The sequence below is a fragment of the Mastigoproctus giganteus genome, chromosome 5, assembly GCF_048544385.1.
Source record: "Mastigoproctus giganteus isolate SK-2022 chromosome 5, ASM4854438v1, whole genome shotgun sequence".
Lineage (NCBI taxonomy): Eukaryota > Metazoa > Arthropoda > Arachnida > Uropygi > Thelyphonidae > Mastigoproctus > Mastigoproctus giganteus.
Window position 1 is genome coordinate 57,291,771 of NC_143579.1, and position 144,179 is coordinate 57,435,949.

General features: G+C 37.5%; 1 protein-coding gene across 1 annotated transcript; it reads left to right on the top strand.

Moving 5' to 3' along the window:
* The first annotated feature begins 26,148 nt into the window (after positions 1–26,148).
* On the top strand, positions 26,149–119,320 carry LOC150085415 (uncharacterized). Its single transcript, XM_090373215.1, has 9 exons — positions 26,149–26,344; positions 72,772–73,145; positions 98,381–98,593; positions 99,594–99,872; positions 101,200–101,521; positions 102,361–102,432; positions 102,788–102,946; positions 116,674–116,822; positions 118,226–119,320. Exons 2-9 carry the CDS (start codon positions 72,777–72,779, stop codon positions 118,529–118,531), a joined length of 1,869 nt encoding a protein of 622 aa, XP_090229341.1. The 5' UTR covers positions 26,149–26,344; positions 72,772–72,776; the 3' UTR covers positions 118,532–119,320.
* Positions 119,321–144,179: the final 24,859 nt, after the last annotated feature.

Below are 144,179 nucleotides of genomic sequence, written 5' to 3' on the forward strand. Positions count from 1 at the left end.
TTCATGTCTCTGCCTCTTCCCATTAAACGAAATAGCATTTATAAACTTAAGTAATGCAAACCAATTTTCATAATCGCATAAATAATTTGCGTAACATTTAGGTAGAAGCTTATTTATTATGTCATGATATTAGATTTCATTATGTTAATTTAGAAAGCAGAACATTCGGCACATTGAATGTAGTTTGTTGAAATAAAAGCGAATATTCCATTTCTCTCTCACCTCATCCTCGTATAATTACAAAAAAGAAAAAAAAAAGCCTAGATAATAACTTTCTGAAAGTAATTTTGACATTCTCTATCTCAGGTTTCTGTAGTTTTAATACCAGTTATACATTTTATAGTGAGCTGTACCGTTCTCCCCGAGCGATGTATATTGGAATGTAAGCCCCTCTCGAGCTTCTATTGCTCGAAGTGACAAATTGACATTTCAGGAAACAGGGAAGCTGTGTAGATCATTGAGTTTGATTTACACATTTTACAATCTCTGGCAGCCTTTGCATTCAATATTTTATTGATAAAAGATTTCCTTCCATTTTATACTTCTGGCTCAGTGAGGCTTTGCAGAAAACAGATTGTCCGTTTTATCTATATATTTTGGGAATACGAAATGTTTTTAAAGAGAGATCCCCTTTCATTATTTTTCGACAATACTTTACGACGAGGGCTTTGCTTTGTTCCTAGAGGCCAAAGAAACTAATTTGCTCTCCACCTAGGCAACCTAATCACACAACCTAAATTGGATTACACTGAGCGTATCCATTTGCTGCTCTGCTTGAAAGGAGAAACTGATAGGCATTATCTGTAACGAGAAAATTACATCATTCCAGATCACTTGAGTTCTCTTTCCGTCCTTACCCCCCTCCCTTATGAAAGGAAAAACCAGAGCAGCCTCTTCCTTCTCTTTCTGTTGAAAGATGGATGAATGCAACAGACACAAAACCAGAAGGTCTGTATACAACCCATGAATTTTGCAGATGGGAAGATGAAGAGGAACCCAACAAGAGGAAAGAGAGTAGAGGAGCATCGCATAGTAGATATCCTGTGAGTTATAAAATAAACTTATTCTCAGAGGAGTAGAAGTGCGAAAGAAGCTGAGTAGATCTCCGGTAATCCTATTCTATAAACAATTTCTCTACAAAGAATTCCTATCTCATCTCTTAAACTTTAAACTGTATATATGTTAGGAAGTGAATAAAAGATGTCATTTATTTATGTAAAATTAATTACCAGACAAAGTAACTCGTTATTATAAGCAATAAAATAAATACAAAATTCTGTTTTAAAAGCAGCTCAGTGCTTTTCCTTTTAAGAACGTTTTCTTAAAATGGTTGAGGTGATTGCTATCATCATCCTCCCAGTAATGATGACTTCTTTCCGGAAATAGTTCTTTAAAAATCACATTAGGTTATCTTAAACTGATCCCGTATGCGCCCGCTGAAATGTATTTACTTTGATGGAATTCTTTTTCTTGGATGTAATCTCGAGCAAAACTAAAGTGTAGATGAAAGATAGCATTTGACATTTAAGCCATGCACGGAAACTATCAAAATTCTCTAGTGGTGATTGTCACAGTATATGATCATCAACAGTTTCCAGCAGAACACTCCATCGCCATTCAAATTGGAATTCCGGGTGGAGTGAAGAGTTTGAGAATTGAGACACCATCTCTTCATTTAAATTTAAACCTAACAGCAACTTGAATAAATAATTTATACCCGAAGATTCTCCAGTAAATGAATCTTATGATAGAGTGAACTTTCTCATCATTCCATCTTTCAGTTTTTCTCTTCAGCAGTTTTACATTTGGTTGCTTTCCAAAATTCTTTCATTTTTTGCCTTAAATTACAGCCGATGTGCCTTATAAAAGAGATGAAGGAACACTGCCAAAATTTCGCATTCACAGTCTGTATTTCTCTTTAGGAACGATGACACTCGGGCTATTTCTTAAAAATTTACACAGATAGCAAATTCCTCAACCATTCGCTTAATTTTGTACAAATCTAACTTCCATTTCATGAAGTCAAAAGCCATTACTGCTTTTATGTTGGCCTCAGTTCGAAAGATCCATTCAGAAAGAAGTAATTATAGTTATTATGGTACAATTTTCGAATGATTATTTTAGCCTATTTGGCCCCTGGTGAACTGTCATTACATACATCACTATCTAAGAAAAATATAATTATATTCTCTCTCTAAGGCCTTCCATCTACTTCCTAGAATTTTCTTGGAAATATTTCCGCGAGCAATAAATCTAAGATTTTCTAAGCAATGATCCTCGTTAAACATAAATTCTGTAAGCAAGATGAACTCACTTCATCTTAACATTGATAAAAGTTACGATTCTCCACGGAGATCTAATAGAAAGAGCAATTTATTTAGACTTCAAATAAATTATCTGTCATCCCCTCAATGTTCATATTCACATTTTCATTGCTATTTAAATGACCCTTTCAAATGTTTAACATTTGCACAGATTTCTACCTCATTCATCGCCTTAAGCTTCATCTGTAATATCGCAATACTTTAAGCCTGCTCTACATAATGTTGATTACGAGTGGATAGTTAACAGAGAAAGGCATGAGAGAGAGAGAAAGTTGCAGGGCTTAAACCAGTTATCTCGCTCGGGAACTACATTAATATTCTCAATACAATTAGATTTTAATTTTAAATGCTCAAAACCAACATAAGTTTCTAAATATATGATCTCATAAATGGCATTATGCAATGGAAGAGAAGGCTATCAGTGGTTATTGCTAGCGTTGAAGATTGCACTGAGTCCCCAGCAGTTAAATTTATCACTGAACAGATCGTAGCGAAAATAATTCATCTGCTGGGCTGTATTTTGTTACGCATGGAAGAGTTTGGTATAGTGAACTCCACCGACTGTTTCAAAAGAAATGAACGCTCTCTCTCTTTCCATAATATCTGATGTTCTGGAATCTGGAATGATAATTATACCTTAGGTGAAAGCATCTTTCTCGCTCCCTCTAGACACATTCTGATAATTGTAATTTGGAAGAGTCGAAGTAATTTCAAAAATACAGTTGTTATCGCAGTTGAAGATTTGCTACCGAAGTACTTGAAATTTCTAATTAAACTTAAATATGCATTTAAAGATTCGCCTTTTGAAGCATCGTATAATTATCAAAAATGTGTACGTAATTGCTGGAAACATTCGGTGAACTTTTCAAAAGACCACACTGTAATTTTAAAATAAAATATGCGATAAAATATTCCTTATGGGTAAATAAACATTGATTTATACCCTACAAAAAAATTACATCTCTTTAAATAGAACTCATCATTAACTCCCTGTTTTGTGACTTCAACATGAACATTACATGATGACAGACGAACGGACCTGATAAAACTAAAAACCACTGAACTCAAAATTGTTTTGTTTTGTGGTGTTTTGTATTTTACTTTTATGGTGTATTTTAATGATTAGTAATTTCTCCTTAATTTCTGAAGAATTTTAATTAGTTTATAGATACGTATAGTCTAAATAATAAATACACAACTTATGCTTCATTTAAAATGCAAAAGCTTTGGAAATCACTGGGAAATTAGAAAATTAAATCCTCACAACCTTAAGCAAAACTGTTTTTTTTTAATTGAACTTCAATCACTTTTAATAAGCAAATTTCGTGAAGTTTAACTGGTAATTAGCTTAGCCCTTAAGCCATTGGAAATTAAAACTGAAATATTAAAGTGGAAAGAATAATAAAATGAGAGAAAATTTAAATAACGAACGTGAGCGAAAAAAAAAAATAAGAACGTGAAAACTGAGACAGGGTATATCTTTCTTAAATAATTAAGAACGAATGCTGACAAAGTGTGTGAGTGAACCAGTTTTAACTAAATTGATTTATGAAATATAAATAGCGTAAGATTTTCCTGAAAGGCTGTTCAGATGCGAAAAAAAAAATAAATAAAAAGATGAAAGGTCAAATTGCACCAAAGGAACATTTGGTATGTAATTGAAAAAGTGAGCCGAAGACGGTAAAGTGACAGCTATTCTCTTATTTTTGTAATTTTTAAGCAGTTTTTCTTCAGAACCAAAAAAAAAAAAAGACAAAAAAAGCAATCGATACTCCGAAAAGCCTGAATTTTAGATTTTAATGAGAAAACAGTCAGGAACACCAGCGTACGTACTACATCAGATTCTTCTTAACTGAATTAATATTCACCTTTAGTTTCATGAAAAACGATATACCCAAAGAACAATTTGTAGCAGCATTTTAATTAAAGGTAAAACTTATCGATGTAAGAATGTGGAAAATAAAAAGAAACACTCAATGGAAAATGTGTCATTTGTGTTTTTCTATTAGTTATCGGTTCCGAAAGTAGAGATAATGGTTTTGAGACACATTTATATCGTTCTAAGTCATGATTTATTATGGAAAGAAATGAAAGACAAAGTTATAAATTTCTTAAAGCTTTCTTCGATAATTCGATTCTGATTACTGGCTTATTCGCGCGCTCTTCTCCTTCCATTTATTCAGATATATAGATTATGGATGTCTACTACCGAAATCTAATAAGGATGTTAAACAGAGTCGCGTTGTAATAACAAAACAATATAGCAGAATCCACATTAATTTATGATTAAGGTCTTCCATCCTAACCGCATCATTACCATGGCAACCGCCACTTAGAATCTGAACGCTGTGTTCCCATCATCCACAGTTTTGTTATTTTGATCTAAAGGCAAACGTTGAATTTTATACAGCATTTGAATAGCTTAATTCCTTTTTATTCTTAATTTTTTTCCCTTATTTGAAAGATGTTGCAAAAGTTACTTCTAATCGTGGCCATGTTTTCGATAAAATAAAAACAAGTTGGCTGTATCATTTATGTCCATACATAAGAAAAGGGCGTAGAGTATCACATCTTCAAGAAAACAGGACTGATTGTTTTTAAAATCGTGCTTTTATCCCACTAGAATATGTGGTAGTGCTGGTACTTGCAATGATGAGGGGGGATAACAGACAAACACAAATCGTTCATAAATTCTCATGAGAGGTTTATGGTAAAGTAGCAAAAGCTGACGGAAGCTGCGAAGGACTCGAGAGAGGTCATCTATCTTGTGTAGTTATAAATTATACTTAAACTTTGAACTTGAAAATCGTGTAAAATGGTTGCAAGCGGATGGAAGACGCGAAGATGTTTCTTTTCAATGATACTTCGCAGATCCTCTTGAGTGGCTCGTGACTTTACCGCTACTTTTAGAAACTGAAGAAGGATAAAATAATAAAAAAAAAATTATTGCTCTCTTGGGAATGACACGAAGAAAAAGGTACAGGTAGGGCGAAAGTCTTGCAAAAATGAACCGAATCATTGTGGCAGAAGCAATCAATTGCTCATCCATCAACCGGTTCCCCAAAGAGACGCGAATTCTTTCGCTATAGATTATTCATTACACCAGAGAGCGCTCCGAAAATTGCGAGAATGAATCACTTAGTTTTCGCCACTAATTCAACGCTTATGTGTTTATTGGTTGTTAAGGCATTTTTAGAGCCTTCGAGGAGGTTCTTAAAATAATAATCAGAAATATCGGTATACAATATAATAACGGTTTGAAGGAATTTTACTGTCGCTTAGTAACCTAGGCAACAGCGGATGAAAGAGGTTCCCTCTTCAATCGGTGGTTGTAAGATTACACTTACATACACTAATACCACAAATTAACATCAATCCACAATGTAGATCCTGCGTGCTCTACGTAATTTTATCCAACAGCGGTGAGAAAATGGGTGTTTTCAGTTGCTGTTGGGTTTTAGGAGCATCAGCAACTAAGGCCATGTTGCTCAGTGTACACCGGTGTTCAAAGAAAGTGCATCACTCCTTAAAATTGTAATTGTCGTACGAATAACGTAAGTATATGGCAATATTTCTTACAGATTGCATCAGATAAGATTGACACGCGTAGGTGATGACGTAATATTGCATCAGCATTTACTTTCAGGTATACAGGGTACAGTCACATTATAATGACCACCTTTGGTCCTCGAGGTTGTCACAGACATTCTCTCAGATATGCCAGACAAGCTGTTCTTGCTACCTGGAAGTCTAAAACGCTGATGGAACTGATATTCGGGTGACACTCAAGTCAAAGTGGACCCAATTTCGGCGAAGTCCGGACGGTCTATGACAGTCAAATCCTCTGCTTGCACCTTCACGATGGTGGGACTGTTAGTAATCCTGGGTATAACCTTCATGCACAAGTACATGGTGGGTGACCACCCAGGTGTGAACCAACGTAAGCAGGGGTCGAGGTGTGGCGCCCACACCACATGGAGAAACGCCGCCCCTCTATGTTACCAGGCAGTACTAGGTGGTAGATGACTCTCATCAACCGGTGAAATACCACCACTTTGCTTATTGGAGGCTTGAAGTGGTGGAACCCATGTTTAGTCTCTAGAGCTAAGTTCCGGCCAACCCTTCCCTATCTCTTCCATCATGCAGTATGATTGATGATTTTTGAGGTTATGATGAATGTCGTGGTGAGATCCAATATTCCTTACATTTCGAGGGTACAGCTCTAAAACGGTGTTCGCAGGCCGGCCGCTAGTTAGTACACCGGACTGAACCTATTGGTAACTCTCTAGGAAGCTTCCGGATCAGCTAGTGTATAATCTTGCTACCTCTACTCTGCCAGATAGTGACTGGAGGGAGTCCGAGTAGTGTGTATGCGGGGAGCATTGTCGAGGCCACGTTATGTCAAGGATCTGCGTATATTCTTACCTTATGTACGCCATATCCAAAAATTTCATTACTTCATACAGCATGTCCCACCCACTTTTTCTTACTATTCAATACACCATGAATTGTCAAAATAATAGAGCAAGCTTATCTGCGAAAAGATCTAAACCTCCTAAGGACTTCCTAATTCATTTCACAAATATACGTGGTCTCAATTCTAATCTCAACGATGTCTATTTCCACTTGCAGTCTTCCAAACCCCATGTACTTTTTCTGACTGAATCTCAGTTATCAGTTGATTCAACTACTGCTCATCTCAGATGTCCAAATTATTTGCTGTATGATTCCTTTCGCCTCAAAGGTGGTACTTGTGCATATGTCCGTTCTGATATTCCCTGTCAGAGACTTGGCAATTTGTAATCTCCTCTCTTTGATCTTCTCTGGCTTAAAATCTCTCTACCTCATTGTGTAAAATTCATCTGTTGTCTCTACCGTTCTCCCAACTCCACTAATCACTTGGAGCTCTTTGACTTCCTCTCTTTGCAACTTGACTTTCTCCAGTCCAACTTTCCTAACAGTGAGGTAATTTTCCTTGGTGATTTTAACGTTCACAACTCCAGCTGGCTTCCGTTTTCTAGTCACACCGACCCAGCAGGTCGAGATGCTGAGGCTTTTGCAATTACTAATGACCTAGCACAGATTGTTCATTTACCTACAAGAATACCGGACAATCCTAATCATACAGCCAATACGCTTGATCGTTTTCTCACAAACAATTCTTCTAAGTACAAGGTTGAAGTGAGAGGTCCTTTAGGCACTTCAGATCACAACTTGGTGATTGCCTCTTCTCCAATGGAACCTTTATCTCATGGCTATTCCCAACCTCGTATTGTTTGGCATTACAAGAATGCAAAATGGGATGACCTGCGAGACTTCTTTTCTTCTTTTCCTTGGTCCGATTACTGTTTCAAAACTTCTGATGTCAACGTTTGCTCAGATCGTGTCAGTGAAATTATTCTTGCAGGAATGGAATCCTTTATCCCACACTCCACTTTAAAATCTCGTCCTTTATCTAAACCTTGGTTTTCCAATAAATGTGCTAAGGCTGTTCAAGAGAAGAATGTTGCATATCGTAATTGGCTTGTCTCTAATTCTTCAGTTTCATTTTCTGCCTACACCAAAGCTCGCAACAATTGTAAAGCAGTTATTAATCAGTCCAAACTAGAGTTTGAACAGGCTAAGAGTAGAAAACTTGCTTCTTGCCCTAATGGTAGCCGAGCATTCTGGTCCCTTGCCAAAGCTATTGGCCGCAACTTTTGCCCATCTCTGCTCCCACCTCTGTCCAAACCAGATGGTTCTGTTGTCACTTCAGCCAAGGATAAAGCTGACCTGCTAGCATCCCATTTTTCTTTGAGCTCATGTATTAATGATCTTGGTAAAACACCTCCCACCATTCCTAACACGCTCCATTCAATGCCTCCTGTGGTCTTCCGTCAAAAGGATATCAGAAGGATTTTGATGAATCTTGATGCTAAGAAAGCTCCAGGTCCTGATGGTATTTCTCCACTTGTTCTCAAAACCTGTGCTCCTGAACTTACTCCTATTCTTTGCCGCCTTTTTTCACTTTCTTATTCCAAAGGTGTTTTTCCTTCTGCTTGGAAATTTGCTCATATCCAGCCAGTTCCTAAAAAGGGTGACAAATCCCTCCCATCCAATTATCGTCCCATTGCAATTACTTCTACTCTTTCTAAAGTAATGGAGAAATCAATTAACCGCCAACTCTTAAACTACCTAGAAACCTTCCGTCTGATCAACGATCGCCAGTATGGATTCCGTCAGTGTCGATCCACTGGTGATATTCTGGCTTATGTTACCCATTTATGGACTAATTCAATGGAAAGGTTCGGTGAAACACAAGTAGTTGCTCTTGACATCTCAAAGGCTTTTGATCGTGTTTGGCATAAAGGTCTTCTAAACAAGCTTCCATCTTATGGTTTGCCAACTGTTTTTAGTAATTGGTTATCCAGTTTTCTCTCTGATCGCTCACTGAGGGTGATGGTAGATGGCTCTCTGTCTTCTAACTTCTCCACTAATGCCGGTGTCCCCCAAGGTTCAGTTCTTTCCCCCACTCTTTTCCTCTTGTATATCAATGACCTTCTTCCATTGACTGGAAATCCTATCCATAGTTTTGCCGATGATAGCACATTGCATTCAACTTTCCATTTTGAGAAACCTTGTCCAGCTCAATCAGCTTCAAGTTCTCGAAAATCTGCTGCCAATTCCTTAAATGCCGATCTTCAGGTAATTCTCCAGTGGGGCAAAGACAACTTAGTTGATTTCAACCCTTCTAAAACTCAATTTTGTCTTATATCTCGCAAAAAGGATTCTTCTGCTCCTATGCTTATCTTTAGTGACATTCCGATTTCTAGGCAAAATGATATATCTCTTTTGGGGATTACCCTGACTTCTAATCTCTCTTGGCACAAGCACATTACAAATATTGCTTCCTCTGCATCTAAAAAACTTGGGTTTCTCTTTCGCTCTCGGCGTTACTTTTCTCCCAAACAGCTGCTCACCCTGTATAAATCGCAAATCCGCCCTGCCATGGAATATTGTTCCCACATCTGGGGTGGTGCCCCCAAAACCTCTCTCAGGCTTCTTGATTCCATTCAGAAGAGGGCAGTTAGGTTAATTAATGATTCATCTATAACAGAGTCTCTCCACTCGCTGTCTCATAGACGCACTGTTTCTGCTGCATGCCTCTTCTACAGATACTTCCATGGGCACTGTTCTTCTGAATTGGCTTCTATAATTCCCGCTCTCTCTTTCAAAACAGTCCAAACACGTGCCGCCACCAGCCAACATCCATTTTACTGTCCAACTTCAAACCCACAGAACCAACTTTTCATCTTCCTCATTTATTCATTCAACTGCCGTTTTCTGGAACAACCTTCCTTCATACGTATTTCCTGAAAATTACAATCTACAGAAGTTCAAGTCCAATGTCAACAAATATCTTCTTTCGTCTTTTCAATCTCCAACCCAAGCACGGTACTAAGTACTATAGGTTATAATACCTCTCGTGTTTGGGGTTCTCATAAAAAAAAAAAAAAAAAAACCTACCTAGTATCCAGAATATGCTCCTTTCGCAGCATGCACCGCAGCCAGCTGCCGTGGGAGGGACTCAATAAGTCCGCGGAAGGTTGCTATGGGTATCTGTGACCATGCAGACTGCAGTGCACCCTGGAGTTCCTATAGGTTCCTTGGAGGAGGACCTATAGGAACTCGATCGACACATCAGACTGATGGATTTCATCCATCAGTCTGATGTGTTGATCGAGGTAGTCCCATAGATTTTCAACTAGATCCGCGGAATTCGGTGGCCAAGGGAGTAGCTTGAAGACTTCGTCGTGCTCCTCAAACCATTCAGGAACAATTCTGGACACATGGCATGGCACATTGTATTGCCGATAGATACCATCGCCTCCAGGGAACGCAGTCAACATGTACGGGTGTACCCGATTGGCGACGATCGATAGGTAACCATTTGCGTTTAGAGTGCCCTCCAGAGGTATCAGCGGACCCAAGCCATGCCATGAAAACATTCCCCAGACCATAACGCCGTCCCCCCCACCAGCCAACAGTCATGTCCGGGTGTCTGTTCTCGGAGGTTTCACGCCTAATACGCCACCGTCCATTCACTCTGTGGAGTGGATGGACGGTGAAAGCCACCCGGCAGGTGTCCAGTGTCGGTATTGCTGTGCAAACTGACGGAGTTGTTTGCTATGAACGGCCGTCAGCATGGACCGACCGAGCAGTTATTCTCAAGTCCAAATTCCGGCAAGTCACCAGATCAGTAAATCGAGGTTGTCCCCAAGGGTCGGTCCTGGAACCCCTCATTTGGAATATAAGACTGACTCTCCCGCACTTTCAGGAATGCGAAAATTGTGGCCTTCGCTGATGATCTCACAGTGGTGGTGTCAGGGCATTCACGGAAGGCCATCGAAGAAAACGCAAAACAGGTCCTCGACATTGACGTTAACCTGGATGCCGACCCCAAGGCTGAGATGACCCGTTGCTACAACGAGCTCTTCAACATTTGGCAAACTCGATGGGATAACTCAACACTGGGCATTGTCACAAGAAGATTCCTACCTGATGTAACCTACTGCTACTAAATCTGTACAGTCTTGGTTTACCCCTTCACTAGAAACGTCATACCTAATTACCGGACACGGACCTATGAATGAAAAATTACACCATCTGGGTCTCCACCCAACAGATCTCTGCCACTGTGGAGCTAAAGAGAACTGGTGGCACATACTATTCGAGTGCATTATGTACGCGGATCTGAGGCACAACCTTGTCAGCTGTACGCAGATCCCTGGCGAGCATCTAGAGCTCTTCCTACAGAACCCTAGCAACCTCCCTGCACTGCAAACCTCCTCAGCTGAAGTCTTTAAGCGCAGACGAAGGACTAATAGGCCCTCCAGTGGCCAACATCGATGACCCAGCAGTGAACTGAAACCGACCATGTATTCCCCATCCCGCCGTCCTCTACATGGGCTCTGGAACTTGTTTCTGTGGCCTGTGTGCAGGACGGAAAACATTATTTATTATTTTTTTTTATTTCTTCACATCTCTTCTTTTCTCTGTCCAGGTGACTGATGCTTCTGGGTAGCCAAGAAGCCAGAACATAACAGAACACACACATAATGCGCCTAATCTAGGTTAGAGAGTTTCATATTTCGACATTTTTCATTGTTTTTCAGAAGGAAGCCAAGATTTTATTTTATAATTACGTACCTTTTTCGTTCATGTTATACTATTAATTTTTATATGTTTTGTTAATATCCGATTAACTTAAGGAAAAAGAAAACGTCGGTAATATTTGGCCGGTTATCTAAAATTTTGTGCATTCATGGTTGTTTGAAAGGCTCTTATACGTTCTAAATTAAATCTTGGGCAGTTCACCATGAAGTGATGTACAGTGAGCGGAACTTGACAGTTTTGGCATTGAGGAGGGTCTTCACCTGTGAGTAGGTAAGAATGAGTCACATGGGTATGCCCGATTCGCAATCGAGCACTTCTTCGAGTCTGTTGGATCGGCAACTGGTAGTCCATGGTCGGAGTGTTTGTTTAATTACACGAAGTTTCTTGTTATTTTGATCATTCCAGTGTTGTTGCCATTGTTTTAAACTGCTTTGGTAGATTAAGGACTTGTAATCGGTATATGGTATTGAGCAGAAGGCATAGTAAGAGGTAGCAGCTTCTCTTGCCGCTTTATCTGCTCTTTCATTTCCAGTTATTCCTGTGTGGCCTGGAATCCAGCAGAATCTGATCTTGTTATTTCTGTTGGGAGTTGTTGGATGAGAGTACAGTCTTCAGAACGAATCGCAGCTCCTACACAAGTCTGTTTTTGAGCCATCTGCGTATATGAAAGTGTGATGTTTATATTTTTCTTTGTATGCTGCATGTAGTTGCTGGTAGTTTGTTCTCGGGAGATTTGTTTTCCCACAGGATTGAAAATGCAGGTCACACGCAGTTTGAATTATAATCCATGGTGGAATGATCTGCGTAGTCGTAGTAGCTATGCTATCATAATTAAGCTCTCGGCTTAACAGTAAATCTTTTAGACGGATGTTGGAAGATCGGTTTATTCGTGGATGGGCTTGGTATAAGTTTTCCCAGTACGATGAAAACAGAACCTCTATTTGGATGATCGGTGATGGATTTTATCTTTCAGCACGACTCTGCTCCCTGTCATCGGGCGAAAAGTGTAAGTAGACACTTCTGTAGTTACTTTGGCTTAATTTCTGCATTAGAGGTTCGACAGTAATGTGTTTACATTCGTTACAAGTGAAAAAAATGGTTGGAAGAACGGTCCATTACAACTCTTAGCTGGGCAAGAAACAGCTGGGGCCTGAATCTTATAGAGAACTGTTGGCATCGTGTGTAATCTTCAGTTTCCAGGAAGAAACCAAAGACCCTTAGTGAACCTCATAATTCGGGTTTGGAATCACGAACTATCAGTTGATTATCTTCAGAAATTGATCCTGTCAATGCCTCGACCATGTGCTGCTGTCATCAGGGCCAGTGGCGGTTCAACTAAATATTAGTTTGCACCTGGTGAACTTTTCATTTTTTTTTCCACTTAAAATGATAAACTGGAGGAAATTGAGGGCTTCTGATAACATTTCAGCCATAATTGTCGTGTTTACCAAAACTGTTGTATAAAGGTAGCAAATGCTCATTTTGGAATATTTTGAGAGCACCTGTCAAATATTACTTAGCTTTGCCTTAACTATTAATAAATATCTTTTGTTTATATTTCTATTTGTGATGCTAGTCATTAATGTAACATACCATCGCGAAAAAGGGTTAGAAATGTGAAATTGCTAGGTGATGCACTTTCTTTTAACACCAATGTATATTGTTTATAAATTGCGTGTGTTCTGAGGTGAAATTTCTGTTTGTTGGACGAAAAACCCAAGTTTCCGGGAGGAAAACCATGGTACCCTCGCCTGAGACCCACTAACTCAGCCACATTGTGAAAAATCCCCATAAAAGTTCCACCCGTCATCGACGGATTAGAACTCGGGTATTTTCCGGTGTGAGGGGGGGGGGGGGCGATTCCACCAACTGTGCTACCCCACGAGAGCATTTTCAGTTTATTCGTGAAGATGCCATCAGTGACGTATTCCTCTGTTTTAACGTCTGTTCATAGTCGACAACAGAGCTGTTCAAAATTTATATATTTATCTGAACCCTAAAGCCGAATCTTCCACTTGGAAAAGTCTTAAATATCTAGCATTACAAAGACAAAATTTGATATGGATTGTTCCATTATTCTTCCACGACGACCTTTAGAAACAGAGAAATAAGAATATATAGATACGTTCTGCCCAGTCTTTAAAGAAGTACTTGGGATCTTACGATATGTTAGTAAGACTTTCTTCTGAGTATTACTTCTATAAATAATTCTACCTATCCCTTTTTATATATGAGATATTTGGATGCTGATTAATTTTTTTCTATAATCCTTCAAGAGTATTTAAGTAACCACTCTTTCTGCACTTGAGAATAAAGTGGAAAAACTATTCTAAGAGAAAAATATCGTGACTCATCTCCAGATATATCATTTAAACGAAAAGTGTATAAAAATAATCTCACACACTGGTGGAAGTGGAAGCCAATAAGAATGAAATTAAGAGCAGAAATGTTTAAACATTATAAAAGGTATCTTTGATTATGATGAAAAAGAGTCGGAGTATTCAAAAGATGGATATTTCTGAATTTATTTAATTATTTATTATCATTATAGTTATTATAATTACTTGATTACTATTCTTTTAATTTGATTAAAAGAATTAATATATTTTAATTAATGTATTTGGGTTTGGGTGAATTTTGAATCACCCTTTAAGATAGATTGATCACTGCTACAGTTGGTTCCACTATACAATAAAGCTAATGATATTTATAATGGTTTAAAAGTTAATTAATTAAATATTTTGTTCATGATTATCATCATTGAGAAAACTTCAAAAATTCAATTAGTAGACAATATAAATTCTATGTATTTTCTCCATTGGCGAGTCAAATGGACGTTTAAAAAATTGAATCAAAATTCTTTTGACAAAAAAAAATTGATTCGGAAAGTTAGAAACTGAACAAAAAAAATAAAAATTGTCAAAAGAAATTGTCTTTTGACAAAATTTGTTTTGTTTTTGTTCTTTAGTTTCAAAAGACAAAAGAAATTGTCTTTTGAAACTGAAAAACAAATGTTTCAAAATTTGAAACTAAACAAAACTTGAAAATGAAAAAAAAATTTTTTTTTTTTTTGTGTTGAAAGTTGCCTTATTTTCAATTTAAAAAAAAGTTATTTATTTTTAATTAACTTTAATTTTAAATGGTGTATAAATTATTAATTAAAAATACTTTAATAAAAAGTATTTAATTAAATCTTTGAAATTACCTCAATACATATAAATAATACTACTATTTTGTATATAGATTTAACATTTATTTTAAATATATCGTTATATTTGTCTTTATATTTGAATATATATTTGTCCTTATCCGTTCAAAAACAATTTTCAACATCTCAAGGTCACACGGTTTAACTTACCACGCAATAACGTAAATTCTTGAGCTACGTAGAAGCAACTTCTCGCTCTGTTCCTTCCTAACCATGCAAAACTCTTAAGCAGGCTGTTTTAATCCGAACAGAAGTTCTTTAATCGATTCATTTCAAAAAATTGATTCTTCCTTTTGAGCCACTTAGATGATTGTGCTGTTCGAAGATCAAAGAGGCCTGCGCATGCGTCAATATTCCTTCGTGCTATCTGCTTCGTATACCTCCTCTGTGTTCATTTGATTATCGTCGATCCCTTTTCAGTTGCACTGGTTAGAACATCAATAAATAGCAACTGTCTGCCTGGTAATGTTCTGAACGATTGCAAATAATTCGCGAAGCTGCTCGTCTCTTAAAACAATGCTAAAATCTTTCATGGACATAAATAATACATGATTCCTCCTCAGACATAACTGGTCGGTTTGCCTGTTCCAGTGATTTTGTTTATAAATATTAACTAGCCCTGATGCTGGGGTACTGAATAACAAACGTCACTTCAATATCATATGATATAAATAAGCAAGATATGAATTAAAATCTCAGATAAACCAGACACACGAACTCACCGTTACATCCAACTTCTATTCTTCTGTCTTGTGCACTACTGCATCAAAATATTAGAGAACATAACTAAAGCGTTCAGGCCCATATTTGGGGATAATAACAGCAGCAATCCTTTGTGGAATTATTCAGTTAGGAAGGTTCAGTTGAGTTCATGTCCTTTGCCTTTCTCATGAGACATTTTGATGGCTCAATCCCCAATGAAACTCTTCTTATGTACCACGTGGAGGATCACAAACTACTTCATATGTCTACAAGGGGAGGGTCTAATAAATTGGCAAGAGTGTATACTGTTATCTAATTATAAGTGGGATATGAAAGGATTTCTAATTCTGTTTTATGAATGGCTAACTTATCGAATAATTTACAGATAGTGTGCTCTATTGATTTTTCGCAATTATTTGATTCAGTAAACCAAAAAAACTCCTGGAAATGCTAAAAGGAAAATCGATTTCACGATAAACTTATCAGTTTAATGCAAAACATTTACAAAGATAGGAAGACAAGTGTAAAATAGGCTGAAAGTGGAGATAAAACCAATTTCGAAAAAAGGGTCGTATTCAAAGCTACTGTTTATCGCTTAATTCGTTTAACATATACACCAAAAGCATTAGAGAAGAGAAAAGTGAGGAAATATTCAATTAAATAGAAGTAAAATTAACGACACGAGATAAGCTGATGTAATTGTACACTTTATAGCTACAAGATATACAGGACATAAGTGCTCATTGGTTTAGAAAAGCATCTAAAGCACAAAGTAGAAATAAACGTGACAATATTGATCAGTGATAAAATAAACACAAAATATAGAGCGTTATAGAAAATGATGAATCAGAATGCAGAGTTGTCTATGAGAAAATGAAAATTACTAATATTTTAATCGAACTATATCTTGTAAGTATTTTGAATGACGTCTGTGTATGTGTGTACACAAGTCTGATTCATTTTTTTGTTTAGACGTCACTAGAAAGGTGCATTTACAAACCTTTTTCAGAAGGATGATCTGGGCACTGGAATTGTCTCATGAACAAAGGTCAACAGTTTTCAAAAAAGCTAACTTGAGGAGATGGCGAACAACTGAGTTCCTTGAAAGCAGTTTCAAAACCTCCTTCAGGGATTTCAGTTACAAATTATCCATTGAGAAGAAAGTAAAAGTTGCCCCATTGTTACTGTCTTAGAAATTTATCTCTCTAAACCCACATGCGCGTAATTCCACACTTTACAAGAGGACCGAAGCATCCAGCAAACAGAAAATTCCTCAGAACACATACACACAAAGGAATAATAACATAAATATTAGAATATCTGTGGCATGCTAATCTCTGTACTTTGCGAGTGTTGTGTGGAGTGAAGAGCCAGCAGTGTGCGTGAGGTAAGCGAAGGAATATTCTTTTGGGAAAATAGGTTAAATTAAAACAAGACTAATTAAATTCAAATTTATCTGTGTAGCAGAAATTAAACCATTTGCTACTCTCCTTGGTTGGAGGAAAAAGCCCTATTCCGTGGAGTTTCTCGACCAAACAATTTCAATTAGCGATACATAATTATTCATATCTTGTTCTGCACTGCTGGCGGGTTCATTTATAGAGAATTTCCTGGAGGAATGGTTCGACGTGTATCGAAATTAAAACCAGACCAGATGTAACGAGACTCTGGGATGGCTGGTAAAAGTGAATACGAATACAATTAACGTTGACATTCGGATATATTAACTTGCCTTTAATTAGATTACCTGTTCTTGTACGGGGAATGAAGTAAACAGCTGGGAAAAGGATAAGAGGCATTTGAAACTAATTTGATAGGATATTCTCGATAATTACTGCAGCTCACATGACAAACGGCATTAAAATAAAGCGTCTAATTAGGTAAAATGTTCTTAAACACTTCAGTTACTGTACTCTCCTCGCTCATATGGCTTACAAATACGAGAGAGAGAGAGAGTTTGTAGGTGGGAGTTCTCAACAGTAATTGTAAGGTAGTGTTTATCAGTTTCAGATCAGTAATTTGATAGGCGACATGCTATTGATCTGAAGAAACATAGTTCTGGAGATAAAGCAAAACTTTAATTTCTCTTCTAAAGAACTCTCTTTGCTGTGATGCGTGCACAACGCTGGAACTGCCCAAGGCAAATACTGATGTTATAACGCCAGTTTCTAATTATCTACCCGAAATTCCAGTTGCTTACTGACATGATGGAAGTCAATATTTATTGAAGCGTGTTTTAAATCTCTGACTCCGTTCTTTATGAGCAAAGCTTTCTTCTGTTACTAAGTGAAGCTCTATAAATATCTTAAGTGCCAGCCCTACTGTAAATATTGACCTAATAGACTGTTATAAACCTTATCCTGATATTAGGCTATGTGAACTACTGATAGAGCATTTTTATGTAAAAAGCATTGATGTCAAATTTTTATCTAACATTTCACTCTAATTAATATCTCCTTTGGCATTTATATTAATGGAAATTGCTTCTGTGATATACATTCAGTAGTCACTGAATTATGACCACCCTTTCCGTAATTTTCTCCAACTGTGGCAGTTATCTTGAAGCATGAAAGTTAAACTAAACTTCTGTCTTTTAGTTACATAACTTTTTATTTAAAAATTGCAGTTTACTAAAATAACGTTCATCTGCTTCATGTTTTCCAGTCGAGCACCTGGAGATGCTGTTGTCTCTCCAGTGATGATGATAGCGCTTGGGTTTAGGCTCTTTAGAAACCGCTACATTTATCTACGTAGTCATGATGACGAATATAACGTTTAATTAGATAGCATCTTTAGATACCATTAAGCGCATCTTTTATCCTTTAAAAACTCAAGACATTGCAGTGTTCGCTTTCGGAGCTATTTGGTTCCAGGTTTGCTTGCTGCCTTTAACGTAAAACTGTTTTAAAAATTCCCTTCAAGCCCACCTGATATAAAATGTTATTCTATTTTAAAGGCAATATCGTTATAATTCAGATAATAATTAGTTTAGCCTGGTAATATTTTCTTTAAGGCATAATTAGCAAGAAATAATTTATTAAATTTGAAGCTAGTAGAAATCTATGTAAGAGTTAATTAGTATAATGTTAATTATATTTACATTAAATTACTTAAATATACCTAAATTATTTCACATCAAATCTTTATGTTCGGATAGTCAATAGCCAAAACTTTATGTTTAGACGTCCAAATTGCATTTCTATTTGACAGACTACAGTACACTGAAAAGAAAAGCTTTCACCTCCTCTCCCTCCTCCCGATGGGTTCTCCTGTTCTTTGAAGAGGTGTCAATGAATGCCGAAGCATTCAGAGAACAATCCAAGTGGAGATTTCCCTTGGAGGAGGAAAGGTGATCAATAACCTCCCACTCATTTTCTGAAACTCAGAGCCGTCGGCTTTGTCAACCAGACCAAAATAACTGTAGTCAAACTGACAGCCAAATCTCGACTCGAGAGGGAAGGTTACTAATCTTCAATGATATCGGATCCGGAAGATATGATCTTTGCTGCAATTTAACCGTATTTTCCTATACCATAGAAGGGTGATGGATTCAGAGAACGCTGGTTATGCGTATAAAAAGTTATCGTTCGAGCGGATACCTCTCTAACAGAATCTGATCCCTATTTTGATGCTTGTCTCTGAGGCTTCTGATTGTTAATCTGTTAAATTGCTAATTTTAATTTAAAGATTATTTTTTGTCAATTTAATGATTAGCATTTCAAAATCGTTATTCCTTCAAGTTGATATAAAATATCTGAATTAACTCAGATATTTATATGACGAGGACATCTAAGGAAGGGGGAAGAAGGAGTATAACATCAAGGTAACCCGCGACGCTAACTTATCTTGGCGACAAATTATCCGCTGGCGAATTCGCATTTACCCGAGGCATCGCGATATTTGTTCAATATTAGGCTTGGGAGTCGAACACAATGACAACTGATGACTAATAGGTGCGAGTTTTCACGTTACTTCGCGAAGGCTTTCAATGCCTTCTCACGAAATGCCTGGTAGTGCATTGTACCGTGCTGTGTACCCACACCATATGCCTCGCTCGCTTTTATTACTTCCCCTGCCGACAACCTTAAAAAGCCATTCATTGCGGTTCTTTGAAACGATTGCCATTCTATCTGAGCACAGCTTCATCACACACCGGGTTTCTTCCTGGATTCTTGCGCGAAATAAATGACGTTTATTCAATGTCAGCTGCACTGGTAAAAACTGACTTCACACGCTTCACTCAGTCCCAAACTCGTGTGCATTTGCAGCGAATTCAATCAGACTTTCGGAAATGCGTTTCTCCTTCCTCGCCTTACAAACAATTCCACGGAAACAAGAGAGACGTCATCTCAGTGCTAATTCTAACCTCTCTGTACATCTTCTACCCACTTCACTCTATCCGCTTTTCTCATTCTTTGTTTTCTTCAAGTATATTCTCCTCGTTTTTAATGTAATGATTATTTATAACAAATTTTCTCTTTATTAATTCTGTTGGGTGTACATTTCTTTTTCTAAACAACCTCTTTCGCTCTATTGTCATTTTTGTTCGCTTCATATATTTCAATATATCTTCTCTGTTAAACATCTCCAGTTCCTCATGTTCCATCCTGCACGTGCACTATTAATAAACTTACAGATCCACCTAAATGGAAACCATTCTGATATCACGCGAAGTCTTCTTTCCTTTTTCGTATCGTTTTATTGTGCTCACTAATTTTTTTTTTTTTTATACAGACCCATCCATAATCATCATATTTTTGCGCTATCTTTCTTTCTTTTTTCTTTTCCTCCAATAAATTTCTCTCATCGGAAATCTTTAGAAGTCATCCTTGATACCTATCGTTCTGTACTTATTAAACGCATCCAGAAAAAACCTCTCGCACGAGAACATTTTTAGATGTCATAAAACGAGGCCACAGAATTTATTTATTGGTGTTTTTATGTAACTTTACAAAAAAAAAGCATATCTTTCTTCAAATAAAGCCTCCTTAAGTTCATTTCTCAGACATATTTACTACCTTTGCATTTATACAATATTGTACACTTTGGGAACATCGCATTTGAAATATTGTGTTGTAAATCAAGGGGATAATGACTGCAATAATGATGGTCTCGCGTCTAGCCATTAAGAGAGCATTTTCATTGATTAAACTTCCGTTTTCTATCATTGAATAGCATACAATGTAGTGTTTAGCATCTGACAAACATATCAAGACCATTCCAACCACAACGACTCAACTCAACTGCATTTATCTGAAGAAATAAGCTGTCTCTCTAATCAATTTTTATCGATGTACTGCTAGGCACAATTTCATCAAAGATCAGAGTTATCATTTAAATCTTTAAACAGATAACACAATTTACAAGAAGATGAGAAATTTTATGAATTAAACTGATTAGTGCAAAGAAAAATAACTGTTTTTGGAAAACCATCTATTTATGAAAAAATAGCCACAAAGTCCTACATACACCATTAATAAACTTACAGATCCACCTAAATGGAAGCCATTTTGATATCTCGCGAAGTCTCGTATTTGATGAACTTATGAGAGACTGATGATATTCTTAATATCTTCCAGTTGCCCATCACAATTGGGTGGTTTTTCCCTTAATACCTCTCCCTTTCGATTTCTTTTCGTATAGCAAAATTCTTACATTGTTTAAGTCCTTCGAAGATGAATACGCTAAGCTTCTTTCAGCTACACAAAAGAAGATAAAAAACCTAGTTCAAGCATATTACATTTATTGGATGTTGGACAGCAAAAGAGTATTCCACTCCCATCTTTACCTGCAGAACTTTGAAGTGAGAGGATGTTTTAACGTTATCACAACTGTCATACTTTGATCCCCACATCTGGTTGCCTTAATAAGTTAATCTCCATGGAAGAAATCTCATTAAAATATGGGATTAAAAGCAGTATATTGTTTAAATCAACTGTCAACACAATATGCTAACAAAATTCATCTATTTTCTTCAGTGGTGTACCCAAGATGTCTTTATGTGGGGGCAACGGGGGGTTACTACCACAAGACGGTTCAATATTTTTACCTTCAAAGATGTGAGAACAAGGGCTTTCGTGAGAAAGCCCGTGTTCTCACATCTTGGGAGAAAGAGATTTGTCACATTAATTATACTTTAAAATGAAGTGGGGAGGGCAGAGCTGTTGTCTTTCATTCTCGAAGACGCTTTCTAATTCTATAAACAGGATTTTAAATATCTGAGAAACTTCCTAAATTAAGTTGAAAAGAAATTCATGGAGGAGAGAAATTCAGACAAGTTTTTAAATAAACTTCACAAGAGAACAAAAAAATTAAATTACTGGAGCACGACATTATTGTGTAAAAATTAAATGTACTTTTCTTTGTATAACATTATACGTAGAATAATTTATTGTACTCTTTCTTGCAGAGAATATTTTAAAACATACTTATACAAAAGAAAACATTTTCCTATAACCCTTTTTTTTTTGTTATTGATGTGAAAATATCTTTGGCAGCACCTACTAAATTTTCGGACTGAATAAAAATAGATTGGTAACGAAAATGCGAGACGGAAGTGACGCAAATTACGTCACTTCCTAAATGACGCTAACTCAGTAAGTAACGTTTTTTCGGTAGAGTAAATAGCGACCGTGAGCATAAAACGTTACATCGTTCATACTAAATATTTCGGAGTGAAGTAAACCGATTGGTAACGAAAATGCGAGACGGAAATGACGCAAATAACGTCACTTGCATCGCCAATTTCATCTGAGAATTGAAAACAGCTAAAGTTGCTTAAAATGTTTAACCCAATAACCACATTCAGTACAATATAAAGCTCAAAAAAAAAAGTGGAGAGGGAATTAAATGAGGAAACACTTGTCGATAGTACAATGAATTTATTAACTCCCCAGTGTATTTAAAGCATTAATAAATATTTCACGGTATAATGAAGATAGGATAAAAAGTGAGTACTTGATGCGAATGGAAGATGATATCGTAGCCTGTCAATTCTCTTCAGATGTTCTCCGAAGCGTTCGTTTATCGACATCTCGATATCCGAACGAAGCTCTGTATACTGATGAGGTATATAAAGGTTATGTTCAAGAACGGGCCAATTAAGCTCAGAGAGAAAGCACTTCGGAAATAAGACCACTGCTCTTCAATGATGACCTGACATAAGGCAACATTGAACATGGCATCTAACAGCTGGCCAAGCAATCAACCTTGTGATTTTCTGAATGACTTTTTTCTTCTTTCTTTTTGTTCTCGATTCTCGAATGCTTTAGCTGCAGATAATAAACTCGCTTCATCCAGATTGTATGATCTCCTCTCGGGTAAAGAGAACTGAATCGGAAGAGAGAAACTTGTCTCTAATGTACCGGTTCAAAACGAGACTATATTTTACTCTGCAACCTAAATACAAGGCGAGTTAAAATTCGGGCAACCAAAATATGGAAATTAAAATTTATTATTAAATTATGCAATCATAACAATTATGGTGATAATACGTGATCATAAAAAAATAATAAATATGTCACGATGGCTTCAATACGAACAAACCGGTATGGATAAGTTTGTGTACGTGTAACCTAACAACCATTGTTCTGCATGCGCACGTACGCTATGTTGTCAGAGATGCAGTTTTGTAAGAACTGTGCATGGTTACTAAAATGAGAGAGATCTTTCATTAAGGACTTACTGATGAGCTCTTAAATAAACGAAACAGCCAATTCTCAATTTAGTGATTAAAAGCGACCCATCTGATTTCGACCTGTTGATATTTGTATAAATATTAACATTTTAATAAGCTAATACTTATTTTAAACATTATTCATCTGTGGTAATATAATATCCAAATTAAGCCTCACCTCTCCTTCTTTGACTTTAATACGCAATTAATTTTATCGTTCATTCATTTCGTTGTATCGAATCGATAAATTATTTGTGTATCTCAATCTTAGGAAATTATTTGCGGTGTTTGACCACATGCGATGTTTCCTTCCCATTTCATTTTCAAATGCATTTCTTACGCTTTGTTTCATTCACAACGTCTGCTGCTATACCAGAAAAGACGAAGAATTAACTAATGGATTCTAAATTGATTTGCTCAGCGAATACCACGCGTCTTTGCTCCCATGCATTCCACGTACGGATAAGTTTATATTTAATTTGCATAAGTAATTAACGACAACGCATGATTCAGTAGAGACAGATATAACGATTTTTCGAGGAGAGATAGAGCGCAGAAATTTTGCCGAATTAGACTGATGATTAGCGCAAAGAAAAGCAGTCACAAAAATTGAACGAATATGCATAAAAACGAAAGTATAAATAACTTTTTAATTTGAAAAAAAACATTTATTTATCTAAAAAAAAAAAAAAGAAAGAAGCTATTTATGTAAAAACAGCCATGAAGTCCTAAGCACACTATTAATAAACTTAGATGCACCTAAATGGAAGCCATTTTGATATCTCGCGAAGTCTCGTATTTATCGAACATACGCGAGATTATAAAAGTCTTCCATTTAGGTGGAAATGCAAGTTTAATAGTGTGAGTATCTCGCAAAATATTGTTTTATGGAAAACTGTGCGAGACTAAAACAATTTGATGATTAATTAAAAACATTTTCTGACAGTTATATTAAAAGTGATAAATACCAAGAAGAATTTTTTTTGTCCTACTGTAGTTCTACTGCAAACATCCAAGACAACTTTATGTCTTGTGGTACAAATGTCTGCATTGAACAACACAGAATGTTAGAGAGAGAGAGAGAGAGAGAGAGAGAGAGAGAGAGAGAGAGAGAGAGAGAGAGAGAGATATCCCAAAACAAAGATAAAGTAATGGTTATGTGAGGCGAAATAGCAGACACCTAGAAAAGTGGCAATTTTCCTTAGAGGTTACAAATCAATATAAGTGCTTTTGAGGTAATTCTAGAACTTAATGGGACTACATCAGTGGTCAACGCGATGAAAAACATAATAGCAAAGGTCAGAGGGAAGATGACAAGAATTGTCGGCAGTGTGGTGGCGCGGCCTATTTATTGCCGATGCTTTTCATTTCGGCACCATCTCAGTCGCTGGAACTTGCGGCTTGGTTGACAAAAGGAGTCAGTAATGACCGACCGCCACACGTCTGACGTACTCAGACCCGTTCCAAAGATGCACGTCGCTGGTAGTAAAAATTAACCCTCCCTCCTCCTCCTCAGGAAAAATTATTGGTTTTCAAAAATTTGCATTGCAAATATATTGAAGTTTCTGTTTTTCTATGCTTGTATATTATTTCAGAAATGTTTATGGCTACTGTTATTGATTTTTTTTGTTTTCAAGAGTCCTGATTAAGAGAGACCCCCCCCCCTTTTTTTTAGTAAAATTTTAGAGAAATGTGAAAATCTAGAGTGGATTTCTCAATCCTCTATCCAATTGAAATAGCTTCCGAAAAAAAACGTACGCAGATGGATACACAATATATCAATACGACACGAACTGGTGGATGGCTAGACACTGACGGATTTTAATATATAGGTTACATTCTTCCAATGACTCGACCGTAATTGATTAATTTCCATCTATAGTTCTGTTATTACAGCCAGAAAAAAGTATAAATCAGACGATAATTGTTTTTATCTGTTTCTATTTTCGATACAGATTATGATTCATAATGTGCGACCCCTAAAACGTTTTGTTCTCTCTTACACACAGCGTTATGACTTGCGAAAAGGCGAATGGACCCGGGCAGCTACGGGTTTCTCTACTTCTGCGTGAACATAAATCTTCGGCGGCATCTTCGGGCCCGCTCCAGTAAAGCGAAGGAAATCGGACCTCCTCGTATGAACATAATTGGATATCAGTTTTTCTCTGCTGCTATTAGAGGTAATTATGTTCCGTTCTCTGATTACGATCAGAGAGGTGATGAGAGAGGCAATGTTCTTCGTCACTCTCCCCTAAGAGGATGCAGATTACTCGAGAAGGGAACTGAAGTAAGGCAGACACAACCAGAAACCTCTTGATAGACAGTTTAACAGCAATAAACAGCACCGCAGTGGCCAGATTAGAGCCGATAGCACAAAATCTGCGCAATTAACGTCAGATTCCCCTTCATCAACAAACTGGTCTGGGCGCACTTATGATTAGAAACGTCGGTAGGTGTCGCTGTAATCGAAAAGCTTTTCTTAGAGATCTTTTGAGACTATATTGGGGTATCGTCTGCAGCAGACCATGCGCTATAATTTAAAATATAAACTGACAACTTCTATCAGACAGCTGCGTTTTAAAAATATCTGTCGTCCTCCCAAGTGTCCAGAACTCAGTCTGCGCGCACTCACAGTCAGGGCTTGAAAGTCAGATCGCTTTCTTCGTATTTTCTATGTGAAACGTATTGCTTATATCAGTATTTATGCGCCATAAATACTAAGAAAACGGGCGGGATGAAGTTGCATCTTCCTAAAAGGCTAACTTTTTTTTTTAACTCAAAATTAGCCAATCATTTAATGACACGTTTTTACTTCACACGTGTTAAAAACCACCAATGTCCTTGAATGAAAATTCTTTTTCCAATTCAGTCTTATTACTTGTCCATCTTCTGTTCTCATCCAGAAGGAACCAGGCAGTCCGCCTTGGCTTTTCTTTTTGCTCGGTATCGCGTGCTGTAGTGGCTCCTCCTCTTCTTCCTCCTCCTACACGCGTGGACTAACCCTACACATTGCTGATTCTCAGTATATCAACACCAGGGCTGTCCGTCGACACGGCAGACAAGTGCTCCGCAGCCCGGCAGTGCTTTGCGCTCTCTTTCTGTCTCTCTCTTTCTCTCCTCTTACACTCTCCTTGTTCCCATCTTCGGTCTCTTGCTAGTGGAATCTTGACCTTCCGCATCCCATCCTTATCATTCCGCAAACTTTATCCCGGTGTTTATTCTTCGTGACGGGGAAAACTCGACGTTCTCGCAGTGGTGGATTAGCGGAGAAATTAAGAGGTAAGTCGTACTTGAGGTTAAAAAGTGCTGAGTTTGTTGAAATGAACAGAATTCATTGGGTCCTTAAGTGCCTGGTGAGAATGTCTTTTACATTCCTTTAATAACCCTTAGAAGAAATAGTAATAATTTTCCTTTTAATCTTTTTCTTTATTGTCCAAAAGATGCCAATTTTAAGAAAAATCTTTTGGCTTTTGCAGCACGTGTTTACTCTACAATTGTCGAGCATTCAATTGTTGAAATTGACGATGTATTCGCAACAATGAGATTACAAAATGTTTATTATAATGCTCAGTCGCTCATTGTCGCACGATTGTTTGAATTAATTTTCATTTTCGTTTATTCCTGAAATGTACAGATCGTGTTATATTCTAAGATCGTTCCAGAGCAATCATCCATTAACTAATAGTTTTCGCTTTAACTTTCTTTTTTTAACGATACTTTTTTCTGGAGCTCCAAGCTGCTTACGACAATGTCTTGAGAGCCTGCTAAGGAAAGAAAGAAAATAAAAATGCTTTACCGATGTATATTAATCAAAGTGGAATTGTACTGCAGTCTCCTTTCTTATACTGGAATTGTGTAGTGGCTGTGGGAAAAAGCAAAGTTGTTTGCAGACATCGTCCATTGACTTGACTTGTTCTCCTTTGCCGATGTGTTCAGAATAGATGACAGTGCTTCGTTCTCTTTCATCTTCTTACTAAAAACCGCGCGCGGCTGTCTGTGTTTTCTTTCTTTCTTTCCATTTTTATGCGGTTCTCGAAGCCAGTCGCAATTGTACGAAGACACCTAATTGAAAAACACGGGAGTATATCTTGTTTGTTGTTTCTAAAAACACGTAAAACGTTTATGATCGCAAAGGGAAGGGCCAAAACGCCATCTTAAGTACGAGTCATCCGTCTTACGAGATGAAAAGAAAGAAGAAAGGAACGTTTATATGATAGATCCTCGTGTCAGCGGCGAAATAAATTTAAGAGAACCCAAACTGTATTTTTCATATTGGTCTCTGAGTTTTCAATTCAAAAATTTATTCAAATAATACGCCCTCGGAAAGATGCTGCAGAATCATTTCCAGCCACTGATGAGAAAGAGAGACAGATAGATAGAGAGAATACATTCCCGCAAGTTTAATGTGAAACATAACGTGAAAGGGGTGAACGACACCCGGCTGGAAGCTTTGCATTTCTACTTTTCTTTTTATCCGAGAGTTAAGAAAGAGAACGACATTTGGTTGCATTTCAACTGGTTAAATCGTGCAATAGAAGTGGTCCTGTCAACACCTCAAAACTGCTTTATGCTCCAACACCTGCTCTGCTTGAATGTCTTCACTCTCTCCATATCTTCGTCTATGCTCGTCTTCTGTCTTTATTCGTTCATCTATTCTCTTTTGTGTCCATTCTGACCTTGCACTTTGTGTATATTTTTTCTCTCTTTCTCTCTCTCTCTCTCTCTCTCTACTACCTGTATATGCTATTCCTTGCTTAATATCATATTTCTCACTCTGTCTTACTATATTTTTACCTTCCCACCCCTGTTTTTCTATCTGTATATTTTTAGTTTCTCGGTTTTTCTATCAACATATCTTCTCTCCTATTTGTCTATTCTCCTTCTACTTACCTTTTTCTCTCACTCTGTATTTTTATCTATCTATTCTCTCTCTTTTTCTGTCTCGCTTTTCATGTCTATTCTCTCTTTCTTGCTTACTGTTTCTCTCTCTCAACAGTCTATTTTTTCTCTTCTTTTTTGCCTCTCTTTTCATCCGTCATTCTTTCTCTCTTCCTTCCTGTCTCTTTTCATATCCATTCTTTCTCTCTTTTTCCTGTCTCGCTTTTCATCTGTCTTCTCTCTCCTCTTTCTCTCCCCCCCTTCCTGTCAGTCTTTTCATCTGTCTGTTCTCTCTTCCTTTCTCTCTTTTCGTGTGTATTCTTTCTCTCTTTCTTCCCTTCTGTCTCGCTTTTCATCTGTGTACTCTCTCTCTCTCTCTCTCTCTCTCTCTCATTTTTCATCAGTTTATTTTCTTTCTTCCTTCCTGTCTGCCTTATGTCTATTCTCTCTCTCTCTCTCTCTCTCTCTCTCTCTCTCTCTCTCTATCAGTCTATTCTCTTTCTTTCTCTCTCTCTCTCCTTTCTGTTTCTCTTTTCGTCAGATTATTCTCTTCCTTCCATCCTGTCTTTTCATCTGTCTATTCTCTCTATATATTCTCCCCCTCACTTTCGTTCTCCATTTTTCTATCCATTTGTGCCATAATGTCATCTTTCTCGGCCCCCTTCCATCTGTTCATTTTTACTTTCTCAATCTTTCTTTCTATATATCTTCTCCTTCTATCTGCGTATTCTCCCTTTATCGATTTCCTCATCAACTAATTTGCATACAGTCGATTATTAATCATCTGATTATGAAAATCATTCGATTATGCCCATCACTATACATTCGTTGCTGTTATGTTTTCAAACTGATGCTTCGAAGAGTTAGAAATTCCGGATTAACCAATAGCTTTATAGAGTCGAAACAAGCTACAAAACACTGGGGGACCACATCATGGGGGTCACTCAGTCCAAAGTTTAGCAACAATGTTCCCCTTGCATAATGGACTACAGCAATCGGTCATACAGGATGATTGCATACCCTCCTGTCAAATGATTGAAGCATGTTGGCCATCGATAATAATACAGCTTTTATAATCAATCGTTCAGATCTGTGGCATCCCAAAAACACCTTCTCGATAGAAGTAAACAACTAGGGAATAAGTGAAAACAACGAGGCAGTAAGGGGTATTTGAGAACGTGCATGATTTGTGCGATGCATAACAGAACGCTGATTGTTCTGAGGTGATTTCTAGTAGAAATAGATCAGACGGAGTAACAAGTTACGTCCTGCATACGCAATATAATCGGGGACATTTATCACGGGTGTGTGTGAAGCGGGGTGTAGCACGAGGGATATTATACTCGCTTGGTTTATGACCAGCTTCCCGGAGCATAAACCTGTCTCAATTGTCTAACCAAATTTATCCCGGTGGGCGTGTGCTCACGGGGCCAACACGTGCCATCATTTATTCACGCAAGAATGACAGTTCTCATATTGGTGATTTGTCGAGAGAGGGATGGGGAAAAAGTAAAGCGCTACGAACAGGTGATAGCGTCCCCCCTCCAGCGCGTGGCATCCATTTCCAAATGCTCGCAAAGCCTCCCTCTATTTCAACATCGGCCCGCGTAAATCGCGACTCCACCATAAATAAATGAAAGTCCTTTCTGATTAGAAACGAAGAGCTAAGTGAAATATTAGACGTTCAATTTCTCAAAAGAAAATGAAACTATTAAAAGAAATTAGATTTTTCTTAGACGGTCTCTCTCAAGTGCCATTTATCTGCAAAGTATGTGTTTTCTTTCTCTTCACCAAGTTTCTTAAGATACTTCCCTGTCTTAGGAAAAATCGATGAGTTTTAGCCTTTTTTTTTTCTCTCTCTTTCTTCCCTCTTCTGCCTTTTCAGATCAAATGACTTTATTAATCTTTAGTCTTTTTTTTTTTTTTTTGTCGGTAGAAGAACGCTATTAAAATATTTCTGGATTTGAAAAAGAAAAAAAAATGTGTCCTTATCTTTCTTAAAAACTGCGCAAATGTGGCCGATGCCTTTTCTACCTTCGATTAAAAAGGAATTTCTAATTAAGTCCTTCTCTTATTCTAATAACTCATGCCAATTTTAAGAATTGCTAACAAAAACGACCATTAATTAAAATATGCGGTAATTTTATGCGTAACAGACACAAATCTGATGCTCAAACCAAGTATAGAGACATTCGGAACTTATGGAAGAGATAGAGGCGATTCTTACATCGTTCGAAAGCCACATTATCATTCTTGGCGCAAAACATTCTACGAACAGTGATGCAGCGTACAGTAACGAGGTTCATCAGCAAGAACAAAAAAAAAGCCTTTAAGACCAGACCATTTAGCTTCCATTGAAATGTTCTTTTTTGGTGTTAGCCAGACGTCAATGAAACTCAACGATTCACTCTATACAATGCTATCCAGCCATGAATGTTAGTAGCATTGCATGGTCTGCATTAAACATTTTCTATGCATTACTGTGGTTTTAGCTGTAGGAAGATTTGAAACTGTTTGGCTGTGAAACAGTTAAACAATTCTCTCTCTCTCTCTCTCTCTCTCTCTCTCTCTCTCTCTCTCTCTCTCTCTCTCTCTCTCTCTCTATCGAACAAATGAGCGACGTACAATTAACTTACAAACACGCTAAACGAGCCGACAGCCATGGCATTTATTTACGCGCAACTATGTAATTAGACTTCATGGTTTACATTCATTTCACGCGTTTCAAAGAGCGTCGTGGTTGGCTCTGCCTAACAACGGGCCCACCAAAGGATGGCAACATATCGATGTCTTAGCTACATCTTTTTTTTTTTTTTAATTTTACATTGAAAAGAGAAGATGTAAATAAATAAAAATAAACTTTTAACTGAAACCTGGTTTAATGAGGTTCGGATTATCGAGACCAGTGCATTCGCATCTCTCATAAGGCATGCTACCACCGTTAACAACGACTAATCACGGTACTGAAGTACTTTAAATGGCACCTGATGTAATGCAGTACTCTGCATTCAAATGAATATTGTAGTACCTGTGAATATCATAAGGTTCATTCGAAACAGTGCAATACCAAGACAACTCGCTGTGCAGATAAGATGGATAGTCTTTTCTACTACTAAGGTAGTTTTAATGCATTGTTTTAGTTATATCTCATATTGTGAATACCTTCACGAGTTGCCATGGTATTGTACTATCTCAAATAAGTAACGCTTCACCTATGGAGAAGATTAATGTTACTTATTCTAGGCAGATACCACTAACCATGCATAAATAAATTCATTCATACTCTTCGGCATCTTTTAGATCAGCGACCTTCAAAGTATATCGGTGGGAACCCTGGCGTCCCGGAGGCCCTTTCAGGAGACAGATTCATTGTATTAACTAATTAGCAATGTAACTAATTAGCAACTTATCTGTAGAGGATTCACTATAGATTCAACAAAAACGAACGAAGCTCTAATTTAGTCCATTTGATAAAAACTATAAAATGGCGTTAAAAATATGATTCAATAAAACAATAGTTTGGCTTGAATTCTAAAAATACGAATGATAAATTTTGCAAAAATAATAGATATTACTCAATTTTTTAATAAAGATTAAAAAAAGAAATTGGAAAAATCTCTTCGAAATAGCATTAATAGAGCTTATTAATGTTATTTCCTAATGACGAGCTTTGTCAGTATTCTGTTGCAAGGTGGCGCTGTAATCGATAAAGGGAAATGCAGTACAAAGCTTGCTCTTAAAATTTCAATTCGTGAAAAATCTGTTACAAAAATAGAAATAAATTGAATTTTCGACAAATATTTATTTATTTATTTCAAATGTTACAGCTAACGTCAACTATGCAATTTTAAGTAGTTTTGTAGGCTAACATTGATTTTTCCTCATGTACTTTTTAAGTATTTCCAGAAATATTGTATTTGAGTATGAAGCTTGCTTAATGCAGACATCTGTAATCAAAATGATGGTGGAAGAATACAGAGATAAGGACTTGATTCTTTCTTCAACGATCATAAAAAGATTAATCATAATCCACATACTCTCTTATCCCATCATCTTCAACATCCGACATTGAGATATGGTCTAGCAGCTAATAAGACAATCAGACTGGAAGAATCATTCATTCTGTCAATATTGAAAATCCGGCTTCTGACATTACAGCCCTCAAAATGTAAGGTGTAAGGGACCTCTGTTAGAGCAGATGACTTCAATGGCTCGGCTATTTTGCGTTTCTTATACACTACAAAAGCTCGCGTCAATAAAAAACGCTTGCAATGTATTCAGGCTACGTCGCTCTGGTCTATAATGAAGGCATCAAATACAAGAGCGTCCATCGGAATAGCCTGGAGAAGCAAAAATAATCAATGGCTGGATTGTTATCTCAAGCATGAAAGATTTAAGATGACTTCCAATGTAAATAATTCCTGAGGTCGTCGGCAGTTCTGGTGGTTTTTTCTTGTCCCTCCAGGCAAAGCTAACGCTCGCTCTGGAAGTATTTACAACGTGTTCTTTAGATATTGAGCCTTGGAACTGCGAAGGAGAGATACTCAAATATTTATCACGAAGGACAAGGCAGAGCTTTCATAGATCTCTGATTTATTACTTATTAAGGTGGCTTTCCTCTTATTTGTCGCTCCACTTCAATGATATATGCAGGAACAATGCACGTGAGAAAAGTGTAGAACGTGGACTACAAGAGGATGCCTCCCAGTTGTGCAATCTTCAATGCCAAAATAGAAAGTTTAAAAGCGTTCCAAAGACTGATACTTCTACGTGCATCTATTAATAAACATTTCTGGTGCACACTCACTTCCGAACATAAATGGGAATATCTTGATAATCAACAGATTTCGTTGGTTAATCTGTGAACCTGCTGTAAGGCAGTATTCATACATTGCCCTCCAAAAAGTATCTGGACACCGCTGTTTTCAGAGTTCATTGCACCTTCCCGGATAAATAAATGACTGATGGCAGTATAGAAGGTGGAGAGTACCATATCATACAAAAGAGGATCAACACGCTCTATTGACTTGTGTATAGATCTTTTTGAAGGGTAGTGTATGTAAACAGAGAGAGGGAGAGGCAAATATAGATAAAGTAATAAAAACTTAAGATGTATAACAATAAGTAAGAAAGAAAATGAAAAAAAAGAGAGGTATAAATGTATGGCAAAAGAAAAGTATACTGTGAGCGTGCTATTGACAAGTTCGCCCCCATTTTCGCCACGAATGTTCCTCTTCGCATCGCATGTTTAAAACATCCCAAGACGTCCCATACTTTCTTGGAATTTTACGCGTCTCTCAAGTACGCCCTGCAAAGTTCTCATAAGGAAATGCACGCTATTAGAATATCAATGTATTCCGAACGCCACCTGGGAATAAACGCAGACTTGATTTCGCTCGATCTGAAGTTCCTATAAATGTCTCGCGTCACTAAAGTTCATCGGGTGGACGGACACTGATAAATCCATCTTTAAGCAAAGCTATTTAATGAAGGCGTGCGCTCGTGACAACGAATTAATATCTTCTAGCTTTGGTTTCTTGGAATCGAAGTTAATTTGTGAAGGAGATGAGGACAATCCCATTGACTGATGCCGCCTCACGGATTCCCTAACTATTCTAGTTAATGGGGACGAAACTTGAGTCACGAACGCACATGGAAAGAAATAGTCTAAATGACAACAACTGCTTTCTACCATAATCTCCCCTTCACTTCTTATTCTTTAAATTTTTGTATAAAAGCAAAAAGCAGCGGTAAACGTGGACTTAAGAAAATTACAGTATGCGGTTTAAGACTTTGTAATTCCTTTAGTGAAAACACAAGTTCTCTATGATATTCTGGAGGCATGGTGCCATCCAGAGAAAGGAGGTGAAAACTTTCATTATGGTAAGTAGAAGCACTCTGAAAGCGATCAGGACTTATACAAAGAGGTTTCTGGATAAATTGAAAAGGAGGGCTTATATTTCAAGAGAGGAGCTGTAGGGATTTGAGGTATTTCTTTCGTTCGATTTATTGCAGTGACAACTATATGCTGTTGGATAAGAGTTCATTATGAAAAGCATTCAAGGGATTTATCCTGGAAGCTACCACTGAATTTGTTCCAGTGGAGAAGTTCCACAAAAGAAACGTGCCCAAGTGGGTGACCAGAAAGGGTGAAGAGTTCAGTTGAGAAAAAGATAAAACCATAGGATGGTTACAGACTATCTTCAGATGGTGATTCATATGAGTGTTAGGAATTGTATATGTAACAAAACCGCTGAGAGAACAAGATAAATGAAAGCAGAATAGAGAAATCACTAGCAAAGAGGACTGAAAACAGAGACAAAGTTGTTTTCCTAGGAGAATACAAAAAGGAAAAGAGTGATTCCCTTATTGGATTGAAGTGAAAATGTCATAGAAACCCAGCAGAAACTGGAAAACGATCTATACAGGCGAAAATCCATTCGAACCACGAGGACCAGCGACATGGCCTCAGACTGCTGTAAATTAAGCGACATGGCAATCTCGGAGAAGACTCCGTTGGAAAAGCTACTGGAGCTGAAGGAAGAAGGTAAGATACCAGGAGTGGACGATATTCATCTTGTTATACTAAACAAGAATGTGGGTGCTTCGTTCCGTTAGGGATGGTAATGAGATCATTCTTACTTTCCAGAACGGTCCTGCTGGACTGAAGAAGCACAACGTCTCCCCAATGCACAAAGGAGGCGCGAGAGATGTGATGGGCAACTATAAGCATAGACTAGTGAGTTTGTTTTATACCTGAGGAAGAGAACTCGAAGAATTAATTAAGGCTAAGGGGAGTGTAGTTAAAAGTGATCCAATAAAAAGGCTTTGGGGTTACGATTCAGTCAGATATGAAATTTTCCATACAGTAACAGGCTGATAATAAGGTACATGGTGTCTTGTCTGTGATATATAGAACGACCTTTGCAAGTAGGGAAAAGGATGCTATTATCCCTTTATATAAGACTCGCTCGTTTATACGGAATGAGACTGCATTTAGAATATTGTCACACTTAAAGAAAGACAAAGCATCTAGAAAGAGTTCAAAGAAGAGTAACTCGATTGGTTGAGGGATGCTAGTCGAAGTCCATCTGAAGAACGAATTAGAAAGTGTGGTGACTGACATCGTAAGGAAGATATATTCTCACTGGAAATACAAGCCATACAAGGACCATTAAAATTGAGGGAATAACAGAAGGTTGAATCTTATGAAGTCTACCTTGGCAGAGCTTTATCGATCACTGCAATAATTGCTTCCACGGTGGTTGAAGCAGAGTGTTTGGTAGTGTTCAAAGAGAAACTGGACAGAAATTTTTGTCCATGGTATGAGTGATATTTTGTGTGTGTGTTTTTGCGCAAATCCCATGGGTGTTCGGATACTTCTGGCAATATAGTGCATTTAATTTGTGAACATCATTCTGACTATCGATCCAATTTTTAGTATGGGCTTGGAACTTCAAACCACGATGATGATATTAAAGCAGATTTCTTCGAGAAACCCTTGAGTAATCGGCTTGGTGTCTCTGCGAACAAAGAATTTGGATTTGCATCTCTCGTATTCGTAACATTAAACTTTTTACAGCTTTGTAGATGTACTAAGAAGGCACATAAAAACAAAACTTGAGTAGATTGCAACTTCTCAAGTACGGTTACTACCACAGAGGGAGAAAGTGGGAGTTCAGCGCGTGTTTCGTTTATAATTCCTTCAAAGCTAAGCTTGCAATAAACTAAGTTCCTTAACAGCACTTTTAAAAGCTTTCTGTGTATATTAGAAATATATTTATTTTCTCAGAATCAATGTAATTGTTTGAATTATTTGTTTAAATTCTCACTGCTGTGAGAATTAAGGCCATCTCATTATCCGTGTAGTTTAAATCCTGCTGCCAAAGAAGATGTTTAGAAATCTAAGGATGCCGGATTTTAAAACTCAACAAAATAAATTTTAAAAGCGCAAGTTAAGACCACTTCGATGATAAGATAAAAAGAAACGGTTATGTTTTTATATAACATTAAAATAAAATTTAATTTAAGATTTAAAAGAAGTATGCAAATTTCCTTTCTGTGGTATATTAATCGAATTTCTCAATGAAAATATTCTGGGGGGTTGTAAATGGGGGCTATATTATCAACACACCTTTCAAGAAATTTTAAATTTCAAGGGGTGGAATTTTTCACAGCAGGGTCTGTACTTGTTAACAGGAGATTGTTTTTACAGGGATGGAATACACTTGAACAGAAGGGATAAAATATTTCCGGATGCTATAAAGGTAGTGTTAGGTGGGTCGGAAAACCGCTGGTTTATGGGGATACACATACGGGAGTTTAACGGCAGCCGCAAGAAGAGATGAAATTGATTATTTCCACTGCTTGTATTGGGAAAGCAAGCTATCAGGGATTATAGGGCCGGCTGGGGTCCTCAAGCGACAAAAAACGACGAGCTTTGTTGGGGTTATTAAGAGCAAAGAGAGGCACACGTTATCGCTGATGTAGGGTTGTTAAGAGCATCAGCAACTTATACCGTGTTGTATATATTATGTCTATAAATTGTGTGTATTCTGTGGTCGGTTTAAGGCACATGACATATATACACTGGCTTGTACAATCATCGTCGAAATTGAAAGTTGGATCATGATGCAGGTTAAATGGCTGTGATGAATTCACTGAGGGGGAAACTTTATTAGGTACACCTACCTAATAATGAGTAGATCTCTCTTCAGCCCTCAGAACAACAGCCTCTATTTGTCCTGTCATGGACTCTACGAGGTGTCGAAAGCGTAACACAGGAATGCTACTCCATGTTGATTCAATTGCTTCACATAGTTGTTGAAAATTGGATGGTTATGGATGTGCACCCCAGAGTTCATTCCACCTCATCTTACATGTGCTCAATTAGATTGCGACCTGATGACTGGAAAGGCCACCAAAGTACCCTGATTCACTTTCATGTTCCTGGAACCAGGTCTGTATAATTCTACCCTTTTGACACGGCGCATTATCCTGTTAGATGAATCCATTCGCAGATGGATAAACTGTAGCAGAGGAAGTATACACCTGGTCGGAAACAGTTTCAAGATAACCTGACATCCAAATGGTACTGAACTCGTGTCCAAGGACCCAATGTGCATCACGAAAACACTTCTCACACTGCCACTAGCCTGTATTGTTGATACCTGGAAGGACTGGTTCATCTAACCGAGATTCGATAGATCAAAGAAATGTTTCAATCGAGATTGTCTGCTACGATGTGCCGTCTGCGAAAAGGTAAGGAGTTGTGTCTGAAATGCCTCTTTGGTTACCACTGTTGTACTGGATTGTCATTTGACTGACTGTAACCATTCTGATACCCACCACATCCTTGTCAGCCTCCATTGGCATCTCTGATCAATGAGGTTTCCAACCACAAGATAGCCGTTGACTAAATGTTATTTTGTTATTGGGCTAATTCTGGTACACTCAAGGCACAGAAGTACATTAAACCCATCAGGATTACCGTTTCTGAGATACTGATAGTGTGGTGTGTCGCACAGATTACCCTGCCACGTTCAAAGTCAATTACCTCTTTCGTATTATCCGATCTCTCACTGAATTTCAGACATACAGCATCTCTACGTATCTTCCCACCTCTTTACGTCGCTCAGTACGTGTTCGTACTGCGCGACATATTACTGAAATAGAGCTCCATTTCATGAAAACGGTAAGTTTACCTAATAAAATGGCAACTTAGTGTAGAGTGAGCCAGTAAATCAGAACGGCTTATAGCGGAGATTTTAACTTTACAGATATTTACTGGAACCTTTGGGTTGGGCGCACACACAGCATCAAGACTTCTCTGGATTTATTGAATGACTACTTTCTGTACCAGCTTATTAGAAAAGCAATGTTCTTGATCTGATTATCAGCGGTGACTCTCCATTCATTTAGAATCTTCATTTGAATAAACCATTAGGTGGCAGTAACCATAGCTAGTAAAAGCGGAATTTATCTAAAGCTACAGTATAACCACTGTCAAAGATAAAGACAAGGGACATTGTTTCAGCACAGGTGACTACTATAATCTTAAATACTTTTTAAATTATTTTATGTGGGACTAGTTCATCTTGTTAACAAATTCATAAATAGGAGATAGTTGTAGAGGCTACTAAGACTTTTATGCCAACTAAAAGAAATTGTTCAAGGTGGCGAATTACAGAGGAAATGCTACTCCAGCAGGAACTGGATAAATTAGGAAGATGGACTGAAAAGTGGAGACTGGCGTTTAGCATTGATAAATGCAAGTTATTGCATTTGATTAGTAGTAATTGCAGAATAACGGATAAACGTGGTGGAGTTGAAAATGAAAGGATGTAGAAGTAATTGTGTATCAAACGTGAAGTTTTCTGAGCAATGAAGACAAGCTACTAGTAGGACTTATAGGTTTCTGATATACAGAAATTTTGTGTATAGAAAAACAAGAAAATTATTATCCGGCTGTGTAAGGTAACTTGAGTATTACATATAGGTGTGGTAGCCTCGTTTTAAGAAGTATGTTGTTGATGTCTTTGAAATGATGCTGAGAAGAGCAACGAGATTAATCAAAAAAGATTCTTACTAAGGAAAACTTGAGCTCTGTAAGTTTCTGCGTTCGGAAACTAGGCATCTGCGAGGATGCCTCACTGAAGCATTTAAGGCTTTAAATTGATTGTATAAAGAAAATTCTGATGGGATCTTTATTCTTTTTTAAGGCAACACACATAAGGCTATATACATTTAAATTGAAAACGGATGGTGGAAGGATAGATGTGCGAAAATTTGCTTTCAACTAGAGAGTGATTGATTGTTGGAACAAACTTTTGTTTTCTTTTTTGGCTGATGCTATATCAGCTTTCTTTCTTGCATCATTTTGTCAATACTTGTAATAACACTATATATAAAATGCCCAGTTATTTTATTTCATTTTCCAGGAGACAAATATTACGAATGATAGAGTTTAAGTGGCCAAAACAACTTTAACTTACTCCCATTTGGGAATGTCCAAAGAAACAGATAAACTTCTGTATATCTGACTATTTTAGAAAATGGACTTCAAAGGGAAGACCTGATTATCCTATTTTAGTAATTTACCTACTATATACACATATATTTTAACTCATGTTTGTTTTTTACCAAGTACAAAAAAAATAAATAAATAATTTATATACATAACTAAAATAAATTTTATATATTATTAAAAACTTTTATTTAAAATCAAAAATCTCAATATTTCTTTTATATTTACACTTTTATTTAAAAACACCACTTTCTTATTTTTATACAAGAATGCACGCGTCCTTTAAATGGAATATCCGAAAGATGGCGTTGTTCTGTTATTATTCGTTTTTTTTTTATGACAATCAAGAAAAAGCTAAGCATCCTAAATTATGCATAGATTTCTATACAAAACTAAAATACATCTTTATATATTGTTAAAACTTTTATTTAAAATCAAAAAATTCAATAGTTATTTTATGTTTATGCTTTTACTTAAAAACACCACTTTCTTATTTTTATTTAACGCACGCACGCGTCCTTTGAATTGAATATCGAAAGAGGGCTCTGTTCTGTTATTATTCATATTTTTTTCTTTTATAACATTCAAGAAAAAGCTAAGCATGACAGATAAGAAAACGTTGTTCCAGTTTCTTGGGCTGTCGAATGTGATAACTAACAGAAGTAATTTAGCTTCATATGATGCACGCGCATATCTGCATTCCAGCACCTAATGTCCAACAGCTTTTCAGAGTTGTTCACCCCTGAAGAAAACGCACTCATTCTCGCAACGTACAGCTGCCACCGCTTACTGATTCCTCATAAGTGAACTATGCCATCAGGATGTTCGCAGGTAATGACATTCCTGCAACAATATAATACTCAACGTTTATGATTTATGGAGACTTAGAATGCGCCCTAAACTTCCCTAAGCACTCGTCCCCCTGATTAAATCTTTCCTTTAGTTCGCAAGCAATCTGGCGGAAGCAATTGTATTTACGACGTAATAAGAGAGTATAATGAGGTGAGAGCGAAACTCGATGTGTTGTCATTAAATATCACTTGTTCACCGACATCCCTTCAAACTGCGGATGTTGATACGCTATAAAGCTTTAATGTCCGCACTAAAACTCCCTATTATCAAGCGGGTTTAGTTAATAATATAACAAACATTAAATTCATGGTCGTTAAAAGATGAACTTATCATAAAGTCTGTATTTGGGTTGGGATGGGGGTGTGAAGGAAATTCGGAACGATGCTCCTACAAACCTACGCTGGGTTTGTAGGTTTTGTGCATAAAGCCTACTGTTCGTAGGCCCATAGACAAATTTGCAAACGTCTTAATTTATGTATATTCAGTGTACTAAAAGTTTTGGCTATGTAACTTCTAGATATATATATTTTTTTGTTGGCTTTTACAATATAAAAACAAAATAAAATATAAGATAAATGAATGCATAACTTTCATTATACTGCTCGACAAAATTAATAGATGTAGAAAACGTGGTGTACTTCTGTCCTCTGATGAGTCCCGTTGTAGCTTACAAACAGAAGATAGGTGTTATTTCATCTGGAGATAACGAGGAATGCGGTATCATCCTCCAACTTCAGACCATGGGACACTTACGATGGAGACCGCGTCCCTCTTCATGTTTTTAATAGGGGAACCGTAACTGTACAGAGGTACTGAGAACAGATCCTCGAACCCTATGTGCTACGTTTTAGGGGCGCGGTTGGCCCAGAATTTTTCGTCCAAGATAACGCAGCTGCACGTAGAACTCAAGTGGTGGAGGAATATTTTGAAACCGAAGATATCCTAAGACTGCTGTGGCCAGCGCGATCACCAGGTTTAAATCCGATCGAGCATGTGTGGGACGCACTTGAGCGTCACAGTTCACGCGAAAGCCAACTCCGCAATCATTCGTTGAACTAAGGCCTGTTCTGGTAGAAGAATGGAATTTGTTGCCAGAGAATCATACTGACACCCTTCTATCGAGCATGGTACCGCTTAATGTCTGCATTCCAATTTAGCTTCAAGAAAGGAAACTCCTGTGAGGACGCCTTGGTCTCTTTAGTTAACCATATATCAGCTTCCAGGGCCTAATATGAACTGGCCATATTCATTGACTTCGGGGGAGCTTTCGATTCCCTCTGGTGGGAGAGCGCTCTCAATTGTCTTACCAAAGCCAAGTGCTCTCAGTAACTATTCCAAGTTATCAGAAGCTACTTCCAAAATAGACTCATCCAAGTAATCTCGAAACAGCAGCCTCTCTCAAGGACCATCTCAAGAGGATGCCCCCAGAGATCAGTTCTGGGACCCCTCTTCTGGAACATAGTTTTGGACAGCTGGCTCATGCAAAAACCTGACAATATCTCTGCCTTCGCCGATGATTTGGTTCTTCTAATTCCAGGTCGTCTTCAACTAGAACAATCAGCCAATATAACTCTTTCTGAGCTAATCAAGTGGTCAAGTATAAATAAACTGCGAATATCTGCCACAAAAACAAAACCGATGGTTTTTAAGGGCAAGTTAGATTACAGAAGACCTCCTAATATAAAGGTAAGCAAATCCCTTTTGTTCCTGAATTAAAATATCTTGGCGTAATTTTAGATGACAGGTTAACCTTCTTCTCTCATTAATCACCTCGCCTCGAAGATTAAGAATTTCACTGCAGCAATTATCCGCATTTCCAAATCGGACTGGGAACTAAATAGAAATACTCTCTTACTATATTATACAGCAGTATTCGTACCAATAACAACATATGCTTCGAGAGTCTGGTTTCATAGAGCCGTCAATGTTAAACTCCGTTCCAAGCTCATCTCCATTCAACGGATTATGCTGCTTGCCATGCTCCGAGCCTGCAGGACAGTGTCCTCTGCTGCTCTGCAGGTCACTGCTGGAGTCTTACCACTAGACCTGCATGTCATCTTCAAGGGATTATGCTATCGTCTAAAGAACAGAGTTCCTGGCTAGATTCTCGGCATCTCATGCAACCTAACTGCTAACATCAAAGAGAAACGGAGAATCTGGAATGAACTTATCAGTGTGTGGCAATCACGATGGGATTCCAGTACTACTGGTCAAGTCACCCGCTCTTGTGTTCCTGCAGTTACCTGCTCTCTCAACAAGAACGTCCGCCAATGGTTTTCTCCCAGCCTAACAACATCGTATATACTAACTGGGCACGGCTCCATCAACTCCAAACTATTTCAATTTGGCTTGTCTGACACCAATCTCTGCTTGTGTGGTGCTGAGGAAACCTGGACGCACATTCTGTATCGCTGCAACTTGTACCACCACGACAGATCTACACTACAAGCTGCTGTCAGCAACTTCTCTGAAGGAAATGAGGTGGTACTGACTGAAAATTCTCAATCGTTCTCAGCTCTACAACAGTTCTGCTCTGCTGTTTTCACCATAAGAAAGCAACTCTTCTCGAGTCTATCATCATCTCAACAACAAGGAACCAACCCAACACCTGCAATGTCTATCGATATCTCTTAAAACTAATATCACCTGCAATTCCTTTTTTTTCTTAGCTGGTACCCCAGTTTGGGTAGCTGTGGGTACGGGATTAGCTAGCACCCACTGGTATAGCACTACCTCCAGTGAGTGCGGTTTTCGTCCTTCCTAGGACAGGAAAAGACTGCTGTCTTGTGGTTCCTGTGCCACAATTTATACTTCTGATTAGTTGCGTGACGTGATTTGCTGTGAGGACATGTTCATGTCACTTATGACATCGTAATTAATATGATTCCATGTATATCACTGCATGTATATAGCGGATATGCCAGTTTCTAGCTAGGGTCCGAATAAAAATTAACTTCTTTAATAGAGTAAACTTTTCGATTAAATATATATAACCCCTTAAATTTAAACATTTTCATGAACGGCCTCTATCAGTGTCTTCACTTTGTATGCGTGACATCCAGAGCTCGGTACACATCGCCATGTTTTAATTACAATCTGTAATGCTTCGAGAAATCCATCCATCTGTAAGAGTGTCGAAACCAATAAGAAGGACATAAACTACCCGAACATGCAAATAAACAAACACGTGGATTATTTACCCATATGTAACCCTCATCTTGTAAACTAGCTGACATACACGAAGTTTATCTTTAACCCACCCTAAGGGAGTGTTTCAGCAATTTCTGAAGACTTCGGAATGAACATTTGATCAAGGAGTTAGAGAGAAATGAAGCGGAAAAGGATTGTTTTTAATGATAGAAAACGTTTACCAATACATAATGGCTTAAAAGTGGCGAAGTCCAGGATTCATTTATCATCTGATTTTGTTTCAGTGGAACGATTTCTCCCCCCCTTAATATCCCTTCAAAGTCTGCGTGGAAAAGTTAATGTTTAGCGACTAATGTTAAAATTCTATATTGTCTACCGGACTTCCAATTTTCTTTTGGAGGTTTTTCCCCCGAAGAAATTCGATTTCTGGGATGCCATTTCGTGTGATAGATGGTCCTTTATTTTATTTATCTGTAAGCTTTTGGCATTGTCATTACCTGGTTTCCTCCAGACATTTCCGCACTTCTTTTCTACCATTACTCATTTCAGCCTCATTTGTCATATTGTCTCATCGGGGCCCCTTCTGCCTTTGATTTCATATTGATCCTTCTAATGGGACCTATCTTATTGCTATATTTTCGGGATACTGATTGGTTCTTTGACATCCTGCGCAGTCTTTTTTTTTTTCCAGTTGGGCTAATGCCTTAAGGTTGATAAGAAGTCGATGTTGTTGAAACCATCTAAACACATCTCTAATAAATATTCTAGGGCCGGACCTGGAAAAATAATCCTTGAAGAGGAAACACTTATTGAAGCATTTTAAGTACCACAATAAAAAGATCGAGTCCAACTCCATAATCTAAAAGACTGTGGTCCTCCATTGCCATTTACATTCTTCCGAATAGAACTGCTACTCATGATTTCATTAGGGTGGGTGCAGAACGCTCATTAGCGCGGTTGTGTTCGAAGAGAATTTGCATGCCAAGATATTTCCCCAGACAAGCTCGTAAGAAGTTGTATATTTTATGAAACTTTGGTACGCTCTGATGTTTTATGTCTCGGAAAAATACCTTCTTAATGAATTTAGAAAATTAAATTTTATCCGAATGATGACTTACAATGAAATCGATATTTCATTAAAACTTCTACCCTGGGATGGATAATTTCCTTCTGTGTGTTCATTCGCCAAGATGAATTTTCTATTACCAGAATAACTAGGTTACATTGATGAGGACACGAACTCTATTGATTTCCTGCGCAAAAAATAATAATAAAATAATAAAAAAAAAAAATGCCTTTGCTTGCATTCTCTCTCTCTTTCTGTGTGTAGATTTATTTTTAGTCATTAAAAGTTATACTTTGAATTGTCTTTCGGCAATCCACATGTTAGCAATTAATAATAGATTAATATTATTATCTGTCTTTTAATTTTCGAGGCATATAAATCAATTTTTAAAAAATGGTTTTTCAATTCATAATTCCCCGAAAAACTTAGAAAATCTGGAACGCTATAAAACAGATTTTTGATAATTCTCTCATAACACGAAAAACTTGCGACAGACTAATCTCGCACGCTGTTGCATCATTCTCAATTAGGTCCATCACAGTCTACTACAATAAATACCACTCTTCACTACAGATAATTTCGAATTTTTCCTTGCAAGTTCGATGGGACTAGATCAGGCTACGTTGCCTGATCTAGTCCCATTGAAGTTGCAAGTTTATAAATATTCAGTTTCTAAGTAATCCTGTGCCAAATGAGCGCTATATGTGTTGACGTGCTTAAACAGATCATATCGGTTGATAACCTTAAAAAGTTGCACTTACTGGTCTAGAATCTTGTCTTATCTATATGTCTTGGCAGGCAGATGCCCCCAACGAATACGTGAAAGGCAATACGCCCGTTGAAGCCATCCTAAAAGAATCACAGCTAGTCTATTCCACTTATACAGTCATTGGAAGGATTCCAATCTGGTTTCAATAATTTGTGGGGGTTCTTGAAGGACGTACTGGTTGGCGCTCTTTACAGTTTAACAGTTTTAACACAAGTATCTTGAAAATTCTTGATAGAAGGCTGCACTGACCAAACGAGCATCTTTAAATCACGCGCATCTGCACTAAACCATACAAATCCTAAACTATCCATCGTTCTTCATATATGAGTCACATACCAATCGTGGTTAAAAGTCCATTTTTTTTTACTAGGCATAATATACTTTCGTCTCCAATACTGTAAAGGATTAAAATAATAAAAATCCAAATATATTCGATCTTTATTCTTTCCAGATTCTTAAAAAAAAATAATTAAAAACTCCTAATTTATTCTTATTAAAATATTGAAGAAAAACTGAGTTCGTTACTTTTATTTGTCCACTACTAACACTTCTCTTTTCTTTCCTCATCTCTCTCTCTCTCTCTCTCGGCAAATGTTATTTGTTTCTCTCTGTCAAGTTATTTTCTCTTTTCTTCTATCTTTCTATCGGCTATGCCAGTCTTATTTGGGGGTGATGGAAAGAAATCGACCCATAATTGTTTATCTTTTATCTTGTGGAAGAAACTTCTAACATCTCGGGCTATATTTTTGCATGTCGTCTATCTGGTTGACAAGAAGGCTAGCAGCATCCTGACCAAACACTCTGGCAGATGTACAGAGAGAGAGAGAGAGAGAGAGAGAGAGAGAGAACGAAAACGGATCAATAAAAGCGATTTCGGAGTTGAATAAGCATACGGCTTCCCTGAACTAGATACGCTGCTACTAAACCGAGCAAGTGTCCTGTTTCTAACCACGCGATAGCACTCGTATTACCAGAGATTTCTCAAAGGGCACTGCGGATATAGACGCATAACGGCGCAATATCCCAAAAGCTAGCGGGGAAAGACACACGGCATTAAAACAATGTTCCAAATGAGACACAGCCTTAAAATTGGCAGGATGTTAACGTTGACTTTTAAAGCGGTTTCGAACCCAAAAAAAAAAAACGGCCTCTGAAACCACCTTTATTCATATAGGTGCAATTTTATCGGACGCCTCATGGCCTGAGTTACCTCGCTAATCGAAAGCAGCCTTGACGCCATTGTACCGTTAGAAATACGTTTGGCTAAGCCTACCTCCACAGACGTGTTCAATGGTTTTGCGGAATGGTGTGATTTTGTGTGAGGGACAGCCAATTTCCCTCCCCACAACTGTCACATTGACGCGACACACTAAGAGCTTTACTAAGAAAAACTGTCTCTCTAAATCCATGTGTAATAGGAAGTGGAAACTCCCTCTAGTGCACTCTATTTGCGCGCGCTCTACTATCTGTCCGAAAAAATATCGAGCAAAATAGGAAAAATGTTGAATAAATCCTAATTTTCTGTCAACGTTACCGAGTTATTTATACGATAAATGGGCTAGTGGTACATATAGTGTTGGTATTCTTGATTAATGTATGGTACAGTTTGACTAGCGTGTGATAAAACGAGTTATAAAAAAATTCCACCAGAGGGAGCGCCATAATTGAAATTTATCTCGAAATTAATGATTAAAATTTGCGTCATAATTTTCTATTAGCGTTTCACTAATACCATAAATTTGCATTAATGTACACAATGGGTAAACTATTGAATAATATATAACAGAATTTAAATAGTTTGAATCTTCGTGTAGTTCCGAAAACCACCGGTGGGGGATGATTCTAACGTAATTTCGCATTCTAATGGTTTTAAACTACTTTTTGGAAGAAAATGAAGCTACTCTTGAGGAATGAAATGTTTAAGTTGATGGTAGGGTATTTATTTTAATCTTTTTCGACCTTTTCCCCTAAGGGGGATGTTTACCGATAAGCTGAGGGTCTTCTGATTCATTTTCTCCTGTTTTGTGATGCTTTCAATGGAGCCCTCTTCTATTCAAAAGCCTTGTTTAGGAAGTGAAAGGGGTTCTTTATTCTCTTTGACACAATATATATTTTAAAAAGTTTTTGATCTCCATTGAGTCCCCGGGAAAACTCATTATCGAATATATAATTCATCATGGTCTGAACCTTTGTACGTAGTGTAAAAATACGTGTATTGATATCTGTTTAACGAAGCGTTTCAAGCAGGTACGTGCACGTGAATGGGATAGAAGGCAAATACCCACCTGGCTGTATTGCTCGATAATGGGAATCTGTTTCTTGAGGTTTGAAAAAAAAATTGGGTTTATGACAATAATTATTGTTTTAATTCGGTTGTATCGTAAAATAGGAAATTGGCAGTGCTTGCAGTTGACTACCTCGCTTTTAAGTTAGTCTTTGCAAGCTGATCTCTCGATGCTCGGCCAACAATTTGTGTAGAAGGATGACTTTCAAATAAAGATTCAGCCATGGTCCTTTGGATTTTCCTAGCGGTTCGTTCTAATATATGAGAATCTTTTATTCAATATCATGTAGGGCCACTTTTTAACAGAATTAGAGCCCGTACACGTCGTGGCATGGATTCCACTAATGTCTGAGGAAGCCTAGCTCCAAATTTGACCATTCTTCCATCAGGATATTTGTCAGCTGCTTTACTGTGGTCCGTAGAGAACTGCGAAGCCAATTTGCCTTTCAAACAATACAGACATTCTCAGTTGGATTCAGATGTGCAGAATTAGACAGCCAGATGTTGGGACTGTTCCTCGAACCATTCAGATACAGTTCCTGCGGGGTGGACAGTTTCTTTTTCATCTTGAAAGAATCCATCGCAATCCGGATCAAAAGAAAATGTTGCAGGGTGAAGTTGTCCATACGTCACAAAAGGTATTCATTAGAGGTAATACGACCTTCTAATGGTATGAGAGGATCCAGTCCGCACCAAAACAACATACTGCATATCATAATACCACCTCCAGCCGCTTGACTGTTGTTGTAGGGTTTTAGGCGCATTAACGACTAAGGCTATATTGGGCAGTATATATTGTCTGTAAATTTCTTGTGTTCTGTGGTCGATTTTTTGTTTTATGACAAAAAAAAAACCCGAGTCTCCGGGAGAAAAACCATACTACCCTCGCTTGAGACAGACTAACTCAGCCACGTTGTGAAAAAGGTCCATAAAAATTCCTATCATCGACAGGATTCGAACTCAGGTCTTTTCCACTCCTTGTGGGAACCACGGCGATTGTACCAACTGTGCTACCCACGAGGACCCAGCCGCTTGAATGGTGGACATGAGACAAACTGAATGAATGGACACAAGACAGACTGGACTATTGGTACAAAAAAAAAAAAGAAAGAAGAAAGTGAAAATCTAGATTAATCGGAACCCCCAGCAAAGCGTATCTATGTGATAATACCATGGAACTTTAGATTACACCATGTGATACTTACATTTGCATGGCCTACATTTAATGATCTGCTGACGTAAATTGAAAATGTTTCTAATTTTTTCGCCAGTGAGTGTAATTTTAACAGCACTCAGATTTTGAAAAAAATTTTAAAAGAATTTCTTTTTAATTGTATTTTAGTATTTGGTTTTAGAGAAGTTTCAGGATTTTGTTTAAATATATTTTGTCCTCATGAGTTTTGCGCGTAGTTATTTCTTTTAAATGATCCCTGTTCAATTTTTTTTTTTAGAATTTTGTCAAGTTAATTCTAAGATTTTTGTTTTAAGTGATTTTTGTCCAGATATTTTAGTATTTTTCATTTAATTAATCTTTGTCTAGATTGTTTTAGGATTTTGTTTTGACTGATTTTGTCCAGATCCTTTTTAGGATTTGATATTTTTCTTTTAAGTATTTTCTTCGGATCATTTTTAAAATTTCGTTTCCAAATCAGTTCAGAATTTTGTTTTAATAATTTTGTCCAGAACATTTTAGGACTTTGTGCAGAAAGATTTCGTCAAATAATTTTTGGGAATTTATTTCGAAAAAGTTTGCCAAACCATATTTAAACGTTTTTCTTAAACACGTTTTGTCCAAATAACTTCTATTTAGAGATTTTTTTTACCATAAAATTTTGTTCTCAAAGAGCAAAACTTTTTTACCATTCAAAAAAATTTTTGAACAAATAAAGATTTTATCAATATCATTTTTGAATTTGGTGTTAAAAGATTTTGTCAAGATAATTTTTGGATTTGGTGACAAAAGATATTTGACTAGATCATTTTGTTTCTGTATTTTGTTTTAAAGGATTTTTTATAGATTATATAAATAAATTCTGTCTTGTAGAAGAAGATTGCTATACTTTGTGGTACCACAGATCTATGCTTCCACCCTGACTACTCTACTATAATCGTGCATAATATGCGATCATTTTAAAATTTTATTTTATGATTTTTAAAAGATTTTTTAAATAAAATATTTTATATTAGGTTAACTCTAAATTATTCATCCATTTCAGATTTTCTCATGTTAATTATTATTTGCCACTGTTGCCAATAGCAACTAAACAATGGTATCATCGTCTTAACAATCAGCATATCCCAACAATACCGTGTACGCTCTGTCGTCTGGAGAAATATTAGAATTTTATGTGGAAAGATTTTGGTCAGATTATTTGAATGATTTTTTTTTTTTTCTCTAAAACCCCATTCCCTTTTAGAATTTTATTTCCAAATATTTAATCCATATAATTTCTAGGAGATTGTTTTCAATGATTTCCCTTAATAATTCTCTTTACTTAAATATCAAAATTAAACGAATTCGCATGCGCAGATGCCTCGCGAAATACGAAATCTTTCTTGTGTAAAAGTCGTGGCGATAAACTGACAACGAAGCTCGAACTCGGAGTGCCTCTTATGAGATCAATTTAAGTTGTTTCAAACTCTGAGCAGAAGGGGCTTGGGAAAAAGCACCTTCTGATGTCTTGACGACAGCGAAGAATAACTGATAAGAGCCACTCGGAGATCCTTATTAATTAGAGCGAGAGAAGTGCTGCAGTTCCGATCCGTACGGAATATTTCGCTAACGAATGCCAGCTCGCACTTAACCCGGTACAAAAGATTTGGCAGAGTTCGCTTAGCAGCCGACACAAATCCTGAAAGGAACGCTGCAATTTTAAACAATTCGAATCTAAAAGTTAAGATTATAATCTTAATTCTTAATGATTTGTCCATTTCACATTTTCTGATGTTAATTATTCTTGGACTCGGTTGTCAATAGCAACTAAACAATCGTCTGAACAATCGACATTTGCCAACAATAGAGTGTGCGCTCTGTCGTCTGGTCAAATGTGTTTTCGTATCATAAAGGCTAACGGAAACGAGCCCGTGCACGGGGTGAGAACAAAAACGTGGCCCGTTGTCGTACGGGAGATGTTTTTAATGTCGTAATGGTTACGGGCGGTGCAGAAGAAGCGTCGGCTTATGCGGCTGGGCAATGACTTAGAAGATCCGGCCGCTTACTTAAGGAGCTTAGATGCTTAAAGATGGTATTGCGGAGTCTTAATTTAAAATATTGGCGGGGCTTTTGACGAGGTGCACTCGTTTTGTTCGCTTAATTTTGTGTCGTAAGACAAGCGGCGTGTAATAGTTGTTTGATTAATGCGTTCTTAGTGCGGATATTCGGCGTTTTTTGCGTTCGTTGACTAAGCATGAGATCCGAGCAGATGTTGCAGCCGAGGTGAGAGCCTCGTGACAGCTGACGCTTCAATCAACGCGCAACGAAGGAGTGTAAAGTTGCCGGTTCCGGATATATATTGGCGTCAGTTCCGGGAGGAAAAAGAAAGTTTGGCAATAAAAGGAAATTTATTGGAGAAGCAAATTATTTGGGAGAAGAACAAGGCGCACACAGTTATAGTGTCGTTAGGAGTGATTTAACATAACGAGGGAGGCCCGAATATTGCTCAAATGATGTTGCGCGGAAGTGGCTCTCATATCGCGCGCGCTCTCTCTCTCTCTCACACCTGCTCTCCCATTTCGTATCTTTCTGTCTTTCTTTCTTCCCCGTTTTCTCTTTGTTACTCTTTTTTACTTCGTCTTCCATCTCCTTTTATTTCTGTGTCTATTTTTCGGTCTTTCCTTTCTCCCCTTGTATATTCCTTGCTCTCTCTCTCTCTTTTTCTTTCTCTCTCTCTCTCTCTCTCTCTCTTCATTCTCTGTCTTTTTCTCTCTCCCTCCCTCTCCATTCTTTCTCTGTCGCTTTCTTTCTCTCTTTCGCTGTTTTTCTTTCTCTCTCTTAACGTCTTTCTCTGTCTTTTTCTTTCTCTCGTTCTCTCTCAATCTCTGTATTTTCTTTCTCTCTGTCTGTCTCCATTCTGTCTTTTCATTCTCTCTCTGTATTTTCTTTCTCTCTTTCGCTGTTTTTCTTTCTTTCTCTCTCTGTATTTTCTTTCGCTGTTTCTCTCTCTCTCTCTCCGTATTTTCTTTCTGTCAATTTCGCTCAGTGTCTCTGTCGCTTTCTTCCTTTCTCTCTTTCGCTGTTCTCTCTCTCTCTCTCTCTCTCTCTCTCTCTCTCTCTCTCTCTCCGTATTTTCTTTCTGTCAATTTCGCTCAGTGTCTCTGTCGCTTTCTTCCTTTCTCTCTTTCGCTGTGTTTTTCTTTCTCTATCGTTCTTTGTCTTTCTTTCTCTGTTTCGTTCTCTCTCTCTCTCTCTCTCTCTCTCATCCTCTGTGTCTCTTTCACCCTTTGTCTTTCTTTCCCTGTAGTTTTCACTCCCTTTTCGCTCTCTCATTTTGTTTCTCTCTCTCTCTCTCTCTCTCTCTCTCTCTCTGTGTTGTGTCGTTTTATTTATTTCTCTGCCATTATCTCTCTGTTTCTTGTTCCTCTCAGTTCTTGTCTCCATCTTTCACTCACTCACTTTGTCTTCTCTAATTTTATTTCTCTCTATACTTATATATCTTTGTTTCCTATTTGCTTTTCTCTGTTGTCCTTTTTTCCTTCTCTCTCTGTCTATATATCTATTCACACTTTCTGTTCTTCTTTCCCCCACTCTCTAAGAGCGGATTAAAAAGAGCAGCGATTCAATTAATAAGAATTTCCGAATTCGTTGTTACAATTAGAAGCAGTCAGTCACGAGGTTTTGTAACGAGGCAGAGGCCCTGACAAATTGTTTGATCGGATTTCGCGTTTATTTCTGCACTCACTTTTTATTGATTTATCTTTCGGGCAACTGAACTGACCCACGTCACTCCGCATTAGTTAAAAATTAATTACATTTCCTTTTCGTATCCTTCAACATTCTCTCCCGACTTGGACACGCTACCTGTCACTGGGACCTCACCTCAATTCTCCCACACCCCGCACTAGCACCACCCCTTTAAACGCCACTACCACGCGTACTAAACGAACGCTGCCGTGAGAATTATTACCGTAATAAAGTCATTTTCACGCACTTCAACAACAAAAAAAAATAATAATAATAAATAAAAATAAATAAAAAAAAATCATCGGCAGACGATAAATACGACGCCATAATTGGAACGGCTACAAGTCAGGTTTTTATCCGTTAGACACGTGACACCCGCTATCATAACATGACGCAACAATGCATACGACAACAATAGAACAGCACGCGGATGAAATACGCGTTCATTTCGCATAATCGAATATTCTTCTGCTCGCTATTTGCTTTCACGCGCTAATAAAATTGAAACTAACCACGAATAATTTATAGAACACCGCATTGTTTGAAATGGCAGATGATTAAACTGCAGCCGATAGTTTAATATATAAATAAAAAAGAAAATAAATAAATAAGGGAAGGAGCCTTCGGTTATTGCAGATTACTTAAGCGGGGGACAAAATTGCATCGGCACATAATCCCTACGAATAACGCATTTTGCGGGCAAACCTATTTATTTATTCAACTACTTCTCTCATTACAGACGACGATGGCGGGGAATTGCTGATTTACGCTCAATATGCGGTACGGAAGGCGAAAAGATTCGAACGTTTCCCATCCGCTAATGCGATTTTGAGATTCTTGTGGGAAATATTTTTTAATCAGACGAACAACGAAATCAAATTCAAACGCGAGCTTCATTGCACTCACTGGAAGTTATAAAGAGGATTTTTCTATTAATCTCATTGCTCTTTCGCTGTTAATTCAACCCGGGTATTACCAAATGGGGCAGGGACATCGTCTGAATGGAACCTTAATTTATTTCTCGCCACGCGGATCCCTGGAAGTAATTAGGACGTGTCCTTGAGACCAGCGACGTCCTTAACTTTTCTTTTAAAAGTGGATTTTTGTCTCCTTTCCATCATCAGGCTTTCTTTCTTTGCGCCAACCGGGAGAGAAAAGCCTGTTGGTTAAAAACAACGGCTGAGTCCGACACCTTAACGAGATTCTGAGGCTGCCTACTTCCTTCTTAGAGATGTTGTCAAGAGTAGCGCGAACCCCCTAATCTCTCATTACGTGCCGGGGGGATTTTCTGGATAATACGCTTTACTGCGAAACTCACAAGGTGACCATACAAGAGTATTTAATCTGGAACACAGACACCGGCGAATGTCGTTGCAATATAGCTAAATGTGAAAGGGATGCTTACTAAATGCTCACCAACACCAACGTGAAGAGAAAATCCTTTGTGTACAGTGGCGGTAATGGAAAACTATTAATGAAAACTGTTTCCACCGCGCGACAAACCATTTGCGATGAGTAGCCAAGGTTGGAACGTCCATCATACTTTACAAGTTATCTTAAGTCATAGCGCAATATACGCACTGAAAACCAAACGAAAAATTGTAAAAAAGATCCAAATATAAACTTATTTTTTTGTTTACAACTTATATTAAATCATACTGCACTATGAGCGCCAAAAAACCAAACGAAAAATGTAAAAAAAAAAAAAAAAAGATTCGAAATATACATTCTTTAAACAAAGATGTCACGTGGCTGTAACGTCAGAGCTTCGCATTGTTAAAAACCAATAAAAAAAAAAAAGTTTAACAATGCAATTGTCTAACACGCAAAACGAAAACTTATGCCACTGACAAGTTTGTTAGCATGACATTATTGCGTCATGCTGACGTCACTTTTTCTATAGTGTTAAATATTGATACAATACTGCTGCAGATTTAAATATTTATTTAATTTAACAAAATAAATGAATCTGAAAGCTTAAGGCGCTGATTACTAAGTAAAGTATAATAACTGTCATGTCAGCATTTTTGTGCAATTATAAGCGGCTGTTTTCTAAAATTAAGTCTTATTTATCTTTAATTACTCTTTTTTTTGTTTATTGTTAATTAAAAATATAATTTTCTCGGTAAATACATATTTTATCGTTCTAGTAAAAAAGTACCCGTAGACGATCAGAAGCCAAACGAAAAATTTAGATTTTTAATAACATTTTCTCTCTCTCTCTTAGACTTATTTTTCTATCTGCCACCAATTAAAGAGATGTGGACTAATTTCACGTGCGAGTAGGTGACACACGTTACCATGGTGACTACAGATTGCCGTTTCTTGTCAATTTCTCACGCATTGTTGAACTAGCTAACTGCGACCAATATTCAATGCGGAATTCTTTTCGGCAGACGATGAAATGTTTGTTTATCGCGCATTATTACGCCTTCTTTTGCAAATATAAGGCCAGCGTTAGTGTGTGTTAGCGGGAGGCGCCGATTGCTCAATAAATCTTCTTCCAGGAGGGAATTCTTCAGAGATTTAAGCACGCCCGAGTCGGAAATCAGAATCGGTGGCTTCATATCAAGTTCCAAGTTCGTTTGCAGTTGCTACAAAACAAAAAAGTAACTGTTTCAGCTGAAAGTAATTAATGTGTTCATTAACAGTCGAGTTGATTCGTAAGGCCTTTTAATTAGGTTCCCGTTTCACCATTGTGTTATTTATATAGCAGAAACTGCATATTATTAAGGACTTAGCGCACATCAACCTCACGAAATTCGAGCAGACGCTAACGATTAACGTTTAGAATCTCTAAACAGTACTCGGAAGTGCATCGACTCAGCAACACACCAACTTTAATGACTTTCAAATATAGATTTTTAATAACCCTTAAAGTTTATTGCGCTATCTCTGAATATCTGATAACAATTTTCGGTATAGCGTATACAGTAGAGTACCGATAATCCGAGTTTCGCACGTATAGTACCTCCATACGTGCCTGAATTTCAAATTTATGAAAAGTAGTAAGGGCCTGCTCGTCCCCTGGTGTGTTCTTTTGGTTAAGTGATTTGCATTTCAGGTGCCAATTGTCTTAATGGCCGGAGAAGAACGAATAGTGCCTGAACGACGAGTTGCCTTGATATTGCGCTACTTTCAAGCAAAAGACATCGCCAATAATCACTGTACAGAGATGATTTTTTACGATTTTCATCCTTACATCAGATATTTTCTAGCTATAAAGTTTCGAAAGGGAAATGGGGTTCTTTAGAATGCGAAAATAAACCGAAATCGTTACATAAAAGTAGTTATGCAACGTATAAAGCTTAAATTATCTTTCACTTCCCTCTAACGGTAAGCCTAATGCTTCTTTCTCTACCAATGTTTATATTCCTTTCTCCCACGTGAACGTTCGATTAATTTGTAATTTATCAGATGTAGAATTTCATATTGTAACTCTTATAGTAGATGTTGCGAAAAACAAACAAAAACTGCACACAATTTAGTTAAAACGAGTTCGCAACACCCTTGGAGTTTCCTGCTTTGTTAATATTAGCGGAAAACTTTTACTTACTGAAAACAAAACAAAACAAAAAAAAAAAAAAAAAAGTGTTCAAGCTGCGCCATAAGATTCCCGTCACACGTTTGATACAGTGTGATAAATGAGAAACATTGATTCTTTTGTTGTACTCCCATACGTGCCTGTACTGATAGTTTCTTTTTGATTTTTCTTTTAAATCTTGCTGTATTACAGTGCATGGCAACCCGGGTGTATTTTCGGAATATTTTATTTTTTTTTATTTTGTATTTCCTTTAGTATTCGTTGAGTTTCGCAGTTCAATTACTACCATTTACTTTTTAGAAAATCGTTGCAAAAAATGGAAGAGAAATCATTAAAGGCGAAAAGGATTTGTACGTAATCCACGAGAAAATCCTTGGAGAAAGTGGAGAATACATCGAGTCGATAATGAAATGAATAACTTCGGAGAAAGATTACTTTAAGTTAATCAGTGAGGGGCAAAGATAATATAAGAAATTAAAAAGATAATGCAAAATAAGGAGAGTTCCTAATATAAGGCTGATATTCTATTAGGATTAGCAGATAATTCATACGAAAAATAATGAGAAAGATTATCTAGATTAAAATCAAACACGTGCATTTAATCTAATGGGTTTGAGCTAACAGAAAATAATCCTTCGGCGAGAATAGAAATAATTGCTGATAATGTACACTATCTTACCAAAAGTCTAAAGACCGTATATTGGCAAATGGATGCGCGCTAAAGAAATTGCAGTCTGAGAGGAGCCGATGCGCCATGAGACAGATGGTTATCTCATCTCGCCATCAGGCTCTAGAGAACCATGCATTTTCACGGAAGAGCCGCAAGCCATTTACAACTAAAAGACCCAACTCGGACTGTGGATCAATGGAAATCGATCCCAAGTGAAGGGATCGATCCCTTCAGAATGATAGAAGCCGCGTGGAGAACGCTTATTGCCCGAATGTTGGGTCCAAACTGTTCAAGGCACATCGAACCCGGACTCGAGTAGAAATTGATCCTATAGCGTGCGGAACATGCTTAGAGAACACTTACCATCCAAGTATGTTGTCTAACTTGTGAAACGGGAGGAGGAGATGTCATGATCTGTTGGTATTGCTTCCATTTTTTATTCTGGAAGCGGTCCTTACGCCATCCAAGAAAACTACTCCATGTTACAAAGAAAGGGCAGTGAACAAGTAGTGTAAAGAGAATAACATTAAAAGATTTCAGTGGCCAGCACAGAACATCGATCACACCTCAATCTTAGGGATAATCAATAGGAACACATAATTAAGGCAAGGCCAAGATGGACCTCTTCGTTAGTGGGCCCACACATGCTTTAAGGGAAACGTGAACTTAAACCAGAAGCCATACACCAGAAATTGGTAGAAAGACATTTTATTGGAAGCTTTGATTATACAAGAGCCCATCCTTGTCACCTGTTCAGTGATAATATAAGTTCATTATAAAATTTCCGAGACTTCAAGAAATATGGTTGAGCACCTATTACGAATACCAGAGCATTCCCGGCTTATACTGGAGGCCTTATTTACCAAAACTTGAACACCTCAATGGTGGCTTTGATAGATGATGGAATCTCATTGGATAATTTGAGATAAATGTAAAAAATTAGGTAATCAAAGGAGGCGACCTTCAATGAAAAAATAGTTATTTGAATATCAATGACGATCAACATTTATTTTTGGTCAATTTAATATCATTAACACGGAGATTAAGAAACCTACGTTATCGAAAAAAAAAAGAGAGAGAAAACATAAGTGTATTTCTTTTTAAATTTGGTTTTCTCTTTTCCCAACTTCTGTCGGGGGTGAATGATGTTTATTTTCTGTCATACAAAATGACTTCAAGTCCAAATCTTTAAAATTGCGTTCGATAAAGCAAAAATGCCAAGGCAATCTCTCTCTTTTTTTTATCGCTACCTCCATTTTCGAATCATTTTGCTTTAAAATGAAAAGTTCTTCATTGATTTTCAACCCACCTGCATCTGAAGTCAAACAACTTTTACCTTTTCATAAAGCTATTCGGATATTTTATGGTAAAACGTATTTTTATTTTATTTTACTGCAGAGGTTTCTGTTTTTCATAATATTTTTCCGTTTATTCAACTCTCTTGGCGATTTTATACATTTCGATCTTTGAAGTTGGTAATAACATCTTTCACCAGGTTTATTTGTGATCTGAATTTAGGGCTCCCATTCTGTAAACAAAACGAAGTTCATCTACGTCACAAAAATCATCATTTCTCTCTTAACTAGAAATATATTGTAGAAGTGACTTAAAAGCTTTGTATTTATTAGAAAACTGAAACCCAAAGAAGAGGGTGTATCGTAAATTTTAGATGCAATGCAAGCATCTTTTCACGAAAATCAGTTCAAAAATTAACGAAGGAGAAATCTTCAATACCTGTGATCTTCATATGGAATAACAAACTGAAAATTTTAATAAATATTTTCATTTCTTTTCAGATAAAAAATATCTTTTCTATTTAACTTATAATTTTATAAACAAAAAGTCTGTAATTATTAATTTTAAAAAAAATAATAAAATTCTTTCAATTTATTATATTTTATGGTAAATAAATGCTAATTCATTTGTATACCTTTTTGTTTATTCATAGAGTAAACTATACAAATATTCAGTTATTTCACTTAATTTATATTGTTTGCAGCCTTCAGGCACGGATATGCTACTAATCATTGTACAATCGAATTCAAATTGTATAATCGAATCAAAAAGAATCATTAATACGTCATAACGTATACATTTACGCAAATTAGACGTATATATTTACACAAGTGCGTAACCATTACGTCATTAAGCACGACGTACAACATATGTCATATGACGTGGGCATATACGCATTATGACGTGAATATACGTCATATGGTGTATACATTTACGCGTGATGACGTAAATACACGTCATATGGCATATACATTTACGTATAATAAAAATTTAAGTTCCAAGAGGTTAGAACTTAATAATCATTAGTGGCGATAAAATACGCATTAGCTGGTCGTTTAGCCATAATTAGAATACTTATGCAACCAAAACATACCAGCCAATGACTTCCACCACTTTCTTTCTATTAGATATTGCCTCAAATTGTAATGTTGATTGGCCACGAACGTACTTAGTTGCCAAAATGCATGAGCCAATGGGGCGAAGGTGGGGAGAGCAGCAGACATACATACAAATGGGTTCAGAACCAGACTGTAAGAACAAAAATCCTCTTGGGAAATCTGACGAGACTTGGAATCTTAGAGAACTTGGCGGAAACTTAATTCAGCTTCGTCAGGAGTCTATATTTGTGCGATGGAGAGGAAGTATTCCTCCGAGAGGGAGAGAGAAAAGAGAGGGAGTATTAGCAGCCCCTTCCACCAGTGGTGTAATTTAATCACTTCCCTATGGGTGCTAACTGTATTTGAGAGGGAACTGCCCTAACCACCGCAATAGACGTCTAGACAGGGGAGCTGACTTGCGGAAACAGCCTTTCTCCTACAGACACACAATTGATGATGGCAGCCATTCGTGTCACAGTCTGACATTTGTATTTATGTGTTGACATTGAGATACCGGTTGACGGCCATTGAATACCAACCGTGTTTTAAAACCCACTCTTTGATGTCTCCTTTATTGGACAGCATTTTTATTCTTAAATCGACTTTCACTCTTTCTCTATTACATTTCCAGGAAGATACTTTAATGCCGGTAAATGAAGTCAGGTTGGTGTAGGTAAGAGCTAAGTGGAATTCTTTTCTCGAAGACATGTCGAAGGATTTTATGCCTTAGCTATCCAAATTGAAACTGAAGGATGCCTTTTCGATCTTTGTGAAATAATACTAAGGATATTATTGCTTTTGCCATCAATTTACAGCGCAGTCGCAGTCTTCAGGTTGCTAAGCGACCTTTGTATTGTTAATGCTGTTAGGAGGGCTTTTTTGTAACTTCAGGAATATTTTCGGACCCCTCTACTTCAGATTTTACTGCGGGTGGCATCTGGCTAAATATTAGGGTGGGATTTTGTTACCGGCTACAAAGGTTAATTTCATCGTAAATCTGTAAACGGACCTAACGCAGACGTTTACGTAAATTAAGTCAACCCGTAGGTCTTAACTCAGCGAAGCACTGAGAACCATCCTAAGGGAGTATATTTAATGTCTCGAACTTCCACGTATCTCGGTTTAACAATTTTGGAAGTTTTGATCCCTGAAAAAAAATGGGGCCGTAAGGTCGTTTATCGCACTGTATCGATTCGAATAAAAAAAAAAAAAAAAAAAAAAAAAACGAAAACGTTAACAGAAGTAATCCCAATTTTCTATTTTAACAAAATTATGTATTATATGTACAGTGGCGGACAAAAAAACTGCATCACCTTTAAAAAAAGTAACATTTGTAGTGAAACGTATAAGATTGTTTGATTACAGTCATTTTGATCGCCGCCAAGCAAAAGTATTGCGTCAGATAACGCTTCTATTGCATCAGACAGTAATTTCGAGGTATTGCATCAGCCATTTCTATAAATACAGCGTAGGAAGGATATACGCGCTCATTAGTATCCTGTTTTCGGAGGCGTAAGCGTGGCTCCATATGTTCAGTTGACACCAAGAAAAAAAGTGTGGTTGTTGCTCTGTCCCAGGAAGAGCTTTCTACGCGTGCTGTCGCTGATAAAATAGGCTGCCACCAGTCAACAGTATTTCAGGTGCTGAAATTAAAGCGTGAAACCGGTGATGTGAAGAGAAGACCTGGATCAGGCTGTAATAGAGTGACTATACTTTCCCAAGATCGATATTTGAAACCGCTATACCTTCGTAATCGCCATGCTAGTGCTCCCGATCTAAAACTAGACTTTGAGATGGCCTCTGGTGTTGAAACAAGTGCACGAACTATCCAAACATTGCTTTCAGAATGTGGTCTGCATGCATATCGGCTCAAGAAGAAGCCTTTGTTGACTCAACAAATGAGGAAGAAGTGACTTTCTTGAGCTAAAACGCATGTTTCACGGTCAAAAGAGCAATGGGACACCGTCATCTTTTCTGACGAATCTAAATTCAACCTGTATGGCTCGGATGGGAAGCGATATGTCAGAACACGAAAATCGGAGGCGTACCATCCTGACTGCATAACACCGACCGTAAAGTTCCCTGCCGGTCAGAAGGTCTGGGATGCATAACAAGCAAAGGGGTGGGGTGAATTAAGTTTATTAACCGAACGGTGAATGCAGAAACCTACACTGCTATCTTGGAGGAGTGCCTGAAACCCGTTATTAGGGATCACCAACACAGACGTCCAAAACTGCATTTTTCAACAGGATTCAGCACTTTGCCACACAGCAAAATTGGTAAGTTTTATGCTATTTAGATTTAATGATGAGTTTGTCTTGTCTCACAAGGCTTAAAACATACTTACACCAATGTTTTCCCTCGTTTTTCTCCCTTAAGGTGCAGTCATACCTCAGAAATGCTGGCATTGCAGTGTTGGACTGGCCCGGATTTGAACCCTATTGAAAATCGCTGGTACATAATGTCGTCTAAAATTTCTCAGAAGAAGCCAACAAGTAAGATTCAGCTGCAGGAGATCATTGTAAGTTTGTGGTACCACGAAATTGAGCAACCGTATATCCAGAAGTTGATTAACTCTATGTCAGATCGTTGCAAGGCTGTAATTGCAGCGAACAACAAAATAATGAGGACTTATTTTGCTGATTTGCAGTACATGATACTCTTACGTTAACTTGTCAATGCAATAAAATGTATGTTTGGTTGTCATGATTTCTCATATTTCCATTAATTACACATTTTACCCTTTGGGAAGATATTTATGGCAATTTGGTATATCAGGTGGAGTCTTTTTATTGGATTTCATTCACAGAGATATATATCCCATCTAACACTGCATTTCGAACATTTCTGCAACCCACAATGCAGCGGACATTTGCAAAATTCACAAGTGATGCAGTTTTTTTGTCCGCCACTGTATATATTCTTAAAGATCCAAAAAAAAAAAAAATTGAAAAATAGAAGAACATTGTCGCCAGATGTCGCTCTTTACTCCTTTCACGTAATCCATATTCTCGAGCCGCCAATTGTTTTTCTCGCAGAGTATAAGAGAACGACAGAAACAAATCAATCACCGGTTTATTTTTACAAGGATGACGCAGCTACCTTAATCGCAACGTGAAAGTGCATTTGTATCTCCATTGAATTCTGGTATATAAAAATATCTAAAGATAAGTTTAGTATTTTAAAGAACTCTTAAAAATATTTAAATAACTGAAAGTAACATTTCGGTTACAATGAAATTTGTAAATCATTTTGAGAAATTCTTAATAAACTAGCTAAGAAAAGTGGTTTATCTGCAATGTGACCAGATGTGAGCTTTAATGGACTACACCTACATAATAGACATGGAGTATTTTCAAAGTTGAAAGCGATGTCAGTGTCAATTACCAATGATCACATTTTAAAGTTGGTTGAATCCTTTTGCGGTGAGGAAACTCGAGTGATTAGATAATTGAAGATTCTATTCATTCACTCTATCCATCACTATTTGGCATTGGTAAGTTATCCGTTGCTATTTTGGCTGCCTCCTTTTCTAGGATTCCTAGAATCCAGGATGGTTAAATACTACCATTTGGGTCTACTTCTTCATGGACAAGATGGTCTACTCTATCTCTTATGTCGGGGTCTGCTTTATTCGTTGAAGCAGCTGTTGGCTTCACAGTACCACAGCAATCATCTGGTCGTGATTTTCTCAACACTTTCTTTAGACAGTTTAAGTGCTATAGTCGTGAAGATCACTATGATCGTTACCAGGGTTGGGGAAGGCGAGTATGTATGCATGGTGCCGCTCGTCAAGGTATTGATTTTCTTCGAAGATACGATTACATTCCACGTGCAGCATTTCCAGTTCATTTCGACGAAGGTCATTTTGTAGTTGATTTTACCTGCACCTGCTGCACTCGGTTTGCTTTGCGTTTTCTAATTCAGTTATGGCAAGTACTTGTTGTTCGACTCTTCGCTTCCTGACTGAATAAGCTTTATTTTCTCAATTTTATTTTTATGTACTTGGAAGGAACTCTGCTGGGAGCGTTACTGTCGCGGACATTTTGGCCAAGGTCTACCGCAGCATATTTTTGTTTGTTTGGCTGGATTTGGGATGTCAATCTCATGATTTTCAGAGATTTAGGGAAGGCTACCTCCATATCCCTTCTTTGTCAGTCTTGCTACTGCTTGTTTCCTATCGGATTCTCAAATATCATCCGTTTTCATAGACTGATTCTTATCAGTTCTATGGACGCGTGATCCTTTGTTTGGTAAAGCCACAATCTGCGTTTGTTCATGGTAGAGATTTGACTTTTAGTGGGAAAGAAATTTCAAAATGTTTGCGTTTTTTCTACTGATTTAGCCCATACTTTTTGGCTGCTTGTGAATAGGTTTGTCTATTTATGAGTAGTGGTGGTACAATCCAATTTGCTTTTCTAGAGGTGGCACATTGATTGCCCACTTTATTAGTTCACCGTTAGCCAGATTCGCTGCTCTAACAAGATGTGGCTTGGGGTCATCAAGGTGTTGAAAAGTGACACGAGGAATATTGGATATTCGTGTGGGCAGAAGACCGTGACATTTCAGTTTCTCCCTCGGATGTGTAATGGGAATTGAGAACCGAAGACTGAATCAGCCGAGATCGATACTTGAGGTCTTCCTCGTGTTCCATAATCCACTCTTTCAAACCTTTGCCAGGTGAATTGTTGCTTGTCATCTTAAAAGTGTCCATAGCGGTTAACATTGCCAGTGTAATCGATCCGTAAACGATATTCAAATACGCTTTGGCTTTAACGGTGCCATTCGGTGGGATCAAGGGTATGTCACGTAAACATATTACACCTCCTCAAAAATCTTGTACAATGGGATATTTTGGTATACAACCAGATGTTTCTAGTTCGTCGTATGGTTTCCCCCATATGGGCACTCTTGAATTGGTGACTTGCGTCTTGTCTCTGTTCATTGATCCTGGCACCAAAGCTTCCGTATTTTGCGATCAGCGATTTCCATGGAGGTCTCTCATTCTTTTAGAGCATTCTCTGTAGGATTCTTCGTATGGTGCGGGCACCGATGCTTTCTTATATTCCGCATTAAATACAGAGGTTAATTGTTTCGTAATTTTGCTCCAGACGTCGATCACGTTGCTTCAGTTACCTTACGGTTTCAGCCACAAGCGCGCCTGCTTAGGGATATTTTGTGGATGTCTTGCCATTCGGACCGAATGTCTCTAGCCTTTGAACACTTGGCAAGTTTAACGCTCCTGCTCACAAACAATGGCATCTCTTGAAGTCTGTCAGATGTTGTCCATACTCCACGCTTGGGAAGTGATTTGGGCACTCGGGTCACGTGACGTGTGATCCGACCAGCGCCCAAACAATGTTACCACATCGTTTTACATACTTTTTCATTATTGTGTATAGCACAAACCTCTATGGTCCTAATAAAGTAGCTAGGCAATGTACCTATCACACTTTTTAGAGAAGCTGTTTAGCTTCCTTTGCAGTTCAGACAGCACAGAATATTGAAGGGTCGGTTTTATTTTGTTTGCGCCTGGCCCTTCGCACATACGGATGTTCCTAGCTGCTTCCCAATAGCCAGAATTCTGGCTATTGGGAAGGTTAGGATAGGTTTCGTATGTAATTCAAAAATGTAGTTCAGGATGTACAGCTGTCTCTGTCATATTTTCTAACGTTTATCTAAAATCAAGTCTGGATTGTGTGAGAGTGTGATGGCTTGAACCCTCTCTGTATCTCGGAAGTGGTGACTTTGCTACTCATCACTGTTCTGTTTTGCCAATGGGATGTTTTTCTTCTCTCCCAAGACTCCAGACCCGCAAAAAGTTCACAACAGCGTTTCCAAAGCCCGAGATCAATAACCGTGTTAAAAAAATAACAAAAATCTTTAAACTTATTTAAGGAAAACGTGGTTTTCATTTGTGTTGGGCTCCTGTGGTCATCGCGGTTTCCCACCCCCAAGAAAATCTATCTTGAAACCATTGTTCCTCAATTTCAATTCATTCCCCCATGTGTCTGAAGTCTGAGCAAGAGGAAGAATGGTATCGGCATTGAGCTCGCTCAATCCTCCCAAAGCCTTAAATACCTCGATAAAATATGTCCTATGTGCCTAGCCGCTAGACGCTGAAATTTGCAGAACTGAAGCCTAGTAAGAGCGTCCTTTCTTTACATTCTCTGCATTCGTTCCAGTAGCTTTACACCCTTCTTAAAACGAGGCCTCGAGACCGTATGCAGTACTCAAGGTGTAGCCTAATCATTGCCCAATACAACGTGATGATCACCTTATCCCTGCTAGCAAAATTCTTGAATATCATTGATAAAACCGTATGAGCTGTCCTGGCAGACTGCCTTCAGTGCTCAACTTCATATCAATGGAGTTCATGTCTAGGTTTAGAAGCAATTAAAATATTTACGGATCAAGCCATGTTATTACTATAAGTTCGCTGTGATTCACTAAGATACTCGGGCAAGACATAACTCGAAAAGTTAATGTTTTTTTGCTTAAAAGTTTATCTTCAATACAGAAATATAAAAAGATTCATCCTGTCTTTCAGTCTCCTATCGTCGGAGCCTTGAGGCTGAACAGATTTCCACTGCTGCTTCCAAACCATTCTCGCAGATTTTATAACCAAGATATTCTAGATCTGCCTACATGGCGTTTTCCATTGATTTTTCTCTGTAGTTATGTGACCAAAGTATTCAAATCTCCTTTTCTTTAAAGCAAATAGCATTTCCATATCTTTGTTGATCCTTCGCAATACTTCAGTACTAGTATTCTTAACCCTTTCTGTTCAAGAAAGGTTGAGTATCCGCCTATATACCTGCATCTTGGACGCTTATAGTTTTTGTTGTTTCTTAGGTCAGTGTCCAGCTTCTGTTCCGTAAGACAGGATGGAGAACCACGCATAAATCTACTTTTTAGATTCAGATTGAACTATTGAACTCACAACTGCTGAGTAGTTCTTGCATCTTAGGAAATGCACTTCTAGGTACTTCCCTTCTAATAGTTTATTTATAGAAGGGAAGAGTTTTAATTTGCTCAACGGAAATTACGATGACCTTGGGCAGTATTTCAGTTCCGTTCAATAGGAACAATTGGTGAATCTACTGAGTAGAAATACTAAATGGTAACTGTAAATAAAATGTTTGTATCAAGATAAGATTTATCCAGCGATATTAAAGGATGCAGGAGAGATTGCCAAATTCCTATGTACTATAATAAGTGCATCTCTGGATCCGGGTGGAGTCCCAGAAAATTGGAGACAATAAACGTTCCTCCAGTCAACGAAGGTGGTTACAAGTGAGAAACTGGAAATCATTAAGATGGGTTTGTTAAAGAGAAATCACGTCTGAATAATTTTAAGATGTTATTACGAAAGAACTAGATGCAAAGAATAATTTTTACACGCAGTATAGTCAGACTTCAGAAAGGCTTCTAATACCATCCAACACGAATGATCCTTGTATGAACTGGAACAATGCGTCTTTTATTGGAAGGATGGTGCTACGGTAGATAAAAGGTTGTTTAAGTGGTCTAAGTGCACCAGAGTGTCGAAGAGGATCCCAGATTATCTTGGGAACTAATAAACGTAACGTAGTTGATAACGAAATAGACTGAGAAGTAATCCGAATACACCAAGCTAGTTGATAAAATTCAGCTTCAGATTAGCATTTTAAAATAAAAACCTCGTAAGAATATTTTTTTAGATATATATTTCATAATGATTAAATGTCAATATTTTTAACTTCAACGTAAAAACAGTTCTTTAATTAAGGAAATTTCAGTGTCCGAAATGAGTGGAATGTTTAAACAAAGGTTTATAATAATACACTATTAATAATAAGGTTTATTAAAGCCAAACTTTGATAATCAACTTCATATTATCAAAGTTTGCTTTACGAATTCCCTCTGGGAGTCTTATGGGTGCGGTATTTTCGTAGCCAAGTGTATATTGGACTTAAATCCACAAAAATCCTATGGGTTGTCCTGGAACCGGCTGTGTTTCTCCGCAATCTTCTTACGTCAAACCGAGATCCTCTTATCTTTCGCCCTTTATTTTTTTTTCAGTTTTATTTCCTTTTATAAAAACGCAGTTTACATCCGAAGAAAGCTAGTGGTGTGTGATGTTTACTCCTAACGGTATCAGTACTGTCCGAAAGCTTCCATAGCCATTTATTCTAGCGATGTCAGCTATCAGGAACTTAAAAAATAAAAAAGGGAAGAAAGAAAGGAAAAAAAAAACATTTGCTGACAGTCTAGTGCCCACCGATCCCTAAGTAAGGTGACGTTAGCCCGCAGGGACATGAGAGACACAGCATCTGCCCGCTACTGAAACTGGAACCAGAATATCTCGCGGCTAGTGTCAGAGATGAGCGGATAGGTAGCTTGATCTTGGCACCAACTTGACACATTGTTAGCACTCAACTTCCGTTCACTGGGGGTGTTCTGAAAACCTCTTTAACTGCTCCACTGCGTCTTGAAAATAGATTGTCGCCTATAAGATGAGCTGTCGGAAACAATGTGATCGGTTACCTAGTCAGAGTCAATTGCAACCATCACCTGGGATGTAACCAGTGGAAAAAAAAAAAGGAAATTGGATCCCCCTATAGTTTTGGCGAAGCATATATATATTATTAACATCGCAAGAGGACAGTGCATTGAATAAAGTTTTATTTTTTTATCATCAAGTGATATTCTCATTAAAAAATATATTTCTACTGTCCCCTAATATGCCAGCGTCCTATCACACAACATGAAGAAAGGAGAGAGGAATTTTGGGAATAAACAAAACCTTTAAAGACCACAATAACGCCTTGCTTGTGCACCATCTTTGAAAATATACGCAAATGGTACCAATCCTAGTAGTAATTTCCATAAACTTTTGTCAACAAATACCCCTTTGTCCTTGTGGCATAAACTTCGATTGATTCGGCATTTTCTCCTTTTTTTATGCATCATTCTATCGTGCGCTGTCATCTGGTTTTGAACCTCATAAAATATAGAAGTAGCCATAACTTTTCACACGGTGGTATACATATTTATAGCACTTACAGTGTATGTTTTATTGTTGAAAAGAACGAGAGCGTACAAGCGACTCATAAGACACTAAAACGTCTTAATAAAAACTTTGTCTGAGGGTAGTCGTGCTTAGTCCTGTTTCTGTCAACGATAAGTTCAAAAGTGGCTTTTATGAGGTTGCTTCAAACGGTAAAGATAAAGTCGATTTTTTCCTGAACTGTATTTACAACTGTAGTTACGTTGAAAGGACTATCAGCCACGAGTATAACATTCAAGAGGTATTTCAGACTTCAATCCCAGTCAAGTGTTACTCTAGTTTCTACTGTCATAAAATAAAAATATAAGAAAAGAAATAAAACTTCTCAATAAGTTCCACAATTGATCGAAGTCATGGAAGCTGTGTGGTAGCGCACAACAGAGGAATACAAGGAGATTTTTTTTTTTTTTTTTTTAGGAGCATTAGCAACTAAGGCCATATTGCTCCGGGATATGCGGTGGTCATTCCCTGACCTTTCCGCATCCTCCATATTTGGTGGTGACGGGCTCGAACCCCGGTCTAATCAAGAAGCGTGTGCTACGCACTGCTGCTCCTTCCCACCTGGCTACGGAGGCGCCATACAAGGAGAGGAAACCCGGCTGTCATCAGGAGAGAAGAATTAGAATCAACCAATAAAACTTTATATAAATCTCTTTTAAGTATATATTTATAGTAAAATAATTAAACAACAAATAAAATTAAAATAAGTTTGAAAAAAAAATGTAAGTATTCTTAATACACCTTTCATTGATTAATATGCTTTAAATATTAAATAAAAAGAGTACTAGTGTCAGTTTAGTTCTTTTTCTTCCTACTGAATAGGAAATAGTTCTTTTCCCTAAAGGAACTTAAGTTCCCTTTTCCCTAAAAGTTTTCCTTATTAGAGGAAAAAGTTCCTTTATTCTTTTAGGGAAAAGGGAACTTAAGTTTTCTATTAGGGAAAAAAGTTCCTTTTTCCTCTTAGGGAAAGTTCCTTTTTCCCCTAACAGGAAAAAGTAATTTAATACACCATTTTTCCTTTAGGGAAAAACGAACTCTAGTTAATTAAGGAAAATGCTTTTTTTCCTAATTAACTAGAAACTTTCCCTAATAGTAAAAAGGAACTTAAGTTCCTTTATTTTTTAAGGAATTAAGACAAAATAAAGTTAATTCAACATTACAATGCTTCAAAAGATTTCCAATGGAGATTATCTAAAAGAATGATGAAAAAGTGCATCATCTCGAACTTTTCTTTCCGCTAGTTACCATCACTGCATGAAAAGCTAATTTAATATCCAACTAAAGCTGAGAACAGATACTAAACTATGAGTGACAAAACAGGAATTATGGGAGGGAATGACATGAAATTCTGTCACAGACTTCGTATATTGAATGATGCATGTGTGCTGGGAATAGACAGCCAGGCACCAGTTCTTTTTGAACTTGTACGAAATGATAAAAAAAAAAAAAAAAAAACTGCACTTGGTAAAAGGGAAGCCTGAATAGAATCACTCAGGATGCGGTCGGAAAAATCCCATTAAGATGCTACGTCTGTTTTGAATATGGTTCACTTTGTATGGCCGAAGAAAGCGTGCATCTCTTTATCTGTTTTTTTTTTTTTTATTTTTATGCCTTGTAAGCAACAGTGGAAGACGTAGAGATGGTTTGCATATTAATCCCTAGCTGTGGGTGGTAGAATGAACTAGTGCAGTGGTACCGAATATATTATACTGTAACATGTAAATGATTCTGTGGCATTCTACGCTCTAGTTAGCCTACACTGTGTCTTTCTAAAGTCATTCAAAAAAAAAAATTAAAATAATGAGCTTTAAATCTTGTATGGTCTTCAGTTTCTCTGTTAGCTGAAAATACTGCTCTTGGTGAACTGCTTTTACAAGCTCTTTGGAATGTCTTCTATTTCAGTGCAATATATTTTCAAAATACCAAATGGATGATTTTCCTTCCTTTATACGCAAAAACAGGAATGGAAGCGCTAGGAGCCCCTCGTAGAGGGGCTCCTATTAGAAATTAAGAATCTGTCTTTTTTCTCCTTTATTATCTTTCTAAATATAATGAATCTGGGATTCGTTTCGATTGGATGCGAATGTCATTTCTCAGAAATCAATAGATTCTTCAATTCACCCCCCCCCCCAACCCTCGCTAAGGTCAACTGTCTTTCCGCTGTAATTAATCGTTTCCGTGTAATGTCAAAACGACCAAGGGTGATTTATCTGTGTAGTTAGCAGTTTTTATTTCTCGCCTGATTGGGTTTTAGAATTATGACCCCCCGATGTTTTAAGGTCACCGATGTATGGTAGAGGGAGTTTATATAACAGAGGCTATTAATCTTGATGTGCACAATCTCTGCTGCTACCGTAACTGTCTGGTAGCTTATAGAGCTTCGAGCGATGGAAACCCTCTTGGTTAGATTGCCGCCAGCAACATCCATCAATAAATCACTAATGAAGTGAGGCAGTTGTCTCTTCCTGTTACGTTCCCCACCTTCGAACAATAAAAATGAATTTTAGAAAAGCGATCCTGCAAAGGATATTATCTGGCGGTAGCTTAAACACACGCAGAATTAGCCAGCGAGGGTGTGTAATTAAAAGCAGACGATCAGCTCCCGCACTAGTTCCCGAACTAAAGAACTTTCCCCAATTTTGTTGTAACGATATCGTCTTTGCTGTTTCCACGGGCACCTATTTCTCACCTGACTGCTGTCAGTAAAAGCGAGTCTTGTAATACATCATTTCCTCTAAATGCTCCGACGGTAGACCCTAAGAACTACTTTTGGCAAGTCATTAATCATACTTTTGTTACTCTGTGCCTCTTTTCTACAGCTTTATTACACCAGATGAAGAAAATAGGCGTTCTTTATTGTGACCAGATCCTAAAAAATACATTCCACTTTTAAAAAAAAAAAAAAAAAAAAAAAAAGAGTTCGTCTGCTTTAAATAGTTTAGATGAAGTAAAAACGCACATTTCATTGTTTAAAATACACACGCATGCGCCAGTTGTTTGAATTCCATTTTCTTGTTTATTTCCCGCGCTTGCTCTTATTGTTGTTTTACATTTCGTCGTCTGCACGCGCGCTCATTATCGTTTGGATTGCAATTTTAAAAACACCAGCCGATATTAGCTTTTTTTAAATAAAATAAACCACAAAATGCTTTCAGAAGCTCCTCGTTAAGCAAATACATGCAGGGAAAAAAAATTGGTATTTTAGTGGTCAAGAGGTGATTGCTCCGAGGTCTATAACTCGATGTTTAGTATTTGTCCTCTAGCAGCGGGCAATAAATGACAGAAATAAACTCTTGATAGACACGTAGCAAAATTATCTTCGTTTTTAGTGTCAGCCTTGAAGGTTTAAAGCCTTCTTCCCCTTACGAGAATCCATCTAAGCTCTCCACAGAAAAAAAAAAAAGAGCAGAAAAGATGGGTTACGTGCTTCTGAAATGCGATATATAAATATTTAAGAGTCATAAATAGCTTGTAAGGGTTCCCCTGAAAGTATGATATATGCCGCCATTTTTATAGCGACAAGTTAATTTTATCTCGAGAGGATGGACTTCCTTAGCAATAAACTACGGTAATAAGATTCTATTTGGAGATCCATCCAAAGATGATTCTGCTTACAGAACATTAATTCGATGTATTTGTTTTGTAAATGTACATTTACAGTCCTATTGCTGTATTCGTGCATATTAAATTTGACTTGTCTTTTAACATTCAGAGACATCTTCGATGTTATTATTATTAATAATCGCATCGAATACAGTCTCTGATTCAGGTAGCAAGTGGTCTCAAGAGCCCACTATCTGAATTAATCTTTTGGGATGCCATCTGTTAAGTAGTAGTGCAATACCAACGCAACTTGTAGTAAAGGAGAAGTTCGTTCAAAGATTCTAGTGTCGCACTTTAATTATACCAACCAACCACCTTCCAACGATTGCTAGAAGATGGTCAACAGAGCTCAGAAGAGGACAGGAGGCGTTGGGTGATCCGAGGTCTGTTCGGCCATATGAAGCAATCAATTCTTTAACAATTGCCATCACTGAAAAAAAATATTTTTTTTAGAAAACAGAAGAATTGAAGTAGTACTTGACATTTCCCATGGAAGCATTTTAATAATAATATAAGAACATTTAGGAGTGTCCAAAGTTGTGCATGTTGCATTCACAGAAACCTTTCCATTCAGAATAAACATCAGGGATGGAGTCATCAAAAGATGAATTTAAAATTATTTCTTGCTAATTCAGATACATTTTTATCCTGTTTGGTGACTGCAATGATACTTGGCTAAATTTTATGATCCTGAATCGAAATTAGAAATCAGTCATCTGAAAAGTGTTGGCCTCAATTTTCTGAGACACAAAAGGATTGTTGTTAATTGAGTACCTTGCACCTAGAGCCGTGCAAATAGGAGTGCATTGGATGCACTGAACCAGAGTCCTCCCATCTAGGGAAGACCTCAATCAAAGTCTCAACAAACGAGGCCCCTTAACCTATTTTGCATCCGTGCCCTCAAGTACCTTTGCACGCCTCTGCTTGCATCTAAAACAATGATAACAGAGGAATATTATGATAAATTTAAAAGCTACAATTGGGGTAAAAAGACCATGGTAAGATGGGTAATCGGGTTTTGTTCTCCATGATAGTTCAGTGTACAAAGCCCGGGTTGAACTAGCTTAAATTTATGAATGTGGATTTGAACAATTAACCAACACCCTTCTATATTTCAGATTTGGCTCCAAGTAACTATTATTTATTCAGAAACCTCAAGTGTCTCGTAAGACCAGGAGGTTTCTCGGGAGACATTATAATGACTCGTAATGGTATTACTAGTCAACCTTGTGATAGAAAAATAGCTTAACTGGTTTTTAATTGTTGAAATGTCATTCTGGCAACAATAATAACGCGTGCCGAATTTTAATTGTTGAAATGTCATTCTAGCAACAATAAGTTGCTTGCTGATTTTTAATCGCTGTTCTTTTCAACTAACATCAGAAACTGCGTGTTGATTTTAACTGCTGGCTTATCTTTTAAGAACAATATCAGCGCGCTTGATGATATTAATTGCTGCCTTATCTGTTTAATAACACTGACTACTACTGATGGTTTCGAATTATTACTCTCTTTGCAGTTACAATGACGACTCCGCTGGAGCCAAATAAAGATGACAGAATGTCCTTATTGAAGAGTCTCCATCGCCCTTACGGTCAAATGGATAACGGAGAGGACAGATACGTTCATCAAGAACAAACTCCAGAGAAACGGCGTCTGTGTCACTCTCACAAAGGCCTGGTAACAATAGTGGTGACGTTACTGCTCGCGGTCCTAATTATTGTTGTTGTGGCGTGTGTGAGCACGCTGGGGGAAGTGGCCAGGGAAACAAATGACTCTATCACTGATGACTCTACTCTGGCTCAAGAGGAAGAGGAGGACGATGGAGTGATAGTGAAGACTAATTGTGGAAACTTGGTAGGAAAGATTGAAGGAGGCGCATTTTCTTTCAAGGTAAATAAACTTCTGCCTTTTGTCTAGGGAGTTTTAAAAGGCGTCTTGTCTTTCGCGGTTTTTTCTTTCCTACTTTTTTAAGACAGTTTACAAAGCGCTTTTTTAATGGAACTCCATTTGATAGAAGCGAAGGAAGTTTGAGGCGCCAAAGTAGATGTTAAGTTATATTTTGAATATCGTTGCTAAGCAACAATTGTCGCTTGGGTAAAGATAAAGATTATGAAGTTTTGTAGGTAATCTGTTGCGTTGAAGGAGTTTTTCTCTTTTTTTTATTGGGATTTTGAAAGAGAAGGAGGCAAGAAATACGTCATGTCCGATAATCCAGCTTTAAACAAATATAAGATCTTGCTCTTAAAATCAAACGGCTTCTTCAATCGGGGCTGTAGTAAGTCGATGTCAGGAGGAGGGAGTTGGGTTTTTCAGCCCGCACAACATGTAAATCATCCATGAAAACGCACTTGTAGGAAATAAATATTTTTTGTGTTTGATCATGGAAGTTTTAAGGCACCGGTTCTACTTTAAAAATAAGCTTTTTTCTCGTGTCTTAAAGATGCTGTTCGTACGCTATCTCGAACTATCTAAAATGCATCAGATCAATTTATAGCTGCAGTAGTGTCGAGTTAATTTGAGCTAACGATCGTAAACATCTCATCGAGTAGATGTTGTCTATCCTACGGGAATTGTCAGCACCTAAGACACACTAAAGAGAAAATCCTCCAAGGAATGTTAACAGTGTCAAGCATCGTATTTCGTAATGGTGCAGGTCTTGTGGGAATTAGCAAATGCCAGAGTGAAGTACCAGCCTTTTAAGTCAGATTTAAGACTTCGGTTATTGGAACATGCGAACGACGTATCTTAAGGTATTTCTTTGTCAATAAGTCTTACACAGTGTGTTTATAATTTTAAGCGACTTTACGTCAAAGCGTTTCCCAAATGTAGGTCAAGTTTTTCAGTCCAGAAAAACAAAGCTGGATATTAATTTTCTCCAAGAAATAGTTAATAAACATAATTATAGAGCTCGCTACTAATTAACACAACTGGGGATTAATACAAATAAATGTCAATATACAGTATTGAAATCATAAGAGGAATTAGAGATGGGAAAAAAACTTTTTACTGGTAAGTACGTATACACTTTCTTGTGTACACATTTGAAAATACGATAGTTAAAGTTACTTAAAGGAGGTTAACAATAATATTAAATTTTATACAGAGCTCCTACTAATTTGATCAGAAATACAGTAAATCCTCGCTTTAATGGGCCTCAATTTAATAAACTTGGAAAATAACGCACAAATGTTCACTGGACCAAGCTCAAGTGACTTCACTACTTCATTCTGATGGTATTTGCCATCGGCTTAAAAATTTGCACTGCAAGGAAGGCAGGATCTTCCTCACCATCACTTTCCCCCAGCCTGCGGGAACCCTTCAGATTCCGAATAAGAAATACTTAAAACATCATTTTAGAGAAATGTATCAAACATTTTGGATATCCAAAATGTTTGACACATTTCTATAAAGGATGTTTAAAATCTTCTTTTAAGAGCCAATGTTATAGCCAAGATGATGCTCCATGTACGAGGTGTGGGGGGGGGGGAGGTTTAAAAGTTTTCAGCCCAATATAGATCGCAAAGGTTTTCGTGAAAGACAATATTGCCAATCTGTGATGTGACTCTTTTTGTATGTTCACAGAAAACTTCAGGTTTGTAACTTTATTCTTTTCCTTTGACAATGTGACCGAAAGAAATCCACGAGGACACGCAGCAAACATTAGAAGAATCCTCTCCTTCCTACAACACAGTCAAAAACTGGGTTGCAGAATTTAAGCGTAGATGAGTGTTACCGTTTGGACACCTGCAAATGTGGATGCCATTCATGACCTAATCGTGAAAGATCGCAGAATAACATTGAAGCATATTGAAACATCATTCAGTATCTGTTACGAGCGAGCTCACGATATTGTGGATGTTTTAGAACTGAAGAAGATTTGTTGAGCTGGGTCCCTAAAGCACTAAATGCAGATGCGAAATGGTAAAAAAGTGGTGAGGTGTTGTGATGAGATTGTGCAGCATTTAAAGCTCAATTTTGGGGGGCGGTATATCAACTATGGGCTAAATATACATGCACCATTTCGAACCTGAAACAAAATAACAATCGAAACAGTGGAAGAATCCCTCTTCTCCCTTTCCTAAAAAGTTTCGAGTGCATAACTCGGCTCTAAAATTCATGGCATCCGTCTTCTGGGATGCAGAAAGAGTGATCATGGTTGATTTCCTGGAATGATGTATCGCTATCAATGCCGAGTACTTTTCTAACCAACTGAAACGTTTCCGCGAGGAACTGAAGCCCAACAGACTTGAGAAATTTGTCAAAGGAGTCATCTTGCATCAAGACAATGCACTAAAATACACAGCGTTTGTGACTCAGGCAATAATGCGTGAGTCACAAACGAGTTGTTACGGCATCCGCCCTACTCACCGGCTTTATTTCCATCTGACTATTTTGTATTCCCAAATCTCAAAAAGGGCAGAAATTCGCCAGTGACAATGCTGTGATGGATGCAGTCAACTGATTTAAGTCAAAGTCTTCTGAATTTTATTTGAGCGGGTTATGAACACTAAGGGGCCATGGCAAAAAGCGTGCTGACTAAAGTAGGGACTATCTTAAAAAATAAATGGATTTTCACAACTTTCCGGCATTCTTCCTACGAGGAGATAGAAACTTTTCAACTTCCTCCTTGCATTATTAAAAATCTTTCTTATCTCTTCTCTTGTGTTGACTTAAATAAGCAGTATTGAAATAAGTATTTAATTAAATAAGCAGTATTTAAACTACTTATTTAATGTAGTGATCTTTATAGTGACAGAAGAACAAACTGTCTTCACAGCGGGTTGCCCTGGTATTGCTCTACTTTCAAAACACGTCTGAAAGTAGTGCAATACAAGGGCAACTCATCATCGGAGATGCCAATGGATGACGTCATCGTATCATCCTTATCCTTTTAGAAAGAATATAATATAACTTACCCACAGGGTCAATTCAGCGCAGAAGTTGCTTGGAGCATTCCCGTGCATCCATTAGTATCTCCAATTGGGACCTTCCAGTCTCAGCAATCTTTTACCAAAATTTATCGATGGGGTGGGTCCAAAATGAACAGATTTACAGCAATGAAAGGCGGTATTTGAAAAAAGATTGTCCCTGATGATACACATATTTGTTGAGACGAAAGACCGTGCTTTTCTTGTAACTGTTTTAAAAGAATATAAGTGGCACATCACAAGAGTGAAGGCAACATCCGATGACTCAAAGGACTGATTAGAGTAATCCTGTAAAAGACTTGAAAACATAGAAATGCAATAATGCGTGGCCTCTGAATATTGTATGATGTGGGGAGGAACTTGAACGTGAGCACAGTCAACCGTCCCCGTGCGATCACGAAAGCTCTCTGCATTTTTCTAAAGCAATGTTTCGCAACTTTCTGCTTCTGTCGCTCCCTTTTTGAGCAAAACCAAAATCAGACACAAATTAATAGATGCCCATCCTATTCACCTCACTGACTGCGTCAGAATCTTTGTTTCAGGGACGAAACTTCTTTCTCACATTCCAGTGTGGCCACAAAAAGATATCTCACTGAAAATCAAATTTTTTGCCTCCAGTGGTGAGGTTGGAAATATTTTCCCCTGTAAGTCTCTTCTGCATCCTTTGAAACACGCAGATTCCAAATTTGAATGCTCGTTCCTTCCTTGAGGAAACACAGGCCTCAGCGTATGGGAACATTAATTGTTACCATCCTGTATTCTTTATAGATGAAAAGACTTTAACAAATTTTGTTAACTAATCAATTTTACCGATAAATTTTGAAATCTGGTTTCTATCGATTTTAGAGAGCACATTTTAATAAATAAAGCGCTAACCGCTGAACTGGTTCACATTTCTAAGCATTTATAATGACTACCTTGTCCTTTCATCCATTTTTACAACCAGCAAGATTTAAATTACTTGGATAATGCAACAATTTTCTCACAGTAGAACGAACTTGCCTTTGTAACGAGTCGCGCCAGAATTGCACTACTTTCAACAGATTGCTTTTATATTACAACTTTTAAAACCGATTTCGTATACCACATGGCAGCTCACATTGAATTTATTTACAATTGTTTTGCCTGCTTGTTTTCACTAGAGACAAACTGCTAATGAGAGACCAGTTAGTCCTGATTATTTATTTTTTATTCGTTCTTAAACGGCATCATACGTCACAAATAGATTCTAGAGTTTCTCTTTATATAATATTAACATTTTACATTAATAGCCATCTCGATACAAGATTAATATTAATGTAGAATGTTACGATACAGAAGCGATTAGCTTTCTTTTTAAATCGCTATTAATCCCTCTACGCATCCCAAATCCACCTTATCCACAAAAAGGTCTTTCAAAAATGTCAAAATGATTAAAGCTCTTCCAATGCGCTTAAATTGTTTTAAATTTATTCTACAAAGAAACGCTTCCACAAAAGTTCATCGACCAGTTTTTTTTATATTTGTTCTGGACTGTCACAGCAACATTTTCATTCATACCCCACTCTCGTATAAATTTCTTAACGCAATATATGCCAAGAAAAGCTGCCTTTTTTTTTACATTCCACCTCTCTCTCTATCTCTGAAAAAAAGAAAGAAAAACAGCGAAAAAATCGATAACGATCAGACATGCTTTCCACTCTTCTATTCAAGAAAGAATTCTTGTGTACAACTAAGGAGGTCTTGTTGCTTGTACGAAAAATCCCATAGTGGCACCACCGGCATACTCTATGTCTGGAGCATTTGAATAACGCCCCCTCCCCATCCCCTTAGCTAATCTCGTAAGTCTCACACAGCGGGGGGAGTTTTACAAATGCTCCGTGTTCTGCATTTTTATCAATAATAAGCAAACTCTTGCGTAGAATTAATACACCGATTCTTCTTCTCCTTCTTTCTTTACAAAAGGATTTCTTTAGTGCTGTCTGATTCGAGAAATCTCGGCTGGATGAGTTATTAAGAGTCTCGTTTGATCTTACATTTTTCTTAAGTGTTTACCAGTTTTTTCACACTCCGTGCGTTTTCTTCTGATTCGTAAACAAGAATTACTTCTTTTACGAGTACCTCTTGATACTCGTAAAAAGGAATATTTCTTTTAAATCGATCGATTCTTAAATGGTTGCAGTTTTTGAGCAGCGTTTCATAAAACATGACATGTAATACGTCGCTCTCGAACACTCGACATTTCTAAGCAACGTGACACACGGCAAATAATCTGTTGATTCTTTTTACTAGACCTCAATATGGACGCATTGCGTAAGATGTCCTTTCTTACATTCTTCAAAGAAGTGGTCTCTAAGCTACGCCAATTGATTACATTATCATGGACATTGGTAACAATTTAAAGAGGCGATCTCAGTATCTTCCAAAGCCCCCAAGAGTTTTCTGCCTAGACGTTGAGAATTTTCAAAAATGTTCGAGAAAACATTTAAACATCCAGCTGTTCTTATTGGCAGAAATTAACTCTTATCTCTCTCTTAAGACTACCCATTCATCTTTCCATTCCAGAGATAATAAAAGTTGTTCCCAAGGCTGCACAGATTACGAGATCCATCTCTTTAATCCCTGCTACAATTATCTTTCTATTCCACCAATAACCACAAACACTCCAAACCAAACAACCATCTCCTAAGATAAGAAATGGTGTTTTCTTTTCTCGTGGCCTTCTGTTGTAACTCAGAGGAGCTTAAATATGTGTATAATTCAAGCCATAAATCTTAAAAACGCAAGTTTTTAAAAGTTAAATTGTATAGTTAATTAAACGGCATTGATCCCGATGTGTTTGCTGAGAGTGGATTATCTCCTTATTTTAATAGTCTCTTATAACAAAAGTCCAATTAAAACTTTAATACACTAACCCTCATTGAAGTGTCAGTAACCCTACCCCATATCTTTTTCCTCTTTTTAAAGAAGTCTTTATTTAATAAACAGATTTTGTTTTTCTATTACTCCATATACTAGCTGTTAAATTTAATGGGAAGGTGTTTATTAATTCATTATTCAAAACAGAAACTACCGATGTCAAGAATTTTGGTTAGGACTACTTTTAAAAACGAAAAGGAACTTAAATTACTTTATCCTAAATGAAAAAAACTTTCTGAAAATTGCTGGACGAATTATAATATCATTTTGCTTCTTTTCATTCTAAATGATGCGGTCGAGGTGAAATTTAATTAAAATTATGACAATTCTAAATACAAGGTTTAGGAATTAAGTTACAGGACAGAGTCAATTTAAGCAGAAAAGCAGATGTTAGATGGAACAACAAAAAGAATCTTTTAATATTTTTAAAAGTAATCGCCTTCAGCAGCTACGTACTTGTGTGATTGCTCGTAGAGCCGATGTAAACATTTCTATAATTTTTAAATACATTTGAACTGACCGCTACCAGTTTCTTTGTCGCGTTTATTTTAATGTCCTCTGCACCTCTAAGAAAACACGACCCCATAGTCCCATTTTCAGTTTAGGGAACAGCCAGAAGTCAGAAGGTGCAAGGTCTGGGAAGCAGGAAGGCTGCTGCTGCATGGCTGCAACTTTATTCGCAGCCAAGAACCACTGAACTCCCATTGCCGAGTGACTGAGCGCGTTATCATGGTGCAAGATCCAGCCATCCTGCTATTTTTGAGATCATCTTCGCCTAACATTCTCATGCAAACGTTTCAAGATCTCAGTATAGTAAGTAGCAGTTATGTTTCTATCTCTAGTCACAAATTCCTGGTGCACTATGCATTCATCGTAGCGAAACACGATCAACAAGACAGATGTTGGATTTTGCTGCGCAAAAACTTCTTGGGCCTTGGGGACATTTTTGTATACCATTCGGGATGATTCCATCTTGGTCTCAAAGTCGTAGGAGAACACCCAAATCTCACTCCCCAGTGATATACGAGTGAAGTGGTCGAGCCAATTGCCACTTGGCAAGCGCCCGCACCAAGATGAGCGTCAGCGTCCCACGAAACCTCACGGCCGTAGCGCAAACCATTTAAACACCAGCGTGCGATTCCCAGAACTTTCTGAATGAACTACGCATCTTCCAATTCAATAAAATGGATGATAATATCTTTGAAGGCTGCAGTCTGAACAATCTTATTACAAGAGACTCCAATTTGTTTCTAGTAGTCAACTGAGATCTTGTATCGTTTTCCAAAGTGTTCTAATATTTTTGTGCTTAGTGTATTTACTCAAATCAAAATTAATATATAATTTTAAATCGTGTAAAATTCCTATTAAAGATAAATTCGCTTTACTAAATTTACAGCTGCGCTTACAAAAACCTTCACCCCACTTTGGATGATCACTCCAGTAGAATTTTAATTAAAAATCGATATCTGAGTAATCTTAACCTTAACTCCATTAACCTGCATCACAATTTTTTTTAATTCACTGATAAACTCTTTTAAGATGACTAGATTGGGGAGGTAATCGGATAACAACATTCAAAACACGAGAATGTGGAATCCCAAAGGACTACATCTTTATATTCCTCAATAAGAGAATTTCTTCTTCTTCTTCATTTCGGTGGAAGGGTCGTGGTTTCCCCGAGCGTTTCTCTAAATAGCAAACCACGAGATTTCCTTCGACGCTAACTCTAAATATGAAACGAGCAGCCAGAAAGACAGAAGGAAAAAAATTGAACTCTTCGATGATAAATCAAGTTTCTCAGATACCTTGAAGCTACGGAAATAATCTTCTTGTCATTAACAAAGATTTTCGTGCCATCTCTCCAATTAGGGTAATTACTTACTAATGAAGCTAATTTCTAAGAGCAGCAACATTTTTATAAAGGGAAAGTTATTTCATTTCAATTGATTCGGGGTTTTAAAACATTCTTCCAACCACTGCTCTTTGGATAATTACTATTTATGTTTAAACGGGGCATTTATAGCAGTGAACCAAACACGGTTAGTTTTAACCAAATATTAACTAATATCCTTACTGTTATTTAAAGTTTAAAGAAATGGATGCAGAAGGGCTTCTTGCCCCTCTGTAATAACCATTCCGATAGTAATTTTCCTGATTACCAATGTTGCGTGAAGATTCTGATAGTTTTCATGCAGCATTAAGCATCCAGTAATTAAAATAATAATCTCATTCACGCGAAAAGATCCAGAAGTCCATACTTCGGTGCAGATTCATTTACCAATTAAGAAAAATCTCGTTTATAAGCCATCTCAAGTTATTGGGTGTTTACTTGCATTCGTTTTTTAGTTCACAACGGAAAAGTGAAAGCAAAGCCAGTATAATTACCTAGAATGTTTATTAAGTTTCCATTAAAAAATCTTGTTTATACCATCGTTGGCACAATAGGTATTGTACAGAGAATAAGAAATAAACCGAACGTATTTAGCTTCATTTATTATGTTATGATTTTTTATTAAATAAGTTGAAAATTAATATTTAAGTAAACTTGAATATTTTTCTAAATTTATAATATTTATAGTTATTAAATGCAGATTAAAACAAGAAAAACACACCTTTTTTTTAGGTAGCATTCTTAAATTTTAATACAAAAAGCAATTGTTTGAAGTGATCATGTGGTTAGTATTTCAACGAGTAGTAATTTTTGATCTCACTATTTTGATAATAAAGGAAAATCGTGCAGTTTTTTCATAATCATGACACAAGTTTTAAATTTTGTTAGAACAGATTTGGATTTCCTTAATAGATCTATTTTGGACTTCAACTCAAGTTCAAATTCCTTTTATGTAAATCTGTACTCCCTTTATAGAAGAATCCCATTCAGAAAGATCGGACACTAAGGCTATATTGCTCAGTATATATTGTCTGTAAATTGCGTGTGTTCTGAGGTCGATTTTCTGGTTGCTGGACGAAAATCCCGAGTTTTCTAGAGAAGAAACAATGCTATCCTCCCCCGAGACCGGCTAACTCGGCCACGTTGTGAAAAAGGCCCATAAAAATTCCTCACGTCATCGACGTGACCTTAACTCAGGTCCTTTTTACCCGGTGTGGGGAAGACGGAAATCCTGCCCATGAGGGCCACAATTGTACTAAAGATAGAGCAAAAATTGCCATCACCTTGTGATAACGCTTAGCATATTAAGAACACTCAAATAAGTGCCAGCTTCCATTTAACCAACTTAGAACTCATAGAATCATCAACTCAAATTGACTTCGTTGGGGTTAATACAGCAAAAAATAAATAAATAATCCAGACATAAGTCACCAAAGAGTACTGTTCACAAAAAAAGGATTAAATCTTCAAAAAATCTGGTTTTACCCCAATTTTAGATCACCAGGGTAAGCTCTGAAGGCAAGCTCTTCCACACAGAAATCGAAAGTATTTGTTATCCGAAATTCTCCAAGTTAAGACAAAAGTTGAAATCATTAAAACCTGATTATCAGTCTTACTCGAGCCTTATTCAAAACGGTTCAATGATTGTACATCATGGGCATAGCCTCTTCCTGCACACAGTCATGAGTAAACTGGCTTTAATACTTAGTGCATTGATTTCCTATTGTTTTTTGTTTGTTTTTTTATTTGGTAGTTGTTGACGCATCGGCTTCTGTGGCCATAATGCACCTCCCAAAGTTTTTGCAGTACTTTGATCCAAGCCCGAGGTGGGATTCGAACCCACAACCTTTGGGTTGCTAGGCAGGCACTTCACCCACCCGGCTAGCCCGGTCGGCTTTCCTACTGCGGTAGAAGCACTTCGCCACGAGTTGCTTGGTATTGCACTACTCTGAATAAAAGTCGCTGCTCCAATGGAGAAGTATATTCTACTACCTGGACCTGGGTTTCGATTCTTTTGTAGTTAATGTAGTCGAATTCAAAACTTCAATTTAGCTTCGGGTTGACGTCTACCCAGACTTGAGCTTCAACTCTGATTGCAAACTCATCTTTGGAAAAGTAGGCATTGTGAAGCATTGAGCAACCCAGTGATGAGATATGACGAGATAGACTTTTTCCCCAGACTTAACAGTGTTGCAGTCAATAAGAATGACCTCGATTCTTTTGCATCAGAACTCCTGTATTTCTGCGAACAGCTATATAAATAAATCACATATCTCTAAAATAATTTCAGTGATTTATCTACTGTTAATTTGACTGAATTTGAAATTTCTGATCCCTCTGGCTTTAACCAAGTTCCAACATACTATAGTGGCCCTGATCAGTTATGGTCTGCTGGAAACGTCCATATATTTCTTTTGTCTCTCATTTCATGTTTTATAGCCTCTTTTTCGATTGGAGCTATTTCTAAACGTCTTAATGAGTCCTACGTTACACCTACCTTCAAAATAGTGATGAAAATTGGGTTTCATCTTATCACTTATCCGTATAAATTTATTTATAACTGTTATTTTCATCCAAATTTTCTAAAGGGTTTTTCTTCATAGTGAACACGGCTTTTTAACAGAAAGATAAACTACTGTACTTCTAACGTTTATTTTGACCACATTTGCAATACGCTATTAACCAGTAACTCACAACTTGGCCAGTCTATTTTGATTCGAATGAAGCATTTGATTCTGTTCCTATTGATCCTGGAATATGCAGTTCATGTTTGGTCTCCATACTGCATTGGTCACATTAAAAAAGTTAAAGAACTGAGATGCAAAATCCAGACTGTCTCGTTTCCATCACTCAAGTGGTATCATGGTATGGTGTTTTGTTGCTATGGACTGGGTCCACTCATACCACCAGAAAGTTGTATTGCTACCAGTGAATATCTTTCTGTCGTATCGGACCAACTTCCCTCTGCAATGTTCCATTTTAATTCGGATTGGCATGGATTCTATTAAGGCGGAAAAGAAACTATCCACCGTGCAAAAATTGTATCTAAATGATTCGATGAACATTCCCAAGATTTCTAACATCTACCCTGGTTGTCAAATTCTTCGGATCTGAATCCAACTGAGAATGTCTAGGATATGTTGAAAAGGACAGCTCGGCTTCGCAGTTCTCTATCGACCACAATACAGCAACTGAAAAATATCTTAGTCAAAGGATGGTAAATAAATGGAGTAGAGCCAAACTCGTTCAGACACCTAGTGGGATCCATATCTCGACATGTATGGATTGATTTTGGCAAAAGCTGTCCCTACTAGACATTGAATAAAGGTTCCTAATTTTTGTTCACGTTAAGTATTATTTTCCCTTTACTATTCTTTATTTCTTTTCAGATTGAACGTAAGAGAAAAGCTATTATGATAGCTTGATTATTTGAAGATGGTATTCGTATAAATTTGAAGTCAGAGTTTACTGCAAACCGTGTTATTGCCAAGTGAATCGTCTGAGACTTAAGTAGCCACATAGCGAAGTAACTTAAAAGCTAAGACCATCACTCTTTCCTTGAATTAACGCCCTACAAAAGATGCTTCTAAGACAACCGGAAATTTAAAATCGTGTTCATCTGCAACTACACTTTGTGGAGAATTACAGTGCAGGGGAGGGAAACGATGTTTGTTGCTGATTAATTTTCTCTGTTGCAATGTTCTTTGGACTTCTAACATTACCATTATTTCCTTGTCTTTTAGCTGTATTTATAGCGCAATAAAGCGTACCCCACTGAGTCCTTTCAAGTAACAAATGCTCCCTTCTAAAATAGCCATTTCCAATTAATCAGCACTTTGTTATATTGCGAGCATCGCATTAGTTACACACAGATTTGAATTCTTAGCGTAAATAATTGGAATCTCCCCCCTCCCCCCCTCTTAGAGTAATACTCGTGATCCGATTAATAAAACTGCGGGAGTAATACCTGAAACGGAAAGGCGATTCGCAAAGGGAACAACTCGCACTCATTCATCACCATAAACAGAGAAAGAGCACGCAGAATACAATCCCTTTTGAAGAGGAAATAATCGTTTTGTTCATTTCTATGGAAACGGGAAATGTTGATTTAAAACAAAACAAAAAATAAGTCTGGGAAAGTAATGAATTCTTGGCGTGTTAAGAGGAATCCAGACACGTCCTTTGATTGTGTGCGGCTTAATTGAAACTCTTATAATTTTGGTTTTCGTAACTTTGATTTACGTCCACTTTAAGATTCGGTAAACAGAGATTTCTGCTTTTCTTTCATGGGCTAACAACAATTATTTCAAATGGTGTGTCGATTAAATTATTTAAGCAGCTCGTTATAATTATTTCACTTTGGCTGGCGTTTCCGACCTTGTGTCAGTAAATATTGAACATCGAGCTAAATATCTCTCCTTTGTTTAATTTCTGGATAATTTTCTCTCACCGCTGACAGAAACTTCCCTCCAGATTTTGTCTACAACGAAATCACAATCCAAATCGGTTTTTGTATACTGTCTGCAAATTGTGTTTGTTCTGAAGTCGATTTTCTGTTCGCTGGATGAAAAACCCAAGTTTTAGGGAGAAAAAAACATTCTACCCTCGCTTGAGACCAACTAACTCAGGCACGTTGTGAAAAAGGACCATAAAAATTGTCTCGTCATCAACGGGACTCGAACTCAGGTCTTTTCCACCTAGTAGGATGTCGATTCTACCAACTGTGCTACCCAAGAGGGCAGGATCTGTGGTATAAAGTTAGTCTTTCTGGTTGTGTATTCTCTCTTTTGGGTGGTCGAGAGGAGCACCCTGGGGATCTTCCTTGGGCCCCTTTTTTATGAAATCGGTATTTTTTTTAACTAATGTTCTATGGATTAACATGACAAATGGACCTTTTCCACTCTTGAGGCAAAACTGGCAACTTAAAAACCACCTCATACTTTGTGGAATATATGAGTATCTGTAACCACAATCATTGATTATGAAGCCTTGTGATTCGTAAGAATCTGTTTTAAGAAAAATCGATATAAAGTCTTATCGCAATTTTTTTAACATAAAAATTACCCACAATTTCTCATTTATCTTAAATATATTGAAATGTATATCTCTTTGCACGCGGCTGTTAAACGCACTCAGATAGTAGAGTTTAAAAAAATAGAAAAAAAAAGAAGAAGATTCTATCTTATTCTTTTTTAATTTATTAATTTTTCTCTAATCATAATTTCCAATTATTTTAACCGCAAATCTGTTGACTTGCAGAATTTGCAATTGACTGCTTCAGTAACTTCATTAATGCTTAAATACTTTAAATAATAAGATTGGAATGAAGTGCGCATGAGCGGTAAAAACAGAAACACAAATGATTGTTAATAAAAAAGAAAGAGGGAGACGAAATCGCGTGTTATTAAACAATACTGACATTTGTTGTCCACTTTATTTCGGAGCCTACTGTACATATTATTTTTATTATAAATAATCGGCCCAAAGCACATCGCATTAAGCTCAAAAAAGCAGAACTGATGTCTGTAATAACAACCAATCTTGAAGACTTCTTTTAATGTCTTCCTTCTGAAGAAAAGCGAATTCCATCAGGTGCTATTTGCAGACATTGCTTTTACCTGTTGAGCTGCATTATCGCCTGAAGAAGAAAAACATCGCATTCCCGAGATCCACTTAATAAAAACACATTACGGAAACCCACGCGAGCACGTATTTGCATTAGCATTTTCTCTTTCTTTTTTATGCAACTCAACTACGACTCACGCATCTCCTACTCCTCACTTTTCCACTTAACCGAGTGATGAATATGACACAAAGATGGTGTCAGAGTGCGCCACGTGCCACCAGAATACACCTCCAAATGTGCCATTCCGCAGCACGCGCCTCTAATTCACCTGGGAGATGGAGCAAGTGTTTATCCCATTTGCACATATATCGCTGGCAATGTTGGCCACTTATTTTCGGCAGTAAAGGGGCCAGTTTGAAACTGCTCCGCGAAATATAAATAGCTACATTAACAAAGATACCCCCCCTCACGATAGAATCCAATCGTGGCAACCATTTTGCTGCAGAAGTATCCGCTCCACTCGCCACTTTAATCCTCAAATAATTCCGCAGCACGTTTAATGACTTCGATTCATATCGGAGTGTGTGTGTGTGTGTGTGTGTGTGTGTTCGTGTTCCCTTAAACCCTTAGATTCGGCGAGTGATTCATTACTGCGATCACTTCCGAGTTGGTCATTAAATGCTTCACCTTATTACGGCTTATATTAAGTGAGGTTAAGTGAGTGAGCGAGGGAGCAGGAGGCGGTGAAGATCGCGATCTTTGTCGCCAGTTCTCCAAGGACCAATTAGGTTGCGGTCTTTGCAGTTCCCTTAATTTTTGCATGCCCACCGTTCTCGGAAGTGTGCGAATTAATAATGCATTTTTCTTAATGGGGAAGACGAAAACAGCTTGCCCCGATATTTCCAGAGGCGGTTGTAGGTTAAAGATCACCTCAGTTAAGAACGCTTTCGTCCCTTTAAGAAACTGCTAAGGAAGTGGGAGCTGTTTTCGTTACGGTCGGCGTATTATGAAGTCCGCATCGAAATATGGGAAGCCCAATAAACGGATCCTAGAGGCACCTTTCTCCGGAGCAGAGTGCCTGATGACCAGCTTAACATCTCACTCCCTATCCACAAGACAACATCATTACACATCCCTCCCACTATTAAGAAAGTCGTGGTCAATGCTAAGCGTTCACGACAGTTTTCTTTGGTCATACAGACGCTATATGAACAAAACATACTATGGTCATATAACATTCTCAAAGATGCTATGACACACTGCTATGTTCACGGTAGCCACGATTTGGTGGACGAAAAACCCAAGTTTCCGGAAGAAAGACTACGCTGTCCTTGCCTGAGACCGACTAACTCCGCCACATTGTGAAAAAGACCCAAACAAATTCCTCACTTCATCGACCGGACTCGAACTCAGGACTTCTCCACACGGCGGGGGAGGATAGTAGTCCTACCAACTGTGATACCAACAGGGTTGGTATGGGGAGAGAAGGCAGGGTGTATATGCCCTGTGCTACCGGGAAGGTACCGAGAAAAATCTCCAAGATGGTAAGACAGTATCCTCCAAGGCCTTACTAAAATCTTCGGTACACTTAACCATAGATTCAAATGAAATTGATTTTTGGGGAGAGGGGACTTTTCTTTCTAGTCCGATCCTATTCCACACCTTTGCACCTCTTAAAAAGACAGAGGAACTGATCCAATCGGACGCTATATGAACAAAACATACTATGGTCATATAACATATTCTCAAAGATGCTATGACACACTGCTATGTTCACGGTAGCCACGATTTGGTGGACGAAAAACCCAAGTTTCCGGAAGAAAGACTACGCTGTCCTAAGAGAAGCGTGTTGACTTTCTATAGACGTGTTAGAACATGTCTGTTGATAGGTATAGAACAATCCATTCAAGACCGCCTCGTAAGAATCGTTTTATGTCTTTGTCCGCCTTTCAGCTGAACATCAACTTTTTTCCTAGAAGTGTCGGCAGATGTTAATGATTATAACCCGATAATGCACTTCGAAATGACCACATGATCATGAAAAAGAAAATTTGCAAAGTATACGACTAATCTGAGCAAAAGATCATCGACTTTTAACAGCATTAAACTTGACAAACTGCATTTCACACCCTACTCATTTCCGTACACACAGACAACCCTACCACCCTTTTAACGTCCCGCGAAACCATCAGAGCAATTGAATAGCTCAGCAGTTCCACCCTTCTTTACAGTTCATTGATCTGTCTATCTTGCACAATAAACAGCGTTCCCTCTTCTCATGCACGGGCATTTGCAGTTACCCAAACGACCGACATAAAGTCTTCTGAAAAGTACTGAGCTGTTTCTGTGGACATTAGTTACGGCCCTCGCGAGGGCCCCGCATCGCAGGAGTTCGTATCTCAGCCGGACGGACAGTTAAATATGACATTCGCGTTAGCCAGGAGCGAAAAAACGCACGCGGTTCGTGACCAAGTTTCCAATGCGGAAAATTTGCTGTGATTGTTCGTTCATCGTAGTGGTTTGTTTCTTGAATTTAGATCAGACTTCCGCCGCTCTTTTCCCCCCATTTTACTAGCTGGCTTTTTGCTTCAAGCATCGAACCTCTTTTCCGAAGTGCAAAGTCATGAAACACCTCATGTGGAAATATTTCTGTAGTCGGCCGAGCAAAAAATCCGATGAAATAGTTAAAAGTTCTGCTGTTTCAGTTCAAACAGGTATTCGGGAACTCGCAGTGATTATTATTGAAATCACGTTTCCTTTTTTTTTCCATTTTCCACTTTATTGATTATCCTTTTAATTTAAAGGAATATTAATATAATAAAAAACTTCTTTTTTGTTTTTGTTCTTTTAAAGTAGGGTTAAATAACCCGCGTATAGAAAATATCAAACAAAACGGCACTACTCTCATATTATCATAAGCAAACGTCTTTTCAACGCATTGTAAATTTACAATTCAACAATGAATGATTACAATAATGGATCTGTTAAAAAACGTTCGACAATGACTGATTACAACAATGGATCTGTTAACAATCGTTCCACAATCACTGATTACAGCAATGGATCTAACAATCGTTCGACAATCACTGATTACAGCAATGGATCTATTCACGACATTCGACAGGTTTTAAACAGTGAATTTGAACAAAAATTAACAGATTTTTCCATTTATATTAAGAAACGTAGTTTTTTGTATTTGTTGAATTTTAATAATAAAAATTTATAAAATAAGTCATTAAGTGCGATTTAAAATCAAAATTAGAAAATCTGGCTATCATTCTGTAGATTAAAGAACGAAGAAAAAAGAATTCATCCAACTGAATTTTTTTTTTTTTTCAAAATATCGACTTTTTTCTAAAAGATCTCCTGTTCCATTTACTTTTCCAAAGCTAAAAGCAGTCTGCTTTTTGAAATATATTTTTTTCGACATTTAACTTCCACCTCTCACCAGGAGGGACAGTCTAGACGGATAAACGCTTAAGGGAACAACATTGTCGCGCTTGCTCGTATAATTTTCATCCTCAATGAAGGTTACTTTCTGACAGAAATGATATATTATTACTGTAAAGTAAAAAAAAAAAAAAACATAAATAGCCCAGGCCATGGATTGTGTGATAAAAACAAACTGACTGAAAACAAAAGTCACAAAAAACAAATCTTTATATACTATTTCACATACACACATGTATTTCTTTCGTTTATTTCTTGAATTTTCTCAAGATTTTCATCATCACTACGTTTTCATTTTTATCTTGGCTGGAATCCAAGTGTTCTGGCAACTTTAAATGAACCGAAAATTTTTAGTTTTATATATATATATATATATATATATATATATATATATATATATAGCATTTATTGGGCCAAGAAGAGTTCGATTTACTGGGGAGGATGTTGGTATTCCATTCTACGAATGTGCAAGGTGGAACACAAGAACTCCCCCTAGAATTCTATGTTCGATAGCGAAAGAAAATCCTAGATTTCTTCTTCCTTATCACATATTTGAAATAAGCTCTCTCTTTCTATCTATCTATCTTCGTCTCGTTTCAGTGTGTGTATGTGTCTATGTTTATTTTATATCCGGAATAGAGGGGTTTCGATTGCAAAATGCGAAAAAGAATATATCCTTCACTGCTGTTTTTTTTTTTTTCCTTTTTATCTTTTGTAATGAACCACTAGATCATACAGAAAATATTTCATTCAAACGTGTTCTTTTATTCGCGCGCATAGAAAGATATCTTCGGTTCCTTCTTACATAAATCATTTATCGCCATGTACTTATTTAAGGAAAAGTTACTTATTTTTATCTTCCTCTTAGAAGAAGAGTTTTTACCCCCTTTTTCACATTTTAAGTATTCCAAACATGAATGCTATTAATTTTCTTTATCAGCAAACATTTCGTACATTTACCAGGTTTGTCTAGAGAGGATCATCTTTCTGAACGTCTGGAAGTGCTGAAGGTATTAAGAATAAGATCGATTCGAAATAAAAAAGGAGTTTGTGCTCGATAATTTTAAGGAAGATTTGGAAAAAGGCTTGTAATTTGCTCTTTGAAAATTTGCGAAAGAAATGTTTCTTAAGATTCGCTATCTAACTACAAAAATGTGTGTCTAAGAAGGTTTAAGTAAACTAGTTTTTGGGCTTAAAAAAAAAAAACAGTATGTGGATCTTACAGCCTCCTAACTTGGTCAAAAAAAAATCTTAAAAATTTTCTTAAAGATGCATTTAAATAATTTTTAGTGCACGTACGAGTATTGGGAAGCTCAAGTTCGAATGTTCTGAATTACAAATATCCAAGATGGCCGACAAGATGTTTTCTCACTCTTTTTGTAGAAATTATTCCGTTTATTGAAATTCGAATCACATTATCGTATTCAGTCTTTCTAACTGCAAAACGAACAGAATGGTGTTGACAAGGTCTTTAGCAAATTTCAATATGTATGTTAATCGCGTGTACTCGGCGTTGGCTGTACACGAGCATCTTTACGTATTGACAATATGTCACGGGCAACTGTTACGTTAATGTACATCCTTTTCCGAGGTGATGCTGCCATGACTGAGAGGGGTGTGTTGTCTCTCATAAAAGTACTCAACCATGCTTAATTAAACTACGATATATATTCATTGCGCAGTGTCTTTTTACTCCCGAAGCATGACCAATTAAGATCGATATACTAACCGACACTTCTCTCCCTCCCAGAATACCCAAACTGCCTAGAAAATTACAAAACACCTCACTGCTTCAAAGCAGAAAAGAAACACTTATTAACCAATTAAAAAATGGCATTTTTAAAATGCGGCTGTTTTTGATCATCAGTTATCGAAATATTAATAGAAAAGAAATGGTAAAAAAGAGCACTCGATCGAACACCAAAACTTCTGTTAAAAATTAATATTTGTTGGTCTACTTTCAGGTTGGAGCTTGACAGGAAAAGAAATACATTTTCGGCATGTTGCTATGGCGTCACTGTTAGTCTCTAGAGGATTGGAGTGTCTCTTCCATCCAAGGACCTTCACTAGGATCTTCACTTTAATTCTCATCCTTTGGGTGATACCTTTGGAAAGGAGTTTCATTTTCTCAAATATAAGGCTTTGTTTCGAATATTTTTCTCTTTTAGGAGTGTAATAACTAGACGACTTCTTGATCGTTTGGCAAATATAGATGCTGCAGCCATCTTTTTTTAGCTAAGTTCCTGATTTTTCTCAGATTTAGTTATATTTGTAAGATAAAACCAGGTATAGAAATGATGGAGTGGGATAGAGATTAGTCCTTTACTTAGGGTACTAGACTTTATTTCCGTAAAGGTTCTTCGACTAAGATTGATGACCGGTTACAGGGTATTTGGGTCGGGTGTCGGCGGCTTCGTGGCGCCAGTGGTCTGTGGACAGATCTTGGGCAGTTGCTCACATCCTGTTAAATTTATGGTTGAGCGCTGCAGTAATACTGCTCGTGGTGTTCTTTATTTTCAACCTGCGCATGCCCACAAATTTGGTAGTCATTGTATAAGAGGTTACTTCTAATGAGCTTATGCAAAACAATGTACTTAGCCTGAAAAAGTAAGACAAATCCTTGTATGTTGGAAGGGTTTCAGTTGTCTCTCTCCAATTCGGAATCTTTAGTTCTTCATCAAAATTTAAACTGTAGGTCTTTGGAAATTAGGCTGTCGGTCCGCTCTTTCTTTGAGATAGGGATTTCGGCTCTGCTTTTCATTTCGAAGATCAAACATCTATATATATTCTTCTCTTGAAGAATAATATTTATATCACCTGTGAAACGTCTGTGTAATTTTAAAAAAAACTCTTTCGCTTGCGTACTCTACACTTATATTCTTTTAGTTCACTTATTTGTGTTTGCCCAGAATTATAATATTAAGAAATGTGTGGATGACGAAAGACCGTCGGATATTGCATCATCATCATGACGTAATATGATGCAAGGCATAAAAAAAGTCAAAAACAGAATATGGAGAAAGTAATTTATTTATTGCTTAGCTTTATTCTATCCCGCATTATTTTGCCACTCACCTGTCTGTTTTATCAGTGGGGTTTCAACTTTAGCAATCAATTTCCTTCTTAAGTGTGTATTATTATTTTTTTCGGTTCCAAGGACAAACTCATTATTTAACCAAAATGAGAAGTCGCCGCTACTCTATTAAAACATTTTTTTTTTTTTTCATACTTAGACGCTGAGTAGAAAATTGATATCTCACTTAACTACCTCTTCCTTCTAATTTATTTCGCATTTAACAGCCCCTAAAGTTTCCCGTTTGTTAAACTATGGAGTGCGTGTGTGTGTGGGGAGCGATTTGGGTTAAAATGAATAATTACCGGCACAGTTAATCTGAAGCGGAGATTTTCAAACTGTTATCAATTTCTGTGGTCCTGTATGAAACATAATGAGACTCTTTACTGAAAAGGATCGCTAATTACGCGTTAAAAAAAAAAGAAAAGAAGAAAGTAAAACTAGGTCATCAGCTACTTGATCACTGAAGCCCGTTACATTAGAAAGCATTAAGAAAAAAAGTGCTCGAAGAAGTGTAATCAGTGGAGTTTTTTTTAATCGAAACTCAATAAAACACGCTAAATTGGAACCCGAATGTGTATGGGTGTTCGTAGGGAAAGAGATAGTTGCAGATGGAATTAGAAATATGGTCGCTTGTTATTTTTTCTCTCTCTCTCTCTCTCTCTCTCTCTCTCTCTCTCTCTCTCTGCTAACCAAATTATTTGATTTCGATACTCTGTATTTTCAATTAGGCGAACAACTTTTTCTCGCTATTAATTCGATCCACCCCTTAACTGACAACTGCACCTGTACGTAGATTTGTCTGGTCTTCAAAGAGGACTGCCCTTTTCCTCGATGTTGTTGTATGATATTTTACGAGCGTCAGCAACTTGGGCTATATTGCGCCGTATATAATATCTGTAAATTGCCTGTGTTCTGTGATCGATTTGCTGTACGAAAAACCCAAGTTCCCGAAGGGAACCATGTCCTTCACCAGAAACCGACCAACTCAACCACGTTGTGAAAAAAAGCCCATAAGAATTCCTCGCGTCATCGACGGAACTCGAACTCTGGTCTTTTCTATCCAGCGATTCTACCAACTATGCTACCCGCGTGGGAATAAGCATCGAGGGGGTATAGCAAGCTTGTCCATGGTAGGACCTGCAAATCCCGTGGCAACAGAAACTCAGTCTGGTTTCAATTGTCCTTCAAATGAGATCGGGAATATCCATAAAATTCATCAAGGAAAACCTTATATTATTGATCCCTTATATAAGGGGTCAAGAACTCTAGACATCTTTCAGAAGACATTGATTAATAACGAAATTCCAAAATGGATTCTTGTGGACATCACCGGGACATTTGTTTGTTGTAATTATAGCAATTGCAACATTACTTTTTTGAGTAATGTTAGTTACTGGCTTAATGGTGTTAGTTCCCACGGTATTGTAAATAATTTTAGAGTGCAACTTATTTCTGGAAATCTTATATACAAGGTCCCGGAGGTTACCAACGTCTTGAACAAATTTTTGCCAAGTTTATATTTTACCCTTCGTGATTGCTTTTAAATAATTTCTTTTTGAGTTGTAAGTTTCTTTAAGTCTCTTTTCCTCAGCGTGCGATCGAAGACATTACACTCCAACCTGGCACGATGGACCACCGGTCGACCAAGAGTCAATTCTCTTGTTTACCAAGTAGTGGATTTATAAGTTCGAACTTCTTCCAAGTGGAGTTATGCGCCGCTTTAAAATTCGTTTCTTGAACCCAACGGAGCAGTCTATGGCAGAAGGATTACCGTATTGTCTTCTGAATTATCAGGAAGCTTACAGTAGAGTGTAGCGTTAAACTTGTCCCTGTCAATTCTCTTGAGAGAAAATCTGGACAGAAAAGGAGATAAATTATTAGTCAGTATTGAAATTGAAAAAACTAAGGCACGATGATGAGAAATCATCCAGCCTATACAGACATTCCAGAAAGGAATAACAGGGGTTTATAGAGGCTGAACTAGAAAAACCCACAGTCGATTGTTCTAGTATGCTGTAAAAGTTAAAAGAAGTGTCCTATTATACTGAATCTGTTGAAAACTGAAGTCTTCCACCAGGCAGTCAATAGGATCAATGTAATCATAAAGTAAAAAATAAGACTTCGAATTGAATCCCCACGGATTAAGAATTTAGAGAATTCAACAAATCAATAGCGTGCTGAAGAAACTGCCGGCGAGGTTCCGAGTACTGAGACGGAAGACAATATTTGCTTGTTCAAATGCTTCCAAATCTCCTGAAGATCTTTGGAAAAAAAATTCTCCTAAACAAATTCACTCAGCACTTCTTGCCAAAAGCTCCAAAGCAGTTTCGTTGTACGCTTACAATTAAGTCGATGTTCACCAATCCTTTAACTAACTGTTCTAAAAGCGTTCGAAAACAGGAATGAACTCGCAGTTGCCTACCTAGACATCTAAGCAGCTTTTACACCCTCAATTCTGCATCTCTTCTGAATTTATTACTCCGATTGTTTAAAATTGAGAGTGATTTACTTGTTTTTCTTAGATCAGTCCTCCAAAAGGAGACCTCCCAAGTATAATAATAGCTGCTATAATCAACAGATTTCAGTGGCTTTCTCTGTCAGAAGGAGAGTTCTTTCCAGTCTATTATTCCTAGTCTTGAACTTTCCATTCATGTGCTACAGAAGAGACATTCTAATCTACCCAGATGACATCAAGATAAAACCGTCCGTCAAACAGTATGCCCATCTACTACATCCATGCTGAACCCGAACCCCAACAAATCTGCCATCCTGATATTTACATTAAAATCCCGTTCAACACAGATAGTGCCACAGGTTGATGCGATGCCTATACTAAATGTCACCTACCACAGAGATTTTGGCTTTCTTTTTGAAAAAAAAAAAAGGTGAGGTTCAACCACCATACTGACTTCCTTGTAAAGAGAATCAGACGGAGAACTGGACAACAACCAGATGGAGAAATGGACAACAGAAAACTTATCTCAACAGCAAAAGAAAAATGGCTGTAGAAAAAGAATTGTTTTCAATGCAGTTGCCCTAGAATTTCAGCCTTTTTTTTCAATTATTTAAATATTTCCTGGGTTTTCAGATAGGCATGGTTACGTTTTTTTTATAACAGAGATAAATTTCACTATTTCACTTCTTTTAAAGACATTTCCTGTCTGTTTTAAGCTCATTTTTATCTTCCGGTTGTATCTATTTTACGATTTTTCTTTCTGTCAGCGAAATCATAAATTTTACACTTCTTAACCACAGTGTTTTCGATCTTGGTCAAATGAACTTATTAAACTTTGAATATTTAAAACCCTCATCGAGTCAACAGAGGTTATTTATTATGTTAATTGAGCCGTTCCTAATTTGTATAATTATATTCATAATCTGATCTCGCATTAAAGTGATTGTCATTAGGGCGAGACACCATAAATCGTGCACGATTGGAAACATTAATTTGGGTTTTTATTATTCGCTATCTCTTACACTTTCTAATAATAGCCGATTTCTCTCTATCTTTCACTTTCTTAAATCGTAGTAATGATGGCTTCTATTGCCAATAACAACTTGGAGCCACATTTCGATTATGAAGACTTTAGTACAATCCTACTGCTTCGTAAGAAAACGAAATAAAATTATAAAAACATTTTTATACGCATTTTTTTTACTGAGTTCGATAGCAGCGCCCTCTACGCGTTTTGTTCTATTTGGATGTTTGTTTAAATTTGATTTTCTAAGCAGTTTCTGGACGTTTTTTTCTTATGACCCAGAGGCATTCTAAACTATCGTTCAATTAAAAGAAGAAATAATTAATATCAATAGTGTTTTTCAACAGGATAAGCGTTGATGTTTTTAAAGAGAATCTTAGAAAACAGCAATTAATTTTTTTATGTAGGAAATTTTTCCGATTAAAAAAGCATTTTTATGGAAAGCTGTGTTAGTGGAATCAATTAGTAGTTTTTCAATAAAATTACATCCGGGGATGTCATTTAAAAGGTTTACTGATTCCTACAGCGTCATCTGCTTAATTGTAACAAAAAAAATTATTGAAGACAACGGTGATTAGAATCTGTATGGTTCTTAGTGTGCAGGATTAGAATCTGAATGGTTCTTACATAAAAAGGATTTTATTTGAAGACAATTTTGCCATCTCGTGGTGAAAGTCGTAAGTGAAATTATTTAGGACTTCTTTTATAATAATAATAAAGGCTTCTTTTAAGAATTTTAGCCAGCTTTTTCGCCCATCCGATTTACAGTTGACTTAATACAATACCTCTCACAATCGTTTTGATGCGGGTGGTTGTATGGCACGAGCAATTAAGGTCTGTAACTTAGCGCAAGTGATTATTATCTTTTCCTAATTGCTGGATGCTGTTTTCAATGGAGTGTTTGATTTCGGAGGAGGAATCAGCGTCAACAACAGCTTTTATTACTACCGATGTCAACTACAATCGACGCATTATGACACGTGTTCGTTCCTAGCCATGACGCACTGTTCATTATTAAGTTAATAGAGTCGTTTACATTTATCCAGGAGGACATTAAACCATTCCTGACGCAAATAGCTCAAGCCAATCTGCACCTATTCATTGGATTGTCTGAGTACGGATGGCTCGGAAACTGTTTTGAAAGCAAATAAGCGGAGATTTATCGCACCACGTGCTGCGGGCCTTCTGCCTCGAGGTAGTCGGCCTCTCCGACAACAGCCACGGACTACCATCTCTCCCGCAGTTTCGTAAATTGACAAAGGACGCTCACTCCAACTCTTGTTATTGTATTCAATAAAATCGGGCGAATTGCTCATGCGAGTTCTCGTGCCGATAAGCATCGCATTGGACATTTCTGGTAAACTGAATAGCGAGTGACTTGATATCATCTGTAATACGGTCTTGGATTCTGTAGCGTATAGACATCATAAAGCGTTTTTAAGAATGTTAATGTGCCCCCTCTAACAAGACCAGTTTTTCGCAATAAATGAGGGAGGTTATAAGGCAGTAACCAGAGAATTATTTCTCTAATGGGGAAAATCAGCTATGGTAAAGAAATAAGAATTGGCTAGTAACAGGAAACAGCAATAATTTTCTTGCAGGAATGAAACTAAGATCTGATCTTCGGTGCTTTTACTCATAACGAGCAACGTGAACTGAAAAGAATACTTTTGTTATCATTACCGGAGAAATATAATATAAAACAGTAACAATATTTTTCTTAACAGCGTGTAGTTTATACGCTATCCTACCAAAACATTAGTTAATTCTGAAAAATCAAAGCTTTCTTTCTTAATAATTCTTTTCTCTCTAATAATGCTTTGATTTCGTGTTCCAGGGTATTCCATATGCCAAACCACCTACTGGTAGATTAAGGTGGAGGAAACCCGTTCCACTGTGGATTGACCACACGTGGTGTGAGGCTCATCGTCGCCAAAGAGCACGAGAATTTTCTCCCGTGTGCTTCCAAGTGAATCCCTACACGAAAGAATTCGAAGGAGACGAAGACTGTTTGTACCTCAACGTATGGACTCCCAAACCTGACATCTCAGTAAGTCCTATTAGCCTAAGCTCTCTTATCTCTGATTCTCATTCGAATAAATTGTCAAATTAATGCAGAAACTTAAAACCACATCTTGGAATTTACCATTGGGTTCATATGATCCGAAACCTTAACTTTCTGTTATTATTATAACTTTAATTATTAATATATTACCCACATTTGGTTTAATAACAATCTCTCGATGTATATCCGATGAAATTCTTATTCATTTCTTTTGAGTGGAACAAAATACGCATTAAAATTTCATGAGGAGCTGCTAATCCCTAAGAAAACAAAGTTATAGATCCCCCACGATCGTCCGGCTGTCATAATTCCCTTCAGGGAAATACAGAATGAATTAGAGTGGTTCACTTAGGTCAAACTATTCTTACAGAACTTCCAAGGCGAAGTTCTTTTTCCTTAAGAACCAAACATCTTTTCGAAGTTTTCTTCGTGACTTAATCCGTTCCCAGAGTTTGTGTTTCACGTTATTTCTCTTGGTGGAATGGTACATGGCCAAGTTTATTTTTTTTCAAAACTTCAATCAAAATCTGAAGTTGAAAATTTAAATAATAATTAAAAGTATAATTCAAATATCCCATTATTTAAACCAGTAATGACAAAATAAAGTCAAAAGTTAAGAATTTATTCTTAACTCCTTTTGATAGGAGTATTTATTCCCAATATAACTTTATTATTTATTAATTTAATTGCTTTTCTTGCGATACGAAGGTGAATATTGGCTTTCATTCGCTTTTAAAAATGGCGGCTTCTCATTAAAAATGATGCAATCCCTGTAGCTGGAATAAACTGTTTTGAAGACTATTTTTAAGGGCTCAAAATTTTATATTAAATCATTTTAATTAATAAAATATATTAAGTTAAATTTTGTAAAGATCCTGCTTTACTATCCAGCGTTATATTAATTTGTGTGTTAATATTTTAAAAAGAATATTCTCAACCTTAGATATTTTTATGTTACAAAGCTGACATTCTTACTTGTCTTAAGGCAGGTTTGGAAGTAATGGTTTGGATTCACGGTGGCTTTCTACAGTTTGGTAGTGGTCATCATCCAGGTATTTGCCCATCCGGTGGTTTGTCCCAAGAACTCAACGTGGTCTTTGTATCCATGAACTACCGTCTCTACACAATGGGATTCATGGCTTTAGACATACTGGTTGAGAATCCACTGACAGACTCGCTAGGGAATTATGGCCTCTGGGATCAAGTGGTAGCGCTACAGTGGGTTAAGGACAATATCAGGAACTTTGGAGGGGATCCCGAGAAGGTGCGTTAAGGTACAAATTACTTTGACTAAATAAGACACACTTTGAATAAAATGCTTTAAACATTTTAATAAAAATATAATTTATTAAAATATAAATTTTAATAAAAAAAGTATAAAAATTTCAAAATTATTTATATTTTGCATTTCAGAAGTGATTAAAATTGTTAAAATATTTTTTTTAAACAAACCAGGCATTAACGCGTAATTAAGAACTAAATTTGCATTTTAGAATTAAAAAAAATTTACTTTATTTGTTGAATTGATAAAAAGATAGTAGAAAGATTCATTCAATCATTAAAATTTAAATGATTTTTTTATAAATTTATATTCTCAGAAAAATTGTATAAAATTGTGTGAATCGTATAAAATTGTGCGAAAATTATATATAAAATTTTGTGAATCGTATAAAATTGTTTGTATAAAATTGTACGAATCGTATAAAGTTGTGTAAAAATTGTATAAAATTGTGCGAATCATAAAGTTGTGTGAAAATTATATAAAATTGTGTGAAAATTGTATAAAATTTTGTGAATCGTATAAAATTGAATAAAATTGTATTAATATATAATTACTCAACCGATAAAGAACTGACTGGTAACCCTTTAAAGCTCTATGCTGTTTCCTATAACCTGAAAAGAAATCGGGCACTCTCTTTTCTTAATCATGTCGATCTTTTTCCAGACAGGGAATTTTATTAATACAAGAACTTGATTTTTATTCTTTATCAGCTCGATCTCTGGAAGAATACACCAATATTTATATTTGATGTTAATTGATTTGATAAGAGTAAACTTCAAAGAGAAGCTGGCGTATTCCAAAGAAAATCCTTTGGTGTTTTTATCTTTCGTTTACATCACATAATCTCCGCATTTCTTGAGATAAATGGATGGATTTTTATTCCGTGTCTCTGATGACTTTTTTTTTGCCATCTCTCTAAAGCTACCGCGATAGACAAACATTCATATTCATTTTTTATTCATTTATTTTTCACCATTTCATCCGCTCTTAGGATTTCTGCGCGATTTAGAAAGATTTTTACTGAGAACTCTTTGGCAACTCTTCGGAATACATTTATTCTTTAGACATTGATCAAAAAGTCTAAAAAAAAAATTATTTCTCATCAGGGAATACCAAGAATAATAATATAAATGAAACATGGCGTTTCGTTTATATTATTGACGTGCAGAAGCAAAATATAATCTCCACACGATTCAAAATGGACATTATTACTGTGTTCTTCATGAAAATTGCATTAATTTCTAATTATATTCCAAATTCTCTAAGACAGAGAGATATTCTTCTCAAGTTTTGTTATATATTTCCTTAGGTAACTCTGTTCGGTGCAGACGGTGGTGGCGCATCGATATTAGCTCTTATGACAACCCCAAGTGTCCAAGGACTCTTTAGATCTGCGTGGCTGATTGGTCCAACAGCCATATTTAATCGAACATTCCCCGAAATGTCTCTACACAATCGGATCACGTTTCTGCATCGCATAGGTTGCATGGATGCCGAGTGTTTACGAAGAAAGCCAGCTGGTGAAACCATTAATTCACACTTGGGAAAAGATGATCCATCATTCCGAATAAGAGATCAAAACGACCTTCCCATACAAGGAATATATCCCGAACAGCTTCTAGTAACAGAGGGTAAGATATTGATTTAATTCTGGTTTATTTTAAATAATCCACGTTTTTCTGGTCTTCTTAACAATCCATGAACCAGGATCGTCCATGGATTGTTAAATAAATAATCTCGCGTTAATATTTGCCGAAGTATACGTTCAATAAATGGCTAGAAGCAATTCTTTTATCCAAGATGTCCTAGAAGGCTATTAAATACAAAAACGTTAAGCCTTACTTTGATATAAATAGAAAGTTCAATGCATTTTAAACTGTATTATCCTTCGAATGCGTCCTCTGACGCCAATTTACATTCAGGTCTTCGACATAAAGTGTGAATTTATTTTTATGAAAGCTTCTGTTTGAATTCTTTATTATTTATTGTCTTATTTTCGGTAGCCGAGATTGGTTTTGCCCCGAGCATCTGAAATCCCCAAATGGGATTCTCTTTTATCCTTCCCACTTGATACGCTACAAAGTTTTCCACTGTTTGCGATATTCCCCAATAAATTTTTGCGTTTGTTGTTGTAATGCCACCAACCGAATACTTGGACTCTGGGGGTCGAGTTTTAATTACAACAGAAAATTGGATTCCGGTGGCATTATAATTTAATAGTGTTTTACTTTCGGCCGCTAATTATAAACTAATTAGGAAAATTTGAGAAGAGGCTAGAAATTAGTTTTTAGTTATTATCCATATAAACAAATGGGGGATTACCTGGAAATAGCAACCTGTTTTATACGCAGAATACGTAAGACGAAACCTTATTTGCTATTCATAATAAATTGCTGCTGTTTGGGTCTGATTTGAGAATTTCTGAACGTTCATTAAGCAGTAAAAACAGTTTTTGTTTTGTTCATTCCAGGGGATATTATCAAAGCTCCTCCATCTGCTGTAATCCGAAGCGAACAAGTGAATGGAATCCCAGTATTAATTGGTAAGTGGAAAAATTAATTAATAAATGAAGTTGTAATTAGAAAAAGAAAAATGGCTTCCTTTTATTTTTATCTGTCAGTATCCAGACCTCGATACTGCTTTTTGTAATGAGTTAATATTGCCTGTATTTCAATGCGTCGAAGATTTATGTACTTATAATACCGTATGTGGGTTAACGCTAATATGTACAGTGCCTTGCCAATTTATTAGAGGCCAATAAGAAGACGTGGTGCCTCGGTGGAGTTATTAAAAGTGTGCTATATGCTTATAAATAACATTCGCATGAACTCCAAGTTCGTTTTTCTCTTACTGAGCAGAGTTTATTGAAATTAATTCCAGTGTTCTTTTATTTTTAGGGACAGCAGCACAAGCGGTTGACTTCTGGCCCGGACCAGATGACCTTCACTCGTGGTCTTGGACTCAATACAAGAAATACGTAACAACTAGTCTCGATAGTTTCGGACCCAGAATTAGTCAAATGGCTCTGAGCCTCTATAATGCCTCCAATCTCTCTGGTAAGTATAGATGTACACAGATCGTGTTCTCAGTAGAATTTATCGGGGTTGTCTCGCATTTTTAAAGCTCAATAAAATGATTATCTGAGATTAAAATCAAACAAATTTGAATATTTAATCCAAAATACGAAAAGTTGGTGAGTTTTCTAGTTCTCAGTTTTGGTAGTCCAACTGCCTACTATTTTTAATGGCCATAATATCTACAGTATGACGAACGCCATCTTTACCACGAGTTGTGTTGGCGTTGCACTAATTTAAAACAAACGGCATCACCAAAGACAAATCTCATTAAACTTATTAACAAATACATCTACAGCCAAGCCCGATGATTCTTCCCGATGTCTATGATAAAAATTAATAGTGCTTTTACAGTTACTGCCTTGCTTCTTTAACGAGATATTGAGATCAGTCTTCACGCATCTCATTTGGATACAATAACTTGTGAAATCCTCCCCAGGAATGCAAGGCCAAAATACCGAAGGATTACTGATCTATCCCAATTGGCTCTTCCTTCCTCAAACTCTTTGAAAAGACTATTCTTGCACAGATTATTAACTACTACTTCCATCCCAGTCCTTTATATTTGCATTCAGGGATCCCAAGCCGGTCTACTACCAATCTTCTCGAAATTCTGGTATAGAAGCTGTCCTTAACAAAAAAACAGACCAAATGGATATTGTTGTCCTGGATGTAGAATGTCTGGCCCTGCAATGATCAGAATGTTGGAGAATTATTTCAGAATGATAGGCAACTTCCTCACGGTGCGCAGGAAAATCCTAAAAGAAAGACACGTCGTTTATCCATCAAATCCAGTGGGGTTAGACCATTTTCAGAAGGTGTTGTTCGATGCACCTTTAGCGACAACATTGGGACCTCTACTCGCCAATACCCACACGTAACCTGTGATTATATGCAAACTACCTCAAATTTTCGTCACCTCTGACCAAATCTGAGCATTCAGTCTTCCAGAATGCAATGAGACAAATCTCATCTAGCAACAGTTACTTTCAACCAATCGTGATAGACGTAATTCATCAAAATCAGTACAGACGACCTCTAAAAGAAGAGGGAAAGTCTCTCTACCTTTCACTATACAAACAGTTGCCCTAAACAAACACGAGACCGGGATGCTTCAAACAGTACACTATTGTGGGAGCCTGGATTTTGTTACGCGTTATATGAAACGCGATGAGGATTAAGTGGAAGAATTCTCGGTACCATACTCAAATATCGTATCCTCTTTTGACTGAAATTCTCGCGCGATGTGATGTCAAGGGTTATTCAGCTTACCGAAAGATTAAATTATATGTCGCCGGGGCTTGCTTTAAACGTGAAGATCAATTAATTGATGCTCAGGCATGAAACATTTGTATATTGTCATGGTGAGTTTGCTGCGAGCTGAGGACTCTTGATAATTGTACTAATTACTTGGACTTCGATTGCTAACCGTCGTGCGATAATTGACCTAGAATTCTAGTAATCAACTTAACTACATTGTAACACAGTGATTATAGAGTTTGTATGAAAATTAAAGTAACGCTCGTTGGAACTTTGTACTTCGCGTGCCATAATTGGCTTCATCTCCAATCACCAGGTTTGCAAAGATGAATGCCCTATTGTTCAGCGCCGTAATCTGTTTTAGTTGAGATAATTAAAGCACACAAAGGTCGGATTGGAACAAGCCCTTCACCCAATAGTTTCCACGCTTGCAGAACACGTTAAATAAATCCACACGCATACAAGAACGTTAATTTGAAGAGAAAATTAATGCATTGTTTGCTCCGGATAGCGTAACAAAGCCGTTTTCCACAGCACACGCTTTAATTGGATGCCTTTTGAGGAATCGTGTTTTCGTTCTGGTGGCATGAATGCCATCTCCTAATCCAATATCTGTTTCTGCTTCCGTCTTTAAGCCTTATGGAGCGTATCAGACATAGGAATTCCACGACAGCTTCAATTACGCTTTTAAAGGGAAGTGATCAACTCGGGCAAAGTAAAGACCGATTCCGGTTTAAAATATCCCTTTCGGGATGCGACATTTCTAAATCTGGGTTGGAACTTTATTCACAACGAAACAGAATATAACAAATCGACTATATACCAACCTTAAGACGTTTATTCTAGTAAGAACAGTTAGATGATAAGGTCATTATTAGAATTCATACAGAACGCGCACCAGTCTTTTAAATAGACTTATTAATCCTTAAAGATATAGATTAAACCCATTCTAAATAAACCACCTTCCATGGCAGTATAGTAGGTTCCCTAATCATAACTTAGTTAGAGAAATCTGAATTGAGATCCTGTCGAAGACAGACTATAAGATTCTTAAAGGAGTCTTTTTATGTGCCTCTCTCTCTGTGTCTTTCATCTCTTCATCTAATGATGTCCAGACCGGTTTCTATTGCTCGATGTTTCCATGTTTTATTCGAGAAACTCTTACAGATTCCACAAACGTAAAAACCGATGTGTTTCACAAATGCCGACACCCACTGTTCACTCCATCCAAAGACATAATCAGGTCTACATCATCACCACCTTATTTACATACCACGATGAATGAATGTGACGATACCTAATGCACTTTTCCATTCACTCGTGAGGATCGATCAATGTCAAAATGTTTCCAGAGCTGTTTCAATTCACGCTATGAAGAACACTATCACAAAGGAGGCTGCAAATATTTACAATTGGACACCGCTGGTATTGTATTTGCATATTATATTAGATCCTTCTTCCCACTGCATGTTGACATTTCTCTTTCAGCTATTTCTTATAAGCCTGGAGGCTCCACGTCTCCTTTAACAATTATACCTGATAGAAAATGTTTTTCTTATAATCTCTCTTTAAGTAGCATGGAGTGTCTCCAGTTAGGAGATGGTTGTGAATCCATCGGTACGTATTTCTATTTTGAAGTAAGATAAACGTGCATCTCAACTGACATTCTGCATCTCCCCTCCATTTTCGGAAAATGGAAGATTCAAATGAAATAATCGTATTAATTCTCTAAAATGTATATATATTCTTTTTTTTTCTTAAATAATCATATAAACCAGGAGTTCTCAAACTTTGAGAGACCAAGATCCCGCTTAAAATGATCAATGAATTGCCAACCCTCCCCCATATATAAAACTAATAATTTCATTTGGTTTAAAGTTGGTCAAGAAATAAATAGACTGAGTGGCTACTAGGCTGTTCGGAGGACTAAATCCTTAGAACATCCTATATTTGTCGTGGCATGGATTCAACAGAGTACTGAAGGCGTTCCACAGGGATGTCGGTCCTCTACATTTAGAAGTTATTTATATTGTTCTTGTATATTGCCTAAGCCAAAATATTCCTGTAAATATTTTGGATTTTGAGCTAAATTTAAACGATATCAAGTTAGAGAAAAAGAGGAACCGTACGTCTTATTGAGAATGGCAAAACATGTGGAAATGAAGCACAAATGGTTTGAACAACAAGACATTTATTGCGGTATGTGGCTTTTGTTTCTAAGCATTCTATAAAGTGGTTTCATCAAGGTCTTTTTTTGCTTACCGGGCATGGTTCCTTAAATCAAACTCGTGCAAAGGGGTGCTTCCTCAGCTGACAGTTGCCGTTGTGAGGAAGTGTAAGATTGGAGTCGCATACTTTTTTTAAACCAGAGAACTGAATCTGGTGGCAAAGACCTTGATTCCAAGAGATGAAAACCAATTCATTTCACCCAAAGAAAATTTTAGATGCAGTTTGAATTTTGCGTCACCGTCTTTAAGATGATTCATCTAAATCTCTCTCTGGTTTTAACAAATTCTTAAATCTAATTTGCAGTCTCTTGGATGTGCCCCGTTTGACTGGATCTGCGTCTTTACTGAGACCTGATTGTATTTTGCATGTGATCGTGCACGAGGATGCGGCCTCCTGACTGAATGCGACTTCTACTTTGCCCTACCTTATGGATATGATCTTCTTCCCAGATGAGGCTTATTACCTAGACAATTTCCTGCTTAGCTCCACCTACCGACATTTGCTGAACCGATGTTGGTGGGATAGGACTCATTTCTTTTTCTTACATTTTTATTCTATTCTTTTGGTGGGGACTCCTACCTACCATTGAAATGCGATTTTACTGATATCAGCGCTGCACGATTGCTGCTGGATATTATTTTTTTTATTCACGAATCGGATTTCTTTACCCAGACACAGTAACATCAACCTAAATGGCCCACCTCTTCGTGGTAGGGAGGGGAACCAGAAATCAGTTTTCTTGATTGCTGTTGCCTGGTTGTAGCCGAACAAAACAACCCACAACGTTTTACATAAACACCACACACGTCTAGCTTGGCAATAATGCTCCATCAAATTGCAACAAGGCGGACTTCAGCTAGTGGTCCGTAACCGTCATAAATTGATGCATACAGATACGTGCAGTCCTACATATCTGCCCACAGGTTTATATCGCATGCTATGAACATGTGCTCCATTTCCGATCCTCCTCTAAGTTTCTCGTGACCCATGGTTTGAAATCCCTGACATAAAAATGACATTTAGAATAAAGAATGTACTGTCAGTGCATAAACGACTGCTCCTTTTTTTAGGTGAATTTCTCAACATTTCTCTCTTTAAGAAGATTATTGGTCTGGGTTAAATGGTGTTACACCACTAATAAATCTGAAAGATGACGATACCAATTTGGATATGTTCAAATAGTCGGAGGAGGAATTTGTTCACAATGGACGTTGAATAGTTTTGGCATAGTAGCTTATTTCTATAAAGATATTTCTTCCTAAATTATAATTAAGGAAGAATGACGCTCGACAAAATTAACAGAACACGTAGAAAACTTGGTGTAACTTGCAATGAATCGAGACAATTTGTTATAGTGGTGTACTATAAAATAACGAAGAAATGAGGAGACAGCGAAACACTACCGACCAGTATAAGGGACATTTATAGGAATTGTATAAGAAGTATCAAAAAAGCCACATTACAGAAGTCGATACAAGATACTCGAAAATATAGTCACATGACATCAGTACGGCCTATGATCCCCTCCAACGGCTAACCAGGCCTAACATCAGTGAACCATGCTCGATATAAGGGTGTCTTTAAAATTGTGTGACAACAAATCCCATTCTTCCATCAGCGCAGACCTCAGCTGAGCAAATGACCGAGGAGTTGGCTGTCAGCACGCAATGCGACACCCAAGAGCGTCCCACACATGTTCGATTGGATTTAAGCCTGCAGATCGTGCTGGCCACGGCAGTCGTTGGATATCCTCAGTTTCAAGGTGTTCCTCCAACACTTGTGTGAGCATTAGCAACTAAGGCCATATTGCTCCGGGATATGCGGTGGTCATTCCCTGACCTTTCCGCATCCTCCGTATTTGGTGATCACGGGCTCGTACCCCGGTCTAATCAAGAAGCGTGGGGAACGCACTGCTGCTCCTGCCCACCTGGCTACGGAGGCGCCACTGAACATTACAGCTTCCCTTCTGATCACTCTCCCATCACGTTTGAGTTCAACGTTACTAACGACTCAAACGCTGGCGAAGCATTCGGGAATGAAGTGCTGACCAAAACAGTATACTCCATCAAATACTTAAACCCAGAGATCATCTTGGCACGTCTCACAGAAATAAACTGGAAGGATCTACAGCAAGAACCAATGGACATCGCAATATCTAGCCTTGCTAACCAGCTAGTTGAAATTGCCACCCAAGGAGCATCCAAGCAAATAATATTATCTGACAGATCCAATGCATGGTTCAATGCTGAAGTCAGAGAAGCATTCAAGAGGAAACAAAAAACTTTCAGAAAATGGAAAAAGTTTTAATACTCAACCGACTACCAGATGTACAAGAAAGAGCGGGCAACCTTCCTTAAATACAAAAGAAAAGCAATCCGGCAGCTGGTACTGAACAGAATAAATCACTCCAAACGTATTGCATCCAAATGCAACAAAGTTTTCCATATGGAAGAGAAGGTATTTCAGGAATGGGTATCTTTGACTTTCAGCGAGGTGCCATCAGACCCAAAAACCCCAAAACTGGGCGATTTCCTCATACACTCCAGGCAGCTCCTTTCAACTATATCTCTAACAAAGCAACACCTTATAAATACCATCAATAGACTTCCCAATAAAACTACAATTGGTCCTGACGGTTTTCCTCTATTCATGGTTAAAGTGTGCAGTGCCTTCATTGTGGATCCCCTTCTGTCAATCTTTAATTAGATATTAAATTCCGGATCAATCCCGACAATATGGAATCACTACAGGGTACAACCCATACCCAAAAGAAGAAACCCAAAGGAACCTACGGACTTCAGACCGATCTCGGTGGGCTGCACTCTATAGTGTTTGAGAAAACTATCTTATCAGCACTGATCGAACAATTCTTCTCTCATAGACCCAAACATCTGCATACCGTGATCCCCAAAAGATCTACATATACAAACTTACTAGACACCCTGTTTAAAATTCAAACTGCTCTCAACAGTAAATCTCAGCTGGACGTCATCTTCCTTGATATTTCATCTGCTTATGATGAGCTCTCAATTCCCGCTGTCATCTACATTCTAGAAAAATACTTTGGCATTACAGGAAGCCTGCTAAAAAGCCATCAACCTCATCCTTACGCCAAGACAACTCATCATCAGCCATAAATCCTTCAAACAGGAGCGTGTTATAACGCGGGGAGTACCGCAGGGAGGTGTCCTGTCAGGTTTATGGTTCACCGTGGCCCTTGAAACTTTCCTCGCAAGGTACACTGATTTCTCATCATATGCAGATGACCTCAAATTATATATAAAATCAAATGATCCTGAACAACCCCACCTGATAAATCAGCGAGCCGACGTCCTGATCAACAGCCATGTAACCTCTCTACTGCAGATAGGTCTGGAGCTAAACATATCTAAATCAGCCCAAATCACATTTACAAAAAAAGAGAATCAAAAATGACATCACAGCCTATCACAACGGAGTGCAAATCAGGAAAGTGAAGTCCCACACCGACCTCGGCTGTCAGAGACTTGGGACGAGGGCCTCACTTTTCGACCATGAAAACTAAGACTTTCTTGGCGATGTGGACAATTCGACAAGAGCTGACGGGGTTACTCCACGTCGATGTAGTCGGAGGATACGTCCAGCGGTGCCTACAACCAATCGCACTATATGCATCACCAATCTGGTCTTCTTCCCCGACCTCGTACATAAACAGATTCCTGGCAGTCGAGTACTGGGTAATGCGATGGATTAACAGAGTCACGGGCAGTGCATTCACCATCTCCAGGGCTGTTTTATATGCCAACTTAAATATCACTCCCTGGAGAGTTCACATTGCATCCAGGAATATTCTTCTGTCTCAGATGCTAACTGGTATGATTGACGCCCCCAGTCTTCACGGAGTTATCGCTACTCCACGTGCTGGACGCAGTAATGACAATCCCTACTTACCGTTGCATTCTACACCATCCAATCTGTGCTGTCTGAAGAACTTCTTTCCTAACAACGCAGTCCCCCTTTTCAATTCATTGGCAATAGATCCTGTGAAATATTGTGAAGGCAACCAGTACAGAGTGAAGAGCCTCTCTGAAGATTACAGCTTGCTTGAACTATAGAAGCAAGAAGAAGAAGCTTGAACTAGAAAAAGCTAGGAACTTGAACTTTATAAATAGGAAGGAATGACCAAAATATAAAATAGCTATTGGACATCTACTTTTAAATGATACTGTGAATAATTTCCTCTTCTAAAGTTGTCGATAATTACATTCTGTAAATAATACTGTAAATGATTCGCACTTCTATAAATATTGTAAACATGATTTGTAAATATTATTGCATTGTAAAAATCGCCATTCTTGCATTTTTGTACATCCTTCTAGCCGGTTGGCTGTGTAAAAGGGGTGAAAGCAATCGCTTGCTATTAAAAGACGGATTTAATAATAATAATAATAATAATAATAATAATAATCTTGGGTATAACCCCCATGCACAAGCACACTGTGGGTGACCACCCAGGTATGAACCAAGGTAAGCAGAGGTCGAAATGTGCCGCTCCCACCCAAGAAGGAATGCCGCCCCTCTGTGTTACCAGGCAATACTAGGTGGTAGATGACTCATCAACCGGTGCAATACCACCACTTTGCTTATTGGAGGCTGGAAGTGGTGGAACACATGTTTAGTCTCCAGAGCTAAGTTCCGGTCAACCCTTCCCCATCTCTTCCATCATGCAATATGACTGATGACTTTGAGGTTATGATGAACATCGTGGCGAGATCGAATATTGCTTACATTTCGAGGGTACAGCTCTAAAACGGTGTTCGCAAGCCGGCTGCTAGTTAGTACACCGGACCGAACCTATTGGTAACTCTCTAGGAGGCTTCCGGATCAGCTAGTTATAATCTTGCTACCTCTACTCTGCCAGATAGTGACTGGAGGGAGTCCGAGTAGTGTGTTTGCGGGGGGGAGGCATTGTCCAGGCCACGTTATGTCAAGGATCTGGGTATATTCTTACCATGTGTATGCCATATACAAAAATTTCATTATTTCATACAGCAAGTCCCCCGACTTTTTGTTACTATTTAATACACCATGTATTGTCAAACTAATAGAGTAAGCTTATCTGCGAAAAAGATCTAAATCTCCCAAGAACTTCCTAATTCATTTCACAAATATACGTGGTCTCAATTCTAATCTCAACGATGTCCATTTCCACTTGCAGTCTGCCAAACCCCATGTACTTTTTCTGACTGAATCTCAGTTATCGGTTGATTCAACTACTGCTCATCTCAGTTGCCCAAATTATTCGCTGTATGATTCCTTTCGCCTCAAAGGTGGTACTGGTGCATATGTCCGTTCCGATATTCCCTGTCAGAGACCTGGTAATTTTCAATCTCCTCACTTCGATCTTCTCTGGCTTAAAATCTCTCTACCTCATCAGTTGTCTCTACCATTCTCCCAATTCCACTAATCACTTGGAGCTCTTTCAATTCCTCGCTTTGCAACTTGACTTCCTCCAGTCCAACTTTCCTAACAGTGAGGTAATTTTCCTTGGTGATTTTAATGTTCACAACTCCAGCTGGCTTCCGTTTTTTTAGTCACACCGACCCAGCTGGTCGAGATGCTGAGGCTTTTGCAATTACTAATGACCTTGCAGAGATTATTCATTTACCCACAAGAATACCGGACAATCCTAACCATACAAGCAACACGCTTGATCTTTTTCTCACAAACAACCCTTCTAAGTACACGGTCGAAGTGAGTGGTCTTTTAAGCACCTCAGATTACAACTTGGTGATTGTCGCTTCCCCAATGGAGTCTTTATCTCATGGCAATTCCCAACCTCGTGTAGTTTGGCATTACAAGAATGCAAGATAGGATGACCTGCGAGACTTCTTTTCTTCTTTTCCTTGGTCGGATTACTGTTTCAAAACTTCTGATGTGAACGTTTGCTCAGATTGTGTCAGTGAAATTATTCCCTGGGGAGTGGTGTATAAAATCACCACCAACAAGCTACCCAGGGGAGAAGTTATAACCACAACAGACTCCACAAGGAACTCTGACAACAAACTGGCATCAATCGGTCAGCAACATACTGGAAGCTATCTATCCTGAACCAGCAACACCAACTCTGCCTGAACAAATTGCCATCTGTGCTGAGAATGAAGCATATGCCAGCGGACAGCAGGAACCACCTTTCACTCTGGAGAAATTGAACTTGGCTGCAACACAAATTATAAATAAAAAAATGCCCCAGTCCCGATCTCCAGGAGCCATAAATAATTAAAAAACTGGTAGAATACGCTCTGCAGTTACTACTCCAATTATATAATAGTTGTCTGAATGCCAGTACCTTTTCCACCTCTTGGAAGGTTGCTGGAGTTAAACTAATATTCAAAAATCCCACAAAGCCACCTATACTACCAAGTTCTTACAGACCCATCGCTCTCCTACCAGTTGCTAGTAAACTCTTCGAGAGGTTGCTGCATCTCAAGAATAAGCCACCACTATCAAACAGCAAACTTGACCGCCCAAATGCAATATGGATTTAACCCAGAATCGTCCACTACCGAAGTCCTGGCGTCATCTCATCAGTTCTGCTACTGCATGCCAAGAAAAATATTTCTTAGCGATCTCCGTGGACTTTGCTGAGGCGTTTCACACCATATGTTGGCCGAGCGTCCTGGCGAGGCTCAGAAGAGCTAAGCTGCCCGGGAACCTCTTTGGCACCATTAAATCATACCTTGACAACAGAAGAATACTACACCATATGGTAAAATTCACCGACGGGTCCGCAGGGGATACCCCCAAGGTTCTGTCCTCGGGCCTCTCTTGTGGAACATTATCCTTGATGAGTTCCTCACAAAGCAAACCAGGGCATGACTAAGCTCCAAAACTGGGCTAGGATTCATGACTTAAAAGTATCGTTGTAAAAGACTACATCCATTCTACTCAAGGGCAGACTTGACATCCGCAGGCTACCCAAATTAAGATTGACACCAAGACAATTCGTCTAACCGACAAAATGAAATACCTTGGCGTTGTTCTTGATAACAATCTTTCCTTCAAGCATCACCTATCCTACATTCGCACAAAGATAAAAAGATACGATGGCCTAATAGCAAAAATCGCACGACGGGACTGGGGGTTATCAAAACATACTCTCAATCTATATTATAAAACAGTCTTCCTCTCAGCCATCTTGAACGCAGCTCCGGCTTGGTACACCAAAACAGCAATAGTTGTAAATCGGAGGACCCTAGATGCAATCCAAAGAACTCTGTTGCTCACTATCACGCGAGCCTGTAGCACCGCAAGCGCTAACGCCCTGCAGGTTCTGGCAGGGGTCCTACCCCTAGCCTTGGAAATTGCAAACAGTGAAATCAAATACCATATAGTGAAGGGACTCCCCTGCACCTTCCTAGATTACACAGTTAACAACAGCACGCATGCAAAGAGGAAAAGAATAGGCTACAGAACCACCTCACACGAATCTGGCAACGTCGTTGGACTGAAATCACCAAAACATTCATCCCGGACCTGTGGAAAATATTCCCACAAACGCACACTTGGTTCAAACCAGGATTTCACACATCATATGTACTGACAGGCCATGGCACCTTCAAAGAAAAACTGGCCCAGATGGGATTGTAAGAAGACCCAAGATGCATGTGTGGTGAAGCAGAGAGTTGGACACACGTCATGTATAACTGCCCAAACTATGAAGACCTGCGATGTAGGTTAATGACTATAATAAAGTACTTCCTAAAAAATATGGAATCACACTTGCTGGACTCGAGTTATTGTTGTTATTTGGTTTTTAGGAGCATTAGCAACTAAGGCCATATTGCTCCGGGGATATGCAGTGGTCATTCCTTGACATTTCCGCATCCTCCGTATTTGGTGGTGACGGGCTCGAACCCCGGTCTAATCAAGAAGCGTGTACTACGCGCTGCTGCTCCTGCCCACCTGGCTACGGAGGCGCCCTGGACTCGATTGAAGAATATTGAGCACTAACAAACTTTGCTCAGCAGCTCTTCACCAGGCGAAGAACACTCATCGCCTTACACAGAGTGACATAAAAATGGTGATACAAAACAACGCAACAAAATGCCTACGTTCTCACCAACCCTCCCAAGGTGAAACCAGACAAGACAACAACCAGAAAACTGGACTAGACAAAACGAGAAAACCGCAATGATTAAATGGAAATGACAAACGGTCTCTTTCCCCGTACACCACTGAGTGCTCCGGTGGTGTGGTGACCCTGAAAGGACTACCTAAATACAAGGACTGGAACGGACATACTCTGAACCTTGGACGGTTGCTTTGAAAGCCGAGGAAGGCCATCTGTTCCAGCCTGCTTTTTCCCCCTTTCCCAGGCGAAGGGGGGGCGACGCTTTCGCTGTCTACTCCCCCTCCTGCCACCCCACTTTTCCTTCTGGTGCAGCATGGGCATGCCCACTGAAAAACGAGGGACTGCCTTCTCTATCAGTCCCTTTCTTCTACTTCTACCCCAAGTATTCTGCCTTCCCTCCCAAAACTTTTCCTATATTACCCCACAGGTCCAAATCTAATACACCAAAATTACTGCCCGAACCATTAGACCTCTAGAGAAACTCATTCAGCGAAAACCCCACTATGTTTAAACAAATTGTATTATTAAGCAAACGGCGAATAATAATTTTTTTTTTTTTTTTTGTTTTTCCTCAATGGACGTCCTTTTGCCGATGTCACCACACGAGCTGCCAGTTTTTGGACCCTTTCAAGAAGAACAATGTCTTTCTTTAGGTGCTGTCTTCATATTTGACCACAGTATTCCAAGTGTAGTCTAACAATAGCCTTATATAATAGGATTATGACGTCCTTATCTCTAGCAAATGTTCGATAAATCATAGGATACCATGGGCCTTCCTTCCAACCAGTCTATAATGCTCGGAGAACTTCATGTCTGACCCTATCGTAACTCCCAAGGCCCTTTTCTCCACAACCGGCTTTAGTTCAAGTTCGCCAAGTGTATAAGTTATTTTGGGGTTGCTGTTACCCAGGTTTGATACCTTACACTTTGCTGGATTAAAGCATAGCTGCCATTTTTCTGACCATCTCTGAAGTCGATCTAGGTCATTCCGAATAAGCTCTGCTTGGTGATCATTAACTACTCTACTAATCTTCACATCGTCTGCAAATTTAGACATCACGCCCTTTATCCCTTCATCGATGTCATTTAAGAAAATCAAAATCAACAGTGGTCCCAATACTGATCCCTGGGAGGCAGAGAGAATAATCCTCTGCCTCTTGCCCTGAAGCCATCCTGCTATCCATCTAAGGATTTTTCCTGTGATTCCAACCTGTTCCAGCTTATAAAGTACCCGCTCATGTGGGGCTGAGTCAAATGCTTTGCTGAAATCCAAATAAACAATGTAGAAATTATTCCATAAATCCAGCTCATGAGTGACCCTATCAAAGTAGCTAACTAAGATTTGTGAAACATGATTTTCTCTTTCCAAACCATGCTGCGTATCTTTCAGAATTCCATTTCTATCAAAATGATCCCAAACTCCACCCTTGATCATTGCCTCCATGATTTTCATTACCTCCATAACCCACAACTGCTCATTATATTTAACAAATATTTTGTAATACTGCCTCGAGATCTGACAGACATTTTAGATAAGTCAAAATCACTAACTGCAATTAATCATGCTAAAAAGTAATGTTGCTTGAACGAGTTGGCATAATACGAATGCATAAAGCACCTGTGTTCGCCATATCCGTCCGTCTGTTCGTCTGCATGTAATAACTCGACTCCCAGTGGACAAGTTTTCATAAAATTTCATATTTGGGTCTTTTTAGACGAGTGGTCAAGCACGAAGCTACACGCACTTCTAGTAACCGCAGTTGAAGGCACACGACTGCTAAATACGATGCTGTTCTTGTATTATTTATTTTAAAGAGATATGCCAAGCCACTTTAAATTTCATTTAAGTGGATATAATTGTTAAGAGTCTGGTTGAAACCCTTTAAGCGTGTGTTACAAATCTCTATGGTAGGGCGGTCATAAGCTTGTACCTACTCCCACAAAGAACACTACATTAAAAGAATTCAGTTCTTTCAAGTGTAAATCACTTCGTAAGGGTTTAAAACTATCTTTAAGTTGTTCGGTATATAAAAAAGCTTTTGCTTCCCACGTGTTCATTCACTGAAAATGAACTATCCTTTTGTTGTTTTTTTTCTTTTTCTTCCAGGCAAAGAAGTAACCCCTGAATACTTGTACACAACAATGGTTTCAGATGTCAGACAAAAATGTCCAGTTAATGTACTAGCTGAAGACCTATCTCGAGCTTCCAGGTCACCTGTGTACCGCTATGTGGTATCATCAAGACCATCGAAGCCGGTAAGGGTAAAAAAAAAAAAAAAAAGATCGTGCAAGATATTTCATTACTATGTGAAGAGTGGTTTCTGTTTTAACGTTTGATGACTCTTCCTCTAAGTTTCTCGATAGAAAAGTTCAACAAGATCGATTCGAAATACTGTATTTTCAAAAAAAAAAGGGGCACTGGAGGAGGGGGAAGAGAGAGAGAGAGTTTTATCCTGTTATCGCGAGAGAAAGATAAAATGGAAAGGAATGGATAAACGGACTTATATAAAATTTTATTCTGCAAGTCAAATGAATTGAATTTTGTTATACGTGCAGGAAGCAATGCCGAATTTTGACAGCTCCCAAACTCCATTCCACTTTCTCTTTCCCTTCATAAATTTTCACGAACCAGTTTTTGTATAATAGACTGAGTTGGAAAATAAATATAATGCATTACCAGCTTCCAGTGTGATGTCTTGAATATTATAACGGAAATAACCACTCTGTCCAAGAAGAAGGAAAAGTGTGTGGTTAGCGACTAAGTTTGCGATGACATGTCGCCAGGGAATCTCTATTGCGATCTCTATTCTTGGGAAACTTTCTCTCTCTTTCCCCAACTTTGAGCCAACATATTTTCTTTATTCAGAACAATAAAATGTCTATTTTATTTGTTGTTGCAATGTGTTAATTTATGAAAGTTATAATTCCCATAACTTTTTGTTTCGAAGTGTATATATTAAAAAACTAAATGTTTAAGATAGACATTATTAGAGAACCATTACATTAATTCATTATTAGTGTTATTTAATTATTTATATGGTGTACTAACTATTAATAAACATTGCTCTTGTTTTTATTTATCGTTTATAATATCACAATTTAAAAAAACATAATAAAATATTAAAGCTCGATATCTAAAAGTAACAATAAACACGTGACCTACATTTTAAATCAGCATAATACACATAATTAGTGTTTGTGATACATAAATTGGAACCAATTGAGGCTTTACTGCATTAAAAAAAAAGTTTATATTTATATAGTTTAAATATTTTTTATAATTACATTTATATAAAGTTATTTTACTTTAAATTATTTAAACTTTAACTATTTTATAAATATGACAATTAAAATAAAAAATATAAAAATTCGTTTTACACCGCGTGTACCAAAATTATTAAAAAACGTGTACCAAACCGCTACTTACTCCACCGAGTCAACGTTAGTGACTGAGTTAGCATCGTGCAGGAAGTGACGTCATTTTCGTCACTTCCGTCTCGCATTTTCGTTACCGCTCAGTTTTACTTCAGTCCGAAATATTTAGGTGTCACCAAAGATGTTTTCACATCAAAAACCTCGCACACATCTTTTATTTTTATTTTATTTATTTTTTTTTTAGATATTTCTAACAAAATTTCCTATATTTCTCTTATTTCTAGATTAGGGTCTACGACTACGCCACAGCCTATAGTTCTCATCTATGGGATGTTATAGCCTTTTTTGATCAAATGAAAATATTCCTGCCTAATCCTACCGAAGCAGACAAAGCCTTCCAATCTTTAATACGCCAAAGTGTGATGACCTTTGTCCGGACAGGAGGAGCGGAGATTGGGATTCCAAAATGGCTGAGATATTCCAAGAAGATTGCTCTACTATCTCACAATGTGACTCTTCTGGACAGTTCGTCACCAGAATGTAAATTCTGGAATCAGAATGGACTCGAAGTTTATGCCTGGGTCAGTTAGAAGAAATGACAGGTAACCCCAATTAATTTAAAACCTTCGTGGCCAAGTGAGGAACCAGATCCACAAGATTCTGCGCCGACAGGGAGACGAATGTCACGCCTCTTTTCAAAGTACGGAAAAAAATATTTAATAACGCTGGAAGACGTGCTCTGTGACTCAAACTACTTACTTATGTGCCAAAAAATATTGTGTTGTACTTGTGTGTGTGTGTGTGCATGTGCACTCGAGCTAATATGGATGTACACCGTGCAGCAGCTGTCCCAAAACTGTCTTGTCGAATCCATAGTTCGTGCGCCACTTGAGTCCAAAAGAAATGTCCAAGTTTAATTTGAATACTACGCAAGTCATAAGACTATTTTTTTGCCAATTTTCTCGAATAAAATCGACTGACTTAAGAGAAAGACGTCCAATATATGTGACTGTAGCTACCACGTTGCCAACCTGAATGACCTGTGCTCACCATCAGAAAAAAATCGCATTCCTAAACCCATTCGATGGCACATCTTAGAAAAAAATTCATTGACGAACCTACACGTGGAGTGCCTTCCAATAATGAGTCACTTTGGATCCGCTTTCCAAATAGGAGAGAGTAGGGATTCATCCTGGAAATTTTCGAATTGGTTGGGATTTAAGATTTAACAGGTGGCTCGCCACAATGTTTCAGATTTGTATATTCTCTCTTTCTCTCCTAATTTCGTGTTGGTCAACGGAATAATACAGAACTGACTGGTCTTATACAAACTTTATCTTCACCCAGTCATCTATTGGGATGTGTATCAAGTTCGTACTCTGTTCATCACCTATTTTCTTATGAGTAATGCTTCTGTCAATATAATCTTGATGACATTACATTCCATTCTCATCTTGAGAAATTGTATTAACGTGTTTTAAGATACAATTCTTTATAATAAACCGTGATTTAAAAAAAAAGTGTATGATTCATATTTTATTTCTTTTGTCTGCTATCCCTAATTTTTAACTATTTAAAACTAAGTGTAACTTCAACAAATCGACATGTACAAAACCATCTTAGGCTGTTTTACTAGCTGAACATGAAAGTCTATTAAATTCCTTCCAACAGAGAACTATGTTGATCTTGATGATGATTAAGCTGATACAAATACAGATGCATAACATTTCTATTGATTTCATTGTTTGACTGTAGCATAAACCTCTAAAACAACCCTCATATATATGATCGGAATAGAATAAACCAAGAATCATTGCTCAACATTAGATTTTCACATACCATGCCTCACCCTTAATATCCGGACACCTCTCTGTTGAAAGTTCGTTACGTCCTATTCAAGCGTCACTTGTCAGACAGCTATAAATAAGCTCGTGGGCAATCTATAATACGGTTACGAATGAAGCGATCGATGGAGTTAATAGACTTCCAGTGCAGAATGATAGGATGTCGCAAACAATCGGTCTGTATGTGACATTTCAACTGCAGTGAGGATCCCTAGGTCGATAATTGGTGATGTGATTTGCAAATGGAAGCAGACTGGTGTTGAAACAGTCACGAAAATAACCGGAAAGCCTGTGAAGTGGATTGAACGCTACAGGAAATCCCATCAAAGGATCTTCCACTCGGAACGCAGGTCGACATTGTCGCAGCATGAGATTTGAGTAAGACGATTGAAAGACACCTATACAGTACCCAGTACTTTACATTACATGGGGTACGGATGGGGGTGAAGCTATCTATAAGCCACTAATAACCTTAGACACTATCTTGGTGTAAGGCCCTGTGTTCTTGGATCGTAGACCAATGGAAAGCCGTTATTTGTAGTGACGAATCACAGTACATAGTCTACCAGTCGTGCCTGGATATGGAGGATGCCGGGTGAAAGCTAACTGCCGTACTACATCGTCCCGACAATGAAGTTTGGGGGAAGCAGCACGATGATTTTTGGGGCTGTATTTTTTATGGTTGGTTTTCTTCGACCGTTGGTTGTTTTGAAGCCATGAATGCTGAGTTCCATCTAAACTTCTTGCACAATAATTCATTAACTATGACACAGACCGCGTATATCTGCGTCATCATTTTCCTCTATGTAAAGGTTATTTGAAGATATACAGGTGTCCAGATATTAGTGGTAGGGCAGTGTATATCGGCATGCCATTAATGTAGAACTTATTTTTATAGAATTTTAGAGAATTCCCTTAATATATGGGATGATGGACATTCGTTCAACAAAACATATATATATATTTCTTAATTATTGAAGCTTTGGTATCTTAATTTTTTAATATAAGAATTCAACTTTCATGAATGAGCTCCATAATATCGATAATCCAACTTTCCTATTTACACAACTCACTCACAATAGAGAAAGAGAAAGAGAATAAAATAAATAAATAAAAGAAAAACTTTCTTGTAGAAAACCAAACTCACAGCAATAAATCATCACCGAAGTGTAGTGCAAGAGACACGGACTACCTCTTGGTTAGCAACGTTTCCCTGGAATTCTGCACTTGAAGGATTAACACACACACACACACACACACACACACACACACACACACACTTCTTCGGTATAAAATAAAATAATAAATGAATTCTCGTAGCAGCGTCATACGAAAACTATAATCGAGAACAGCTGTTTATTGTGCTGTTAGAAATGGATATATAGTACATATTTCATACCCTCCAGTCATTTTCCCTACTAAGGAGTTCTAAATCTCCAGTTCCTTGGAAAACTTCTCATCAGGGTTCTACAGTAGTATTTTACAAACAAAAATATGTGCTGGAAAAGCAAGAGATTTCATCGATTGATTACAATGCACGTTTTTAAGCGACAGTCATATTTTAAATATGAATTATCAAAACTAAAAATTCTTAATATGTTCCTATAAAATATTCTTTTAATATTAATAATTTATTTTTAAATATTAAAAATATTTTTAACGCGTTTAGTTTAGAATTTTTGAAAATGTAAATTTATAAACTCCACCGCTAAATATATATATTTTTTATTTCTTCTTTATTGGAGCCAGCTTGTACAGATTTTTATCAGTATTCCACGTTGATGGTTAACTACTTTTACACTACCACTCGTCTTAGCTACTTGCGCACAAAACATTGTTTAAAATTAATGCCATAAAATTAATGATTGAACATTACATCAGTCTGTATATAACCTTATTTTTTAAATATAATACCAAATGGATAAATTGGAGAATTTAGAATATTAGGGGTGCAAGCTATACCCATTAGGTCAATGGGCCAAGTATTTAGGTAACCTGAGTTGGAGTTCTTTGTTGGATCCTATAAATAAACACATAGATTATATTAAAATAAAATAGTAAAATTAAAATTATGTAGCTAATTATAGATATATGGATACATTGAATGGAATGCTAACTAGGGCTAGCTCCACTCAATATATCCCATCAAGCTGAGGCTGTTTTATCTTATCCATATAATTTCCATTGTATCAGGTATTTTCTATTCATTACTTTATATCTTATTCATAATATTTCTATTTTTTTATTTTATTCGTAAAACTTCTAATATATCGCTACGTACTATAATACCAGGATCCTTACTTAAAGGTCGGGCAATTACGCTCCCGGTAAATCCGAAGTATCTATATAATATGCTGTTTCTATGCTTTTTGCTTGCTAACTCTAAATTTTTATACCTCAAAATCCATTAGAGCAATTCGAGGGAGATTGAGATCTATTACTATCCTTATTCGCCTTAATTTTAGGCATAAGCCTTTCCTTTTCACTCCATAAATAAATAGTTGGTACTCACATTTATTATTCTTGATTCACTTCCATTATTTTATTATTAATTTTCACCGCTTTCTGTGAGGCTAGCGATTATTCTGCCAGTTTTTTGCTATATTTAATATAAATTAAAGTAATTAAACTAAATTGATAATATATTCGCAGTAAATTCTCAGTATATTTGAACATAGGAAAACTGGCAAATGGCAAACAGATAGCCTCAGCTAATTATTGATGGGATATATTGAGTGGAGCTAGCCCTACTTAACATTCCATTCAATGTATCCATTTATCTATAATTAGCTACATCATTTTAATTTTACTATTTATTTTATTGTGATATATTCTATGCGTTTATTTATAGGGTATATACAACAAAGAAGTCCAACTTAGGTTACCTAAACAAAGAGGTGATTATTCCCTTGTATAAGGTAATGGTCAGGCCACACCTTGAGTACTGTATACAGTACTCAAGGTCTGGAGGCCTCATTTTAAGAAGGATGTAGAGCTGTTGGAATGAGTACAGTGAAGGGCAACAAGAACAAAGGGTTGCTCTTTCGAAGAAAGGCTTAAGTTTTGCAGATTAGTGTCTGGAGACTAGGCACCTGCGAGGTGATCTGATTGAGGTGTATAAAGCCTTGAATGGTTTGAGCATGCTCAATGCTAATGGGATTCTTCCTCTTCCTCAGAATAATCACCTGAGACGGCATAAATTCAAATTGAGGAAAGACAGATGTAGGATAGATGTGTGGAAATTTGTCTTTTGCCAGCGGGTAGTTGGTTGGTGGAACAGACTTCCATCTTTTGTTGTGGAAGTTGATAGCCTAAATAAATTTAAGGCTCAGCTGGACAGGCATTTGGAACGAATGGAGGGGTGAAATCGGAGCGTTTTTTTTTTCTTTTTGACTGATGCTGCATAAGCTTGCTTTCTTTCATCATATTCCTGAAATCATGCTAATGCTAAATACTTGGCCCTTTGACCTAGTGGGTACAGTGCGCACCCCTAATACTTATATTCTAAATTCTCCAATTTATCCAGTTGGTATTATATTTAAAAAATAAAGTTATATAAATAATACCAAGACAACTGCTTATAATTTCGCAGATATATATATATATATATATATATATATATATATATATATATATATATATGCGAAATTATAAGGAGTTCTTTGATTTTGGTTATCGCGCAAATTTAAACTGCAACAACTATCCGTGCTCATATCATCATCATTAGCTATTTTCAATCCACTGCAGGATGAAGGCCTCTCCAGCAACTTACCAGTTCGTTCTGTTTCGTGCAATGGCCATCCATTTACTACCCACAAACTCATGAATTTCATCTGTCTATCCCCGTCGTTGTCTTCCAGGTTTTCTTCTAGCTCCTCTTGAGTACCGTTCTGTTATTTTCTTAGTCCATCTGTCATCATGTCTTCGAGCATCATGTCCTGCCAAAGACCATTTTAGTTTTGATAAGAATGTAATTTACTTGAGTTTGCTGCCTAAGCCATGTGTTTCTCTTCTTATCTAACAGTCTGATTCCCAATATAATTCGTTCCATTCTTCGCTGTGTAGTTCTCAGCTTCTCTTCCATTCTTTTGGTGAGTGCCCAAGTTTCACTTCCATAAGTCATGGTGTGGAGTATACATTGGTTCATTATTTTACGTTTCAGACAAACTGGGATATTGCTCTTCAGTATGTGACTATATTTCCTGAATGCTATCCATCCAAAATTTATTCTTCTCTTGACTTCCAGCCATTTATCATTATTACAGCTAATGACTTGTCCCAGATAAGTATATGACTCCACCTTTTCAATTACTGCTCCTTCAATCATTATTTCCCTTTCCGTGGCATACTTGTTCATCATTACTTTTGTTTTAGTCATATTCATCTTTAGTCCAAAATCCTTACTAACTGTGCATAACTGATTAAGATTTTCCTCTAATTCTTTGGGATCGTGGCTTATGACCACAATGTCATCTGCAAATCGTAAACGGTTTAGGTACTCTCCGTTCACATTGACTCCTTTCTGCGACCAGTCTAATCTTCTGAAAGCTTCCTCAAGGGCAGCAGTAAACAGCTTCGGAGATATTGTGTCTCCTTGTCGAACTCCATTCTCAATTTTAAATTTCCTACTGTCTTTGTCTAGTCTAATAAAGGATGTAGCACTCTCATATATTTTCTTCAAAATCATAATATATTGGGTATCTATATCTTGTGTCTCCAGTGATTTATGCTGTACGGAGTGAAATGCCTTTTCATAATTCACAAACGCCAGACATAATGGTGTTTTATATTCATTTGCTTTTCTCCATTAGTTGTGATATTACGTGAAGGTGATCCACAGTTGAGAATCCTGTTGAGAATGCTCATAAGTGATCATTAAATCAAAATAACTCTTCCACTAGCCATACTTGGAACGTATTCACGCTAATGTTATTACAGATACAATTACTGTTTCTTAGCTTGTTTAATCGAGAAGCAGTTAATTTATTAGTTATAGGAAAACCTGCTGGAACGTCATCGGAGTGGTCTTGGAAAACGCAAGATTAATCAACCAAGACCAGCGCATAGCTATTCATATTATTATAAATCGATGTTGCATTCTCAGACACTCATCGAAACTCATCTGGTTTGGCAGAAATTCTTTGATTACGTTTTAAAATGAGGACAGTGGTTTAGTTAATGAGATGGCTTCCGGACAAACAGTCGAAAGCTGTTCTATTAGTTATTAATCGACTCCTATTTCTATAAAATTCAGCAGCAGATGAAATAACTTAAAATATTAAATTCACGAATATGAATTTAAGTTGAGTACCCGGGGAGGAAGGGTGGATTTTCGTTTAGGACAACGCAGATTACTTATTAAAATGCAACAATTATATTCAAATATCCTCGATTTGCATCTTTCCATCAAGTTGTTAAATTAATTCTGCTAATTACTTGAATTATATTTATGACATATCGTAGCATCAAGTGCCAATTACCGGTCCAATGGTATCGTCGCTAGTTTACTGCTACACTAGAAACTAAATATTATGTCAGCAGGTGGAGGTCGTTCAGTACTGTGGAAGGAGGTTTCATGTCGGACACATGGTCATGGAGTATGATGATGACTAATAACTACTTATGCTTAAATAGCTAATGATGGCAACAACGTTTGGGTAAATTATCGATGACAGATGGAAACACGAGTTTATCAAAATTCTTAGTTAATTTAGTCGTCAGAGAAAACTCGAATAAAATGCCTCGCAAAGCGAGAAAATTGGTTAAAAATTTTAATTAATTAGCTATACAACTGTCCACTGGAAGTGTACTTGTTATTTAGAGTAGTACAATACCAAGGCAGCTTGTTGCATTAGCCTGAGAATCAGTAGTGACATACGATGCAATAAAGCGGGCTTACACAGCATCATCCAAAACAAAAACAAAAAATAAACCTTCCCATTTCACCTATCCATTCCCTCTAAAAGTTTGTTCACTTCTTTCTTAAATTTATTTACGATATCAATTTTCACAACGACAGCTGGAAGTTTGTTTCAGCAATTAACCACCCGCTGGCTAAAGGAAAATTTCAGCACATCTATTCGACAACGGTCTTTCCTCAGTTTGAATTTATCCCCCCTCAAGTGAGTAATCTAAGCAAGAGGAAGAATCCAAACAACACTGGGCATGCTCAAACCATTCACAGCCTTATACACCGCATTCAGATAACCTCGCAGACAGCTAGTCTCCAGACGCTACAATTTGCAGAACTTAAACCTTTCTTGGTAAGAGCAATCCTTTGTTGCCCTTCAACAAGAGGAAATCACCTCCTTATCTCTGCTAGCAAAGTTCTTGTACATCATTGACAAGACTCCATGAACTTCTCTGGCAGCCTGTCTACACTACTCTGAAAATTTCCTATCTGACTGCACAATTACCCCCCACCCCAGGCCTTTTTTCATTCTCCACTACCCTAAGTGTAGTCAAGAACACTCGGTACGTTATCCTGAGGTTACTGCTACCCGTATGCAGCACTTTGCAGTTGTCAATGTTAAACTTCAGTTGCCACCTTTAACCAGTCTCATTCCATCTGCTCAAATTTCATAGATCCTGTTGAAGCAGCATTACTGTCATTAACAACCCTGCCAACCTTTGTATCATCTGCAAACTTCGACACTAAGCCTGATATACCTTCATCAATATCATTGATAAATATACAAAACGACAGTGGGCCCAACACCGAACCCTGTGGGACTCCACTAATAACATTAGTCCATGAAGAGCAGCACCCGTTAATTACCACCCTCTGTCTTCTCCCACTTAACCATCCTTTTATCCATTGTAGCAACTTACCCTTAATACCATTATGCTCCAATTAGTACAGTAGTCTTCCATATGCAACCGTATCAAAAGCTTTCCTGAAATCAAAGTATATGATATCAAAATTGTTTTTTATCATGTTCCTTTGTGATTGCGTCGTAGTATCCAATCAAGTTGGTCAGCCAAGATTTCCCCTTAACAAACCCATGCTGTGTCTGAACTATAACTGCAATCTTGTCAAGATGATCCTGCATTGTTTCTTTAACACTATTTTCCCCGAAACAGAAATTAAACTACCAGGTCTGTAATTAATCGTGCCACTCTTTGATCCCTTTATGAATTGGGGATAATTTGCATATCTACAGTCCGTAATGACCACCCCCGATTCCAAGGATGCTCTCATAATTATGGCCAGCGGTTTGCTTAGTTGCTTTGCTGCCTCCTTTAATATAACTGAATAGATCCCATCCACCCCAGGTGCCTTTCTTATGATTAACTTCAACAATTGCTCTTCCACTTTCCTCTCGGTTATCACAAAATCGTTTAGCTCCCTGCTAGCGTTTGATTAACTTCTGGCCTCCACTTCCTTACAGAATTCCTCATGTGTGAATGTAAATCGAAATACTCATTTGTCAGCTACCTGATCAGGTTCATCAACAGTCGAACCATTGATATCAAATGGACCAATCTGATTCCTTACTTTCCTTTTAGAGTTTACATAAGTAGAGAAGTCTCTGATGTTTTTCTTTTCATCCTTTGCCAAAGATGTAGCGTAATCTGCCTTCGTTTGCCTAACCTCTTTTGTGACTTGATTACAGACTAGTTTATATCTGCCATATTCTTCTATGTCGCCTGATAATATTTATGCATTCCCACGCAGTTTTATTCTCTGCCACGAATCTCATTAATTTATCTGACATCCATTTAGATCTAAGATTCGAACAGTATTTCTTAGTTGGCACGAAAAGCCTAGTAGCTTCCAAGATTTATTCCTTGAATGCTTCCCATTTAGAATTTGCTATTGGTCACATAATCAGGTAGAATTAAAAAAACAAAACTATGTGAGACAACCGTAGTCACCTTTACTAAAGAAAAAACCCTTCCCTTTACCCCTGATCGTAGCTACATCTTTAAGTAAACCCCACATCAGTATACTGCCACCTGATGGTTCCTTTATCTGCAGATTATCAGCAGTGATTATTCATGCATGAAGAATCAGATCAAGAGTGTTACTCCCTCTGGTTGCCTCTTGAACATGCTGCTGCCGAAAACAATCCTCCAATAAATCCATAAAAGTCTGGCTAGTGTGCGAGTGATCAACTCACAAAAGTTCCAGTCAATATCTGGAAAGTTAAAATCATCCATTATAAGAAATTCTGATTTACTAGCCCACTATTTCTCTATATAATGACCCTAATTAGTGCTCATTGCACTAATTAGGGTCATTAGGCTTGTAACACACTCCTGCTTTCATTTTCCCTTTCCCAGTGTTTGTCACACCAAAGACTCAACATGACACTGTTCACCCATATCGACTGGCTGCACTGCCTTAGATTTTGTTTCCTAACTAACAGCATAATCCCTCTTCCCTTCCTTTTGTATGTGTCGTTTCTGTACACGTTGTACTCCCCAAATTTAAATTCCTTATATATATGTAACACCACGTCTCTGATATCCAAACAATATCCGCTTTTGATGTCTTGACCATCGAATTCATCAAATTTATTCGATGATCATGTCCCGATCTTGAAAGATCCACAAACATCAAACAAGCAGTACATTTCAATAAGGCTGTGATTTAGAGAACAACCATCCCCCTCAGTTCTTCCCCGAGCCACGGCACGACCACTACCTTGAGCATTACATTAAGTTTATATATTTATACAGTAATAACATTATGCATCGGTTATGCTATGAAATTCATGTTATTCAATATATATATATGTATATATATATACAGGGTGTATTTAAATTGGTGTCAAATATTCTAGGGGCGTATTCCCATCAACCAAACATTAAAAATAGTTCTTATAAACATGGGTCTAGAAACGCTTAGTTTCTGAGGTAGGAGGAATTTTATTGTTTAACAATATCAAACAATTAATCAGCAATCCAACAGAACAAGTTGAATTAATGCAGTTAAACAAGACAAATTTTAACAGAAACAAAGTAAACACAAGACAGAACATTTTGTTACAAAAATTGTTCAAAACAGTTTCCTCCTGCTTCAAGCCGGCGTTCCATGCTTTGTTGTACTCTGTTGAATATACCTGGAAAGTTACTTATTGCTCACATCCATTTACGATATGCTCTCTTAAAATGTCAAAATCAGGCACAAGAGTTGCGTAAACAATGGACTTTAAATGTGCCCAGAAATAAAAATCCGTTGGGTTCAAAATCTGATGATCGAGCAGGCCATTCAATGAATCTCCCGGGACCAATCCATCTTTGAGGAAAATGGCCATCGAAATGCTGACGAATTCTCCGACTAAAGTGAGCCGGGATGCCCATCGTGCATGAACCACATTTTTCGGACGACGTCCAAAGTACATGGCGCAATTCATTTTCAAGAAACTGCAGATAAATGTCTCCCGTCAGATGCGGAGGTAAAAAACAGGGGCCTCTCAAGTGATCATGCAAAATTCCAGCCCAAATGTTTAGACTGAACTTATGTTGACGTTTGTCCTGTCGCGCTGTATGAGGGTTGTCATCGCTCCAGATGTGGTTGTTATGGTAGTTTAAGACCCCATCACGTGCAAAACCAGCCTCATCTGTAAACAAGATAAATGCCAAGAAATTCAGGACCACAGCACACTTTTGTAATGCGTTGGCACAATATTCTTCATGACAGAAAGTCTACCTCAGTAAGTCCTTGCGCCCGTTGAAAGATACTTATCTTTCAAAGCCTTTTTATCAAAACTAAGGTGGTCTTGGGGCACATAGCTCGAAGACATAACAGGTGGACTAAGAAAATAACAGAATGGTACCCAAGAGGAGTTAGAAGAAAACCTGGAAGACAACGACGGAGATGGATAGATGAAATTCAAGAGTTCACGGGCAGTACATAGATGGCCATTGCACAAAACAGAAGGAACTGGAAAGTTGCTGGAGAGGCCTTCATCCTGCGATGGATTGAAAATGGCTGATGATGATTAACATAGTTTTACTTTCCCCTCGAATTTAAAAACAAAACATTGGGAAATGACCTTAAATACATTCTCAAACTCTTAAAAGGAAAAATAAAGTTAAAAGGCGGTGCTAAAGATACTATTTTTAACCCTCAAAGTCCGTGCGTCAATATGGCAGTGGATAACGTTTTATTTACGGTCAAGTTAGATGCGTTTCTTTCGGTGGCCGACCGCCGTTATTACCAGATCAGTGTCGGGATTACGTCCGATATATATATTATTGCTTCTACCGCTCGCGGATCAAGACAAATCGCTCTTATTCTTCGTCTATGCCTTTCTTAGGAGGAGGCACAAAGTACGACAAAGCTTTTTACACACCGCGACCTTCCTGAAGTCCCCCCAGTTGAGCCCGAAACAGGAAACGGGTTATCAGCTACAATTACCAGTAACCTACTGCTAACGGCAGATAGGTGTTCTATGATTTGTCGGTAACAAAGGGAGACCGCATTTACTGCAAACCTAACAAGAGAGAGAGAGAGAAAGAAAGAGAGTTAGTAGAAACTTCTAAGAGCTTTCTCAGCTACCTGCTTCTTTATTTTCTATCGACTCAGCTTCTAACAATAGTTTGTTCTTTGTTAGACTTCAGGATTCGACACTTTTTATATTTTATTTACTGCCTATCGAATTCCTTTGAATCGCTAAAGAAGAATTGAATTTCCTGGCTGCGGAGTTTTTTTTTTTTTTTTTTTTGTCCCCAGTCTTCTAGATGGCTGATAGAATAATGCTGGACGAAAAAAAGAAGTATATTACGCTTCACCTTATAAAATGAAACGTTATCCTATCTATGGTGACTCTAGTACTAATTTCTAACAACTTTATCTTTCTGTTAGCAGACTGCCATGATATCTGTATTTATCCACTCGCAGTAGTCCATTCCTTCTCGTTGTGGAGAAAGGCACTGGTCTGTGATGTTGGTGAAGGTTCAAAGTCGGAAACGGCTGATGTAAGATTATAATTCGCACACGTTGCGATTAGTTTTTGAATGTCGGCGAGAAAGAATGGATCACGTCAATATCTTTCCGACTTCGAACGTGGAATGATTGTAGGAGCCAGACGTGCAAGTGCTAGGATCTCGACAACAACCAACTTAGTTAAGTGCTCCCATTCTGTGGTATCACGAGTCTACCGTGACTCGCTGAACAGTGGTCGATCAACCAGCCAAAGGTCGCACATGAGACAGCCCCGTGGTGAGCGTCGTTTGTCTTGATTCGTAACACAGCAGCAGCAGCAATGTAGCCCAGCTAACCACCCAGTACAAAATAGGAAAAGTAAACCAGTATCCATAGGGATCATGCGCTGGACATTAGCTCGTATGGCACGTCGCGGGTACACACGCTCACTGCGAGACAAAAAACTGTGCCTTGCACGGGTATGTCTGCACCGACAACTGAACCACCCACATATGGAAATCTGTCGCTGGTCTGATGAATCCCGTTTCCAACGCTACCATGATGTGGACATTTCCGCATTTGGAGAAAGAAACAGGAGGCCATGACATCTGGGTGCACTGTCGGTGTTTGTCAGGCTGTAGGTGGTAGTGTTATGGTTCAGAAACTGTTTCCATGGCACGCCCTGGGTCCTCTAATCAACGGCTCGATGGGAACACTTATCTTTGTATCGCCGTCGACCAATTGCACCCATTCATGATGGCTGTGTATGCAGATAACTCCAGCATCCAACAAGACAAAGCGTAACACCCCAAGGCCAGGAAGGTTGCTAACTGGTTCCAGGAACAGGACAATGAATTCTCCGTCCTCCCATCCAATCTTAACTCAACTGAGCAGGTTTAGTTAAAGCCAGATATGACTTTAACTAGGCTATTACTCTTCTTCACTTTCTTTTAACCAATAAGATTCGTTCTGTTAAATAATTGCGTCCATAGTTTATCGTCCCTACTAAGAGTCAGTTATACTGTACCTTTGCCAAATCTATTACCGATCCTTTCAAGATGCAGATCACAGCGATCGTAGAACAAAGAACTGGCAGTTAAACCTCACAGCAACTAGACTGAGCTGTAAAATATACTGGTAGCCATGACGACCGTGTTTTTCGAGCCCTGTTTATGAGTCCAACAGAAAACTGGCATTCAACTCAAACAAGGTTGGTCCCGACTAGATTATACATTTTAAACAATTTTACAGTTTCAAAAAGGATACGTAAATAATGTATTCTCATATCAACCGATTAATAAATTGCCTTCACTAAGTAATTTAATGATTTATGACTCAAATACAGTATACAACATGTCTGTGGTGATAAAATTGGAATATGTGCCCACACGTATGGACCATTACAATTTTATCTAATAAAAATAATAGAAAAAAAAAAAAAAAAAAAAAATCAAACAATTAATGAAAGTCTGAGCTGAGGGCACAACTGGACCCAACCTTTTTATCAGTAATTCTAATTCTGTTATTCGTAGTATTGTAAATATTTGATCAACAGTTGATCTACTTTTACTGAATCCTAATAGTTCTTCTACTAAATTTCAAAATGTTTTCGGTGGTATTATTTTTAAATAATAGATTTTTGAAATGTTTCCCATATTTTCTTCATTTTATCTCTTTTTCCAGTCGCTCTTCCCTGATCATCCAAATACATAGTTCATGGAAATGTCCTTAAGGCTGGACGAGCTTTCGATATCGAAAGCTTCTCGTCCAGCTCTTGATTTTTCAAAACGCGAATCTTCTTCATATAATTTTATAAACGACAACCACGAAAAAAGTGGTGCACTTCCTCTTCCCAGAGACATGTTTTTAAATTAATTAATCTATTAATATAATTAAAAACTTACTTTTACTCTCCTTTATGTAAATTTAACCCCAATACGGATCTAGAGGGGAGTACTAAGATAATAAGCTTCACTAAGAAGCTTAATAGATAATCAAACAGTACTTCGAAGCTTTCAGCTGTAAAATTAATCATTATTATTAAATTTAACAATTATTTTAATTCGCATAAACAAAAAATCTTAATATAAACTATTTTGCTGCAAAAACTTGTTAAAAGTGTCTTATAATTCGTATAAAACACTGTGGAGAACTAATTATAAGAAAGAAACAAATATTTATAAAATAGTTTATTAAATGAAATGATAAAGTGAATAAACTATTTTATAGTATGTTTTCCTTTTAAAAATATTACCGGGTTTTTTTTTCACTTATACTGTTATTTACAATATTTATAAACGCTTTATAATTTCTTTTCTGGGTGTCCTATTGGCAACTAAGCACTGGTTTGGAGAAAAATCAAGAATAATGGAATCTAAGTGAGCAGCTTCATATTTCAGAGGGAAAGAGAAAATTATTTTCCAACATAAAGCAATCTAGCACTCATAGGGGTATCCCACAAGGGGGCGTCCTCTTCTCAACGCTATTTACAGCTGCACTGGAACCCTAGGCTTTCTATCGTATGAAGATGATTTTAAACTATTCATCACTTCAGCAGGTCCAAACTCCTCCCATTTAATCTCTGATGATGTAACACAGAAACTAGCACTCCTTGAACAATATCTGCATTCCACTGGTTTACAAATAAAGACAAATCAGCGCAAGCCACTTTCACTAAAAAGAAAACAAAAAAAAACACATTCTTTCCATCATTAATGGTTTCGAAATCAGGAAGGTTTCTCATCACAAAGATCTCGAGTTAACATGGGACCAAAACCTCACATTCCTCCCTCAGTTCATGGACTCCAGAAGCAAGTACAGTGGACTTCCACTTTACGATTGGTTCACTGTACGATGGACTCTCCATAACAAAATACCGTTCACTATACGATATGTAGTAGCCTCAACCATTGTGATCATGTTTGCGAATTGAGTTTTAATTCTATTAAACGGAGATCCCAATAAGCAAAAATTGGAGGAATATTACCCACATCTGGCATTGCACTACCTTCAAACAGACAAGCTCGCCAAAAAGTTAATTGGTCATTTCTTTTAAAAGTTGTGATGCTGTTATGACAGATTATTTTAGGACTAAATGGTCCCTCATCATACAGCAGGGGGGTTTCTAGTAACAACATCCAAATAATAGATTTTTTATTTGGGTAAAGGGGTTGCTTGGTGTGAACTAACATGCGGTATACGAAATCAGAGCATCAAAGTTGTAATATAGCTAAAATTATTTGTTTTGTCTGAGTTCTGCCACTATAGACCGACTGATATCTGATGAGGGGGGCCAACTAGCAATGTCTCATGCGTTAAACAAATGGCCAATTAACCTTTTTGGCGATGTCATCTGTTTGGAAGTAGTGCAATACCGTGGCAACTCGCTGAAAAGGCAAGTTTGTTCAGCTGCGAGTATTAAAACCGCATTATCTATGAGGTTTAAATCTAGTTGACGTTCAGATGTTAGTGCTTTGTGTTTAATAAAATCTTTCCCCAAAACCACAACCGATAGGTAAACCACTAAATCTAAAAAAAAACGTAATATTTTCGTTATTTCTAAGAATTTACGAAGAAAACAAAACGAATCGAGTGCTAACTTGATAAGAATGACGCTGGAGTTCCCTAAAGGTTATTCCTTATGTAGGAACTCTGCTTAAATCAGCACGGTGCTCTCAGTGAACAGAGGATTGTTTATACAGTATGCGAGTAGTGAAGGCTGCACTCCGAGCTAAGTTTAATGCACCAAACACGTAAGTGCCAGAATGTCTTCTGTATCTCTTAACGCCAGCCAGTCTTAATATCGAAGGGGGCCCAATTTGCTATCATAATAAAACAGAAATTGAGCGAATAGCGAAACACGCAGAAGAGATGATCTACCATAATTCCCTCCTCTAAGAAAACTTTCGTATTTTAAGTACCAGGATGTAAAGGTTTCGTTGTCGAGCAACACATTTTCCACCTTCTTTTTTTTCTTTCTTTTTTTACCCCTCTCGTAGTTCACTAGCACTTTACGACAGTGACATTACGCTAAGAAATCCGAAACTACTTTACGAGTCAGGTAATATCATTTCCTCGCAGACTTAGCACCGTGTAATGGTGCGCTCATTCTATCATAAAAACTTTTAAAGTCTACGGAAACAGTTTGAAGGCAAGTAGCACTTTGTGAACGGCGCCCATTAGCCAAGGTACTCCCCCCCCCCCCCCCCCCCGTCCACGTAGCACAACTGGTATCGAAATGATTATTCGATATCGATGTAAAAGCTGTTCGCGTCCGACTGGTAATGACATGGAAGGCTGCTCTTCAGGCACCATCGCGAGTGTGTAAAGGGGGAAAATGGGCAAGGGGAGAAGAGGTAGGGGGAGAAGAGGACATCCTCTTATGTTTATGACAAGTGTGTTTTATATCTGTCAAAAATATGCACTTCTCTCGAGTGATTTTTCATGTTTTTTCCACCCACTTGGGTACCGTTACATACTTTTGTTATAACCCGGGTAATTTACAGCGCTGTTAGTGCACCTTTATCTTTATAGCCCCCTAAGATACGAGAATTAAACACGACTATTCCATGTTTAAAGATGGCTTTCAAAAATATTTAAAAAAAAAAAGCTTCGAGAGGAGAAAAATGCCAAATTTTTTTACATTTGAAGTCATTTCACTAAGTACGTGCCATAAATAAGGGTCATCTTCCACCCCCCTATGAAGAAATCCCCTCATAAACCTTCCTTCCTGCAGTCAATCGCCGAATCCTCTCTTATAATGTGTCGTTTTGTTTGGCAAAATGTACCTCCCTATATTTATATCCTGAGTTTAGTTTTATCTTCTTGTGTCCTGCGCTTTCTTTCTTATGGACCGTAAGATCATTTGAAGTAATTACCCTTATTCTTTTTCAGATACTAGCGACTTCAGTTTTCTGTAAGAAATGACAGAAGAAATCCCCTTTCTCATCCTTATCTTCGTATATCCCCCCCCCCCCGTTCTAAAAGCATACAATAAATTTTGTGTCCTCTAACAGCCCTATAGTAGAATCGTTAAAAATAATAGCCCTTTGTCGCTACAGTTCAGTATTTGTATGATGGCATTAAAGACTTCTCGAAGCAGACATGAGTGAGCGAACGGCTACTTCGTGCTTCTGTGTTTTAATAGCGTTTGTTGTGTTTTAAACAGTAGGTGAACTTCTCCGGACATTTATCTCTTTTTACGACTTAATGTGCCTATAAAATTAGGAAATTTTCTAAGTGTTCTTAGCGAGAGGATTTTTTTTATCTTTCGAAGGAATTACGAGCATCATGGAGGTGATTCTGCATCAAGCATTAGCGAGTGAATAAATCATAATCGATCCCCGGTTAAAAATTGCGCAAGTCTTCGGAGAAATGGGTCTGCCATATAAGAGTATTTTTCTCGCTATTTCACACCTATATTCGTCTTTCAGTACACTATATTGCAAAAAGTACGCGGACACCTCTGAGATTTGAGAAAAATTAACCATATTCATCATCCACGTGTTAGGTATGCGTATAAAAGAAACCGAGTTCACCCTACAAGCATAAGTTGAGTTTAGCAACTTTCAAAGGAAGTAAAATAAGTTTCTTTAAAACATGCAATTGTCCAGTTGCTTTTGGAAATATATGTACACTGCTCTGCCATTAATATTAGACACCTGCATATCTACAAATAACCTTTATTTAGAGGAAACATTTAGCCTTTATGACAATCCCTAGTCTCCACCAGTTTTTTGAAAATGTCCTCCTATATTTTCTGCCATTTGGCCTTCAAAATCGGTGCGATTAGTGTTTTGTGGGAGGCTGCAAGACGTGTGATAACTCATATCATGTAGTGTCCCAGTGTGTGCTGCGACAACGCCGACCTGCTTTTCGAACGAACGATTCTTTGCAAGGCTCTACTGACACGTTCCGTCAGTTTGGAGGTTTTTCGGATCGTTTCATGACCTAGGGACCTTCAGTGATGTTGAAATGTCACATACTGCACAAACCGACTGTTTATGTGGCGCCCTATTATCGTTCCGCGCTGGAAGTCTGTTAACTCTGTCGATCGCAGCATCTTGTATCACGATTGCATTATTGTTTATAGTTGCGTGACAATGATTGGGTAGAACGTGATCAATTATCAATGGATGGGTGTCTGGATCTTAATGGTAGGACAGTGTCTATAAATTTAGATAATCTTCTTTGAATATATTAGCTTTCTACGCTTAAATAAAATCTGAAAAAAGCTGCGAAATGAAAGATAGTCTTAAATATTGGGTCATATATAAAGTTGGATTAAATCAATGTAATTAAGTTTTAAAAAATCAGCTCATATAAAATAAATTAACGTAATTAATATAATAATTTAATTAATAGCAGTGTTTTAAGTGATCAAGTCAAAGCGCAGAAAAAAAGTAATTATTTTCACATATACCAACAACCATCCCACATATCCTATTGAGCAGTCAGTAAAATACCATAGAGGGCGCTGTGTTACCTCTACTTAAAGGCAGTGATTTTTATATAAAAAATTGCAACAAAAAATATTGCGCTGTGGTAGCTCCAAATATAGTTGTTAATAAAGTTCAAACAATTCCCCATTCTGATGACATACCCGATAAAATATGAGGGGTCATCATCAGAAGTTAAAAGTGCTATGAAACTCGTGTATTCTGAAGATTAGATATATACGGAGAGCAATATTAGTTTCCCCTTGGCCTGTAATGTCGGTGTCCCCAGAGAGGAGCATAACAAATTACTGTCTCCTGTTGTTACAATAAATGACCATTCGGGCACCGCAAAAACGTTAAAGTAGAGAGTAGGAGGGGGATAAAGCTGGGTTCTCTAACTTTCTGGGCCCCGGTGATACAGAATGGTCTCGTTGTCAGTTTAAATGAATTGCCATGAAATCAGAGCCAGCAATCTCTATTAACGTTTTTCCCTCAAGGCTCCACTGAGATAATAAGGACGCTGAAGGACATCACTGAAATAAGCCTGAAGTTCGGGCATTACTGGAGCGAAAGCAACAGAGTAGAAAGATATAATTGTTCAGGGATTTTTTTATTTCTGCATTAATACCCACTGGATCTAAACAGTCAAAAGCTTTGAAATATTGAGAAGAAGTTCGAAACTTTAAAGATGCCTGCATTTTATTAAATATTTCAGAGCCGAGAGATGAAGAATTTGAAAAGATATGTTCACTTAAGCAGAAGGGTCAAAAGATGAGAATTCTCCTTTTATACTTTCTGTCTGTTGTACTTGAAAACGTGCAAAACATCAGTTTGGCCTCTTCCTCGTCTCCGAGAAGATTCTTAATTCCTTTTATTGGCTTAGTGTGCCCGTCCTTTAGAAGGGTCAAATTTCTCAGACTTTAGCGCACATTAAAGCAAGGCTGTGATGCACAATCGATACTCATTTAAGACGAAGGAAGAAATCTTAAGTCTCTAATCCAATAGGATGGAGTTAAAAACTAGCATCACTAGAAGAGATAATGGGATAGAGAGAATTAATGGCTGTTAGAGATCGTAACTGATTCTAATCAGCTTTATTAAAGGCCCAAATTTTCTTTCAACAAAGTTTCTTAAGTAACAATTAAGAGTAAGAGGATGGCATATTAGATCGCCACCGAAACTAATAGAGAGGGACGCTGAACAGATTCCTTGGAGTTTTCGGAAGATTTCTGCCACTGGAGAGTGGTCATTAAAGTGGAACTAACCCACAAACAGAGCTTGTTATGACGATGGAATGAGGAATCTTCGAAATAAAAGTACTTCCATTTTCCTGGTAGTGTTTAATATAGATAAATCCAAAAGGGTAATGAATATAGAAGAAGATATTCGAATTTCCAGAAAATCCATGCGTAACTGGGTGAATAATATTGCTGGGATAGACTTCAGAATGGTTCAGAGCTTAGTGAAGAATACATTTTCAGTATTACTGTGACTGTCATAATTTACAACATTTTTAAATTATATCTTAATTTATTGGCATCGCGAACGCTATACACCCGCTGACCAATTTATTAGACAATCCAGAGTTGCGATGTCTGCACGCCTTCGGTTGCTATTTCATTAATAAATTTATTAATGAAATAGCTCATGACAAACCAGATAAGAAAAACCTAAAAGAACTGCAGTTCCTCGGTGGAGTTCCTAAAGGGTACCATGGGAAAGGCAAACGAAATCAGATATCTTACCAAAGTTAAGATCACAGGTACTCAACCAGCGGAGTTCATTGGTGTATCTACGCAAATAGTCTCCATGGTATTGAGTCCTTGGCTATTTTGGTTTATAATATAAAAAAAAAACCTAAAAGCTCTAGCTATACCTTTTAATAGAAACTTCAAGAATAAAGACAGATGATTTTCTCTTGTCAGGTTGGCACAGACACTGAAATCAAGTCAAAAATTTCCACATAGTTAATTAGTAATTACTGTTCCCTTAATACCGTAAAACCAGCCTTGGAACACACTACAGATATCGACGCACTGCGTCTCCGCGAAGGAACAAAAGATCCCCGCATTACTCTATACTTCATTATTCAGATTAATTTGGCCAAACCTTAAAAGTTAACAGGTCGAAAGGCATATCCAAAGTTCACACTTTGCTCGTCTACTTACAGCTCTGCAGATTCCTCGTTACCATGTTAATTGGACTGCGAAAGACAATGATAAACTATCTCCTGCAGCCATTATACCTATCACCTAGCCACCATTAAAGTATGTTACCAGCTCCGAAAATTTCAGTCATTTGCATCAGAGAGATTATTCTACCACTAAGATATTCACAAGTATTCGTTGTACAACTTCATTTAGCGACAACCAAATAACTGCTGCACATGATTTGTGCAGTCTGCCGTGCAGAGAAACTTCCTTGCTGGTAATAGCTTCACTATGAAGAGATAGTTAACGAGATATCCACGCTAAGTGGCTAATAAATCTTATTATGGGGGATTATGATCATTATACAGTAAAGTATGGCAATGGAGTAGAAAGTAGGATGCTGCAGCATCCCCTCTTGATATTGTTCTGATCTCCAGTCATTCCCTTGTAATTGGTCGGGCCTATTGCAATCACCATCTTTCACATATACAAGCAGTTTATTGCGCAATTCTGATAAAGAAAGCCATAGAGTTCCCCGAACACGTATTAGCATAACACACAAGCTAATGGCATTTGTTACTTGGCAGGCTAGGAGCCAATGTGAATGATATTCAAAATGTTTCATAATAGTGAAGTTTTTGAACAAAATTATCCTTTGGTTTTATGGAGTTTAGTTCACGAAGAGAGCTGTGGACCGGAAGTTGGTTTATTTTAGGTGTTTCACGAAATAGGCCTATAAGTCCTTGTCTTAGCAATACAGAAGATATTAGAAGTACAAAACAGATAATAAAGAGCATACTTTGTGAAGAACAGCTTAAAACAATTTAGATGAAAGCACTGAAATTGTTAATCTCTTTAAAACAGTCTTTTACATTTCCTCCTTATAATTACGTATATTAATAATTTAAAAGATAAGAGGACTCGTTAGGCTTAAGTTTAACTGGGAAAAGTTGGAATAGATTAGTTTATTTTGTATATATTTTTTTTTTTGTACAGTTGCCCATGCTACATTACTTTAAAAATTATATAAGCTGATACACACAATTTATAATTTTAAATCACAAATTCAAACAAATCATTAGGCCTAAGAGTACGAATTAGGCCTAACGCACAGGAATACAAATTACGTTCTCTTATAATTTTTCAGATAAAAATCAAACTGGCTCTTTATTCATATTATCTTTTTTTGTTTTCTGTTCTTCAATTCAGTGAATGCTTATTAGTTGTGGGAGTTTTTCATTTATTCATTAACATCGGTGTTTATCTACATATTTTTCCAAAACCATTTAATTTTGAATATAAGCTCCATATGGTTCTGCTGTCTGCACAATTCAAGACAAAAGCCCAACTTTTCATTTATTTGATGAAAAATAATGCTGGAAGTAAATTAGTTTGCGCTCGTGTTCCAATTTAGAGTTTTTCTCCTTCTCTCAGTACGAACTATTTCTAGCTGATAGAAGTCATACCAATCAACAAACAATTTAACACAGGGGCACCCATGTGTGTAGCTGGAGGGTTAACGGGTAATTTATACTGTTTTTTTTGCTTTATTTTATGAATGTCTGCTTTTTATAATATTAATGTTTCTCGACATAAATGACGCATTCAATTATTCTTTTTATTTCAACCACAATACATAATAACATCCTATTTTCAAAAAGCGTTTATGAAATGCATAATTAAGTATATATAAATAAATATCCGTCCGAGACCATCAACATCTGATCAGAGAAATTCAGAAGATTATCTATCTACATATATACACTGAGTGATCATTGAATTATAGCCATCTACCTAATACCGTATTGGGCCACCATTCGCACAGATAACAGCAGCTATTCTCCTAGACATTGACTCCACTATGTCTGAAGACTCCCAAAGGATCTATAGCTATATTGCGCTGCAAATCACTACAGACATCTCAGTGTCATATGACGGTTGAGTGTCCACACATCTCACTTCCCGTTCCAAAACATCCCACAAGTGTTCAGTTTGATTGAAGTCAGGAAAATTCGATATGGAAGCACCCGACGCACGAGCTCCCAGAATCATGCCCTTTTGAAACCTGATGATATCTTTACTGCATCCCATAACTGCTACTTTATCTCTTTGACTTGCCCAACCAGATGCAAATTACCACTGCTCTAGCGTATGAAGCTGTTCGGCTTTTTATACTGAGAGCTATGCGGAATAGCCCATTACAAATGGTCGGTCACAATTCAGGGATATTTAGTCTATAATTATTATAAAATGTTGTTACTTAGATAGCATTTTATAATAACTATACAGGCCCTCGTTCCGAAAGCTGTATAAGTGCAACCTTCCTGCCTCTTATGCTAAAGGTATCCTCTTCCCACAGGTGGTGCTGAAGAAGTCACCAAATCTGGTAACCTCCATGGGTGTCCTTCAGATATACCCTTTCGCGAGTGAACTCTTGGCGACTACTAAAATGGAGGATGATGCTGTCCACAGCAGTAGCATAGGTTGCAGCTGGACCAAGTGGACAAGTTTAGTCACAGCAGGGAGGGATGCTAACGTTGATAAAGTCTCGTAGCCATCACAGAATGCCATCTTTTCGGTAAGGTGTAGTATGTCATCCCTGGAGAGAAATTTGTGGACTCTTCCGGAAGTTGTGAAACAGCGAATGAAGAAAGACAAACTTTATCGCGAAGGCATACAGGCTCTTTTTCCGATGCTTATAATTTTGAAAATAGGGTATTCTCCAACACAATGTACATATAGTACACAAAATAAATACAGTGTATGACTATTTTATTACGGCAATGTTCTAATAACGAATTTTGTTCTGACAAGTCTTGTTATCCAATCTACAAAGTTCTCAAAGGACTCGAGTAGTCTGCAGACATTTTTGCAATTACTGCCGAATCGAACAGAGACCTGGGAATTATGCTAAACAAAGAAGATAGTAGACATAGTTCTCGGAGGTGTGGAGTCGCATTATCGTTCTGAAACTACCCATCCCTGTCAAGGTAGATGTGTGTAACACTGTCGAATACATTTGATCTACAATGATGCTCAAGCAAACTGTTATTCACATTTCTGGTTAATGAGACTTCCGGATTAAGGGTATGTCATGAAAACAAGTCCTGCACTCATTATTCCTCCATCAACAGCCTGTACTGTTGATTAACAGTAGCCGATGACCACTGCTTCATCGAGTTTCCTCAATACTTGGACTCTTCCACAACTTCAGTTCATAATTTTTATGGTTCATTTCCGAAATCAGTGGCGTGCTGCGTGGTCTCCATCTGGCACAATCTATTTTCTGCAAATTTCCGCACCATATTACTAGAGAGTAGAATACGGTAGCGATATCCTACATCTTTAACTAGTCCTCTTACATATGTCACACAGCGCGTGATCCTGTTCAATTGCGTTGTCTATAAATATGCTCCAACGAACAAGTCTTCATCGGTCCCAATAATGTGGCCAGGCAGTGTATATTCAGTCTGTAGTATAGTTCTGTTTGCTCTGTGAAAAATCAGCAGACTGGATAAAGTCATGTACGTAAGAAACATCTAAGATGATGTTATTGGTCCTCAAAAAGGTGCACCGGAAGTTATGCAGAAGTCATATCCGTCTTCTGCACAATTTCATTATCAGAAGATACAGATTCTTTTATTAATTTTTATACTTAAAGAAAACTGGCACTCCAAGCACAAATATTCATTGGAATATAAAGGGCGAGTCAAAAACACTACAGTGGGCACAATCTGAATGGTTTGTCTACTAATTTTCCAATTATATTTTACTTTTACATAAAGATACATTCACTGAATTTGCATTTCTGCGAGTTAAGAGAATGGAAAACACACTTTGAATCACCAAGACACGGGTACACACATTTAAAAAGGAAATTTCGCTGTGTAGAATTTAACTGGAAATATTTCGTGAACGTATTGGGAAAAAGCTGATAGGAATTTTAGTGGAGTTCGATTTTTTGCCCTCTCCCCGCTAATAATAGCGGAACGCCGCCCAACCCGATTGATGGAGCAGGTGCGCCTTCACCATTACATAGAATAAAATAATCTATATACTATACGAAAGGAAGCTTACGGATTTAATAAAGATTTATTGCGGAGAAAAGAAAGGGCAAAATACTTTCGGGTGGTGTACAGAAAAACTGAGGGGAAAAACCCTTTCGAAATTTCAATCCATTTTAATTTTAAAGTAGGGAGGAAAAACAACGGAGTACTGACCTTATGCTGCTCTGCATTTGAAAATTGCCTCAGATTCCAAAATCCACGCCCGTATTCTCATACTAAATCGCTTTTCAGTTACGCCATTTCACTTTCTGTTAAGTGAGAAACGGCGTTACACGGAGAGATAGGGGACAGTGGGCGGGGGGTAGGGTAAGGAAGAATTTCCATTTCTTACTTTTTGATTAAAGAGAACCCGCTTCACTGTTTGGCTATTTTCGTTCATTTACCCGACGCGTTAAGGCCATAGGTTGGATGTACACATGGCGAACCTAATTTAGAATTTTTCATTTAAGGCTTCTTTCTTTCACTTTCCAGGAAATAGAGATCCTATCACTCACTCAAGCAGATCACAAAGGGAATATATCAAAACAAAAGAAAGACTGAATAGATGAAGTTCGAAAGGCGAAAACATTTAAAGGAATAAAATTGTCGATAGAAAGGATGGAGAGCTGGAAAAGGCTCAGTATTTGGCTCTTAAATTTAATATACTGTAGTAAATTGTCAGTCGTTAAGCCTACCTTTAGAATGAATGCAGGCTCGTGAGACTATCGAAAAATATAATTTAACTCGCCAAAAAATAACCATTTGCAGTGTTCCATCACAGCAATGCAACCAGCCAGCCGTGCCAGATATTTTCCTTTCTTTTAGGTTTAAGAATCTTAAAACTTAAAAGTTATTAAAGTAGAAGGTACACTTGAAAGTTTGGAA

Bases quoted from the DNA above. Each gene is read 5' to 3' on its own strand.
- LOC150085415 (XM_090373215.1), top strand. From the start codon at position 72,777: ATGACGACTCCGCTGGAGCCAAATAAAGATGACAGAATGTCCTTATTG. The intron at 73,146-98,380 runs GTAAATAAACTT...TTCGTGTTCCAG, and splicing joins GAGGCGCATTTTCTTTCAAG to GGTATTCCATATGCCAAACC. The intron at 102,433-102,787 runs GTAAGTGGAAAA...TTTTATTTTTAG, and splicing joins TGGAATCCCAGTATTAATTG to GGACAGCAGCACAAGCGGTT.